This window comes from Schistocerca gregaria, chromosome 4, assembly GCF_023897955.1.
Source record: "Schistocerca gregaria isolate iqSchGreg1 chromosome 4, iqSchGreg1.2, whole genome shotgun sequence".
In the NCBI taxonomy this organism is placed as follows: domain Eukaryota; kingdom Metazoa; phylum Arthropoda; class Insecta; order Orthoptera; family Acrididae; genus Schistocerca; species Schistocerca gregaria.
The window spans coordinates 471,557,183-471,701,361 of record NC_064923.1 but is presented as its reverse complement, the minus strand read 5'-3'; the positions used below and the strand labels follow the sequence as shown (position 1 = coordinate 471,701,361).

The window sequence follows — 144,179 nt, the reverse complement described above, 5'->3', positions numbered from 1 at the left end:
GGTCAAGCGCCTTGTCCGCACTTTCAAATGCCAGATGAAAAAATTCCTTAGTGATTCTTGCACAGATGACGCCCTGCTGCAATTTCTGAGTTCTTATCGCTTCGCGCCTCTGGGTGATCGCAGCCCTGCTGAACTCTTGCATGGCCGCCAACCGCGCACTCTACTGCACCTGCTTCACCCTGTCAGGCCTTGTACTGTGTCCCCTAGTGCGGGAAAATACTCGGTGGGCGCCGACGTGTGGGCACGAGGGTATGGATCTCGCCCTAAATGGATTCCAGGGGTGGTCAAGGCTCTTCGCGGCCGTCGGCTTTGTGAAATCGGTACGGGCGACGGCACGGTTGTTCGCCATTACGACCAGATGCGCCCACGAGTGGTGGCCACGCCGGTGCCACCGCCCCATCCTTCGCCTCCACCAGCCCGAGACGCCAGTCCTGTCGCTGCTGCTGATCTACCGTCCGTGTTGATGCAACCGCCGTCGCTGCCGCTTCCGAGTACGCCGTAACCGTCCCCAGTCGCGACGCCGCCATCTCCGGGACTCATCTCGCTGGAGCACACTCCCAGGTCAATGACACCTATGGATGCTGCTCCGGAGTCTTCACACATCATCTCATCCAGGAGGCACATTCCACGCACGAGCTTCCGTCCTGGACATTTTCGACCATACTCTCGTGTCTCTGCGCGGGATCGCCTCGGGGCCTCACGATAGGCCATGGATGTCTCCGTGCTGTCCATGTCTCCAAGGAAGTGAGTGTTTTTTTTTCCCCAAGGGGGGAAAAGTGTTGTGACCATGCCACGACATTTAACAGTGCCGCCACGACAGTACGCACAAACGGTGATAGAGGTGCTCCGCAAATCAGCTGAGTGCGGTAGCGCCACCTAGCTACGAACGGCGCCGGCCGCATGTCACGGCACGGCAGTCGAATACGAGAGACTGAGTTGTAATCATGTGATCAGCTATTGTTTCTAAGAGAGAGTGTGAATATCCACACAATTATTGTGATTAAAGGTTATAACAGTTATCTTGGAAGAGTCATTATCAGATGTAGAAGTAATTTTGGTTGTACCCTGGGAAAGTGTTTTGGAACCCTTGCTGTTCATGTTGTATTTTAATGACTTTTTGGACAATATTAATAATTATCTCAGACCTGTTGCAAATGAAGTGCAGCTATCCACAATGATGGGCTCTCAGGAAGAAGCTGCATTAATATTCAGTCAGATGGTGATGAGATTTCAATGTTGTGCAAAGATTGGTAACTTGCTTCAAATGTTCAGAAATGTAAAATTGTGCACTTCACAAAATAAAAAATGCTGTATCCTTTGACTATAATATCAGTGAGTCACAGTTGGAATGAGCCAACCTAGATTCCTACTCACTACACAGATGATCCGTGATTAGTTGAGCTGGAGACAGGCACTATGAAAAGACTTATATATTATAGCTTTCGGGCCAAAGACTTCTTTGGGCCTTCTTTGGCAAAGGAAAAAAACACACACACACACACACACACACACACACACACACACACACACACACAAAAAAGCGTGCTGTCAACCTATGACTGAAACCTCTGGCAGCTCTGACGAAAATACAAGTGTCATGTGAATAGCAATCTGGAATGAGGTGGAGAACGGGGAGGGTCAACAGGTTGCAAATGGGGGGAGAGAAGAGTGCTGTCTGGTGGGGCATGCAGGGGCTCGATCACAGCCTGACAAGATGGCCAGGTGCAGCTTCAGGAGATGGGGTGTTTGAAAAAACAGGGAGTGTAAATGAAGAGGAGCAGAAAAGGGGACAGGACAGATGGGTGCATTGGCAGAGTGAGGTACCCAATGAGGGTGGGGGACATGAAAAGGGAGGTGATAGGACAGAGGGGTGGGTGCAAGGCTTACCGTAGGTTGAGGCTGATATAATTTCAGGAGTGCAGAATGTGTTGTAAGGATATCTGTCCACCAGGATGAACAGTCACTGCCAAACTGTGGCCAAGAGCACAGTAGATCACCCCGTGGCACAACATGCAGCTGAACATAACATGCTTTATTTCAGTGGTTGCTTCATAGCCTGGGCCATCTGGTTCCTCCCCCTCCACCACCAGCTTTTTTGAACTGAGCATGTAGGAGTTATCCTTACAACACATTTTCTGCCCCCATTATTAACCTGACCTCAACCTACAAAACCTACTGTCCTTACACCCTCCACCCAACAGTTTCTGCCCCCTCTGTCTTATCGCCGCCTCTCTTTTCATGTCCTCACCCCCATTGTGTTCCACAAACTGCCAGTGCTCTTGCCCATCCTTTCCCCTTTCCTGCTTCTCTCCTTTTCTGCTGCCCAGTTTTCCGCCAGAAGCAACCTCATGAAGCTGTGAGCTGTGCCTGGCAGTTTCATCTCTTCTTATGTGAAGAAGGCTTTGGACAAAAGCTATAATGTGCAACAGTCTTGCCAAAGTAGCTGTCTGCATCTCTACGGTTCATCTTCATGGTGAGTAGCGATGAGTTCTTTTCCTAATATAGTGTATGTCCTAACAATCATTATGTCAGTTTTCTGTGGTGTTACTGCAGATAGTTTGTTTGTAGTTTTTCAGTGTGTAACTGGCATTAGACCAAATAATTACTGCTCACCACATCTTTTATCTGATGCCCTGTGTCGATGGAAAGTGTCAGTTTTTCTCATTATGAGAAAAATTATTTTTAAAATGAAATTTTCATTGAAGTTAGCCAGTGGTGCTATTGTGTGTACAAATTCATGTGGCCTGTCAAAGATGATTTAGTTTCCTAAAACAGAACAAGAGAATGATACAATAATTGGACACAGGATGGTAGTAAGGATTGAAGCCAAAGGCTGAACAGTCTCATATGCTATTGTCTATGCTATGAAAACAACTGATGCTAATAGTACCTAGTGGGCCACTGGAATTTGCACATGCAACGGCCTGATTGGTAAACTTCAGTGGAAGTTATCAGTGCCAATGCCTGCCAATAGGCCACCCCTTTGGCAGCAACTGTGACATATTATACTGATGGATAGATTGAATCTCTCCAATGTACTAGGTGTTCAACTTTGTTTCTGCTGTTTGCCGATAGGTGTCGACAACGTTAAATAGTGGTCGAAAGAAACAAATCGGACATCAGACAGTTAGCTTAGACCTTGGTCAACATAACTTCACTCAAACATTAGTCAATTTGTGTCTGCATCATAAAGTTGTTCTTGATTTAAAATGTCAGTTTATGAGCCTAATTCTCATCATTTGCAGAAGGTGATACTGTTCTGTTTCAGTGTGAAGAAAACAGCTGCTGAGTCTCATTGAATGGTCTCAAGTACATATGGTAAGGATGCTATTAGTGAAAGAACATGTCGTGAGTGGTTTCAACACTTCAAGAACAGTGATTTTAATGTCATAGACCGGCATAGTGGTGGAAGAGAGAATGTGTTTGAAGATGCAGAATTGGAGACATTGCTGAGTGAAGACTCATGTCAAACTCAAGAAGAATTGGCATGATTAGTGGGAGTGAAACAGCAAGGCATTTTAAAACATCTCAAGGCTATGGTCAAGATTCAGAAAGAAGGGACTTGGGTCCCGTGTGAGCTGAAACCAAGAGATGTTGATTGGCATTTGTGTCTTTGTGAACAGTTGCTTCAGAGGCAAAAATGGAAGGGATTTCTGCATCACATTGTGACTGGGGACTAAATATGGGTTCATTACGATAACCCTAAATGCAAAAAATCATGGGGATATCCAATCACTGAACAACAAACAACATTTGAGATGTTACACATATGGTCTGACAGCGTACAAAGTCATTATATACGTAATATTATATTTACTGCTAAATGAATGGTACTTATATTGGTTTATAATAATCGTCATGTCCAGACTCAAATGAAGTGTTTTCAGTTGAATGGGCAGCAGTAGAGATTCAGGAGTTGAGCTTACAAGCACATGGAGACAGCAAGTTTGTAGACAATGCCATAGGACTTGCCATCGAGCTCAAAGTGAGTATACAGATGGCAGTTCTGATTGGTATCATTTGTGATCTGCAGTAGCTTGCAGCTCAAAGGTGGCAGCAGGTGTGCTGTAAAGGACTGTGGCATGGAGAGGCAACTGGTGCACAGGCTATTAATGCTACACAGGGGTACCAGACTGGCATTGTGTGTTCAGCTTTCAGCTGGCACAATACATACATTGGCCGTGTGTGTGTGTGTGTGTGTGTGTGTGTGTGTGTGTGTGTGTGTGTGTGTGTGTACTCCAACTTGTTAAAAGATTCATCTCAAAGATAGACAATTTTCATTCTTTTTATGTGCTTGTCAAAAAGTCAGTGCTTCTATTGTTCAATAATTATGTTGACCGTAAGTCATCATCAGTAAATTTAATGGTGATAGCAGTAAGATAGTGGAACCACCCATAAAGGGATTTTTGCATCAATTTCCATACTTGTACTGTGAGGTAACAATTCACATTATTTAGAACTGTAGTAAGACTGTACCTAGACATGTGCTGAAGATGGTTCCCACTATCGGCAGGTCTATGGTTTTTGTTGAGTAATACAGCCATTTGTTGATCAGACAGGGATCATATAAACAGCACAAACTGAAAACTCAAATCTTGAATTCTGTCTTCAAATGTTCTTCACAAAGGACAACTAGTCATTTGCCATACCTTTGTAAAAGTGACTGATGTTGCACTCAGCTCTAGTGATTTTGAAACTCAAATGAAATCACTAAAATTACGCAAGGCCCATGAGCTCAAATGAGGCACTGTGATTTGCCATGTAGAATGGCAGGTGAATTTTCTTGACTCTTAACCATAATATACAACCAATCTCTTGACAGAGGACTTTTCCCAGTAATTTGGAAAGAGCAATAGTCCCCACCACTCTAGAAGCCAAATGATCTTGTCCTTGGAAACTAACATGCATGTGAAACACAATTGGTGGTTCTCATTTGCAATGCTTTGTAATCAATACCAATCCAAAATATGTTAAGGAAAATACATTTCTATTGTATTTCTGCTCATATTTGTGAACCGTCTGGGAACACTTTGACATCTACATCTACATCTACATCTACATCCGTACTCCGCAAGCCACCTGACGGTGTGTGGCGGAGGGTACCCTGAGTACCTCTATCGGTTCTCCCTTCTATTCCAGTCTCGTATTGTACGTGGAAAGAAGGATTGTCGGTATGCTTCTGTGTGGGCTCTAATCTCTCTGATTTTATCCTCATGGTCTCTTCGCGAGATATACGTAGGAGGGAGCAATATACTGCTTGACTCTTCGGTGAAGGTATGTTCTCGAAACTTTAACAAAAGCCCGTACCGAGCTACTGAGCGTCTATCCTGCAGAGTCTTCCACTGGAGTTTATCTATCATCTCCGTAACGCTTTCGCAATTACTAAATGATCCTGTAACGAAGCGTGCTGCTCTCCGTTGGATCTTCTCTATCTCTTCTATCAACCCTACCTGGTGCGGATCCCACACTCCTGAGCAGTATTCAAGCATTGGGCGAACAAGCGTACTGTAACCTACTTCCTTTGTTGTCGGATTGCATTTCCTTAGGATTCTTCCAATGAATCTCAGTCTGGCATCTGCTTTACCGACGATCAACTTCATATGATCATTCCATTTTAAATCACTCCTAATGCGTACTCCCAGATAATTTATGGAATTAACTGCTTCCAGTTGCTGACCTGCTATTTTGTAGCTAAATGATAAGGGACCTATCTTTCTATGTATACGCATCACATTACACTTCGCTACATTGAGATTCAATTGCCATTCCGTGCACCATGCGTCAATTCGCTGCAGATCCTCCTGCATTTCAGTACAATTTTCCATTGTTGCAACCTCTCGATACACCACAGCATCATCTGCAAAAAGCCTCAGTGAACTTCCGATGTCATCCACCAGGTCATTTATGTATATATTATTTTAAATGACGAGCCATTCATAGGCAGAGGAGTACTCTCAGGTTGGCAATGTGTGTGACAGACATATCACCATTATTTTATGTACTGCTGGCTTAATGGATTATATGTTTAAATGCAATCTAAGACTTTACAGACAATGTTGTTAACTATGAGGAAATGTTGGTTTACTAAAATTTTGGTATTGTCTTGTTGGTCATGGATAAAATTTTAAGACTATCTAAAAACTGGAGTCCTAAATCTACATACACAAGGGGATTTCAAAAAGTTACATAAATATGATTGACAGACCAAATAACTTTCATTGAATGCTGCATTACCCTTGCAAAGTGACACAAAGACATGCCACTATATTTCAACATAGCCGTCAAATATCTGTAAACAATGTTAGGAATGTTCTACCAACCATTCATTTCCTCGATCATAGAAATCTGTTCCTTGGTCATAGAGCCATTTGAGAACCTCTGTGTGAACATCCTTGTCACTTGAAAATCTATGATTGTTGCAAATAAGTTCCTTCGCTGCCTGTACGTTGTGAATATTTCAATAGTGGTGACCCTCCTTCCCAATCAGCATCACACAGTTTTGTATCCTTGGCCAGATTGATTCCACCATGGCTAGATGTGATATTGCATTTGATCTGTATGCTGCCAGACTTTTGCTGTGAATCTGAATGCAGTTTAGGCATTTGACCCACAAGAATTGTGCAGTTCTGGCTACTTTAACTTTGGAACATATTTCCAGTTGCCTCACGCATTTCACTCACATCCTGTGATTAACCGGTTTGTATTGTAGCAGAACTATTTCTGCAGGAAACCCCTAAAATAATACTCGTTTCTGACAAGGTGCCACTCTTGTTGCATACAATGGTCTTAGCATGAGAAGAAATGTGTAACGTACTTTTTAAAGTCCCCTCATTTCCATATCTTCTGCAAATGACTGTGATGTGCAGGGCCCAGGATATTAACATCATACCACATGTTAGCATTTCCTTCCATTACAACCACGTACAGAGCATGGGAAAAATTACTGTTTAAATGCCTCTGTGTGTGCATCTTGTCTTCATGATCATTATCAGAGTGTACACAGGATGCTAAAGTATGTGTCTAGATTCTTCATTTAATACTGGTTCTTGAAACTTTGTAAGCCAATCGAAGTCTGCTACTAGCTTTACCTATGACTAAAGCTATGTGATAATTCCATTTCATATCCACACAATTTGTTTCATCCAGTCATTTGTATGAGCTTACTAATTCTAATTGTGACTGGTTGATATTGTAATTAAAGGATACTACTTATGGCCTTAGTACCCAGAAATGATAGTGGCCACATGCATGTGAGCTTCACATGTGTGAGTGCATGTGAGTTTTTTATGGTCTACATCTGACAAGTTCATCTGATAGCGGAATTATATCTATCATTCTTTTTCAGTGTGCCTGTCTACTACTCATTGGCTTGTATGTATGGTGAGTATCAGTCTTCCCTTATCGTATTGTTGACAATACTTGTGAGAAGTACACACTTCTGCATTTCTGTACATTTCAAGCAAGTTTTCAACCTTTGCACTGCTTTGAAGTCTTATCAAGATTTGACTTGTACCCTTACTGTGTAAATCCAGTAATTAGAAGAGTATCAGCAAGCCTAGTGCAAGTTAATAATTAGTGTTCAGGTAAACATTGCACCAGCCACAATGCAGCCCTACTGTAAATTGTGTTCTTGGGCACAGGATGAATTAGTTTCTGTTCATAAGCAGGTGGAAATAGCCATAACTGTTTTCAAGTGATTGTATATTGTTGCAAATGGATGTGTTGAGCAGGTTGTCAAGAGAAATGTACCAGACGTACCAAAGTACTACTATCTCCCATTGATTCTGTGTCACACACACACATAGATGTCACAAAGAAAAACAAACCACCGGAAAGAGTAACATGGGGCATTTCACAGACTTAACAATCCTCCATCAAAACATGCAATCAATAAAAAATAAAATACAAGCATTAGAAGTTGAGCTCCAATCTTTGAACTGCACAGTAGTTTGTATTACTGAGCACTGGTGTAGAGACACAGAAATCCAACATGTAGTATTATCATTGTATGAAAGGGCAAACTCTTACTGCAGAACTACTTCAAGGGGTGGAGGATCATGCATTTATATCAGAAAAGGAACACAGTTCAAATCTAGACATGACCTCAGTACAGTAAGTGAAGACAAACACATTGAAATATCAGCTATTGAATTATCAGGGCTCGATATCACCAAGAAATTAATCATTTTGTGTGTGTATAGATCTCCCAGTGGTAGTGTGGACACTTTTTTCAATAAATTAACAGAAGTTCTAGATAAAGTCTCAAGTACAAAGGTCAACATAATTCTGTGTGGGGACATAAACATCAACACTAATATCATAAATGAATCCAGCAGCACCTTCATAAATATCCTTCAAAGTTTTGGCATGTCCCTATTGGTCAATAGTGCAACAAGGGTTACTACAATGACTGCATCAGTAATTGACCATGTGGCCACAAATATAGACAGGGAAAAATGTGATGTAGCTGTAAAAGATCTCGGACTATCAGACCATCTCTGTCAAATAACAACAGTAAAATCAGGCATCGAATCATTCCCTAAACTACAAGCCTATAAACGACATCTATCAGAAATCAAAATAAAAGATTTTTCAAAAGAACTAGAAAAACAAAGCTGGGATGAAGTGTATAAGGAAACCAATGTGAATATGAAATTCTCCAAATTCTCCACATTGTTTAAATTGAACTTTGAAACAGCATTTCCAAAAGTATGCATGACTGTATCAACATCTCACAAAAACAGATGGATAACAGCAGGTATTAAGAAGTCCTCCCAAACACTTAAACACCTCAGTTCCATGAAAAAGATTCACAATGATCCAGAATTCTTAAATTTCTATCATAGATACAAAAAGATTTATAGGAAGGTGCTGATTGCTGCAAAAAGTCATTTAATGACAAAATAATATATAATGCAGAGAATAAAAGCAAAGCAGTCTGGGATGTTATAAAAAAGGAAATGGGGAGAGGCAAACAAATGCAGAATAACATACTGCTAAGGGAGGGGGATAAGGTAATAAATGATCCACAACACTTAGCAAACTATGTAAACGAGCATTTTTCAAGTATTGCAGAGAAGTTACAGCAAAAATTCCCCAAAACAAATATAACACCTGCAAAAATTGTTGCACTAGATACAATGATGTTACTTCCAACCACAGAGAATGAAGTCAATAAAACTGTTCAAAAGCTAAAAAATAAAAAGTCAGAAGGCTTAGATGATGTACCAATGTGTGTACTGAAACAATGCATAGGAATTATACAAGGCCCATTAACAAATATAATAAATGAATCCTTCACATCAGGGACATTTCCAGAGCAGCTAAAACAGGCAAGAGTTGTACCTTTGCTTAAGAAAGGTAATGCAGAAGACATAGAAAATTACCGGCCCATTTCCCTGCTGTCAGCATTCTCAAAAATAATAGAAGCAATTATGAAAGACAGATTAATGAATTATCTGAATAAATACAATCTTTTAAGCAAATCACAGTTTGGTTTTAGAAGTGGCAAAAATACAGAGTCAGCCATAGTAGAATTCACAAAAGTTGTACTTAATGCTCTTGATAAAGATGAGTGTGTGACAGGCATATTTTTGGATCTTTCTAAGGCTTTTGATACAGTCGACCACAAGATTCTATTAAATAAATTAGAAGCATTAGGAATAAGAGGGGTAGCTAATGACTGGTTTCGATCATACCTAACAGATAGGGTACAAAGAGTAGAGATAACACATACTTCAAATAGATCTAAACATTTAGTAAAATACTTATCAGAACCAAAACATATTAATATAGGGGTTCCACAAGGTAGCATATTAGGACCAATACTATTCCTGATATACATCAATGACTTTCCCAGTAGTGTTACTCATGGTGAGAAAATTCTCTTCGCTGATGACAGCAATATTATAGTCACTGAGAGAACAAGAGAACTCCTTACCGAGAAAGCAAATGAAACTCTCAAGGAAGTTTACGATTGGTCAATAAGTAACAAATTGACATTAAACATAAAGAAAACTAATGCCATGAACTTCAGTTTGAAGAGGAAAAATGACAATGTTAAATTAAATGTAGATGGCACCTCTATAGACTGTGTAACAAATGCAAAATTTCTAGGAATCAATATTGACTCTCAGCTGAAGTGGTGCGAACACACAAAGGTACTTGCAAACAGAATGTCATCAGCATGTTATGCCCTTAGAATTCTATCATCTGTGTGTAACATGCAGTGTCTTTTAGTTACATATTATTCATATGTACACTCAATTCTTAGCTATGGCATTCTTTTTTGGGGAACAAATCCACAAAATATGAACACAATTTTCAAACTCCAGAAAAGAGCCATAAGAATAATAACCAGAAATAGTAGTCGAGCTCATTGTAAAGATCTGTTCAAAACACTGGGAATTTTAACTGCTCCATGTGAACACATTTACCAGTCAGTTGTACACATCAAAAGTAACATTGGCAATTACTGCACAAACAGCTCTGTCCATGACCATGCAACAAGAGATAGACTCAACTTACATTTACCAAGAAAAAATAAACATAAAACTCAAAACAGCATTTTCTACCAAGGAATAAAACTGTACAATAAATTACCAAAAGAGATTAAAGAAATTTCAAAAATACACTTATTTAAGAAGGCAGCTAAAAAGTACCTGTTATGCAATACATTTTATACATTGAAGGATTACTTAGATAAAGCAGAGTAGGGGTTTGATAAAAAAATGTTATACAAACAAATAATAATGATGATTATAAAACATCCAATATTCCACATAACACCTTCACTTTATTATTTTTCTTCTTTTTTCCTTTCTAGAGACACTCTCCCCTCAAGCTATGCATAGCACAATACTAACACCTCTTCCTCTTTCTGAGCTCAACATCTCACTCATTATGAAGGGATGCTGACTCAGTTTTTCAGGATAGCAAATGGGAACTTGCAGTACAGAAAATGGCCCAAGGATCACGTGTGTGTGTGTGTGTGTGTGTGTGTGTGTGTGTGTGTGTGTGTGTGTGTGTGTGTGTGTAGTGAGTGAAGTGTTATGAAACAATGTGTGTATAGTGTGTGCAGTGACTGATAGTGAAATATGAGTGAATAGTGTGGCATTACATTATTTAATGAGTTATTTGTAAATAAATTATTGTATACCAGGAGTAAAATCTAATGATTGTCTCTAACTAGAAGTCTGTAAATATATGTGTATACGAATTAGCTTATTGTAAATTGATCTAAGCTTGTAAATATTTTGACATGTCCTATATCCTTGTAAAAAGAGATCTACGGATGAATAAAACTACTACTACTACTACTACTACTCACACACACACACACACACACACACACACACACACACACACACACACACACACACAAAAAAACCACTAATGGCCACCTACAATGCCCCCATATCCATTTCAGACAAGACTTTCATGGGGAAACTGTACGAGAGTAACCTCATTGAGGACGTCACCAGAGAAATGTTTGACGAAGAAGTGAAGCTTAAGTTTAAAATGGGATTGAGGTTAGCTCTTGGATATGGTATATCCTTATGCAGAGATTTCTGTTCGAAGCACTTAGAATAAAAAAACTTCAGAAATGCTACACTTGCCATGACTTAGGACACCCAGTTGAACCTGTAGGTGAGGTGCAGCAATCTGCAACAAATTCACCGAACTGGACACATCCAAATCGGTTGTACTGAAATAGCGGTTGGATGCATACCACACATGTACAGAAACCATACTTGCAACAAAGCAGGTGGTCTGGAATTGCCCCACATACAATCAGTTGCTTGAAAAACTGATCGCTAGCACAGACTACACTTATCAAAACTATGTCTACTAAGACAATAATACGTCAAGAGAACCTCCATTCCACATATCTCAACAGCACATATGAAAATATTGACCACTGGAAACACAAGTCTCCAGCTGCCAGGGCAAGGTCATGGAGCCACGCAGTTGCATGGCGGCAACAAATGAGACATTTGACAATACTGAAATCCTTCCATAATTGGTTGTCAGTGACATGGTTCAGTGTCATTACTTACAGACAACGGATCACATCAACCTACTGTGCATGCAAGGTGCCATGGACTATGAGGTAGCGAGGCACCTAAAATGTGAAATGTACTTATGGGCTACCATGCAGACATGCTTATTGTTAAGAGCAGAAGAATTAGAAACAGAATTAGTTAGTAATAATTGTGGAAAGCATGACATCACAAACAAGAACAACATGAAATTAATGATGACATGTGCACCAGCAGCTACACATCTCACAAAACTCACACAGACACCCAAGGATACATAGGAAAAAGCACCATGATAGAACACAAACATAGCACACTGAAACACAATGGGATACACAACACTGAAAAGTGCAAAACCTACTTCAAACCAGTGATGTCCATCTCAGGGGGTTCACAAACACTAATAACACAGCACACAATATCACAATGCATAATTATGAACAGTATTTAAGGAAAAGAAGTGAAAAATAAGGATTTCAAAAGAACACAAACAGCCAACCAATCACAACGTCAATCACATAAGTTCAAACATAAACAATTGCAATGAAGAGGGATCAAAATGTGTATATACCCAACATCCATGATACTGTTGTAACTGAATGCAAATGGCTAGGCACTAGTTAGTGTGGAGCTACCTAAACTAGTGGATCAAGTGAACACATATGTGGTCTGCTTACAGGAACCCTACACCAGGAATGGCAAATTAATAGGTTTTGACCACAAACAAATCATTGTAACAGATACATACAATACTGCAATCATTATCAGAAATCGAAACTTTACAATCACGCAGGTAGCCCATCTATATACTGAACTACTCGCAACAGTAGAAATAGTGCACAAAGGCAAGAAGTGAATTATTGTGTCGTTATACACGCAGTACTTGCATGACATTGAACCGTATCTCAGTTACATCAGAGGTGTTGTTGAATATGCCAGTAACAGAAACTTACTAAAAACTACAGACATATATGCTGGGTTGACTATATGGCACTCTTTGACACAATGGATGACTGGGGCCACCAAGTCCATGTGGTGCTAAATGAACACAATGTCTATATCAACAATTAGCCACCTACTCACACAGCGTCATTGGGAACCAGCAGCAGAATTGACAGAACAGTTGAAAATGCACAGCCATTTATAATGGTCTGGGAGGTGATGGATGGCAGTACTCACAGCAACCAGAATGCTATCATGAACATAAACACAAAGATACACACACTTACACAGGACAGACATTTTTCATAAGGCTGACTGGACAAAACTTAAGACAGATGACTGAAGCCTTCCCCCTAATGCAGTTGAGGGATCAGTGGATTATAAAGCAGATATTCTGACTGACTTACTACAAAAAAACACAAAGGGTTGCAATTCTGATCACTGACACAGGATGAAAGCTAAATATGTCATGGTCTAGGAGACTAACAACATTGTGCAAAGCAACAAGAAATAAACAGAAATATAATAGGAGAATGACAACGGCAAGGGACAGAGACATCAGACTCTTACAGTTCAGGGAAGCAAAATACTGGAACAAAGAAGAGTTACAAAAAACACAATAAGAACATTATGTCATTAACACCTTGCCAAGGTCCTGGAATTGCTTGCAATCGCTTGCAATTGAACAGGAAGCTCTTTGTCCTTAATCACACCAATTTGGTTTCAGGGTGTTCTAATCACTGTTAATAACACAGAAAGCAAATATGCATTTGCTATTATAGACGTTTTGGGCACCTTTAATAATCTCTGGTGGCCTGCATTGTTTGCAAGACTCAGAGAGATGCAGGTACACTACGTAATAAAAAGTATCCAGACACCTGGCTGAAAATGACTTACAAGTTTGTGGTGCCCTCCATCAGTAATTCTGGTATTCAATATGGTGTTGGCCCAGCCTTAGCCTTGATGATAGCTTCCACTCCTGCAGGCATACATTCAGTCAGGTGCTCGAAGGTTTCTTGGGGAATGGCAGCCCTTTCTTCAGAGTGCTGCATTGAGGAGAGGTATCGATGTCACTTGGTGAGGCCTGGCATGAAGTTGGCATTCCAAAACATCCCAAAGGTGTTCTATAGGGTTCAGGTCAGGATACTGTACAGGCCAATCCATTACAGGGATGTTCTTGTCATTTAACGGCTCCACCACAGACCGTGCATTTTGAAAAGGTGCTCGATCATGTTGAAAGATGCAATTGCCATCCCCAGATTGCTCTTCAACAGTGGGAAGCAAGAAGGTGCTTAAAATATTAATGTAGGGCTGTGCTGTGATAATGCCATGCAAAACAATAAGGGGTGCAAGCCCCCCTCCACAAAAAACATGACCACACCATAAGACCACTGCCTCCAAATTTTACTGTTGGCACTACACATGCTCGTAGATGACGTTCACAAGGCATTTGCCATACCAACACCCTGTCATCGGATCGCCACATTGAGTATTGTGATTCCTCACTCCACACAACGTTTTTCCCTTGTTCAGTTGTCCAATGTTTATGCTCCTTACATGAAGCAAGGCGTTGTTCTCTGTCAGTCAACTGACGAGGTCAGCCTGTACGCTTTTGTGCTGTGTGTGCCCTTTCACATTTCCACTTCATTATCACATCAGAAACAGTGGACCTAGGGATGTACAGAAGAGTGGAAATGTTGCATACAGACGTATGACATAAGTGACACCCAATCACCTGACCATGTTTGAAGTCCGTGAGTTCCACAGAAAGCCCCCTTCTTCTCTCTCATGATGTCTAATGACTACTGAGGTTGCTGAAATGGAGTACCTGTCAGTAGGTGGCAGCACAATGCAACTAATATGAAAAACATATTTTTTGGTGTTTCCATATACTTTTGATCATATAGTGTATCTAAGGCTCTCTACGATAGCCTCTCAGGCTGCTGTGGTGGTTGTGGGGCGTGTGGGAAGTAAGAAAGTGATTAAAAAAATCATCGAAGGTTGCCTGCAAGGGTCACTCTGTGGCCCTGTCTTTTGGAATATTGCCTTTGAACCGCTCCAACAGCAATTGGATGGCATTAACTGTGCAAACAGGGCAGTAGCGTATGCAGATGACGTCCTGATAGTGGTCTTCACGGACTCAAGAATGTAATTCAACATCAGTCAACACAGCTACTCACAAGAACCAGCCTGTGGTGCAAGTGTAATAAACTTCAGATGGCTCTGCACAAAAGTTTATATACTACTCGAAGGAACACTACAAAGTAATCAAACCATAAAACTGCATGACATTAGCATATCCAAACAATGGAAAACGCAATATCTTGGTGTGAATGACCATTCTCTGATGACCACATCAGAACAATGACAGACAGGGCCACCACGATCATGCACAGGCTCACTGGACTCAACAATACACACTTCAGGGTACTGTTTCACACATTAAAAACTTATAATTGTGCACTCATTGTGTCTGTGGTCTGTTTTGCAGCCAGCGCATGGGCCCATCGAGTACACCTGGTGATGAATAGGAACATTGTGCAGTTAGGGCAGAGAAGGACCCTGGTAAGGCTGTCAGGAGCTTTCAACACATCATGGAATCACTCTGCATGGAGCTTGGAAACTTCCCTGTCAACATAACCATTCAGTTTCAGACTGCAATGTACTTTCCTGAGGAGGGGGACACAGGATAAGGTTGTCGAGATTACCAGCGATGACATCACCAAGAAGCATGGCGGGTGGATACCTGATACCTGGCAAAGGAAAATGGGAGTTAAGTGATAAGGGCTGTAAGGTGTATCATTTCTTCTCAAACATCAGGGAACAGCTGGGACTGAGCCATATCAAACCCAGCTTGGGTGTGGTTTACTTTGTCAGCTCATGACCCTCACCCTTTGCAATTTCACCATATAGGATGCATCCAGAGAGCTACTTGTACATGTGGGGTACATAGATCCCCATAACACACTTTCTCATTGTCACCAATACAGAGCAGCACACCAGACACCAGCACAGTGCGACAATGACATGATATGGACTATAAGAGACAAAAGATGAGTAGGAGATAATAAAATCACTGATGATGGTGTCTCTAGGACATTACTTGATGAATACAGACAGACATAGCCTTATAACAGAACACTGCAATACACACGAAGCATGTAAGACAGCAGTTCAAATTTGTACATGCATATCCATCCTGTGGTTATTATACTGCTGTTGGGCTGTAACACTTATAACCGAACACTTAGTATATAAGCAACAAAATAGGTAAAATTCAAGACACATAATATAGGAATTGAAGGTTAATTAATAACCCCCAAGAAATAACATACTTTACACTCACACACCACTGCACTTTCTACAATGTACATAATTGTTAATGTGTCCTGTAAATATTGTTTAGAAATATTAATCCGTAAATTAAACTGTAGTGAACTGTATTCACATTCATCAAAATTTATTTCAAATTAATTTTGGATGGCTGTTGATTGTGATTAATGCCTGTTCATCCAGACATGCATTTAAATAGCCAACAAGTTTGAGGTGCTGCCACCCTCTGAAACTGAGTAAGTCAGCACTGTTTTTCTGTTGCAAAATCTACTGTGTCTCATGCCACAGCAGGAAGATGTGTGACACCGATGAAGTTGACACCAACATCGATATGCATTCATCTTTGTACTCTAAGCATTATCTTTAGCTATTCTGCCATGTGCAGTTCAGTTCTTTGTAATCCTTGTATGTGTTAAGGTTAATAAATCAACTATTGCTAAAGGGGTGTGATTATTGGTTCAATCAACCCAAACACACTCCTCACTGGTGACCCCGAGTCGTAACGTCTTCCGTTTTCTCTGTTTTACTGTGTCCGCGACATGCGCGTCTGTTATTTTCGCGTGTATTACATCGACACAGAATTCGGGTAATGACTTTGGCCCAGCACCTAATGCTGGAGTTTGTGATCAACATGCATTGTGTTGCGGGCGATGTACACCCTCCAGGACTTCAACACGATGCCTCTCACTCGATGATTTCGCCAATTTCCCCGGTCACGCTCCCTCTGTAACCGAACCTACTGTGGCCAACGAATGTTCCACAGGAAATGCAATCCCACTACCCATACTGTTACTTCCGCACACAGTTTGGTGAGGCGGCATGGAACTCCGGACCACTCTGCTACTTCCCAAATGCCAATTGCAGGTAGCTCCAGGTGCTGCCACCTGCACACTACATGACAGCCCCCCCCCCCCCCCCCCAGTGTTCCATTCTGTTCGGGAATGACCAGATCATTGCGGACAACTTTACCTTAAAGACATTTCGTCGGGATACCTTTTCCTGGACACAGGCACTGATGTTTCGCTGTTGCCTACATCCTTAGTGTCGTAGAACATCCACCCTCATCATACTTCACTGCAAGTCATGAATTTAACTAAACTACAATGCTCGGTTTCAACTTCCCACGTCGACTCACTCTCCGCAAACTGCAAACTTGAGTGGACTTTTTTTAGTGTGCGAAATTGACTATACTATACTAGGCATTGACTTCTTGTGACACCACAAACTTTCACTGGACCTAGTGTGAAACACCGTGTTTCTTCATCCGTCTAAGACTCACTTCCCCTGTGCTCCATCGAGCAAACCCCCCCCCCCCCCCCCTTCTGCCCCCATCCCCCCCTGTGACACATCGGTCCAGGCTCATCTCATCCATACATGCTCATCTCTGTCGATGATGTTACAAGAAACCACGCACAAGTGCCTTGTCGAGCTTGAAGACTTCACTCGCCTACACAAGGAAAACCATGAACTCTCCCTCCTGCTCCTTGAAACACAGCTCCAGCTCTCCGATGGAACAAAGAAATTACAGACACTACAGCAAAGACAAAGCAAGATCAGTAAGTGTGCCGAATCTGGTTGCAGTCCCAGCAATCAAGCCTCCGTGTGTTTACCTCTCGCTACCCCTCGCAACTGTGCTATCAAGACTGCCATAACATTTACTGACAGTTCCGCAGGGCCACAACCTCCTAACACGGCAGGGTTTGACAGTCGGCCAGACACAACTGCGCATGCGCGATGAGCGTCACTTGTTCCTGAACTGACGGCTCCTACACTGCCCCTCGTGGACAGCACCTCAAACTATGCAATGTTAGCTCCTGTGCGCCGCCGTGTGGCCACCACTGACAACACAAATAGTGCACTCATGCCAAGCGTTTTGCCCACAACCGTGTTGCCACAGGCCGTGCCCTTGGACAATTGTCTCACTAATGGCTCACGAGCACTACCGAGCTCACCCGACCACGCTGCCACTGCTTCGGGCCGGTGGCCATCTTGTTGCCTTGACTCCTGGGACACTTTGCCGCTTCGGCTCCCGTCGGATCCGCTGAGTGGCTCTGAACACCACGACCATGACTCGCCTGCCCCGCCCACCACACATTGAAAACAAACCGCCTCCCGTGCCGCCAGCAACATTTCCGTCGTCACCAATGTCACGGTTCACAAGCTTCGCCTCAAGCCAATACGTAGCTTTTCATCACCACAGACGTGAGTGATACTGCCATAGGCGCTGTCCTTAGCCAGACAATCGACAGCCAAACTTCATCTCTGCAGATCTTCTCGTGCAAGCAAACCAATGCACAGCGGTAATATTCCGCATTTGATAGAGAGTTGCTCGCGGTCTACGAAGCGATCAAGCATTTTAAGACTAACTTTGAAGGACGCCCTTTCTATGTTTTAACCTCTGGCTGCGCCCATTACCAACCCGCCAGCTGACCCGCCTCCTCGCCACTTCAGATACATGGATTTCATATCTCAGTTCACCACCAATGTCAGACACATAAAGAGTGCTGACAAAGTAGTTGCTGATTTCGTTTCACAAGTCAACGCCTTCCATTCGCTGTTAGACCTCTCTGAACTACCTAACCTCCAACCCGCCGACGAGGAAACACAAAACCTCATTTCAGACTCTTCATGCGCACCACCTTCCCTGGTATTTCTAGTGAGATCTGGTGTGACAACAGTATGGGCACGTTATGCCCCCTCATCCCAACCACGCTCCGTCGAGCTGTCTTCAATGCATTGCATAATTTAGCCCATCCCTGTGTTCGTGCGTCTGCCTGCCTCGTAGCGGAGCGCTTTGTGTGAAGAAATGTCAACAAGTACTGCATCGCATGCCATTGCTGCAAAGTACACAAGCACATTTCAGCCGCCCCCCCCCCCCCTCGCCCCCCTCCCCAGTCGATGCCTTTTCGATCCCTCCTGTGTGTTTCCAGCATATTCATATTGACACTGTCAGCCCTCTCTCCCCCTCTAAAGGCTTTCACTATGTTCTCACGTCTATCGACAAAACAACTCGCTGGGTTGAGGCTGTTCCCCTCCCCAGTATTATGGCAGAAACTGTTGTTCAAGTTATGGGTATCGCGTTTCGGATGTCCAGCTATCATCACGACTGACCAGGGCAAACAATTTGAGTGTGCCCTGTTCAACAGGATTTGTAACCTTTACGGCATCTGGCTCGTCCATACCACAGCATATCACTTGCAAAGTAACGGGCTAGTCGAGCGCTGGCACCGGACTTTCAAGGTGGATCTTCGATGGCACAACTCTCTATGGACAGAGGCCCTTCCCCTTGTGCTACTCGGCATTCGTGCGATCTATAAGGAAGACCTCAAAGGCACAATAGCCAAGTTCGTATACGGCCAGAACATTGTTCTTCCTGCTGAACTTGTGAACCCTTCCACTTCTCTCCCTCAGTCTGACTTACCTTCCTTCATGGACCACATCAGGTGCCACTTCATCAACCTCCATATCGCTCTGCCTGCCAGCCATTCCTGCCCTAAGGTTCACATCCCAAATTCTCTGGACAATTGCTAGTACATCATGCTCAGAGATGACACTGTCCGTTCTCCCCTCCAACCTCCATATACCGGCCCGTACTTAATTCTCTGGCGCTCATCCAACACCTATGATATCCAGATAAAAGATTCAGCTGTTACAGTCTCTCTCAACAGACTTAAGTCTGCTCATGTTGAGCCCTCTTCTACCCCCTTCAGGCCACGACCACACCACTCAGTGCCGTGGCTCACGACACTCCAACCACTCCTTTCACGTCAGACTTACACATTCGATCGAGTGACTTCCAGCTCCAATCGTTGAGTTCTCCTCTGACCTCACCCTCTACACCGATCTCACACACTCCGTTGAGCGACTTCTAGCTCCTGTCGTTGAGCTCTCCTCCGACCCCGCCCTCTACTCCGGTCTCACACACTCCATGGAGTGACCACATGCTCCCCATGTCAAGCTTATGGGGTAGGGTCACACCCTCGCTGCCCGCCCCTTCGTTGGTCCCTTCGACCTCTCCACCGATTCCTGCCTTGCCCTATCGAGCTTTCTCACGCCCCCCCCCCCCCCTCTTCTTGAACATGCCCTCGCTCGAGGTGTTTGTGCCTGTCCCCCCAAACTTAATACATGACAGCTCAAAAATACTGTGCGATTATACACTGTTCGTCGTGTGTTTCTCTTCATCCAGTGCTCATGACACAACCTCTGCCATTCCCTGCCACCTGGTGAAATGTGTTCCCCTCTCGCCTGACATCGACCTGGACATGCTTCATGTCTCTGGAGACATCGTCATAGTCACTCCGTTCCACCCACAAATCGCCGGCCTACCTGTCGCCGCATGAGCAGCACACCCAGTACAACTCCTGGCTCACTTCAGCGACTTCCAGGCTCGGTGCCCGAATCTCCCTTACGAAATCTACCCACACAGCTCCCCGACGACGCTGTCGAGCTGTCCGTGGTCTGGCTCCTGCGGACCACCCCTCCACCCCTGTCGATGCCATAGTCACTCCACCCCCCATTCCGCCGTCCTCTCAAGAGTACTCCGTACTGTGGGGGGGGAGGGGGGGGGGGCTATGTGGCGCCGATGAAATCGACACCAACATCGATATGCATTCATCTTTGGACTCTAAGCGTTATCTTTGGCTGTCCCGCATGTGCAGTTCAGTTATTTGTGATACTTATATGTGTTAAGGTAATAAATGAACTACTGCTAAAGGGGTGTGATTATTGGTGCAACCAACTCGAACACACTCCTCAGATGTAAGCACTCCTCAAAATCAGAGGAGTTCAGACAAAACTGGGAACAAAAAGCTGTCTATAACCCAAAATTTACAGCAGTGAGATGTTTTGGATAAATGTAAATGTGTATTGAAAGTATACGTTAATGGGAAATGGAAGTGGCGTGGTGCACACTTAGCATACTCAGTTCCACTGAGATAGAACATGGAGCTGCATTCAAGATTGTTTTGGTAAGACTCAGTATCAAGGCTGACCATAACTGTGAGATGGGATCCATCTACTGAACACTAGACTCTCTCCAAATGTAACTAAAACATCTGAGTAAGCCACAGCTCACTAGTACATGTGTCCTCCCAACCATACTGCTATTGTTGGAGGAGGCTTTACTTATCTAGCTATCTACTGGCATAATTAAAGTTTTGTATGTAGTAGATGTAACCAGACAACCTGCAAAAGTATACTTTCTCTGAAAACTACTTTGAACAGATGGAAGCCCACTCATTATGGAAAGGTAATATTACAATGGCAACAATAATAGGTCTCACATATTTGAGGATGATTATATAGAAACTGGTATGAGTGAGTTTCGGGAATTTTTAGCAACTGTGGTTAAGTTACTAAAATACAAAAGGCATCTAAAAGAAATGGGAAGATTTATATGTTCACTGAAGTAGATAAAGAGCCAGCAGTATTACTTCTCAAGGAGGAACTTGAACCACTTTGGTGTGAATGTTCAGTAACTGTGGCCCAAGTTTAGAAGAATAGTTGGTCTAGCACTCAATAGATATATATATATATATCAAGTAAAACAGTTTGTGATGTTGGGGCATTTCTTAATACACAGTCTCTCTACAGAAACTTCTAAAGAAACAGGGACTACTGCAATACATGAAGCCTTCAGTGACTACCATAGCAGATTATCAGAAAACCTCTCACACAAATGAAAGAAACTGAGGCCTTTGGTGAAAAAATCAACTAAGCTGATTTAGGGTAAAAGTGAGTCAAGGTATACATCATTTTTAGTAATTTATTCTGCATGTTTTGGTACAGGAATAAAACTTGTATGAATTTATTTATAGAAGATATGACTTTTTGTTAACATGTATATACAGGGTGTTTCAAAAATGACCGGTATATTCGAAACGGCAATACAAACTAAACGAGCAGCGATAGAAATACACCGTTTGTTGCAATATGCTTGGGACAACAGTACATTTCCAGGCAGACAAACTTTCGAAATTACAGTAGTTACAATTGTCAACAGATGGCGCTGCGGTCTGGGAAACTCTATAGTACCATATTTTCCACATATCCACCATGCGTATCAATAATATGGTGTAGTCTCTGAATGAAATTACCCGAAACCTTTGACAACGTGTCTGGCGGAATGGCTTCACATGCAGATGAGATGTACTGCTTCAGCTGTTCAATTGTTTCTGGATTCTGGCGGTACACCTAGTCTTTCAAGTGTCCCCACAGAAAGAAGTCACAGGGGTTCATGTCTGGCGAATAGGGAGGCCAATCCACGCTGCCTCCTGTATGTTTCGGATAGCCCAAAGCAATCACACGATCATCGAAATATTCATTCAGGAAATTAAAGACGTCGGCCGTACGATGTGTCCGGGCACCATCTTGCATAAACCACGAGGTGTTCGCAGTGTCGTCTAAGGCAGTTTGTACCGCCACAAATTCACGAAGAATGTCCAGATAGCGTGATGCAGTAATCGTTTCGGATCTGAAAAATGGGCCAATGATTCCTTTGGAAGAAATGGCGGCCCAGACCAGTACTTTCTGAGGATGCAGGGACGATGGGACTGCAACATGGGGCTTTTTGGTTCCCCATATGCGCCAGTTCTGTTTATTGACGAAGCCGTCCAGGTAAAAATAAGCTTCGTCAGTAAACCAAATGCTGCCCACATGCATATCGCCGTCATCAATCCTGTGCACTATATCGTTAGCAACGTCTCTCGTGCAGCAATGGTAGCAGCGCTGAGGGGTTGCCGCGTTTGAATTTTGTATCGGTAGAGGTGTAAACTCTGGCGCATGAGACGATACGTGGACGTTGGCATCATTTGGACCGCAGCTGCAACACAGCGAACGGAAACCCGAGGCCGCTGTTGGATCACCTGCTGCACTAGCTGCACGTTGCCCTCTGTGGTTGCCGTACGCGGTCGCCCTACCTTTCCAGCACGTTCATCCGTCACGTTCCCAGTCCATTGAAATTTTTCAAAAAGATCCTTCATTGTATCGCTTTTCGGTCCTTTGGCTACATTAAACCTCTGTTGAAAACTTTGTCTTGTTGCAACAACACTGTGTTCTAGGCGGTGGAATTCCAACACCAGAAAAATCCTCTGTTCTAAGGAATAAACCATGTTGTTCACAGCACACTTGCACGTTGTGAACAGCACACGCTTACAGCAGAAAGACGACGTACGGAATGGCGCACCCACAGACTGCGTTGTCTTCTATATCTTTCACATCACTTGCAGCGCCATCTGTTGTTGAAAATTGTAACTACTGTAATTTCTAAAGTTTGTCCACCTGAAAATGTACTGTTGTCCCAAGCATATTGCAACAAACGGTGTATTTCTATCGCTGCTCGTTTAATTTTTATTGCCGTTTCAAATATACCGGTCATTTTTGAAACACCCTGTACTTGTCAGTAGGGCAGAACACAGTCTGACAGATCTAGCGAACTGACTGGCACAGGTTGTCAAAAAAGGGTACTGTTGACATTGACCAACTTGACTCATAGCAGTGCCTCATTGTCACCTCTATTCTTCATTAACATTGAGATTCCATGGCTCCATTTAAAGTGAACGGTTCAGCAAACTGCATTTAGTTGTTATATAATGTCTGGTCCTTACTATCATTAATAACTGTCTGTAATTTTGCTTTTAATTTTGTTTCATTATGTTGTATGATAAATCAAGTATAAAGTATAAAGCAAAGAAGAAAAATTGTGATCCAGTTCATTGGAAAAGAAATGAAGAGAAACTGAAACGAATTTGGGGTGATTTGTATGCCACATGTCAGGTGATTTTTTACGTATACTGTATGTGTGCCCATGTTAACTTCAGTATTTCATTTGGAAGACCAAAATTTCACACCTGTAAAAAGTATGATTATTTGTCATTGTTTATTTTGGATTCTTATAGCAGGAAAATTATGTCAGAATTTAAATACCTTAGAGGTAAAGGGGACCACTTACTGAAAAGCAGAAGCATTGTCATCAACAGGCACACACACTGAAAAAAAAAAAAAAAAAACACCTTTAAGCTACTTCTGTACCATTCCACTCTCGAACAGCTCGTAGGCAGAAATAACACTTAAATCTTTCCATGTGAATTCTGGTTTCTCTTATTTTAGAATGATCATTGTTTTTGACTATGTAGGTGGTCACCAACAAAATATTTTCTCACACCGAGAAGAAAATTGGTGATTGAAATATCATGAGAAGGTTGTGTCACAAAGAAAAATTCCTTTCCTTTAACGACAGCCACCCCAGTTTGTGTATCATATTTGTAGCACTCTCACCCATATTTTGTAATAATACAAAATGAGCTGCCCTTCTTTGAACTTGTTCGATGTCCTCCATCAATCCTATAATATTATCTGATGAGGATGCCACAAGACAGAGCAGTACTCCAGAAGAGGGCAGACAAGCATAGTTTAAACATTCTCTTTAATAGGCTTGTTACATTTTCTAAGTGTTATGCCAATAAATGACAGTCTTTGGTTTGATTATCTATAAGACCTTTTCAATTGAAATTATTCGTAACTGTAATCCCTAGGTATTTAGGTGAGTTTACAGACTTGAACTTTGTGTGATATATCATATAACTGAAATTCAGTGGATTCTTTTTAGTGCTTATGTGGAAGACTTCACACTTTCAATGATTTAGGCAGTTGCCACTTTTAGCATCATATGGACATATTATCTAAATTATTTTGCAATTTGTTTTGATCATCTGATGAATTCATATGATTGTAAATGACTGCATCATCTGTAAACAATATAAGAAGACTGCTCAGATTGTCTCCTAAATCATCCATGTAGATAAGGAACAACAGAGGGCTAATAACACTTCCTTGAAAACAGATAATACTTCTGCTTTACTCAATGGTTTTCCATCAGTTAATATGAAGTGTGACCTTTCTTACAGAAAATCACGAATACAGTCACATGGCTGAGATGATACTCCATAGGTACGCTATTTAATTAAAAGTTGCTTAGGAAGAACAGTGTCAAAAGCCTTCTGGAAATCTAAAAATATGGAATGAATTTGAAATCCCTTGTTGATGGCATTTATTACTTCACGAGATTAAATAATTAGTAGTCTTTCACAAGAATGATATTCATATTGTCTTTCTGTCAATAAATCATTTTCTTCGAGGTGATTCATAATGTTAGAGCACAATACATGTTCCAAAATCCTACTGCAAATTGATGTTAGTGATATGTGTCTGTAATTCGACAGATTACTCCTATTTCCTTTCTTGGGTATTGGTGTGACCTGTGCAACTTTCCAATCTTTGCTTACAAATCTTTTATTGAGTGTGCAGTTGTATATGATTGAAAAGAATGGAGAAAAAATGGAACGATTGTATTGGCATGCTGTGGAAGGAACCTGGCTGATATGCAGTCTGGACTGGAAGCCATGCATGTGTTAAGTGTTTTAAGCTGCTTTGTTGCAAGGAGGGTATCTACTTCTAAGTTACTCATGTTGGCAGTTGTTATTGATTTGAATTCTGGAATATTTAATTTGTCTTCTTCTGTGAAGGAATTTTGGAAAACTGTGTTTAGTAACCCTCCTTCAGTGCCACTCTCATCAATAACATCACCATTGCTGTTTTGCGGTGAGGGTATTCATCGCATCTTGCCACTGGCATATTTTACATACAACCAGAATCTTTTTGGGCTTTCTGCCAGATTTTGAGACAGAGTTTTATTGTGGAATCCATTAGAAGCATCTTGCATTTAAGTTCCTGCTAAATTTTGAACTATTGTAAAAATTCACCGATCTTTGGAATTTTGCTTTCTTTTAAAATTGGCATTCTTTTTTTGTTGCCTCTTCAGTATTATCCTGACTTCCTTCATGTAACATGAGGGATCAGTATCATTTCTTATTAATTTATTTGGTATATATCTCTTGATAGCAGTTGATAAAATTTCTTTGAATTTAAACCATATCTGGTCTACACTTTACATAGTCAGTTTGGAAGGACTGGAGACTGTCTCTTAGGAAGATTATCAAGCAAATTTTTGTCCTTTTTTTTAAATAGATGTATTTTGTATTTATTTTTATTGGGTTTGGTGGATGTTAGGGTATTCAGTTTAGCTACAACAACCTTGTGGTCACTGATCTTTGTATCTGTCATGATGCTTCCTATTTGGTCAGGATTATTTGTTGCTAAGAGATCAACTATGTTTTTGCAACTATTTACACTTTGAGTGGACTCCTGAGCTAATTGTTCAAAATAGTTTTCTGAGAAGGCATTCAGTATGATTTTGGATGATGTTTTATGCCCAGCACTGACTTTAAACATGTATTTTCACCAATATGTTGAGGATCGATTGATCTAACCACCAACTATAATTGTATGAATGGGGTACCTATTTGAAATGACCATCAAGTTTTCTTTGAAATGTTCAGCAACTGTATCATCTGGGTTGAGGGGTCAGTAAAAGGAAAAAAATTATAATTTAGTCCTGGTTGTCAAGTATAACTTCTACCCATACTAACTCACAGGAACTATTTACTTCAGTTTCACTACAAAATAATCTACTTCAGACATCAGTAAACACTCCACCACCAACTGCATTTACTTTACCCTTTTTGAAGATGGTTAGGTCCTTTCAGTACTTTCAGTTAGCTGTTGGAGCTCTGGTGCTATGAGAGCTTACAACTATGATATTGACTGTTCCTCTGTCTACCATCTTCCTGTGGTCATCGTGCACTTTTTGAAATTGAAGCCCTTTCTACACTTTCCCAAGACCCTGTAACCTAAAAAAATTGTTCAGTTCCCTCCACACAGTCCCTGCTACCCATGCTGCTGCTTCCTGCGTGTAGCTGACTCCTGATATATTTAGCTGCACCCATACACCACCATGCCTATGAAGCAAGTCGAAGGATCTGCATCCTTCAGCCACAGAACCACCTGAGCATCTGATTTACACCCTCTGCTCACATCTGAACCAAAGGACCACAGTCAGTTCTTTCAATGATGTTACAGATAGTGAGCTTCACCTTCATCTCACAAGCAAGACTGGAAGTGTTTAGCACTTCAGCTAGCTGCCCAAAACCAGAGAGTATCTCTTCCAATCCAAAGTGACACACATCATTAGTCCCAACATGTGCCACCATCTGTAGTTGGCTGCATTTTGTGCTCTTAATGGCATCTGGAAGCAACCGTCCCACATCTGGAATGACTCCTCCCGGTATGCAAACTGGATTTCTTCCACTCCTCCGCAGCTATATCCCTAAGGGTCCCTATCACATGCCTAATGTTGGTACCAGAGGGAAGCACAATGCTAGGAGTGCAGGAGAACTGGGGTAGGGTAGGGGTTGTATGGAAGTGGGGTGGCTAGAGGGAGGGAGAGGTGGGAGGCAGGAAGAGGAGCTGTGAGTGGTAGGTAGTGGCTCAGAGGGAGGCAGCCAGTTTACTGGCCAGGAATTTGGGAGGGAGGGTTGACAGGTGCGCATGCTAGGCATGTGATGCACAGGTTCAAAGCCGGTGGGGAGCAGCACATGATGAAGGTGATTTGGAGACGTGAATTACGAGGGGATGATAGGGCAGGGGAAATGGTTGGAGGATCTGGGGGAGTGGGTGAACAGAGATTGAGACCAGGTGGGTTATGAAAGCGAAGGATGTGTTGCAAGGACGGCTCCAATCTGCATAATTCAGAGAAGCTGGTAGTGGAGGAAACGGTTCAGAGGACCTGGATTGTGAAGCAGCCATTGAAATTGAGCATGTGGTGCTTAGCTGCATTTTGTGCAACCGCGATGGTGAACTTTGTTATTGGCCACAGTTTGGCAGTGGTCATTCATTCTAATGGATAGGTGGTAGGTTGTCATACTGGCATATAAAGATCTGTAGTGATTGCAGCGGAGTTGGTATATAACATGGTTGCTTTCACAGACACATGGCTGCCTCTGATGGTTTTGAATAAGCATGTGGCCAGACTGAAGTAGGAACTGCTGGTTGGATGGATTGGGCACGTGTGCCACATGGGTCTTTCAGAAGACTATGATCCCGAAACACCAATTTAGGATGGTTGGAAAGGACCTCGGGTATGATATCCCTATGTTCAGGTCATGATAGATAATCAAAGCCCTGATGAAGGATATAGCTCTGTGGCTGATTCTTGAGAGTGGTGGGAAGATTAGGGGTGTGTGAGGATATGGTATGGTGGCTAGTGAGATCTTCAGCATACTGGGCAAGGAAGTTCACATCAGTGAAAATACACCATCCCAAGATGGCCAGGCTGTATGTAAGGTATAAAAGGGGTGACAGAGCTGTGGATGGAGCCTTTACAGAGGTGGAAGTCAACATCCAAGAAGGTGACATGTTGGGTTGAGGAGTACCGGGTGAAGCAGATGGGAGAGGAGTTGTTGAGGTTATGAATAAATGAGGATAGGGTATCTTGGCCTTGAGTCAAATTGTTGAAACCATTTCACTACAGCTGAACAAGACATCACATTTAGACCATATACTGCCAGAATATCATGGAGAATCTGTGTGTAATGTAAAACGTTTGGCACAGAGGAATCATATTGATCTGCATATTTCAATTTTGGAGTAAGTTCCAGTTTCTGAGCCATCTCAGTCACCCAGTGAGGTGCACATGTTATCTTTAGGGCAGCAGAACTGTCTCTCCAGAACAGAACGTTGTCTTCTGATTGCCCCACTCTTTTCTGCAATTGTTTCAGTCTGGGACGACATGAGTAACTTACTCTCTGATGTCCCTAAATGCAGATTGTGGATTTAACAAAGTTGTGGGTGTATTAAATAGAGTGGTTACACAGCCTCAAGTTTTAGATAGAGCAAGTGTTAGATTTATGGTCATTGGTAGCACACAGGGAAAAAGCAGTCGGTCTGTAGAGGAGATCTCTTACAAAATAATTTGACCTATCCTAGAATATTGTTCAAGTGTATGGGATCCAATCCATACCAAATGCAGCTAACACAGGATACTGAATGTGTACAAAGAAGGACTGCAGGAATGGTCATAATGTCGTTTGACCCTTGGGAAAGCTTATGGATTTGCTGAAAAAACCAGAACTGACAGTTTCCTTTGAGATGATGTTAACTACCCCTGAAATCTTATTTACAAAGTTTCAGGAACCAGAATTAAATGAATAATGCAGGAATGTAATACAGTCCTCTATGTATCACTCCAGTAAGTGCTTTGGATACAAGATTAGACTAAGTACAGTGCTTACAGAGGCATGTAAGCAGTCATTCTTCCCCTGTTTGTAAGATACTGTAATATGTGATACCATGGGAAGTATCTTCTGCCAAACACTTTACAACATTTAGCAGAATACAGATGTAGTCATAGATGCATATTGTAAGTCTATCTACTAGTAACTATTGATGAACTGTGGTGGAAACATCAATAGCAGAGTTGGCATTAACTATGATGTTACATATGATATCAGAAGGTAATTAGTCTCTTGTTTTTTGAAACAGAAATGATAGATTCAACATCAGAATCATTAAAAGGATAAATAATGTTATCTGAAAACTTCATTGTTATTTCTTGATTGGCAGCATGGAATTAATGGGAGGACAGAAAATTTAATAATGTAATTTCACTGGTATTAAAGTCACATCTTCTCAGGATATCATAAGAAAGGTGACAAATAACTGAACAGAAAATGTGATATACTACTGCATCAGCCAATGTAAAATACATTTCACTCATGCTAAATGACTGTCTCTAAGCAACAACAGATCTGAGTTTAAAGTACATGAATCATTAACCAACAGAAAATCTGGGAGACAGAAGTGCCAATATGTGATATACATCTGTGAGTGTATGTGATATACATCTGTGTGTGTGTGTGTGTGTGTGTGTGTGTGTGTGTGTGTGTGTGTGTGTTTCCAGCTATGATAAAAAACTTTGTCCAAAAGATTAAGAATATCCAACAGCCAACTTTTAAATGTGCTTTTCTGCCCCTCAGTGCTTGCTGCCACATGTGTGTTGAGTAGCAGTCTTCCCTAATTTGTGTGTATCATTAACATTATTTACAGGAAAAAAAAAGTATTGAGGGAAGAATATGTACCACCAGAAAGCATTTCATAAAACACACACACACACACACACAGAGAGAGAGAGAGAGAGAGAGAGAGAGAGAGAGAGAGAGAGAGAGAGAGAGAGAGAGAGCCCGTAATTGTCATAGGCAGGTAGGGACTTGGTTGAGAACCTAGGATAAAATTTATAGCGTCTGTAAATTCTAATAGTGCTGGTGGGTTTAATGAGTACATTATTAGAAAAGTAGAAGAAGCTGTAGACAGGATTGGAGATTTGGAAATTGAGCCTACAAGTATTTTAATGCACAACAACATTTTGTAATACGAAAAAATGGAAGAAGGCGTCTAATGAGTATGTAAAGATAATGACTGTTTCAAGCCTTCATTGCTTCTTGGTACTTACAGTATGCTGTGTGCTTACATTATGCTGTGTGGAGTCTGGTAGCAAACCATTTTTTAAATTTGGATGACCACTTACAGCACCAAGAAGCAAATCCTTCTCGTTTTCAGCATTTCCACAGTTTTTAAAACTAGCTTGCACAGTTTACGAAAACAAGTTTTGTGGATGAAGTGTCGGGTCACATGAGAAGTGTCAGGCCACATGCTAATGACAATAATTTAATGTTTTAAATAAAAAATGAGATTATGAATTACTTCAGAATGACATCATATTTCACAATGTGATGTGGATTTTAGGAAGAGAGATAGGCTTAAACAGCAGAGTTTAATCTGCTAAGGAAGATCATGCAAGCCTGTGAAGAGAAGTACAACCTTAGTAACATTTATGGAATGCTACAGTATTGGTGGTGGTACCCTGGGAATTTTACAATATAACTTATAAAAGGGAATTCTGTTCGTCTAAAGAGTAACATGTGATGAACAGAATGTGGAGTATGGCATGACTCAAGGATCCATACTTGGGCCTCTGCATTTCTAATAGCAGTATTTTAAAGTTATGTGGACTACATAGGTCAGGTATTACTGTTTGCATAGGATACAAATATCTTATTCCCTTATTCAGGCACCTCATGAAGCAGCTATACTGTTCTGTATCATCAAGAAATAATTGACAGTAGACAAAATGAAGATCTTCCTGTTTTCTTTTCGTTAACATTTCCTCATTGTAACTATGGCTGGACTCCCTTCCTGTTGCTGCAGGTATACAAAATGAAGATAAAATACTCAGATAATATGTTGTGTTGATGACACTGCATCTTTGACAAAGTGGGCACTGAAATGTTTCTTGATTTCATTACTGATAAAAAGATTGCCTGGAGAGGAACCATTGCACACATGTGTTTAGAAAACCTTCATGTGGGTTATATTTCTTAACAAAATTACAATACATAACACCCCAACATTTTGTAAAAATATACTGTACATATCAGTTATATATTGTAGTATTGAGCCATATCAGTTGTCTATTATAGTATTGAGGCTGCTCAACAGGTTGCAGAAATATCCTAATACACCACAAGAACACATTTTGAATTTTAGCATCAAAGTAAGGAACTGGACTGCTGCAGATCTCTGATCATCCAGTTATGAGGAATGCAGCTTTTGTCAGTGTACCTTCAACAGGATCTGTTATGGGCAAGAAAAAACATTTATTAAGAGATATGAAATCCACAGTTATAGGAAGGAAACATAAACATCATGAGCTGTTATTACTCCAAAACATGGAACACATTCCTGTATTGAGAATGAACATTTTTAATGTGTGCCAGCTGAAATGTTTGCCCATTATAAATATTGATGGCAAAAATGGTAACACTTCTGCATTCAGTTTATTAATTTTTTGGTATTGGTGTCCCAGAATGAATGTGTGAAACTACAAGTATGCATAATTAAAAAAGGATTTGTTGTTAAACTAGGGTCGTTGCAAGTATTTTTTAATTGAACAGGCTACCACTTTTAATGAGATATTAAACTCTTTATGTGTCAGATATTAAACTCCTATGTGTCTCATTATTAAACCATATACTAAGCCCACATTCTTTATTAATTTATTTTTCTTTTATTGCCTGTGTAGTCTTAATTGTATGTATTCCAGATACTGTAAAATTGACGTAGCGTAGCCAGTCTTGATTGGGGAACATTGAAGATTTGGTAATAAATGTTAATGGGAGGAATCTATAATATGTGGTAAAATAAACTGAAATTTATCTTCTGCCATGCACTTGTAGTAACATATATCGCGTAGATATATCACCCCTTTCTGGTGTGTGAAGCCAACACATGGAGGAGTTCAGTAGAAGACTCAATGAGAATGGGAACCATCTCAGCATTCTTTTAGGAGTTATATGGTGTAACTAGAGTACTCTATAAATAACAAGGTGATGAGAAATTTACTTATAGCTAATTTTTTGATTAATACAAGTTTTATTTGTACGTAAGATATGAGCTTCATACATTTTAAAGAGAAAGATGTTATTAAGGTCACATGCAGCAAGCTCTTTCAGTTGTTTTGACTTAATAAAATTTAATACTGATTTTGCTGATAACACTATTTGTACAATTTATTGCAGCACAGAAGAAACATTTTTTTACAAAACATATATTTCAACCATAATCTATTTCTAAAAACAGTTAGCTCCATTATACACACACATTATTTACATAAATTCAGCCAGCAACTGCGTTGCCTCAAGCTTATTCAATTTCCATGAGTGATTGCAGCGCCATTGTGACGTCTTAATACTAACTGTATAAGGCCTTGTGTTTGTTATTTAGTTTAAATTATCAAATTTTAGATCAACTTTTGTAACTAAAATACAGTTATTAAAGAAACAGTATTTTAAAAATAACATCAAGAAGTAGATTTTCAGTTGCAATCTTCATAAAAAAGACTTAGTTACTAATTTTACAGTATAAAGTGTTAATGATTATACTTTTCTTCAGACTTCAATGTAAATAAGATAATCGATGTTTGCACAAACAACATAACTTACAAAGAGTTTCAGAAATTTCCCTTCTTTGGTTACCAGACAGAACCATCTCAAATGCAAAGTACTTATCTTAATATTATTGTAACCATAAATGGAACAACTACGAAAGACTCACAGGTCATCAGTTATTTGAGCCATCATTTTTAGTTTCTTTAAATATCACAGCTAAAATGTATATATCAGTTTTGATTATTGATAAACTGTCTTCCTAACAGTAACAAACAATTTGTAGAGTCATTGAATCTATCAAATGACTTCACAAATCTCTTACACTGGCAGCAATGGCATAGTGCTAAAGGCATGACACTGAATAATGAGGTGTTAAAGGTATATCTGTTATTTTTGTGCTAAAAAGTGCATCATCATAATAAATAAAAATAATGCACAATGAATACCTGAAGTGTGAGTGTGGTTTGAGACATGTCACTAAGTGAACATTTCTGCAACAAGAAAAATTCCAGGTTGGAGAAAAGTCCCTTTGCTATCACATGTACTTACACATCACATGTTCATCTTCTGGAGGTGAGTGGATTTTTTCTTTTTAATTTCAGGTATAAATTTATATCTGGCTGCTAGTCCGTACTTTAAAGACTGCAGACAAATAAAGAGAAGTGATAAAAATCAATAAAGTATGTACTAAATTAACTTAATCAAATCAGACCTTTTTGATTCTGAAATACCCAATATGTTGTTGAATCTGAAACTCGATGTGAACTGGAGAAGTTGAAAACAGGTTGTTTTGTGTGTGGAGATAATAGGCTGACTGAAGTTACAAAAGAGGTTATGGAAATTGTATAGACTGTTACTAAACTGTGAACTCAGTGAAAAAACTAACACAGGAGACATGTGGCAGGGTAACACAAACAAGGTGTGTGGTTGGTGAAGAAAGAACTATAGTGATAAAAAATATTGTTTAAATACAAAAATGTTACAATAAAAACATGTGGTTATATAATAAGAGTGAAAAGAGGATACACGAAGAAGTTGGTTAACTGAGGAATGTGATGAAAAATTTATGAAAATTAAAGCCAATTACTAAGTTCATTGACATTTTCTTTGTGAATATTAACTTTTAAAGGAAGTTGTTCATGAGTACCCCTGTGTTTGTAATCCTATTTCAGCAGTATCCATAATATCTCTTCCCTTTTATACACTCTGGTCACGCACTTCACAGGCTGGAGTCTAGTCTAGTCTGGTGCGTTCTTTACACATTACAGATAACTTTACCAGTGTTCTCAAAAACTATTATTTCTCTTTCCATGGGAGGAAAAATTGATAAGGGTTAATGTTCCATTAACAATGATGTCACTAGAAGTGGTCTTATTGCTTCTCATGTGAACAAATGAGGAAGGGAAAGAAAATGTATGTTTCTCAATTACTCCTTTCACCTTTTGTCAGAAAATCTGGTTATTTGAAAGGCAATAAAACTATTAAGTACTATTCTTCCTTCTTTATCTATTTTGATTGTATCTGTAACATGAGTTTTGAATTTCATAAGTGGTTTTCTTAAGTTGTAAATTTTATACTATTATGTTTCAACTTCTTGAATTTAATATTGCATTCCAAGAAAAGTAGCTGTAACAGTTACAAAAACAAGACTAAAAGCAATATGATTATAGTTCATACTTTATGGACTTTACTGATGTATTTAGTAAAACAGACTGAGCATGATGAATTCTCTATTCCTCATAACAGCTGAATGTTGGGCACTTAAGACATACAAATTATATTCAGAGCTCCATCTATACAGATTGTCTTGCAAAATTCATAACGGTTTTAAACTCAATGTTTGTGTTCCGAAGTCTCAAATCTCATTACAATAATATGTTAGTGATGTAGTATTATAGCTCAGTGTGATACAGACATAATAAAGAAGCTCTTGACAAGTTTTCATGTCCAACTTTCACATTTACATGCCATGTTTTTGAAGTTCTTACAAGTATAACAATAAGTTATTATACACTCTACTCACAACTGCATGCTACGACTTCCTAAACTTCTTTTGTTACTCAGGCTGTACAGTAAATTAGGGGCAGCCGACAGTTTTAGGCAGATTTGCAAACTTGCAACTTTTCAGTATGGTGAATTTCTATCTCCAGTAAATTGTTGATAGACATGTATTAAATCCTTTGTCAACCTCTGAGTTGCAGCACCAAAACATAAATTTTTTTACAAATGATGGGTAACATGATTCCTTCATGCAGCTGCCATAAATTAATATCAAACCACAAATATGTATATCCTTGAGTAATAATTTACAGACATTACCAAAATTTCTGAGCTTATCTGCTATTACTAGAATGCATTTTTTTCTGGAGGTTACTAATAACTGACTTTCAGTTGCAGGTAAATCGATTGTCATTTTAGAATATACATATTACTACAGTCATACATATAAATTAAATTTGAGCTACTCATTCTGGCAGCCGAGAATCGGTTCCAGATATCCATTGCAGTCCTGCTGATATAATGTAGAAGTTATCTTATGCCACTGACATCTGATATTACCTCTTTTCAGTCACCTGCTTGGATTACTCATGTTAGTGATTTTAGGAAGGAAATAACTGTTTTTATACTTTTATAAAATATTTTTGCAGAACAATTGTATTAAATCATTTACAGAAAAACAGGGAAATGTATCAACAGTGCAGTTGTTACCAGAATTTTGCTGACATTTGTGTGTTTTGAAAATTATCGTAAACCAAAATAAGGTGTAGGTACAAAAATTTGAATCTGAGCCTCACAAATGGAAATACAGTGCCTTAAATATTGCACACCACTTGTTGGAGGTTCAGAGTAGAATACTTATGGTGAATTTTCTTTTGTATTCACTAAATGTTTTATGTATGAACGAGTTGTAAATAAATCCAATTTTCATGCAATGAACAGAAGTTTTGAGCGTTACCATAATCTTAAGGTCTTCAGGTACATACTGCCAGTAGAGGTCCAGGAAGGATTCAGTTATACAAGAAAGAAATGTACTATTTTGTGGAATGTCTACTGTGTTGACATAGTGACGTTTTTAAAAATGTGTGCTGGGCTTCAACTTAACCCTGGATACATGCTTTGGAGTGAAGCCTGTGACAGGTGTAAATTTTGTGTCTTCTCTAAGGCATTAGTGCAACAAAATGGCTCAAGATAGGCAAGCATCTGTGTTTGTGTTATAGTCTGGGATACAGTTTCCTCTTATCACCTCCAATAGTCTGCTATATTCTCTCTTATTCAAGATAAGAGGTGTTTAAGAAGAACTTCGAGGATGAAGACATATAAAAGCCTAAATATACAATTATTCAAATTTTATTGTTTTTATTAGCATATGAATTAACAGGGGTTGGGCTCAGATGTGGAAGTGTATCTTTTGAATATTTAAACAGACGAACAACATGTTCTCTTGTCTTTCTATGAAAAATCTATCAAACTATTTTCAAATGCATAAAATATATCTAAACTTCTCCCTTTATTTTGATGCTACCACATGCTGATTCTAGTGAAACTAATTTCCTTTCTCTGAAAACTGCCTGTCATAAAATGGTACTGGGTGTCTTTAGAAACATGGAAGCTGACAAACTATATATTTTTTTATTCTCATTAAACCTTATTTTCAGAGGTATAATTAAATCTCCCTTTTGTGAATCAGAGTAGTAGAAATTGTTGGTGCTAATTTTTTAACTAAATTGTCAGTTATGTAGGCACCTATATCATTCTCCAAGAATTCCAGGAATTTAAGAGCCTGAGCTATAGGAAAAGAGGCATTTTCTACAGTATTTTAACATCTTCAATGCAACTTTCTCACAAAAAATTGATAGTGATTTTATATATTTAATTACAGCTGAGCACTAAAACTTGTGTAAGAAACAAGGCATTTTCTGTCACACTAGTGTGAGCTAAATGTTATTTCTAGAGCCCGGCAAGTGAAACATTTTTCATATGCAATAGGTTTTCTGTAACAATATATGTGACTTCTTTTAACTATGAGATTTGGTTGTAGCAAGTAGCCAGACATATAAATTATGTAATTTTTTGCTTCAAGGGCATGTAAGCTGACTGAGAATTTCATGTTGTTACTTCCACAAAAATCTATGAAAATTCTTGGATTATGATCTTGATAATCAGAAATGCCTATTTTTATATAGACATAACAATATGTTTGACATCTTAAAAATTGTACACACTGTGTCAGTAGGAAATTGCTTTTCCAGCACAATTTACAGAATTATACCAGTTTGTCATCTCTAATGTCTTGAGATGGAAAGCCACATGTGTAAATGCCTTCTTGCTCATCTGCCTACCTATCTTACAGTAAATACAGTTGTATATTAAAAACAAAGATTCCAAGACTTACCAAGTGGGAAAGCGCTGGCAGACAGGAACAATGAACAAAACACACAAACACACACACAGAATTACTAGCTTTCGCAACTGATGGTTGCTTCTTCAGGAAGGAGAGGGAAAGGCGAAAGGATGTGTACACCTGTCCTTTTTTTTCCCCTAAGGGAAGTCTTTCTGCTCCCAGGATTGGAATGACTCCTTACCCTCTCCCTTAAAACCCACATCCTTTCGTCTTTCCTTCTCCTTCCTGAAGAAGCAACCATCGGTTGCGAAAGCTAGTAATTCTGTGTGTGTGTTTGTGTGTTTTGCTCATTGTGCCTGTCTGCCGGCGCTTTCCCGCTTGGTAAGTCTTGGAATCTTTGTTTTTAATATATTTTTCCCATGTGGAAGTTTCTTTCTATTTTATTTACATCATCATTAATTTGAACCCAACAGTAAATACAGTTGTGTTTATGAAGTTGCTGTAGGGACATCCAAATATTGTAATTTAGTAGTAGAATAACAAGTAATTGTTAATAATCTAAAAAGGTCACTAGGTAAACTTCAGTACGAACCTTACATACTCAGCTTGTAACCATAGGGAAAGATAAGTAGCCAGGCAGTGTATCACCAATGACTTAAGATGAATGCTAGATATATTTCTGTAAATTATAATAAAGCAGACATTATTGTACCAGTTCTACCAGTCATTGTGTTGTTGATAACTACATATTTAACAGATGATTAAAAATTGATTTAAAGGAATTTGAAAAATTTGGGGCTTTATATTTTAAAATAAGAATGATAACGGAAAATATTGCAATAGGCATACTCTGGTTGGTGTGCATTGTGTTCCCTCTAGGTTTTTAACTTCCTGTCACGACATACAAGAATTTTGTTTCCTTAATTTAACAAATTTTTGATTGAATTGTTATGTTATTGATAAATAGCATAGCTGCTTGAAAGGGATTCTAGACCTGTTCCTCCTGCACAATTATGTAGAGAACTGTAGAGAATATTACAGGGATTAATTTTCAGCAAGTCTAGAAAAGTGTGTAATCACACTGTTATAAGGGACAGACTGTTTAATAGGAAGAAGGATGGATGGCAATGGTAACAGGAGAAAGGGTCAAGTATTAACATTGTGAGCCCTGTTTTGTGAACTTCTGAAAAATTTAAACCAAGCAGAAAAAAAATTATTTAGCTCAAAGCAACAAACATTCAAAGATGACAAAGTCAACATAGTTTCTGTTAGTATCCCTATTTATGTGTACCCATTTAACTTATACCCTTGAGGAGTAATAATAATAATAATAATAATAATAACAACTTTATTCAACACCAAATGATGCAATGATTATATAGGTCTCTTAAGAGAACATGCAAAGTTCTGAACTGACTGAACTATGAAGTCAACCATGAAGGCTGTGTGTGCGATCAAAGCGTTATGAAAATGTATGTGATTGAAGAACTTAACTAAAATATTCTTATGATTTGTGAGTGTTATATTTCTGTTATCCTTATATTTACCAATTTATTGCAAATAAAACCAAAACTGATTTCTAACTTTTTCAAATGAACACTCATTTGGGACCCCCATTTTAAAAGCTGAATTCTGGTTGTTTGGCAGGCTAGTTTAAAAGTTGTGTGCATCATTATTGTAGTACATGTTTTCATAACAAAAAGTGACAAAGAAGCTTAGTTTATGAGACAGAAGAGGGTGTAGTTACCAACAGGTAAGAGTGGTGCAAATCTGAGAAATTCGAATTGTATCTAATACTTTACAAATGACATCTTTCCTGTACTGTTTTTTTGTCTCCCCCTCCTTTTCACCTAAAATTTCCTGCAAAGATATGATGTTCCTCAAGTTCTTAGAGTTCAATATACTACTATTTTTTTCTCTGTTTGTGAGTATGTGAGCCCTGCTATTACAGTTCCTAGCTCAATAGTTGGCACACAGACGTTTTTCTTCCAAATCATTTTAGTGTTAGATATTTTATGGGATAATAGAAGGGTAAATTTTCTCATTAAAACCATTCTAAAGCCAAGATTGCATAAATGTTTTGTTATTTAAGACAACCAATTTTTACAGACTTCATAGTGACCTTCAGATCTTAAAAAATCTTATTGTTATGAAATGTCTTCAATTTAAGTTGAACCACATGTCATGTTTTCATGTGGATAAAAACAACATTATAAAAGGTTTGTTCATAAATAAAATATTTAAAAATATAAAGTCCCTCATGTAAATGGCCAGGACTGAAGACCACAACAACAACAATCCATATATGTACCATTCACAGACAATTGTTACATAAAAAACCTCTGTACACAGTAGGCCAGCAGCTTACATAAGCTTATACTCTATTTAAGGCGAATTTTCAATGTTCAGAATATGTCCAGCTTATGTAAACAGATGTGCTATTGTGTACTGTGTTTTTGTGATTTAACAATGATCTGTGAGTGATTTATATATAGACATGGCCATTTGTGCAAGTGCTTCATGTTTTGAAATATTTTAGTTGTGACAAACCTTTTATAATGTCCTATTTTTTGTCCAACTTAAAATGAACACATTTCACAACAAAAATTTTTTAAATCTGAATATGACTGTAAAGTCTGCCAAAATCAGTTGTTTTAGTAAACAAATATTTATGCTATCTTGGCTTTAGAATGGTTATTGTAAGTAGAACAGATTGCTCCTTTTGTCTTCTCAAAATGAGAAAATTTAAGAAAATTTTACTCTTGTGAATTTGATGCCTGCCCTCACTAGTATATACCAAACGCTAGTGTCCTTTCTCTCCTTACTTCCCTAGTTGTCTTTCAATCTCACCAGAACTCTAAATGAAAGATTAGAAGTAAATTATTCATGGATTTTAAATCCATAGTAAGATTGCATTATTATGGTGTTCAGCATTTTAAGGGTTGGAGCGTAGGTGACGGCTATCGCTTCTTTATACTACATATGATACTATCATAGGTAAATACCATTTTACAACTGATGTCATCTAAAGTGTGTAACATTTCATGAAGTTCTGCTATTCTTGTAAATCTTAAGACAAAATACATTACATCTCTTTGTGTCACTTTTTAGGCTCCCCATCTGATGAGGAAATATGTATACCTGTAAAAGCCTGTTAATATTTTTTGTTTGCCAGGAACATTAGAAAGTAGTTTTAGTAGCCACTGTTTTTTAAGTACCAACAATGAATCTATGAAAGTTCTGTCTGGTACCACTCGTCAAAAGAACATACATTGATGTGTAGAGTTTAAGCATGCACACACAGATAGTAATGTTAATATCTATCAACAACACTAACATCTTTTATACCAATCTTAATGTGGCAGTCAGCAAAAAACATTTTCCTTAATCATTTACATATCAAAAAGCTGTTCTCATATTTGAACTACGATTCAAAGTGAATAAGTTTTGATTGTGGGAAGTAACAAAGTTCACCAAATATTCCCATAAATAATTATACAATTTTTTTAAAATATTTTGCAATTTAAATCTAAAGAAAAATGGTACACACAGTCTTTTTCTATAACACATAAATTATGAATCTTTATCCACATTGCCAAATTACCAACTGTTCATTTAGCACAGAAAAAATTTGTAGCTATTAAAAAAGTTGAGTCTTGCATAGAAACTAATGCACTTAATGACAAAACAACAGTTATAAAGTGTAAGTTGATTACACACAGTGACAGGCAGTTTCATTATTCAACTAAATGACTGCAGTTCTACATAGGTACCTATACAAGCACCGACTACACCCATTACACGATTTGTTGTCCATCATCCCTGTCATTCCATACACTTTCCTATTCATGAACCACATCATTCAAGAATACAGGGTGAAGCACAAAAGAAATTGAGTTTTTACAGGGAAATTACAGTCACAGTTGTGGTTTTTTTAAAAAAATTGTGGTGTTTTCAGATTTAACTGTGTAGGACACTTCTGTTTCCATTCTTATATTTTAGAAATTAGTTCTTGGAACTCAGATGGCACTTCCCACTAAATAAAATAACTTCCTAATAAGCCTACTTTTGCGTCTATTCAAATTAAGGCACATTATTTATGAAGGACATGTTGCAGACACCTACTTTTGTATTTATGTCAAAAAATCAGGTTCCAGTACATAGGTTGGAAATACATTTTAACAGGTTAACAATTTCAATATATCAACAACTTGTATGAAAATACAGCTACAAATTGAACTATTTCTAATGCATGTTTCCTATATTTCAGGTTTGTATCATCAGCAAAATAAAAGTGCAAGAATACACGTTATGCATATAAATTAAAGAGTTGGGCACATTTATATAAAATTTTCTAACAAGGGTTTTACATCATGTCAGGAATCAGCCTTCACGGAATTAAGAGATATTGACATCAAGTTTGCCCACTAGAAAACTTGTTTTTTACTACATTACTGTAAACTCAAACATATCTTACAACCATTTTTAGAACATATTTTTTGAACACTAGTACTGAATTTAATTTGATTTTAATTGTCATTTACAGAAGATATTTTACTTATCTGTGTGATGTGAGGAAAACATGTTATCATTTGTCATAATGAGAGACAAATGAAACCTGATTTGCATGTGTTAAAGGAAAACAGCAGACTATGGCTGGTGTTTTGATGGAATCTGCATTTACAGTAATATAACACAAATAATAGTTTCATGAAAATCCCCAAGAAATTGCATTTTGCTCAAAACATTATTGTCGACATTGAACTGAATACAGTGTTTCAGTTGCAATAAGGAAACCTTGTTTCAGCACAGTAGAAGTGATTAATGAACACAAACAGATAACTGATTTACTGGAAGAAGTTACTTATCTCATGCGGTAGTATTTTTTTATATACTAGGTATGTCCCAAAAATTGTTCTGCAGGAACTGCTATCGCAGGTGTGTGAAATGGTGAATTTTACTGGGGCTTCTGTTTCAGGCATTATTGATTGTATTAGGACACACATGGCAAGTCACAAGCAGAAAGTTACTTCTGTCACAAATATTTTGATGTAAATATTACTTTGATCAGAAACAGAACTGGTGGAAGGAAAAGTCAGCATTTGTGAATTAACTACCCACTTTAGTTTCTGGCGAAAACAGTTGAGCAAGAGCCTACACAAAACTGACATTTTCTTAATGATCTGAATATGTATCCCCTCATGTGAACAAACATTTTTCATGAAAGGAATAACTAATGAAACAACCTTTTCACTTACAGTTTCAGTATCAGGGAAGTAGGTGAATCTTGCATGAGCTTTTCTGCAAAGCAATTTAAATAATAAATGTTTCAATTTTTGTGGCAGCACAAGCTTGTGTGGTGTTTAAAGCCAACAATATAGGAAGTAACAGGAATGATTTTATAAGTTTACAGGTTGTAAGAGTCTGCTTTGAGTAACTATTTCAGTCTAAAAAGTATGTAAATACCATGAGCTCCTAATAGGACTCTTTTACAGGAAAGGTTTTTATAATAGATTTAATCATACTTCAGAGTGTGAAAACCTGACCTACTTTCTTGTTTATTTGTTGGTGTTTTACTGTGTAATGGAAAGTACTTACAAGACAAATGGAAAATTAAAAATGACATGGTTTTTGAATAGCAAGATTAATTATTAACTTCTTTTATTGTAGATATACATACGTATTGTGCCTGTATGTTTCTGCTTGTTGCTACCATATGGATTTTAGGATACTAGATATTGTAAACATCTGTTACAAAAATTTGAATTGAGCAGTTAGCATAGTATTTAAAATCCCCCATTAATTAAAACTGCAGTTGGAGTTTTTCTTTGATGGAACTAGTTGGAAGCATTTTACTATCTCGTGGTGGTGTACTTTGATAATCTCATAGATGCATCTATGTGGTTATTAGTAAGAGCATTCATCAAGTTTAAGTTTCCATGTGTATTCTTTAGAATACATTCACTTTAAAACAGTTGATTTTGTATCAGAAATATTATTTGTTGTTACCACATACAGGATCAGAGTAAGAAGTTTCTGTTGCATTCATGAAAGAGAAAATCATGATTTATAGCACATGGTAAGGCCAGAGAGACAGTTCCATTTGGCTAAGATGAGTTAGAAATAGATTTACCTTTCTGTAAATACACAGTCATCCTACAGAGGTAAACAGCATGTGTTAAATTTCGGAATGTCCGATTCCAGTTTAGTAATTGTATCATGGTGAGTGAAACAGGTTCATCAGAAAATGATCTGTTTGAATGTCTTGAAATAAACCTGAGAATACTTGCTTTTCTGGACATTATTTTTGTAATTCTAGTGTTCAAAAAACAATTTTTACATGAATTATACATTATTTACTTCTCTGAACAGAAAATCAAACAATTCATAAAACAATACATTTGTAGAAATACTACAACAAGGGGAATATATTAATCGCAAGACTTTTTCTGAAAAAGAGACATTTAGAATGTTGTTGCATCAAGATGTAAGAAATGAAAGTTAGCTTCCATCTCTCAAACAGCTGTGAGCCATTTCAGAATAGAACATAGCTACAGAGATGTATATATTATAATGCATTCCCTGAGACACCTGCACAACACCTGATTCCTGTCAGACACAACTGCAGAGCAAGAAGGTAGTCACTTCACCACCAAACAACAAATAGTCTTAATCATCATCATCCATGTCAATCAACTCACCCTGCAGCCTGCCTTTGTAACGACAACAGAGTCTGATACAGAAGACACGCACTGCTAATCGAAACTGTGGGCTCAGAGCGATGAGGATCACTATTTTCCAAAAAGAGTTCAGTATACCTATCCACACAATTACAAAGTGTAGATATGGCACCTGATACCTGCTGTTTGTGAAGTACTCATAGAACTTGACTGTTGCATACGGTGTCCATGAAATCCAAAATGTCAGCACAAGCACGAAAGACATTATGTGACTTGGGTTAGACAAGTTTTCAGTCAGAGCAGATGCATATTCTTTATCATGTATTGGGACACCACTTCGCACCATTCTCATCATGGAAAATATGTAGTAGTATGTGTAGACAATTGTGATGAGACTGGGGCCTAGCACCAGTATGGCAACTGTTATAGAGTAGGCAGCCATATTTCCCCAGTCCAACATGCAGACAAAAGCATCACGGTCGAAATGTGGCTTATTGACTCCCAGCAGTGGAGGGCAACACAACATTGCAGCAGAGACCCATGTGAACACCATCCAACATTGACAGTGGGTACGCTTTTGCACTGTATCGTACCGAAGCGGTCTTTGCACTGCCAGATACCGATCAACACTTATCCACATGAAGGTGAAGACATTAACACTCCAGAGTGTTACTTCAAGATACCCCATCAAGCGGCACACCAAATCTCCGTAGATCCAGTTTTGTAGCCAGGCTGAATACACTGAGAGTGGAACTACGAATAAGCCACAGAGAAGGTCTGCTACTGCTAGAGACAGGAGATAGATGTTGATCATCTCTGATGGACCTGAAACAAATAAAAGAAATCTGTAAAATGGTGTTGATACTTGATTTAATACAATTTTTAGTAATGGTAGTATGTAATGTTCAGTAGATACATTTTGTTTCATGTATTGGTATTAACAAAATTTAGTTTCTTTAGTTTCTCATGTACTTAAAATTTATGTTACTGCCAATTTCAGAAACATATCACAACATGCATGAATTTTTAACTTTTTGATGGAAGATATATTTCTTTCTTTTTTTATAGTCACAAGATGTCTAGAAGTATTGGTCACTACGATATATTATGAGTTACCACTGCAATATTTGTGATGGTGATTGAGATGAGGAAAGGAGGAATCACAGTGACACATTTCGAGCAAACTAAAGAACTGTCTCATCTTATTTGGAGAATTTGAAGAGGCAGGTTTCTGTTCAGTGAATGTATTCCACCCTATAACTAAGTTTTTTCATTAATGTATCAAAAGGAAAATTCGAAATTGTGAGACAGAATGGTTTGCTTGCTTTAGGGGTTGGAATTTTTAGCATTCATCTGCAAGTAACTATTCAAAAAGTCTGTTTTGTAAACACAGAAAGATTTCATATTAATGCAGCAGATAGGGTACACAAATTTCCTTGGCCACACTCTACAGTAAAACAGCCAAATTCAAAAATAACAAAAAATGGTTCAAATGTCTATGAGCACTATGGGACTAAACATCTGAGGTCATCAATCTCCTATAACTTAGAACTACTTAAACCTAACTAACCTAAGGACATCACACACATTCATGCCCGAGGCAGGATTTGAACCTGCGACCATAGTGCAAAAATAACATGCTGATACTGTGAAGAAATGGGATGAGGCCAGGAAGGAGGAGTGTGATGGAAGACATGAATGGAAATAATCTATACCAAGGAATAAAACAAGCCAGTGGGCATACAAATAGTGGGGCAGGTTATGCCATCTTTTGTGACTGGATAATTAAGTCTTATTGAAGTGGCTCTCAAAACTGAAAAGATAATGTGGACAGCGGAAGTATTACAGGGAAATCATAAGTTGCTGTGATTTAGGTAAGAAGCTATTTCCAGAGCTAAATATTTTTGCAAAGCAGTGTAAGATCTGAGGTTGTAGACTGAAAGCTTACTTTACAAACATCAATATTAATAGCTTTTCATGGCCAAGAATAATGTATTCTATGCAAATAAACGAAACAAAACAACAGCTACTATAACGAATATAATTGATAACAGTCATCAAAAGGCAATGGCAGATCACACACAGAGCACAAAAATTTTGATACTAGCAGATAATTCCCCTGCAACAGTCATGTGAAAACACATTGCTCTGTCTGTTACTTAGACAATGACAAGGGCAGAGTTGTACATGTGTATGATATTCATCCTTGAGCTGTTTAAAAAGGAGAAGCAGCACAGTATCTATTTGTAAAAACAGTGAATACGTTTATAGAAAGCTAACATTTCATTGCATATCATAACTGCAAGAACATGAGTTTGCTATAACATAATGATGGTCAGCAAGAATTTTGTCATTAGTCCTGAACAGTAATAATTAGACACGTGTGTCACTCCCCACGCCTTTGCTTTGAAATGTGGACTTCTCAGAGAATGGACAAAAATGTCCTAACAACCTGGATGAAACCAGTTGTGAATTGAGGAGGGGTGAGGGATCCTGGAGGGCACGTAGACGCCCCCCCCCCCCCCCCCCCAATAAAAACGTTTTATCAAAACTATTTTCATTTCTCCCTGATATTTCCAGATTTCTCAGCTAGTATTTATAGAATAAAGTAGTGTGAAACCTAAATTTCATGAAAATGGCAATGAATTATAGAGAAGTACTAGCTGTGTTTTATGAAGGATATTTTTCACTTCCTTGTCCAGAAGGATGCCCTTCCCGCCTGAGTGCTTGTAGAAAACATTCCAGCTACATAAAGGTGCATGACAGCAGCAAATCCAACACAGTTCGTGAGCTTACATGTAGAACTGCGAAATCACAGGAAATTGAGTAAAGCTAGACATAAAGGGGAGGTCCATCACAAAGAAAAATCTAACAAAAATACTGACTACTGGAAAAATAAGTGTAAGCAACTGAAATAAAAGTCAGTTCCCCATTTATGTTCATGGAGCCACAGTCTGCAGACATATGTTTACTACCTTGGTAATAACTGCAGTACTGACAGTGGTGAGTGAAAACTTCGATTTTGTATCGTGTACAGTATAATGTTGTCAAAACTCTGAAAGTTTGTTTCTATTGTAGTTATTAAATTATTTTCATGATACATATGCTTCTCAAATTAGAGGGATGGTTCTCAAATGATGTATTTCTCTTAACGGCACTTTCTTGTGAGTGATGTTAAAATGATGTACTAAGCACTGATTTAAGTAAATTACCATTTTGTTTTTATTGGTATAGCAGCTAACACAGCAATTCTTCACAATTGCTAAATTTGTATGGAGATTGGGTATACACCCTAAATTCCTCTTCCCCTCCCCACCCCACCCCACCCCCCACCCATTTTTCTGCCTATCTTCTCAACTTCCCTCTCTTTCTCCATCTTCTGCTCCTTCCTTTCCTCGCTCTCTGCATCATCTCTTCCCCTCTCCCTCATTCCATCTCTTCTCCCACCCTTTCTCTCTGTCCATGCTCTCCTTCCCCCTTCTGTGTCCATTTCCTCTCTCCCTCTCTGTCCATCATATCATCTCCCCTCTCTGAGTTTGAGCTTTGTTTATTTTTAGTGTGAACGAAATATTCATTAGGAACGGGATCACTTAAAATGCATGGGTACACGAAACTATACGGAATTCAAGAGATAGGCTTCCTTCAACTGCTACATCTGTGAGGATAGTAGCGTCAATGGCAGTATTTTGTTTAGTGTTAATTTCTGAATATGTAGGATTACTAAGTTTAGAACGAAGAGATTCCTTTTTAGTATTCTAATCATAAACTGATAAGCCACAAATACACATTCTCTGTTTTCTGTAAAATCGAAGGCAAGGAAGAAAACAAAACAAAACATTGTTGTGTGTACATTTTTTATTGAAATATTTAAGTGGAAAGAATACACTGTGGGAAACAATTTGTCTATGGTTTACATGCCTTCCTATCGTAGTTGGAACTGATGGGGTGAAAGGAAACAAAACCGAACATTTTCACAGAACACATCCATTTTCAACAGAAACTTGTGAATTACTGTCTGAATAAAAGTTATGTATTTGAATGTTTAATTTTGTTTTATGTCAAAATTTGAAATATTTTATAATAAAGTTTCCGCTTTATGCAGGGTGGGTCAAATAAAAATGACCCGGACGAATGGACGAGCATTTGCAGCAACATTAAAGGAGGAGGAAAAGACATACAGCAACTGTTTCCACACGACAAGTTGACGATTGGCGCGGTGGCTGTCGGGTACGGCCGTGCCACTGGATTATGGCATAGAGTAAACATCTCTGGAACGAGCATTGCGTTCTGCGCATGTTGTCAACATTAAACCAGGATTGTCACGTGTTTTGGGGACTTCGCTGTGCGTCTGTGCTTTCTGCAGCGTTTGAAGTTTATAATATCAAGAGTTTTTGTTGTGTTTCACCGTTTGTTGATATTGTAATAGCGATGGTGAATTACTGTTGTTGCTACGGATGCAAAGAAAAATATATGAAGGAGGGATAGCAACTTTTTATGCGTACATACCATGTAGCTCTAATTATAATTATCATATTAGTAAGAGACACTGTATATGTTTAAAAATTTCGAGATGCATTATAATTAAGGCTTGATTCTGTAGACCAATTTTTCTACGATTTTATGACTATATAATAGATATTACGGCTCGTACAAAAGCTTACAAACAATCGCTTCCTCTCGTAAATTTGTTAGTGGGTCAGGAAGGAAATGGTTAGTTGTTTCAGCAAATACTATCCTCCATGCATTTATCAGTGACTTATCGATTATGTATATAGATTACTCGGTTTAGTATTTATTTAATAAACTGGGAGCAAGTACGTAAAATGCGTTAAATAAATACTTCAAAGTGTCACCAGTAAGAACAATTGTGCTTTAGGTAGCAAAAACGAGAAAATAAATACCCAGAAATAACAGAAAAAAGTACGAGTTAGCAGGGATATAATCGCTAAAGTGTGGCAAATTCCGTGTTTTTCGGACACTTGCAAAAGCACTAGCGTACTGTCGTTTTGCAAGACTATCACTGCAAACATGTACGTCAGGCTCTGTAATACTATAAAGTGCCATATCATACTGAAAGCTACCAAAAATCGAGTGCATCTGAACTATCGCAAAGAAGCAGGATGTAATATCACTTGACCTTAAAATTTACGTAGCTGGTTTATTCCCGGTACCAAATGGATACTGTTAAAATGTCTGCGCAATATATATAAATAATCCACGACACTTACGAAAAGAATCTGTCTGTACCAGGGATGTAGTGACATTCTAAATATACAGGGCGCTATACGATATCCCGAGAACACGTGACCAGGCCGGCAATGTATGTAGACAACACAAAATCTGTTCTGCGCTTGTGAATGCTCACTCCAGGCAATGACGGCTGCTTGGAGCATTAATAGCATCACTACCTACGTTTTGCGCATAATACGAACTCGGAGGCAGCACTCAGGGAAATATTGCCAGCTTAAGTAACACTTTCGTCAGACAGGAAATCATCTAATTTGTTGACATATTCATGCTAGAGAGTTTTACCTAAAATTTATGTATTATTTACTTATTGAAAACAATGAAAATGAAAATAAGTGAATGTAGAACTTACGACGCTATGAACACGAAGTCAATAACTAAATTTTGGAACCTGTTTGCACAGTGCATTTTTTAAATGCAGTATAGCAGTAATGTGTAAAAAGTGTAAGCCTAAGTAATTGCACCTAAAAGAACTGTCATAATGATGTTCATTAAAGATCTATGTCAATTGTGTTTGATTCAAGATGACGGTGGTGATGGTCATCGTCATCGCATGAGGGCGTGGTATTGAGGATAACTTCATCGATGGTCATTTCTATTATCCAATCTCGTCTCCAGTGGCCTTGCTCCAGTTACTGAACATTCCCGCAATAAGCTTGCCAGTCCTGTGGAGTAACTAAAAGGAAAGCAGCATTAACAATATTCTGCAATCTTACCTTCGACAACATGTGCCAATTCTATAGGATTTAGATCGCAGTTTTAGGGCGGTAAACGCACAACTTTGTGGGCTTGTGCTCTCAGCGATTTCCTCCACGATGTACACTTTTACGACTGGTTTGTTTCCCTTTATTGTAGAGGACAGTTCAGCCTTCCTCATTGAGTTGTTGCATTTCACCTGCCCATCTTACAACCACTCTAACATCGTAATCCTGAAATCATATTTATTAGGCATTGCGTCGAACTCCCTGTTTTGGTATGGAGCATTATCCACACATCACGGAATTGTGTGGAGTTAACCCATTAACGACCAAGCATTAAAATAATGATTTTTTTAAAAAAAATGTTTATTTCATCTGATTGCGCACTAATATAGACACAAATATACAAAAAAGAAATATACAGATCCTAATTAAAGTACAGCAAAATGTTTCGTTTACGCAACTGTGGGACTATAAGGAGTCTTATTTCTCTCTCTTATGAAATGTTTGAAAACAGTTTGAATTAAGATGCACATTACAGCTTGTGCGTTTGTAAATTATTATACTTTTACGTAACCTACGTTTTCTTCTTGCTTTGTTTTCCTCTATTATTATGTTGCCTACATCATCACAGGGTATTTCTTTCGGAAGAGAGCATTTGGACGGACGTCCGTAATTGCATTTTTCTGTGTTCTGTAGGCTTGCAGTTTCTCTGTTTTCTTCATTCTCGACTGCAGTATCTTCTGATTTCATTAGGGTCATGCATAAAAATGATCGAAATTGAAGATGACATATTTTCTTCATTTGCAAGATTGTATATTTTCTACGAATTCACAGTTACACTGTCTATCAAGTTGGTAAAGAGAGGCCACCACCATTTCTTGCTTCTTTTTAGAATTCTGTAATTGGCAGTAGCATTGTCGTGTAAATTAACACCGCCCATACGGTGATTGTACTGAGATATTACCCTGGGTCGGAGCAGAGAAATACTTTTCTTTTCGACTGTACCTTTTTGCACTCGCTAAAGGCTGAATGGTGCCGCTGTTGGTAACTACTGTCACAGTGGAATTGTCATTCCACTTTACCATCATGACTTCAGCTTTGTTGTCAAACACACCCTCGCCTTTTTTCCTCATGCTTGAGGTGGATTCCGAAGGGCGCTTTGCAGGGCGGTTCTCCCGAACAGCGCCAGTGGCAAACAATCCCTTTTGTTTAGAAAAAAAAACAAGATAAATAATAAGAGGAGAAGAAACTATCAAAATATATACAATGACGGGACGGGTCTTCTACAACTGAAAGCAAATTCAAAACTACTTGTTCACCCATATTTTAAGAAAATTCAGATGTTTCACATCCTGTCATCTTCACACTGTAAGGAATGGATTTGTACAAGTAGCCATTTGAACTGCATAAACACCACAATTTGAAGCCAAATCTGACATATTTTCCTTTGATGAACACCTTTCAGGAACATCTCGCAAAATACGGGACCTTGTCCTTTGCCAATAGACAAATTATATGAAAAAATTCCAAACTGAAAATATTTTTCTTTTATTATATCAAATATTGGTCTCACTTAAGAAAACTTGACATTTTTGTCCAGTCTGTCATTATCACACAAGTGGATGTTTTGTTTGATTGATAAGAATTTATTACTACTCATGCAACTTCTTACAATTGGTAATCGTTTGTCTTCATATTTCGACCAATATAGTTTCATTGCAGGCAACGTGTGATATCCTGAAAGAATCATTATTCCTATAAATTGCTTCAGGAATGGAACAGTTATTTGAAATGAAAGGCGATTATTATCTTGTGCATATTTATTTGAGTATTCAGTAATTATTGGAAACACTTCTGCGTCAAAGTCAAAAAATTTCATAAGGCGATAGACTCTTTACTCTATTATTTGTGTCATCTGTCTTGGTGATCTCCTCTGTTATTGGTGAAGAAGTGTAAGTTGGTAGGATTTCTTCCAGTTCTTTTCCTTACATTCACACCAATTCGTTTTCTTTTCTTAACAGGTCCACAGGATTCTGACACTACAATTGAATTCACTTTGTCTTGCTCACTATGTGCATGTATTTCAAACGCACCAACGATATCAGTTGCGTCCTCTTCCTCACCAAGAAGATCTTCATCAATTTCTTGTTCATGTGTGATCTGATCAATATCTAGTGGAATGTACGTGCAATCGATGCTGTTGGTAACCTCTTCTTCTTCATCTTCATTCAGTATGGCCATAAGTTCCGCAGTAGATAGGGGTTTCGTGTCATAATCAGACATTCCTAAACAAGCAAAAATCCCTGTATGTACTGTCTGCATTCATTTACAGCAGCAGTAAAACTGACGTACTGGTAGCGAATATTAGATCAGAGTTATTGTTCCACCTGTAAACACACTGAAACAGCAACCAAACTGAAAGAATATTTTTTAAACAAGGGCTAACAATAATAAACTGATCGGTCAACAATGGAATACTGATTTATTATTATGGTAGAACGAAGCAGCCGTGTTTCACAAATATACTCGGCGGTCCCAGAGTGGCGTAAACGCAACATTATTGTAAACAGCAAAAACAAAAAGAAAATAACTCGAATTTTAAGTGACGTCTCTAAACAGTAATGTAGTATGATAATAGAAGTTTGAAAGTTCACTGTATAAAATTCGTTTAAAAATCATCATGTGCTAATTAGGGAAGAAAATGAAAACTTTCGCAATGAAATTCGCAAATTTATCTGGAAGTTTGAAAATTCACGGTGGTCAACATTACGGTCAGTGATCTAATAAAATGCCGAAACTAGTTTTTTTTTTCATATGTTCTCTTAAGGTTGTAATAAGGAAATTCGAAATTTATGCAACTCATTTTATATAAAAAATTACGAATGAAATGTTGCGTTAGCGCAACTTTGGGCTTTAATTTGTCAACGAACCATATCTGCAGTCCCCCTTCCCCCTCCTTTCAGTCAACGTCCCATGGTTTCGTCAAATTCAAGAACTTCGCAGGTTAGTGGAAACAGTTTCTTGCTTGAAACCGAGACAGATTAAAACTGTGTGCCAGATCTAGTTCCCAGGTTCGAGTCTCGGTCCGGCACACAGTTTTAATTTGTCTTAAAGTTTGAAAACAACGCTCACTCCGCTGCAGGGTGAAAGTTCGTTCTAGTTTTTTGCATCTTGCTGCGAGTATCTGCTCATTTTGCCTTTTCGGAAATTCTCCTTGTGTGTGTTTAGTACCAATGTGCAAATATCACTGTGAAAAGAAGAACGACACAAAGACAGATGGGCCGAAACAAAAGTACCGTTGGAACCCCGAAAAACACATAATTGCCACCACCTATCAGGGAACTGTGAAATGAGTTTACCAATCAATCTGTTTGACCAGAAGGGAAAATAGAATGGCAGTACAAGCGTCTTTAAATTTTAGCTGCTTTTGCAATGTTACCATTGAAAGCAGTAAATACTGCCTGCAAAAATCGATGAGTAATTAAAACGCAGTCTCTTGGTGAGATATCGCGACGCATTTTTGTTTCCTGTTACCGAATATTTGATAATACAATAAACAGAGAGAGATGTTCGAAATTTGCGTACACACCCTCAAAATTTTTAAATACGTGTAGTTCTTTGATTTTAGTTAATTGAATTATGTTTTCTTTGTAACATAAATATGTACTCCTTTAATATTTTTTTCTATTTATGTGTTTCGTCACTAATTTTACTCATTAATAATGTAACAACAGTGGCGATTGCTTTGGTTTTTGAGAATAACTGCACTTTTGCAACAAGTACTTGCAGCGATTTTCTGAAATAAATTTGCCCAGTAGCTTGAGGCAGTAAACATGAGTAAGTTTTTTTTCTAATGTAAACAACTCAGTAAGTGCTTACAAAAGTTGCTTGCTAGTTGGCGCAAGCCTTTTATAGTACTTCGCGTCTAGTGGCAGCTTGACGTCGGCAGCGCTCGGAGACAAATGAATATCTTTCAAGCAGCGCGGATTTTTTGCGCTTCTGGCTTCGGGTTATGGTGGCCAAACAGTACTTCCAACAGGATGGAGCACACTGCCTTACGAACCTTGGAGTAAATTTATACAATAATCTTCACAAAGTTGTTGGCAGAAGTCGCGGCCCTAGATGGTCACCCTGGTCACCTTATCCGTCAATGTACCATTACTTCATGTGGGGAGACCAAGTATAAAGTGTATCGCAACTATCCTCATAGTTTTCAAGAACTGCAGCAGAACATTGTGGATAAGACTGCAGCAGTCCAGTTTTGGTCCGCCTTCAGCAACTTGCTGCCCAAGGCCCAAAAGTGCCATCTGCTATAGTCAAGTTAGTATTGTATTTCCTTTCCTCTGCTGTGTTTCTTTGTACCCCGGAACTCTGTTCTCTGGGCCACTTTTATTTGCCCCGCCCTGTATATTATGTATGAATTTTTATATTATATATCATATACATTAAAATATATAGCCTACTTCCGTCTGAAAATTCATTACCGCATCGTCTAAAATTTGAAGTACATCAGTCAACTGCTTTTCGAAATTTTTGCTAATAACATTGATCCTTTCATATTATGCATATTTATATACCGTATGTATATAAAAAAATAGCCCAACTCTGTCCAAATGTTAGTAGAGCATCGTTTAAAAATTTGAAAAAATTGCTTAAGAACTTGTTGAGTTTTTTTCTAACAATGTGTCCCATGTACATATTATTTTCAAACTTCTATACCATGTTTATCAAAATGTATGCAGCCAAAGTCCATCCGAATGTTTATTAGAGTATTTGAAGTAAATCGGTGAAGAACTAGAGATTTTTTTCTTACGACGTTTCCTATATAAACATTTGAGCCGAACTGGTCTACATAATTTTTGATATTACAGGTGTGTCTCACCTAATTCTGCCACCTCAAATATCTGTGGAACAACAATAGATATTCAAGAACGGTTTTCACCAGCGTGAACGCACGGCAGGGGATTAGGAAATCAAATACTATGCGAAATTTTAAAATGTAAACAAATACTATTTTCAACACAAACTTGTATATTTTTAAATGGACACCCTCTATTATTTCGTATGCAATCAATAGCATGAAAAATTACAAAAAAATGCGTTGGTTGCATCTCAATACGTCAATTACATCACGAGAAATGGCGAAGCGAAGTTGTCGCCTGAAATAAATGAAGCGCACAGCTAGCGCACGTCCTGAGACTCAATTGTGCACCTCACGCTGCCGGTCATCGTGATGTGATTGACGTACTACGTCAGTGGAGTGTTAACGTATGGTGTGGTATTCTATGACAACACATCATTGGTCCATATTTCATCGATGGCACTCCTAAAGGGGGATAGTTTAGCCCCTTATTGTGCTGTACCTCTTATAATGCGTCAAATAACGCGGTATCATTATGATGGCTGCCCTGTGCATAATATTTATTGTTGCGAAATGACAACTAGAGGTACAATTAGTAGTAACACATTTGGTTTCACGTTTATAAACCTCACAAGTTCTGAAATATGTGGCTTGTAAAGGATAGCAACGGCGTCACAGTTTCTGCCGTAATGCATCGCGTGTAGTTCTGTGCTCAGAGTAGCTGTTGCCTGCACTGGCGCCTGTATCCTGCCGTAAACATACCAATATCACCACGGCACGCTGTACCTACATTGTACAACTGTCTCCTAATCTGGTCTGCTGAACTGCTCTCATACAGTAACGTAATTCACATATATCGCCACATTAAAACTTGTTTTCTTGTGGCTTGTTACATTTGCCGTCATATAGTCGAAATGCCGGCCTTCAGTAATGAAGAAAAACTAGATATTATTTTCATGTATGGCGAATGTCACAGAAATGCAAGAGCAGCTGTGACACTGTAATGCCGAACGCTTCCCAGATCAGCGGTGTCCGTCACGTTGAACCATTGGTAACATCTGCAAGTCACTCACGTAAACAGGAAGCTGGGCTCCCCCAAAACGTCGACGTACAACGCCAGCGACTGGCAATGAAAACGAAATTGCTGTTCTGGCTGCTGTAGCGCACAGTCCTCAGGCGGGTGTTAGAGGTGTAGGAAGTGTAGGAATTAGCCACAGTAGCGTGTGCAGAATCTTGGATCGGCATCGGTTTTTATCCGTTCCATATCTCACTGCGCCTAGAACTGTACGGGGATGACTTTGGATCCCGCATTGCATTCTGTCGTTTTGCGCTTCAGCAGTTGCAAGGTAATCCAGTATTCCTAAGCAATACGTTGTTTACGGACGAGGCTTCATTTGCAAATCATAGTAATATGAATCTGCGGAACCTGCACTACTGGTCCGTGCAAAATACCCACTGGAATCGCCAAGTTGCTCATCACCGACAGTGGAGTGTCAATGTTTGGTGTGGTATCATTGTTAACTGTATTGTAGGTCCCTATTTTTACCGTGGGTCATTGAATGGACAGCGATATGCATCATTTCTTCAATACATACTAGTGCTCCTCATGAAGGGTTTAGGATTGGAAATTCATCCATCATTGTGGTTCCAACATGATGGATGTCCCGCACACAATGAAAAAATTGCCAGAGACGTTCTAGATGCGGCATTTCCCAACAGGTAGATGTGGCCCGGGGGGGGGGGGGGGGATACTGTGCGATGACCATTACGGTCCCCCGACTTTACGCAATTAGACTTCTTTCTCTGGGGCATAGTGAGAGACACAGTGTATTTCCCCACCGACAGTAGAGGAAATGCAATATCGTATTACTGCGGCGTGTACACAATTTCAATGGTCAGGATGTGGGCGTATTTTTTATGCTGGGTGTAATGCACATCAATACAGTGTCTGTGGGTGACAGGGCACTAGTAAATGTATTTAGCAAAGTGAATTCAAGTGTGTTGTCTCTAATTGTAGCTTTGGAAAACGAAACTTCGGGTTGGACGTGTTACTTGTTTATTTTTGTGGATTGTGCATACCTTCCCATTGTGTGAGCTCCTGACACAGGCAGTGTGATGTGCACGTTTGACTCTCAGGACGTGCGCTAGCTGTGCACTTTATTTATTTCGAGCGTCAACTTCGCTTCGCAGTTTCTCGGGATGTAATTGACATATTGCGATACAACGAAGGCCATTATTTTTGTGATTTTTCATGCTATTGATGTCATTCGAAATAATGGGGGGGGGGGGGGGGGTTCATTAAAAAATATACAAGTTTGTGTTGAATATAGTATTTGCTTACATTATAAAATTTCGCATAGTATTTGGTTTCCTAAGCCCCTGCCGTACGTTCACGCTGGTGAAAACCGTTTTTGAACATCTGTTGTTGTTCCAGAGATATTTGAGGCGGCAGAGTTAGGTGGGACGCCCTGTGTACACACACACACACACACACACACACACACACACACACACACACACACATTATATAAAGGCTCATCGGTTCGAACGTTTATTAGAGTATTTTGTAAAAATAGGAAGTAAATCGGTCAAGAACTCTTCGAGATTTTTGGTAACAACGTTAAGTATCGACTTGTCTTTATAAAATAGTATACTTTTTAAATACATATTTACACACCATTTATGTTAAAAAATATGTGAAGTAACTCTGTCAAAACCTCATCAAGAGTTGTGCTTATAAAATTGTAGCTTTATACACTTAATGTACTTGCATACCACGTATATTAAATAAGACATGTAGTCTATGTCATTTGAACGTTTATTAGACTATCGTGTAAAAATCTGAAGGAAATTGGTGAATTACTTTGGGAGATTTTTGGTAACAATGTAAGACAACGACTTCTCTTTATATGGTAGTATAGAAGTATTCATTAAAATAATCAACAAGCAGTTGCACAAAATAAATTTTGTTTTCTTAACCGGTTTCATTCACTTAGTGCCCTTCTTTTTCTCCGTCAAAGAGCTGTAGCGATACTAGCGGTCCAGTGATATCAACTGTAGTCTAACACATATGGACATTGTAGAAATATAGATTAAAACATTATATAATTTTTAATCGTGATGTTATTAAAATCCTATGCATTTGTGGCACGTTGTATGTGCGTGGGAAGGGGAGGGGGGGGAGCGTAAATTATATTTTAGAGTACTGTGAGACAGTAATAAACTGTGGCACCCTCCAGATACGAAATTTTCAACCTGTCTTGTGATTTTGCCCTTACGAACCGTAACGGAAAATGTTGAGCTCCAGAAAACGTCTCATAAAAAATGTCAAGGGGAAGAGGAAGCAAAAGTTCAAAAAACGGTTCAAGTGGCTCTGAGCACTATGGGACTTAACTTCTAAGGTCATCAGTCCTCTAGAACTTAGAACTACTTAAACCTAACTAAACTAAGGACATCACACAGACCCATGCCCGAGGCAGGATTCGAACCTGCGACCGTAGCGGTCGCGCGGTTCCAGACTGTAGCGCCTAGAACCGCTAGGCCACCTCGGCCGGCGAAGCGAAACTTCACTGGTTCAGAGTCTACGATATGCGATGTTATGTCGTTGATTACAAAATCGGGTGAAATTAATAAAGAATTTGGCAGTATGAGCTGACTTATCAGTATGACATCGCACCCCTTCTCGCGTGGATACGTACACTGGTTCCATTGGCAAGGATATCATGGAGCAAGTTGGCCCAGAACTGTTATACCCGGCACTTGATATCCCAGATACTGGCACTGGGACAGTGTTGCCGTCCGAGCTGATCCCATACACTTTCTGTCGGGAACAGATCTAGGAATCTTGTTGACTACAGTATTACCTCAACCTCAAGCAGTTATAGAGGCAAGTGCTATGTGTGGACAATGTCTTGTTGAAAATTGGCTTTACGATATTGTCACACGAGAGAAAATACATCAGCAGTCGAGGTACACTGTAATAATTCCGTATAGGTAATGATACAGCGGTGTGACTTACATCGGAAAGTTAGATGTATGTTACGAAAAATCATTGCAGTTGTTTCTTGAGTCGATTGCGGAGCAGCGTATTTCACTAAAGGTGTGTAAAGTGTCTTGTATTTTCTTATCAAGCTTTTGGGCAGTGATTTTACTTGCACGACTGAGGAAAAGATTCCGACATTTTTTGTATATATATATATATATATATATATATATATATATATATATATATATATATATATATATATATAGCGGCGATGTTATATATGTTCTTTCTTGACCGTGTCGTCTAGAATTTGAAAGAATGAACTTTTCTTCTGAGTATTGCTTAATGAGAAGAATCAAAATTAAATTTCTTTCGTTTTAAGTGCAGCTGCAATATGTTACAGTCGTCTCTATCATTTCCGTGATACAGTAACTTATGTTTATCATTCAGAAATGACATTTTGGGGTAGCAACTGCACTAAATCACACGAAAATAGCTTAATTACTGTAATATAGAATTCATAAGACTTCATCTACGAACACATCTTTAATGTGCAAGTCCCTAAAATGTCATATAAAGTAATGGATTATTTCCATAACTACTCTTAGACATGGAACATTTATGTTCAAGGCACAGAAAATTTTATATTCTACACAAGTTGAAATATTCTTATTTGGTTTTGTTTCTCATTCGGGATTTTTTAGTATTAGACGATCTTCAGTAAACGTTGTATGTTTAAACGGTAAATTATACATGCTTCCGGTCACAGCACTACACCAAGTACAGACTTATATGTTAACGGCAGTCTGCGCATGGGACCGTTAATTCCCTAATCTGAATGCTGTTAGTCTCTGATGAACTGCCCGAGATGACACTAAATGTTGCAGGGAGTTACCTGCTCTCGAGTGTCAGACATACATGTAATTGGCAATGGGCACAAAACGGTGATTCTCTGTTAAGATGGCAGCCGTGTCCGAGCAGAGGCTTGACCATGGGCATTCCTGCCCTCATGTTACCACGCAGTCCAACACTGGGCCACTGCCACTACAAGACGGTCAAATAGAGACCCACAATGAGGCCGCTTTCAAGCTCGGTCAGGTGCTGAGCACGTGGCATTTCTGTGTCTGTCACAGTCCTCACTCAACATCAGTCACTGTCCAGGAACCAGTTGCAACGTAGGGGCAACAAAAATTCCATTTTCGATATTTCGCATAATTAATGACAGGATTTAAAACTTTAAAATGCTGTCACAATCTACTGATTAAGAGGTGTAATCTTATGCTAGAAGTTTAATATAAGCCGTGTGTTTGGCTTGAGGCAGTGTACTTGACGGCGCGCAAATGTACTATTTTAATTCATCCAGTAGTTGAGAACGAGGGCAATTAGCGACTTACAACAAAAATTACACATAATTTTAAACCTTCACGAAGCTTTTTCTCCCTGAAACACCCACAAAATAATGAAAGGAAAAAAAAAGATTGAATAGATTTTCACTGTTCATGCAGAGAAGTTGTAGCATTACCCTACTACTTCTTCACTATGTAAGGGATCCGTGATCCCACGAACATAGTATCCGACGCCCAGGTCGATAGCAGATAGGAGTCGATTGTCGAGCGCTGCAGGAGGCAGTGAGATTAGTGTTGGGTGAAAGCAGTACTGGGAAGACGGGCAAGAATGGTGGTCGAACTGGGTACGGTATCAATGGCGGATGTGCCGAGTGGGGAGTAAATTGTAAATTCACCGTAGTGTGACAAATGAGCGCATCCCCTTATCGTCGTGGGGTTGACCCTCATCAATACCGATTCGCGAGTAATATAAAACCAAAAGTGACAAGTGCCGAATTACGTGTTTCACCATGGATTGCAGTGAGGATTATTGTGAATGTTAACCATCATCATTGCGTGTGACGAAGTACTTAAAATCAGCAACCAATAAAAGATATAGCTGTAATTAAATGTGTAAGGCGAAGGTAGCAACTGCCTCAGAATTTGTGTGTTAATAAAAATCAGATATCAGTTTGCACATCGCAACCTTTGTGGTCTATAATAATAGAAAAACTTTCAATTATCAACTATTCCGTCTCAGAATAGCCGCACTCGGTTGAAATACCCCCGAAACCACACCAGAAAAACAGATAGCCTTTCATCCATTAAGCACACGGTCATATAATCATAATAATTAACTATTTGGTGGCTTCGGTAAATCAATCACACAAAACCCAATAAAGGACATAACGGGGGTGTTTCAACTACTAACTCTATTCGCAACACACGTTGCATTCAATGTCTACATGTAAACACTAAGGTGACAAAAGTCATAGGACATCTACCACTATCCTGTCGGTTCTTTTGACCGAAGTAGTACAGAAACTCGACGTGGACTCAACAACTCGTTGGAAATTCTCTGCAGAAATATTCAGCTATGCTGCCTATACAGCCCTCCCCCCCCCCCCCCCCCCCCGCCCCCCATAATTGCGTAAGTGTAGCCGGTGCAGGATTTTGTGCATGAACTGACATCTCGAGATGTCACAAAAATGTTCGATGGGATTCATGTCGGGTAATCTGGGTGGCCAAATTATTCACTCGAATTATTCAGAACGTTCTTCAAACCAGTCACGAACAATTTCGGTCCGATGACATGGCTCACCGTCATCTATAAAAATTCCATCGTTGTGAGGGACCGTGAAGTCCACGAGAGACTGCAAATAGTCTCCAAGTAGCCGAACATAATCATTTTCAGTCAATGATCGGTTCAGTCGGACCACAGGACGTAGTCCATCACATGTAAACACAGCCCGTACCATTATGGGTCCACCATCAGCTTGCACAGTGTCATGTTGACAACTTGGGTCCATGGCTTCGTGCGGTATCCACCGCACTCAAACCCTACCATCAGCTCTGCAATCAAAACACATCTGACCAGGCAACAGTTTTCCAGGTTGCTAGGGTTCAAGATTATATGGAGTGTAGCCATGTATGGAAGTGAAACATGGACGATAAATAGTTTGGACAAGAAGAGAATAGAAGCTTTCGAAATGTGGTGCTACAGAAGAATGCTGAAGATTAGATGGGTAGATCACAACTAATGAGGAAGTATTGAATAGGATTGGGGAGAAGAGAAGTTTGTGGCACAACTTGACCAGAAGAAGGGATCGGTTGGTAGGACATGTTCTGAGGCATCAAGGGATCACCAATTTAGTATTGGAGGGCAGCTTGGAGGGTAAAAATCGTAGAGGGAGACCAAGAGATGACTACACTAAGCAGATTCAGAAGGATGTAGGTTGCAGTAGGTACTGGGAGACGAAGGAGCTTGCACAAGATAGAGTAGCATGGAGAGCTGCATCAAACCAGTCTCAGGACTGAAGACCACAACAACAACAACAGGGTTCAACCCATATAGCATCACCCCAGGAGAAGCGCTGCAAGGCACTCGCGTCAGTTGTCTGCTGCCATAGCCAATTATCGCAAAATTTCGACGCACTGTACTAACAGATACATCCGTCGTACGTCCCACACTGATTCCTACGGTTATTTCACGCAGTATTGCTTGTCTGTTGGCACTGGCAGTTTTACGTGAACGCTTCTGATCTCAGCCGGCAAGTGAAGGCCGCCGGCTACTCCGTTGTCCATGGTGAGAGATATCGTCTCAGGAAATTTGAAAAAAAAAAACATTGGAAAAATCTAATTTACGTCTCAGTAGATGAAATGGCTTGTTTACAGAGATGTCATGCACCGTTGCTGGCAGGGCACTGCTGAGTGTGTGCGCTGCTTCCCTACTCCTTCATTCTTACCGTTTCTCCCCTTTCTACCACTCCCCTCGGCTTGCAGTCAGTGGTGCCACCACTTCTTGCCGCTAGCCTAGCAGCTGCCGAAGAGAGGCAGGCAGGTGTGAGGAGTGGTTTGTTTGGATCTGATTCTCAGAGTCTGTTGACGCAGCAGCTGGAGATGGCGGTCATGTGTGCACGAGTTGCCTGAGTGATTGTGTGAATGTGTATGTTCTCTAGTTTTCTAACAAACGCTATGCCCAAAAATTTAGTTGTGAGAGTGTGATTGTCTTTTCTGTGTGCATGTCCCCAGGCTCAGCGATCATCGTTACAGTGAGTTGCTACCTATCCTCACTAGTATTGATTCTGAGAGTATTCGCGCAAGTTATCTGTTGCATGGATTGATAACCGCGGTCTCATTTCATCAACTTCGTGTCTGTGACATGTGGATAGCTACGAGTGGACTTCAAGACGAGCTAAAACCGCAGACCATTTTTGTGGGTATCTCCAATGGATTAGGCCTGCCAATCTGAAGCCCATCGTTTCCCACTAATGTGCAGGCCCTGCCCATCCGATCTAGTCTTACCGATATGTCCGCAGACTGGGTCTGTTTGTGTTTGGCGTAATGCGACAGACTTTCGTGGTTTTTCCATGGACCCAAAATTGTGCTGTTCCTCGGCAGGCCAGAGGTCACGGGCGATGGATTTCAGGAATTGCGAGTAGACTCTACAGTGCGGTATTTTATAGACATTTTGTTATTCAAGTGCATTTTGACACTTCGAAAGTAGTTTATTTACTAGAAAATATGGACGATAAGAAGAAGAAAAAATGCAGCAGTCGTCGGCAGTCTGTACAGTATGTAATCATGTATTTCTTAATAGAAAAATCAAACAATACCTGTAAAATAATAGACTTAACACAGTGCGTAATAGCCGACAATAACAAACATAGTAAACCAACATTTTATTTGCAGTCACCTATAGTGTGGGTTTACACAAGTCTTCCCCGCCTTATACACTTCTTTCAACAGGCTTACTTGTTACTGAGGTTATTTCCGAAATCAGTGAACGTTTTTTAAATCTGTCTTGCGACTCCAAGGAAATGCGTATTTTTGTCCCCAAATGTGTTTTGCTTTATTGAAATAAATATCAGTGGTCTTAATGAAACATACAGTATATACCATTTGGCTTGCTTTCTCCATCTAAAGACAGTTCATTACAAAAGATGTTGATGTTTGTACTAAAGATTTTTGCTCACACGTTTAGAAATACGAAAGTCCTTACATTTTTTTGTCAACTTATGTCTTTAATTAATCTTGTGATCTCAAAATTTGTCAGGGAAAAATGCTAAAACTTGTCTGGAAACCAGTGAAAAAACACGGAATTTCACTTGGGGGAACTTGTGTCAACCCTGCATCTGTAATTTGGTATTCTCGGCACACTCTTGGCACTGTGGATCTCGAAATATTGAATTCCCTAACGATTTCCGAAATAGAATGTCCCGTGCGTGTAGCTCCCACTACCATTCCGCGTTCAAAGTATGTTAATTCCCATCGTGCGGTCATAATCACGTCGGAAATCTTTTCACTTGAGTCCAATTGACAGCTCCGCCAATGCACTGCCCTTTTGTTCTTTGTGTGCACAATAATACTTCCATCTGTATATGTGTATAACGCTATCCTATGACTTGTGTAACCTGAGTGTACATGAAAGTGTTTTTCAATTTAAACTGAGAAGTAGGTGTCCCTGCATATTTAATGAGTGAACGGTTTAAATGGCTCTGAGCACTATGGGACTTAACATTTGAGGCCTTCAGTCCCCTAGAACTTAGAACTACTTAAACCTAACTAACCTAAGGACATCACACACATCCATACCCGAGGCAGGATTCGAACCTGCGACCGTAATAGTCACGCATTTCCGGACTGAAGCGCCTAGAACCGATCGGCCACCACGGCCGGCTTTAATGAGTAGCTACGTGTTTAGTTCGTTTGTAATCTTTATCATCAATGCGGAAATTTCTGAGCAGGCAGTGTTTACGTTGCTCAATTACACGTACTTAATGATGTGGTTTATATAGTTCCTAATTTATCGGTTTTGTTCTGCATCGCTTGGCGTTATTTTTCACAACAAACCATAAGAGAAATAAAACAGATTTAATTTTCTGATCGCCATGTCAATGTATGGGTCTCACTAAGGTTTTGAAATGATTAACAGAACCATCAACAGTCTGCATCAGTTTTGAAACAGAGCCCTCTGTAGTTCTTCAGAAATCTGGAACATTCGATGTAATAGGCTCACGTGGTTCAAGGGCGCCCATAGACCGGGGCAAGGGGGATGGGCCGCCCTCCCCCCCCCCCCCCCCCCCTTCTCACCTCTCCCCAGTAGCTCAGAGGGAAAGGAAAAATATATGGTGTAGTCAGGTGTTTTTCTTTCAACAAAATGATTTAAAAGTCGATACTTCAGAGCTTTCAAACATGGTCGGAACTGGAACTTTTTTATGGCTATTTATAAGTCGGCATTCGTCTTCCAGAACATTAAAAATACTCCACATCCCTAGATCTAGCCCTCCGCTCCATCCCACCCCTTTCCTACTAATCATCGTATGGGCGCCCTTGAGGTGGATGCAAGATAAGGCATTATTTTCTTTTGCGTGGTAGTGACTCAATGTGGGAACTCCGTTGTAATTAGAGAAGAAACAAAGTAAGTGAATCTTTCACCGCCACTTTCAGGCAGCTGGAGTTCGACTTCTAGTTGGGTTGAAAAACGAAAGTCATATCGTAAATCAGTTCGTCAGAAGAAAACTGAATTAAGCAAAAACATGCGTAAGCCCAGCCATGTGAGATACATTCAGGGAATTCGAAAGCAACACTTTACCTGAAGAATTGTCGAGAAATCCTAAAAAATTAGTCTAACTTCAGCCTGTCATGACGATGGCACTGAGACATAAGATGGTGAAATAATGACTGAAAAACTAAGTCCTCTGTCTGATAACTGCTGCACAGAAGAAAATCGCAACACAGTTCTCACTTAATATCGCCACATCGATGAGAAAATGGCTGATACACAAGTAACTCCATGTGCAGCTGCAAATCAGTTCAAAGCGATCGACAGAGAAAAGACCTGACTAGCTCCACTTGACATTCTACACTGATCACCTAGAACTTTAGGCCCACCGACCTACTATCCATATAAAATCGTTCAGGCGATAGCAGCGCCGCTTGGCGAGGAATAACTGCTAGTCAGACAAACGCAAGGCGCGTGTATTATCAGTGAGCGTGCTGTCCGTGTGTAGAATGGGAAGCAACAACGCGTTGCTGCAAACACTGTAGACGTATATTGAGCAACGTAAATCCTGCCTGCTCACAAATGTCCCCACTGATGATAAAACTTGCACATACTAAGCAGCGCCCTGCAGCGACGGTGCATGACATCTCAGTGAGTCTATCTGAGTTTAACTGATGGCACATTGTGATGGCCCCGATGCTCGGCACGAGTATTTCGAAAACCGGACGCTTTCCCGTGTGTTCGAGGAGCGCTGTTGTGGCGAAACCACGAACGGACATCGTGGGGTTGGGCGGCCACCTCTCATTACAGAAGCCGGACGTCGTAGGCTGCGCAGTCTGGTAAAACAGGACAGGTGGCGAACTGTGGCCGAACTAACAGACTGTAGGGGCGGAGTGCAAGTGTGCTAGAGCGCAAAGTGCAGCGACTACTCGCAACGCTGGTCCCGCACAGCCGACGACCCATGCATGTGCCAATGTTAACACAACGATATCGGCACATGATCATCGGCACTCGACGTTGGCGCAGTGGCAGAGTGATGCATGGTCTGACGACTACCGATACCTTCTTCATCATGCTGATGGTAGGGTGCGAATCCGTCGCCTTCCAGCGGAACAGCACCTTGTCACCTGTACTGAGGGACAGAAACAAGCTGGCGGCAGCTCCAATATGCTGGGAACATTCAAGTGGGCATCAATGGGTCCAGTGGAGCTCGTGCAAGGCACCATGATGGCAAAGGAGTATCGTATTCTGGTTTCAGATCCGTATACCCTTTCATGACTATCATGTTTCCCAACAGCAATGGCATTTTCAACAAGATAATGCGCCATGTCACAAGGCCAGGACTGTAATCGTTCGAGGGCACAGTGGCGAGCTCCAATTGATGTTGATGTGCTGTTCCGCTCTATCACCCCCCCTCCTCCTCATCCCCCCGGGGTGTCAGAGCTTATCGCCCCCAGTCCCTGGAAGCTACGGGGCTTGTATGTGCAGATGTGCCGACTCCCTCCAGCGACCTACCACGGGTTCATTGCTTCCATGCCAGGACTCTCTGTTGCTAATATACGTGTCAAAGATGTACGTACCGACTATTAGGCAGGTGGTCAAATGTCCTGGCTGATCAGTGTGTATCGAATACGCGGATGGACTGTATCCACGTCTAGCAACAGTATATCTTAGCTGGCTACAACCATGAAGCGTTCCACGGTCAGAGCCGTACGGAGGTGATCCTTCGCCTCTGCCTGAGCTGCGAAAGTTGCCGCCCCCTATCCCATCGCACCGGAGAGAAATTCTATCTGATATTTTTTCTGTTTATACTTAGGAAATTTAGTAATTTGCAAGGAAAGTTTATTACGGAAAGTTTGTAATTTCTAAGGCAAGTTATTATAGATGACGCGATAGTGAAAAATGTTTCTTAAATTATCTGTAAAGATGATAAAGTTGCACACAACAGATTAGATTATAACCGTAGCACGGTACATAAATTGATTATGTCACTGAAATCAAATTTAGCATGCGTATCTATTCTGTTGACAAGGTACCGAATTTGACAGTCCGCTTAAACAGTACTCGAACTTATGGGGACCTGGATGTCATGAGGGCCCAAAGAATGACATTTTTTAATGTAATAAAATTCTGTGATTCTTCCTGATTTTAAAAATATATGTTTTATTTATAGTACCTCATCATTTTCGTGTTTAAATGTCTTTCTAAAGCAAATGCGGCTCATGAATGCCTTGTTGTCACGCTATTGTCAAACACAAAACCTTGATTACAATATCTATTTAGTTCTGACGCCGCTGTTTCCATAGCAACTCGTTTGTATAATATTCTTGAAGAACTTATCGACTGCACTATGATCAGGGATTCATTGCAATCGACCTTTCTGTCTATACAATTAGACTACTTGAGTTTACGTATGTTTTTCGCGTGCTTTCGTGTTGTAAATTGTTTTTGTTGGCTTGTCAGCTATTCAGATTATTTTGATGGACGCCATAGTACGTTTAGTAACAAGCAGATTAAAAATCATGGGCAGACTAGTCATTAAAACTGGGGCCGATATGAAAAGTGGGCTGCTTCGAGTGGACAGGCAACGTGTCGGTGAATCTGACGAATCTGCTGAAAGCAAGGAAAAGACACCAGAATAACAAGAAAAGAAAAGAGTTCAGAATCAGCTAGATTATGGAGCTGAAAGCAAGGAAAAGACACCAGAATAACAAGAAAAGAAAAGAGTTCAGAATCAGCTAGATTATGGAGCTGAAACGTTTTGACTTGTCATAACTGAGATGAAAACAATATGCAGATGTTTAGTTTCTGTTTCCCGGAATCAACGTTTTTGCAGACTTAGGTATCATTATGTCATCCAATATTAAAACTATAAAAACAAAATATTGCATGATTAATAATGTAGTGCATGCCTTCACAATGAATCACTTCATGCAACTATGTATTAAATGTTTTAATCTGGAGCATGTCATATGTTTTTAAATTATTAGCAGAAAAAATTGACTTCTAAGCTACTTTTTTAAAAAAGCACAAAACAATAAATTGGTAAATATTCCTGGTTTAATATTTCAATAAGATAATAATCAAAAGAATTACATTCGTTATGGCTCTTTATTTTCAGCAGTACGGAAGTAGAGTGTACCCAAAATAAAAATTACATGTAATCAGTACGCAAGGAAAAAAATCAACATTCACCCCACTATGTATCCCACTGCTTTCAAATGTTTTCGCATAGAGGTTACGATTTACTAATTATTTGGTTGAAGCACCATTCTAATATCTGTTAAAGTTTTTGAGTTATTAAATTTCGAAATACTAGTGAAAACTATAGGCCATTAAGTCCAGGTCATTTAAGAAGTTTTTTATCATGTTCGGTATGCTGAAACAGCGTTGAGAGGACGCTGCTGTCCTGGAACTGTCATAAACATCCACAAAGCTGTTTCGATGTTTGGACAAGCATCTAGTAACTCATGCTTTCTGGAAAATGAACTTCAGAAAATCCAAATGGAAAACTGCTCTTCTACAGCTCTTTCTACTGGAATATGAAGGTTCCTATTTTGCTAACTATCTCAGCTGATTGATATTTCTGTTATAATTGGCACGAAAATCTGCCGTCTGTTTTTCAAAATATGATAAAGAGCTCTCATTTAAGGCATTCCCGACAGGAACTTGATGTGAGTCGAAAAGGTGTGTTATGTGGGAGTCCATTTTCCCATTTCACTATCTATCGTAAGAAATACACACATTACTCTAAGGAACAAACTATTTTTCTCTTAATGAAAAGACATAGGTTTTTTTTCGTATACACCAAATAGACCTTAAGGTGTGTGAGAAACGCAATGACACTGATTTCTTGTGTAGCAAAGTTTTTATTTTTTTCAAACAACGCTGTTGCTCCTTTCAAAGTAGATCCCTTCGGCACCTGCACACTGTCGGGGTCGTTATTCCCTGCCTTGGTAGCAGCACTAAAAGACTTCTTCAACTGTTATGGCCTTTAACATGTCGGTCACCTTCTTTTGAATGTTGTCCAGAGGCCCAAAATGACGTCCTTTTAAGGTATTTTTTAATTTCAGGAAAAGAAAAAATTCACAAGGAGTCACATCAGGAGAATGGAGGGGGAGGGACGGTGGAACAGCAGGAAAGCCTTTGGCGGTCAAAACTTCCGCGATGGAAGCGGCCGTGTGACAGTATGTCCTGGAGGAACAATCTCACAAGAGTGTGCACACGTTTGATGTTTTCGTCGGTTTTTGCAACTGAAGGCCACCCTGAACGAGGTTCATCTTCAACGTGTCCTCGGCTTCCAAAAATGATTTGCGCCAGTGAATATCTTGTACACTTGATAAGAAATGTTCCTTTTAGGCAGTGGCGACTCATGAGTATACATTCTGGGTGTTCACAAATTTTAGCTTCAGATAAATCTGAGAGTGTGAAATTAATAGCATCTTCTGTACAACAGTTATGCTTATCAACAAATTTATACAACTACAGCCGCTGCCAATAATAATAACAATAATAAAATGCATAACGTATCTGACAAAACAAAGAATTGTTTTGTGGAATTTTGTTATTTTGTACATAATTATGGCAATAACGAAGTAATGTGTAAACTATGGCAACTCTCCGTTTCACATTTTTATGTAAGTAGGAGTTATCTTGCTTTTCCATTTTTTTAGGACACTGTACAAGATCCCTAAGAGATGTGTAAGTTCACGAATTTATTATTTCTGAGCTGAAAATCAGATATTATTATGCTGCACCCACACAGCAACTTGTGCTAACTGCACACTTTCCTTGTTCGCCTGTTGCCATGCTTATTTGATTTCGTCATACTCTCAATCAAAGAATCTTTTCTCGAGGGTCCTAGTTCCTTTGAGGCTAACTTCTTCTGGTAATTCACTTTTCTGTTTCCAGAATGAGATTTGCAATCTGCAGCGAGGTGCGCGCTGATATGGAACTTCCTGCGAGAATAAAGCTATGTGCTGGACCGAGACGCGAACTCGGGACTTTCGTCTTTCGCAGCCAAGTTCTCTACGGACTGAGCCACACAAGTGCGACGCACGACCCGTCTTCACAGCTTTACTTTTCTGATAACACTTAAAATAGATTCATCATAATTCATGTTTACACTGCACACGAAACCCGATTCTCGCACAGTACACAACCAACTCCAAACTCAAAGTGCCGTTTGTGGAAATGATTAAACTCAGGTAGTAATGTCTACCAACATGGTCACTTGACTAGAATACAAATGAGGCACTGAGATCGATAAGGGCCTAAAGCACACGGCCATCGATTCCACATTTAAGTGAATATCGGAGAAATCAGTGATGCAGCTTTTCGTTAATCTTCATATATGCAATGTGGGCCTACAGCACAGTTAAACCTGACTCACCATAAGATCAACAGATTTCAAAAGCATGGAAAGATGCTACAATCTCACAATCGACGCGGATGTGCTTTAGGCCTTCATGATTCACACAAGGGAAACTTCCCATCGCATCCCCCCCCCCCTCCCCACACCTACGATTTACTGATAAGATGGCTCAGTTGATAGTGCGTCAAAAACTGAACCCAAATCAAGCATGAAAAAAAAAAGCAAAACAGTAAGTGTGAATGGTCCAAGTGCTAAATTGAGCGAAACTAAACAGCAGGGCGTCGTGGTTAGCTCGCACGGTAGCTCAGCGCGTTTGGTCAGAGGGCTGGTTGTCCTCTGCAATAAAAAACTGAGTGAAGGAATCAACAATCAACTTGAACGGATGACATATGACTTTCGCCCAGATAAAACGCAACAAACAATACCGAAAAAAATGAAGAATGAAGAAAAGAAATGTCTTCGAGGCACTAGGCTGTCAGGCGGGCCAGTCGTGTTCAGTACGCACTCGTAACAAATTTTTTTTTTTTTCACGACATTGTGAACTGTCCGTCCGGTCACTGAAGCGTTTGTTCTCTTTCTGTAGTCTTGGCAGTTATCATACTATACATTGGTTATGGAATATGAGTCATATGGTAAGAATACGTTACCGTCGGAAGTAAACGTGATGAACTGTGAGAGTAGGCGAGATATCACATAGACGTCTCACTGAAATGAAAACAGCAAATAAGTGAATGTGAACTACGTTACAACAAAGGAATTCAAGAGTCAAGATTTCCAAAACGGAACGCAACTTCAAAAACGTTAAAAACATGTGCTTCAACAGAGCACAGAGAAACTGTGTGACTGTGAAATTCGCGTTCGTTTGTTGCAGCTTATGTGACAAACTATTGTGTTTTCATCATTTTCTTGGGACTGATCACATTCAGATTCATACGAACACGTACATTGGGCAAGGAGGCATATCTTACTCACTTACCAAGCGTAGAAATAAGGTGCGTCGGTAAGAGATTCGTATCATTTGACACACGTACTGTCACTAATGCTGTGTATGACATACCAGACAGTCGGCTGACTGGTCACCTATCATCAAACGTTTGCCGTTCCCTTTTGAAAGACGCATACTTTTGGCTGCTAATAGAGTAGTTGTGCAGAACCATCTGCCAGTGTGGGTCCCTCCGTTACACCTCGCTGTTGCGAACGGGCGTTACACCACGACACAGACACAAATTTGAATACCGCCCATAAGGCAATTACGTCACGCGAGTTGTGTATGCGCAAAAACACCTTAAAACGTGTACAACTGAGGGTTTGCTCGCGATTCTGTTGCCAAGTTTCACAGAGTCTAGCGGAGCAGTAAGGCAGTAGATTTAAATGTCGTAGTTTTCAGATTGCAGCATCTATGTTACGTTTAACAGCATTCAAAGAAAAATAACTAATAAGTCCGCAAAGTGTCGAAAGTTAGGGCGTTCATGTGCTCTTGTGCTCTCACACAGCGGCACAACTGCCCATAGGCCTGTTTCAACTTTTCGAAGGTCACTCTCGCGGATTCTCCAAGTTCAGCACAAAACTTGATAGCATAACGTTGCTCTAAATTGCACTGTTCAGTTTTCGTAACACATAACAAAAACACAACTTCAGTGATGGGTGCTTTCAGAAATCACATGATAGCTACATGGAGCTGAAATTGGGACTGAGCGTCTGCAACGGATGAACACACCGGTCTACACAAATATAACAACACAGCGATGCCAGATCGCTCACAGTGTTGTCAGTCTCTTTACTTCCCCGCACAGCTGGTCTATACCATATACATGTAAGCAATCAAATGTACTTATCATTACAGTACTTCATAACTATATTTAACCGCTTCATTAAATAACTTTGTAACAATATTCAACCATTTTTCAGAATAAATAACGCAGCAAGAAAATTATTAAGAAACAGTCATAAGTTTTGAAGTTCTTAGAAGCTTATCAGTCTCACTCTCAACTGTCAGTACTTTTTTTGTACTTCAGTAAGTGGTTGCTCAGACTTAGCAACAGTTGTGGAACTGGTTTCTCCTATGTAGGGAAGTTTTATAGCTGTTGACGGTTAATTATCATGTCTGTGGTGTTTTTATTTATGCTACAGTTGTGATGGTGTATTTGATACGTTAAATAATGTAGGTATTACATTCCATACTGGTTTCCTACGTTCCGCTTTCCCTGCTTTGGCTGAGAATGTAGCGAACAAAATTCTACTTTGTTGGCTGCAAATATGACGTCTTCCTGTAAAAGGTCAGGTCTTTTGGTGGTTATTAGCAATCTTTTGTTATTAAAGGAAAACGATGCTACTCAGTAGATGTCTACATGTTACAAGAGAATCGTAAATAATATGTCCAGTAACGCACTGTTTCGTATTTCCCAGGGTCGTTAGGAAACTAAATAATCACAAATGTAATGTAAGTTTTTAGTTATTGTAGATTTTTGTGGCACTATATACACTCCCTATTATGAAAATTATTGTACAGGTCAGCATGAACGTTAGTATTATAATTCACGATATCGTATTCATAAATGTTGCTGGCCCCTTGGGGCGCTGCTGTCGTAGCCAAGACGCAGTCTCGCGATTTTTATGTTAGATTGTGATTTGAGCATTGTAACACCGATACGGGAGAGAAACCGAGATTTAAAATTATATAGAAAAATCGATAGTTGAAACGGTAAAAAAGATGTCTGGGACACGTAAGAGACTGATTTTTGTGGCGTCCCAAGCACAGGAATAATGTATAACGCACGAGGTTTTGATATATGTTGAAGGCGATGAAGCTAGAAACTAAACATAATAGAGTTTCACTTCTTGGACTAACATCTAGGAAAATTAACTTGGAAGCGGAGGCTAGTGGCCGCGCTGTGGGAGATTTTCGGTGTGCGTAACACGAACTGTTTCGATGCATATCGTGGACTGCAAATTTAAAATAAATGCAAATATATTATAGTACTCTAAAATCGAGGACTGTCGTCTCACAAAGTGAACTTGAAAAGTACAATCTGTGAACAGTGCCGAGTGGACAGTTATCGCTGAGCAGAGTGAACAGAGAGATTTCATGATAATTTCTGTGTCATAAAGTATAAGGCGAAAACTCGATAGGGACAGTGAAGAACGAATTATACCAAGTTGAATGCTTATTGTGTACATTATAGCCTGTGACAATGTGTTGCAAATTCTTGCCACGGACTACATTTCACGAAGTAATAATGGAGACACTAAAATGTTCGAATTGTCAAATCAACGTGTTTGAATAGTAGACGGTTTGAGAGGTATATATGGCGGTCTGTAATATACGAAGTGCTTCTCGCTATAATCTGACATGAAACTACAAAACATGAACAGTGACGAGAAATGATTAACAACTACTGCTACGTCGGTAAACATTACGTGTTTGCTTACAGGAGCACGTTCATCATACATCGCCGACTGCAGATACTTCGTCAAGGAAAACACTGTCAATGTCATATTTTCCAGCAGCAACTAAAAACAGGAGAATATTGTCAAGAGCAGTTAGAGCCACAAGTCTCGCGCAGGCTACACATATGGTTCACAAACCGCCTGTGTGGCACGACGACGCGTCTATTTCCATAGCTAAGCCATTGATCGGATTTTATAAAAAGATGGAATATTTTCCCTCGTTGACAAATGTCAGAAATAATTCCGTAATAAACATATCATTTGTACTGAAGGTATTTCACGACTTCTCTGGAGTTAATAATTTCTCATGTAACTGAAATCCCAAACATTTTTAAATGACGCTTACATGAAAACTCAAATTAAAATGAAATTCTTTCATTACATTTTTTTCCAGAAATGAAATTACATTTTTCCTAATACTTCATCTATGGACACTGTTACCATTTCCTGAAGTGATACAGATATTTTTGTTTTTATTTTCTTTAGCTTTTGTTATGTACAAATGCGTATTTGCTTTGTTTGTAAACTTCTTACTCCCGTCTCGTGTTTATTAAGATTGAATGTTGAATTTTGCGTTGCGTAATGCAGTGTGATAGTGAAATAAGCTCGTTGTATAGTGCCCGCCAATAACGCAGTTGGTTGAATCCAATCAGAAAGGAGCATATGTGTTTCCATGAAGTATTTAAGCGACTCCTATATGGTCAATAATATTGCACAATATTGTACGACACTATTGACGTTTTCCCTAGACTGCTCAGTGATACTGTCGATAATATTTGCAATAATATTGTGGCTTGGAATGGTAACGATGAAGATACCGTTGAGATGATTGCTGTACTTTGTTGCAAGCTGAAAAGAAAGTAGACGAAACTGTGGATCAAGAAGCGTCAAAGATCACACACAAAAACCTGTCGAGGGCATTAAAGTTGAACGAAAAAAAGAAAGATTATCATAACTTCTTATGTGTTGATGGCTCAGTATCTGATACATTACCGAAAACCCATACAAGGCACTAGCATCCCCCCTTCCTCCCCCCCCCCCCCCCCCCCCTCGCCCGTACTGTGCAATTTTGAGTACTGTGGTTTTATTCATTATAAAATTCTTATACACTTCTACAGTAGTATGGAGTTGGCGCTACAGGTGCAATTTTGATATCAAATTGATATGAAAATTAATTACTTGATCTTTAATCATCCCTGCCCACCCTTGACCGTTCCCACCCCCATCCCTGGATGACATCACTTGTATTTCTGAGCCTGAACGTGGGCTCCAGCCCTGTCCTCCTCTCACCCCTCCCCACTTTCTCCCAACGTACCCTACTGGCAGGAATTTCGGATTTTTGGCGGGAATTTCGAATTTTGGTGGGAATTTATTTGTCCCAGAGCTGTGCTGACATCCCACCTCACCCCCACCCGGAACTGGCTGGAAATTCAGATTGTCAGTGACATTTCTGGGGCTCAAACCCCGATTCTACTAGCTGGAAAGCCCAAGTGCACACCACCGACACATGGAAACTGTCCAGATGCGGGAGAGGAAGATTAGGTTAGTGTACTTTATTTATTTTGGTCGGGAACTGAAGCAAAGATCGGTCCTAATTACATAATCAATCGTAAATATAGGGCCTAATTGCACAGCTATATGCATACAACTCAAAAACTGCTGATGCCATACGACTGGTGTAATCCTGCTGGGAAAAAAACTTTGCAATTCCACTCAAAACTCTAACTTACACCTACAAACTGGTGGGAAAAAGGTAGGGGTGAAAGATCCTATCTTTATTTTTTTTTTTGGGGGGGGGGGGGGGGGGGCGGGGGGGGGGAAATACGTTCATCTGTTGAAATGCTGGTGTTGGAGATAGAGGAGTTTAAAAAGTGCAATACCTATATGCATACTGTATCTATCACAGTTTGACATCAGAGTTCGCTGCAGACAGCTACTCAAAAACCATCCTGCAGCGCAGATAATCGAAGCCAATACATGCTGTCACAACTAATGGAGCAGAATGCGTCACAATTTTAATTGCACTTAGAAACTGTCGTGAAAAAACCAACACTCATAAAGAACAGGTAAAAATGCAGCACATGTACTGCAGAAAACCGTCGTCCTTGAAGACGGCAAAGGGGGCAGTAGTTGAATGTGTGTTCTCCTCGATGTACAATCACAAACTGCCGAAAGCCGAGGCCCTCTCCCTTCCCTTCCCTTCCCTTCCCTTCCTCCCTCCCTCCCTTCCGTCTGCCACACTCTATCCACCTAAGGGAAGGACAAATGCTTCTTCAAACGGCCAGGTGCTCCACTGAGCGTGTCACGCCCCCACTACCACCCCTCTAAGGTCGCTGGTCTCACCAGGCATTCCACTACCAACGCCTCTAATAGGCCTCTCGTTCTGGTTTTGGGAATCACTTTTATGTAACATCAACAACTCTTTACTGCGATCTGTTTAAAAAATGGAAAACACAATTGCGACCATAATAAATGTCCTCTTTCCATGAAAATAGGGAAAGTCCATTTTCGCTTAGTTTTATCAGCAAAACCTGTATAGTTTTTACGTTCAACTGCAGGATACAATTCGCATCTCATTATTTTGTGACGTCCAGCAAAATGCACCGCAACCGATCACAAATGGTCAGCAAAGACATGTCCACCATGTGTAAAATCAGGACAAAAAACTTCAACTATTTTGCTGTGAAAATTACCGATCACTGCAGAATACCTTCGTTATCATCAAGTGAAAATACCCTTAAATGCGGGGAAATTGAGGGAGTACTTGCATGTCTTCTGATTGGTGCAGAACAATTCTTGTACGTGAGGAAGAGAATACGACAGCAAGAGAAATATGGAAAACGTTGAGATGGAAGCACTGTGAACCGGGGAAACAATCTTTATTTATCGGCGAGGCCACATTGTACAGTATGTCTATTGAGACAATAGTGACATTGCTGTAAACTTACTTGCATATGCTTTAAAGGATGACAGAGAGTGGACGGAGTGATCGGTCGAGATGGAGTTGCAACGAAGTACGATTTAATGGTAGACTCATGACGCATTCCAGAGAGAGAGGGACATATTGCTGTAGGTTATTTGACCATTTTTTTTTTCGTTGTTCTGTCGGAAATTATCAGTTGTGTGATATAACCTGCGTTCGACTTGCATACACATGCATGTTCTGCGTGTGACTCAGAGCACTGTCTACTTGCGATCGTTAACAGCAAACCTCTCGGTCATCAGAGGACTTACATCCTGTTTCTACACATTCCTCTAGACGCACGAAGATTTATGTGACGTACATCATAGCCCTGCCGCATCTTGGTCATAAAATCAAGTCTGCAGTTTCATAACTGCCGTGATTCTAAATTAGCTTCACAGATGTCCTGTTTACGTAGTTAGTGGTGGCATGACGTGTAACTCATGTCAAACACCTCTGCTATGTGTTTGTCTCTTTCTCTGTAACAGGCATTCTCCGTTACTAACGATCACTTTATATAGAACTGATACGAGCATAGCATAATTTGTGAACTGTGATCGGATGTGAATAGTGGGGGGCTATGCACCTCTGGAAAGCTAAATTGTACTTGTATCACAAGGAATCGATGTTTTAAGGAAGCAGTTTTTCTTTTTACTGTTATCACCATATTTTATGGTAGAGGTAACTGCATGGTGAAAGTATGTCATGCACTGGAAATATATTTTTTACATTGGGATAGTAACAGCGTTGCATTCCATACGATTAATAGGCCAGAAACCACAAAGATCTAACATTATACCGTGTTTCAAGTAGAGAACCTTGTTTCGTCAGGAGTGCATGTGTTTATGTTCTCTCTTACCAATACCTTCTTGGTAATGAAAAAATGGTTCAAATGGCTCTGAGCACTATGGGACTTAACATCTGCGGTCATCAATCCCCTAGAACTTAGAACTACTTAAACCTAACTAACCTAAGGACATCACACACATCCATGCCCGAGGCACGACTCGAAATTGCGACCGTAACGGTCCCGCGGTTCCAGACTGAAGCGCCTAGAACCGCTCGGCAACACCGGCCGGCTTTGGTAATGACTCCAGACACTAGAACAATACTTTAGAATTTATAGTGTAGTTAATTTACGTAAAATGCGGCAAACTCCGTCCTTCTGGAGCTCCATCATGCATAAAAACCATCCGTTTCTTGATATTAACCGTCAGTTATATCATCACAACACATTCATATCTGCTATACACTGATAAGGGGTGCTAACCGCCTCGACATTCGCATATCTAGAGAAATACTATGCCGTTGGGTGGGTGTGGGACAGCAGTTACAGCCTCAGTTTGCACTGTTTCTACACGAAACGTGGAATGTAGCGGTCTACTTCTGGTCAGCTGCATATTAAATCGGTGTCAGTGCTGCCGAGAACATTGGTCAAAGACAATGCGAGGAGATCTTTCGGTTTCTAACTTTATCATAAGAATGTGAGAATCCCCTGTGACTCCCATCCACATAGAGAAAGATCGTAAATTATGCACTATGATCGGAGTGTTAGAGATATGTAGGTCGTTGTCTGGTATACTTTGGTGTGTATGTCAGACAAATTTCTGTATTTTTATATCAGTTCAAGTAATTTTCAGCAGTTTTACGTAACGCCATGTCTGAAACTTGTTGATTGTTTTTTATCGGTATTCCTTCCCTCCATGTTCCACTTCTCTAAGGGGCGATCAAAAAGTTTCCGTTTGAGGGCGCTGCTGCAGCGTATAAGCAATTAGCGCAACTCCAATACAGGTTATGTCAGCACTGACAAGTAGGAAAGGGATAGTGTGGCATTCGTATCTTTTCAGTGCGTGTGCGGTAAATGCGACAACGTGAAATATGGCAACGTTGTTACCAAATGCGTCGAAACAGGACCGACATGCTGTCATTCTCCGAAGGATTAGCAACGGTAGACATGTATCGGAGAAAGAAGATTGTGTATGGGGCGGTATGTCTGTTGAGAACAACCGCTGTGGAGAAGTGCTTCAGGTTAACGCAAGTGCTCACATCGCAAATATTGTAACGCAGAAGTTACAGTTACTTAAGTGGGAGACACTTGAAGACTCGTCCTATAGGTCTGATCTTCCACCATGCGCCTGCCTTCGGTCAGCTCTTGAAAGATCGACGATTCCTGTCGGACAAGGATGTGTAACAAACAGTTAAGGACTTCTTGATGCAGCAAGACACGGTGTTTTGTCTAACAGGTATCTTCTACCTGATACGTCGGTGGAATGGTTTCCTCAATTCGCACGGCGTTTTTACGTGATTGGCTACCAATTCTGAACTATACAGCCTTTGAACAGAACCTCTTTAATCCCCCCTCATTTATAATGCTAACGTCGCACTATTTTCAAAAGCGAAAGTCATAAATTTGGCAGTATTTTACGAGGAATGGAGATATTTTTTGTAGAATTTGTATCAAAATGTTTTGGAATGTATCAAGAAGAGCAACAGGTACAATTCGCTGCATGAAATAACATAGTGTATGGAGTCATGAGATGCAGACATCTATAGACACAGAGTCATAGTCCTGCAGCAGCTCAGGACAGGATGCAGCTCAGATGAGCAGTTACGGCATCTATGTATACATAATTTAAATGTGTAGGATATGTATGTATGTACCTTCCACATCCCATCCTACACCAATGGATTAATTTCAGTCGATCTTTAAATACACATGTCACTTACTGTCTGTGGGAATAAGAACAACATCCCTCTCAAAGGGATGGGGAAGGAGGTAAAAAAGCATCGTAGCTCACGACGCACAAATAGCTAGTATTTGAGAATGAGAGGACTTGATGACTTGCAGGAAACTATGCACGTAATTTCAAACCTCTACAAGAATTTTTCTCACTGACACCATCCTTAAATTGATGAAACGAAAAAAGTGTGTGGTTTACTACACTGTTACTGATCAAGCAGTAAAACTGCCACATGAGGCATAATGTTTTAATTTTTTACTTCTTTATACTACCTTCATTCGCAACACCTTTCGCAGAGAGTATCCACATATACCATTGGATGTACCTACAAAACAACTTGAAATCGGCAATTGGCATTTACTGTGAATAAGGGGTTACGTGATTGAAAACTGTCTCTGATACCTTTCTGCTTGAGGTAACCATTGTTATGATCCTCGTGTAGTTGGTGCTTGCAAAAATTAAAATTCCCTACTGTTTTCCTTACATAGTGTTAATAGATTTAGCGTACTGACTGATTGCTTACCTCGGTATATAAAGGGCGGTTGGGGCGTTATTGGGACTACTAAGCACTGTTGCCTGTCTGTTGCATTGATTGCTTGAAGTGGCTTGCCTTGCGTTTAAAGATCAGTCCTCTTTAGGTTTACAAGACGTAAGTGAAAAGATTTGTCTTAACGATGGTTATTTGTTCTGGAAGTTCTTTGTTCTTGTTCCGAAAAGAGCCGCTGGCCGTCACAATGGCCAACCGTTACTTGCGACACTAGTCTACAGCTTGAGTACCTCTTAACTGGATTTCTAAAAAAAATATTATTGTATTACTGTGATACCTTTGATGCTGACCGTGGGGCCATGGCAGTAGCAGTGTAGCTGTGGTATGCCGATTTGTTTCTTGTACTAGCTTTTATCTGAATCATTACAGTGGGAAACTACTGTAGCTAAACCTCTGAAAAGGACACGCCCAGAATCGCGGTTCTGGGAGGCGGGAGTGGGTGGGGAGGAGAGGATCTTAGTGCTCTGTTCCTATCTGAACTAGAAACATAGGGTAGCCCGGACCAGCAGCCATTTGTATAGGCATTCGAACATTTGTCTTGCTGTAGCTATGTCACAGTACACACTGATAAGCCAAAACGTTACGACCATTGCCCACCTCGACGTTGGATGCCACCTGATTAGTTGGTTGGTTGTTTTGGGGAAGGAGACCAGACAGCGAGGTCATCGGTCTCATCGGATTAGGGAAGGACGGGGAAGGAAGTCGGCCGTGCCCTTTGAAAGGAACCATCCCGGAATTTGCCTGGAGTGATTTAGGGAAATCACATCTGATTGCGTTGCGGGCAAGTAACTCAGTAACAGGTATGTAAGCGGAGCAGACACGGATGGGGGAACACCCTAGCGAAGATATGGGCTGCAAATGGGGAAATCCATTGACGTAAGGGACTCTGACAAAGGGCATATTATTATTACGCAGAGCCTGTAAACGAGTGTCTCGCAAACGCGAAGTTGGTCGAATGCTCACGTGCTACTGTCGTGAGCATCTTCGAAAAGAGGCAGAAGGGCAGTAAAACTACCACTAGGCGCTAAACGGTTGGACATCCACGACTCTTCACAGAACGTGGAGTTCGGAGGCTTGTTTGCTCTGTAAAGTAGGATAGATGGTGATCCGTGGCATCTGTGCCAAAAAAGAACAATGCTGGTGCACGCACAAGTGTTCCGGAGCACACCGTTCATCTCGCATTGTTGAAAATGGAGGTCCGCAGCACATTACCCCTACGTGTTCACACGTTGACCTAACGACATCGCCAATTAAGATTGCACTGGGCACGGGACCATCGGAATTCGATCGTCGATCAACAGAAATTTGTCAGCCCTTCGGGTGAATCACATTGTTGCTACCCTAGGTCACTGGTCTTCTCCACAAATGCCGTCATCCAGGTGAACGGCGCTTCGAAACGTGCAGCGCGCCACGGACACAGGCTGCTGGGAGCGGTATCGTGCCATGGAAGACAGTCTTCTGCGCTAGCGAAGGACCTATGGTAGTAATCGAAAATACGCTGACAACAGAGAGCCACTTGCATCTCTTCGTGCTAGATGTCTTCCCCAACGGCGAGGTCATCTTGCAGCAGTATAATTGCCCGTGTCTCGAAGCCAAACCGTGCTACAGTGGTTTGAGGAGCATTGTAGTGAACTCACGTTGATGTCTCGGTGACCAAATTCGCCTGATGAAAATTCTGTGGAATCCATCTGGGTCGCTACTGGGCGCCATCACCGCGTACGCTACTCAACGGCTCGTTATTTACGCGACTTACATGACCTGTGCGTAGACATCTAACGCCACATACCTCTACAGACCTACCAATAAACTGTCGGATTCCTGATTCGCAGAATCAGTGATGTATTTCGTTCCAAAGACGGACAAACAATCTATTAAACAGGTGGTCATAATGCTTTAGCTCATCAGTGTATTAAGCAAGGCTGGAGCAATGAACGGGAACTGGCGCCCACGTAAATTGTGCAAATCGATTACTGCTTTTGCTAAAGATTTTAATTGGACTGAAATTAATGCTCAGCTAATGGCACCATTTGTATATGCATCGTTCGGATTTCACGTGCAAAAACACGCAAAAAACACGTTTTTCTGGGAAGTTTCTGAAGCGCGCCACTTCTATACTTTAAACAGAATACTTCAATACTTTTTTACTGAATCAGTTGAAACTTTGCACGAAGCTAGATAAAGGAATAAAGTCAAATGATTTTTTTGTCTAATAGTCTTTATTCCGTGTCGAGATGCGATGGTTTCAATTAGAGCTAAGTGTTACACCTAAAACTCGTTCTTATGTGAACTGAATGTGCATAAAATTGAATAAAATAAAAAAAACTGCAATCTTATGATGAAATTGACAACAAGCTTTCAAAAATCTAGCTTCATTCGGATTTTAAGTAAAATAAATACGTTTCATAGCGTGTAGGCTTTCACGGCCGGCATCGTCAGTAGTTAAAACTTCCGGGCTGAGAGGCCGTGGTCGAACAGTAGAACTTCTTCTCCCTGACGTTTCGTTGCCAGCTGCGGACAACATCTTCCGAGGCGAGTCTACGACTGGCTACCAAGCCGCGGAGGTCCTGTATATATAGAGCGGGTAGAGGGCACCACCACTCGTCACGTGATGTCAACAGTAAAACTATCTCTGACTGGCGTCATTACTCTAGATCGAAGGTAATCGATTGTCACATCTTTGATGCAAGGTCGATCGCCATATTTTATCTAACTTCAAACCTTCTTCTTTCTTGTTAAAATTATTGTGGTGTTATGTCGTTTATGGTACGACGATTGGAGAGTCTACGTAAGAAGAAGGCTCAGCAGCTGTGTTCGCTCACTTTCTTGCTACGTTGCCGTGACACCGGTACAGTTCCGAAGTTCCTGAAGGTGAGAAGATTGTTCCACTCAGCGCAAGCTACCCGTATTTATGCACGCATGGAACTGGCATTTCTACGAGAACGGATCCATCAAACACGTCGGGGACTAGCGGTAACCAGCAGTCAATTATTAAATCTACATCTATTTATTAGTAATACGATGCAAGTTTGTGACTGGAATAAGGTGGATGGGCTAACATTTAGATCTATGGAACGTACTGCAAAAGTTTCCTCTAATAGGCAGAAGAAAAAGTTTGATAATCTACAGAGGAATAGACAGGAAACGCCGGTAATAGACAACTCCCGAACGGTTGTAAATTTGTCCGGAAAAGAATTATCGAGGGATGAAATTTCGGTTCTCTCGAAAGGAGGAAACTTTGAAATTACTCCAATGAAGGTTCCAACGGAAGATATTGTAGCTAATATAGAGGCGGGGATTCGGTTATTACCATCACACACTGCGGATGAAGTTAGGATGGAGACAGCAAGGATATTACGTAAAGCTAAGCCACCTAGCAGTAATTTGTCCCAAGGAGAAAAGAAGGCATTACGGGAGATTAATGAGGACAGGAGTATTATTGTACTTTCCGCTGACAAGGGAAACGCTACAGTGTTGATGAAGAGTGAGGATTACCACAGGAAGATCGACGATCTTTTGGATCCTACCATTTACAGGAAGCTGAACAAAGATCCTACAACAAAAGCGTTGACAGCTACTAACCAACTAATAAAAAAGTCTTCTATTCCTGCAGCAGATAAAAAAGATCTTTGTAAAACGGAAGCATTCCCTCCTAGATTATATGGGTTACCTAAGGTACATAAACCAAATGTCCCTCTTAGGCCGATTTTGAGTGCTATAGGATCCCCTACTCAAGAGTTGGCTAGATATCTTGCCTCATTCCTACAACCGTTTATCGGAAAGACTGATCATCATATTAAGAACTCCATGCACTTCATCGAAAAACTGAAGGGGATTACTATAAGCCCCAGTGATATCCTTGTTAGCTTTGATGTTGTATCTTTGTTTACTATGGTTCCGGTGAACGAAACTCTGGCTTACATATCTAACATATTTCCTACTGATATAGTAGCCTTGTTCCGGCACTGCCTATCTACGACTTATTTCCAGTATAATAATGAGTTCTATGAACAAATTGATGGAGTGGCTATGGGTAGCCCCCTAAGTCCAGTCGCTGCTAATATTTTTATGGAATTTTTTTAAGCAACAGGCACTTCAGTCAGCCAGAAAAAGTTCTTTGAAGTGGTATCGGTATGTGGACGATACTTTTGTGATATGGAATCACGGAGAAGAGCAACTGAACGAATTTCTGAAGCATTTGAACAGCATTAATTCAAAAATTCAATTTACCATGGAGACAGAGAGTAATGGACAGATTAATTTTCTGGACGTTTCAGTAATTAAACGAGCAGATGGTACTCTTGGTCACAAAGTATACAGAAAAGATACGCATACCGACCGTTATCTTCATAAGAGTTCAGATCATCATCCCAGGCAGAAGAGAGGTGTCATCAAAACACTGGTGGACAGGGCCAATAGAATTTGTGAGCCAGCGTATTTACAAGAGGAACTAAATCATTTGCGGACAGTTTTTCGGAAAAATGGATATACTGATAAGGAGATAGATCGTGCACTCCACCCTAGAAAGAAAATGTCCGAAAACATGCAAAAACAACAACCTTCAGCAGGGAAAGTTTTTCTTCCTTACATCCATAATATTACGGACCGTATCGGAAAAGTGCTAGCCAAGTTTAGAATTGAAACAATCTACAGACCAACTAAGAAGATTAGTGAATGTTTAAGATCGGCGAAGGATGCACGACACCCTTTAGCTACTCCGGGTGTTTACAAAATTCCGTGTAGTTGTGGGAAAGTTTACATTGGAACAACTAAAAGAAGTATCAATACTCGCCTGACTGAACACAAGAGGAACTGCCGATTGGGACACACGGATAAGTCAGCTGTAGCAGAACATGTTTTCGAAGACGGAGACCATGAGATAAAATTTAGCGAGACAAGCGTGCTAGCTAAGACATCGCATTATCATGCACGTATGTATAGAGAGGCGATAGAGACAATAATTTTAACAAGAAAGAAGAAGGTTTGAAGTTAGATAAAATATGGCGATCAACCTTGCATCAAAGATGTGACAATCGATTACCTTCGATCGAGAGTAATGACGCCAGTCAGAGATAGTTTTACTGTTGACATCACGTGACGAGTGGTGGTGCCCTCTACCCGCTCTATATATACAGGACCTCCGCGGCTTGGTAGCCAGTCGTAGACTCGCCTCGGAAGATGTTGTCCGCAGCTGGCAACGAAACGTCAGGGAGAAGAAGTTCTACTGTTCGACCACGGCCTCTCAGCCCGGAAGTTTTAACTACTGATAAATACGTTTGTTTGAAATTTTTTTTCGCGAACATCTTGTATGTTTCAGACTTGTTGAATCGGTTTAAATTGCGTAAGAAGGTAGAGAAATAGATGAAATTAATGGTTGTCCTGTAGCTTTGGGGAAGCTTTATCAGTTGCCACAATATATGCATGGTTATAAAGACAATAAAACGTCTACACCGGATCAGGCATCACCCAAGCCAACAAAAATCTACTATCGGTTGCCCAGTTATGGCAGTCTAATGTCAAAATTATGGCAGAGTTATAGTTGGGTACCAGAATGAAAAATGCTCCTATCATGGCACCAGAAAGGTCGAATATCTCCTGGGAAAAGGCAGGGTTGTAAAAGAAGAGAACTAGAGTTTCGACGTACCTGTCAGCTTCAGAGGCTTTTAAATCGAAACATCTTTCCATATTCGCGCTTTTTTTACTAGTTAACATTACTTCCCCAGCGCAGCTAGCTCTCATAGCGACTAGGTGTTGCCACACCTGCATCTTGAAATTTAGATGATAAACTCCCTGATTCTATACCCAAAATCTGGGAGATTCAGCAGCCATGTTGGATGACATGATGGCACGCCATATGATCAGGTATCATGTTACTTGACCTGACAAGATTCATTATGTTAGGTGACATGGGTACTGATAGTAACAAGTGAAAAACCGTGAATATGTCAAGGTGTTTTGGTTTAAATGTTTTTGAAACTGCCAGACAAGTCGAAAAGATAGTCCCCTTCTTTTTAATGAATGTAGAGACAGAGTCGTATGGCCGTGAGAGTTGGAGATAAATTGTTTCTGTAATCTGTGCCTAAACTTTCTAATTAACATTTTGGCTAATTAGTTATATAATAATTGTTACCAGGATATGAATATTGATAGAGCTACATAGTAATTCTTTAAAATTTTCCATCTGGATTAATCCTGTACTGTTCCAGCTCAAGTGCACTTTAACTAATGTTTTAATAAAGGGTGTTAGTTACGATTTTTGGATTTAATGTGCCCAGCACGGTACCAATCACCTCACCCTCTGTCTAACAAACTGAAATCACAGTACAGTTCAAAACTATGAGAAGATTCAGCATCATGTGGTATAGATGATGGCAGAATTAAAACATATTACTAATTGTACTGTAAAATTCTAAGCAAAATCATTAAACCATCAATATGCATGTATTTTATCCTCCTCCATTAACAAGAGAACTGTTTAGAACATAGTAAAAATAAGACAGTATAACAAAGCAAGACAAACGAAAAATTTTCTGTAAAGTAATAATGAACTTGATAGATATCTTCAAAATGGTAAACACTTCTATAACTTTTTCTATCAGTCACATATGCATAATTCAGGTTTGCACACTTCCTTAGTGTATAACCTACAGCTATGAAGGGCACTATTCTAAAAAGAAATCTATAGTCTACATCTCCAAAATAAGTTTTCTTTGATAAATATTTATATGAATATGATGGAATCAGTAATAAAGGAATAAAATTTTGAAAGCTGTACTTTGTGTTATATTGAGATGCTTACGTAATTAATCTTTACATAGTGGAGTTTTACCAGACATACATAAAATGCCATTGTCATACAATTTTACAAAAAGATATAAAAAATTAGTAAAGAATTAGCGCTCAGTCTCATTACTGCCGACATTTTAAAATATCCTCAAGAACATCTTCAGAAGTAATATTTATAACCACATAAATAAAAAAAGAGACACTCAGGCAAATAGTTCAGATTTCAAATGGATTTGACTGGATAGTTTACATTTACCTTGACAGGAGAAATACACTCCTGGAAATTGAAATAAGAACACCGTGAATTCATTGTCCCAGGAAGAGGAAACTTTATTGACACATTCCTGGGGTCAGATACATCACATGATCACACTGACAGAACCACAGGCACATAGACACAGGCAACAGAGCATGCACAATGTCGGCACTAGTACAGTGTATATCCACCTTTCGCAGCAATGCAGGCTGCTATTCTCCCATGGAGATGATCGTAGAGATGCTGGATGTAGTCCTGTGGAATGGCTTGCCATGCCATTTCCACCTGGCGCCTCAGTTGGACCAGCGTTCGTGCTGGACGTGCAGACCGCGTGAGACGACGCTTCATCCAGTCCCAAACATGCTCAATGGGGGACAGATCCGGAGATCTTGCTGGTCAGGGTAGTTGACTTACACCTTCTAGAGCACGTTGGGTGGCACGGGATACATGCGGACGTGCATTGTCCTGTTGGAACAGCAAGTTCCCTTGCCGGTCTAGGAATGGTAGAACGATGGGTTCGATGACGGTTTGGATGTACCGTGCACTATTCAGTGTCCCCTCGACGATCGCCAGAGGTGTACGGCCAGTGTAGGAGATCGCTCCCCACACCATGATGCCGGGTGTTGGCCCTGTGTGCCTCGGTCGTATGCAGTCCTGATTGTGGCGCTCACCTGCACGACGCCAAACACGCATACGACCATCATTGGCACCAAGGCAGAAGCGACTCTCATCGCTGAAGACGACACGTCTCCATTCGTCCCTCCATTCACGCCTGTCGCGACACCACTGGAGGCGGGCTGCACGATGTTGGGGCGTGAGCGGAAGATGGCCTAACGGTGTGCGGGACCGTAGCCCAGCCTCATGGGGACGGTTGCGAATGGTCCTCGCCGATACCCCAGGAGCAACAGTGTCCCTAATTTGGTGGGAAGTTGCGGTGCGGTCCCCTACGGCACTGAGTAGGATCCTACGGTCTTGGCGTGCATCCGTGCGTCGCTGCGGTCCGGTCCCAGGTCGACGGGCACGTGCACCTTCCGCCGACCACTGGCGACAACATCGATGTACTGTGGAGACCTCACGCCCCACGTGTTGAGCAATTCGGCGGTACGTTCACCCGGCCTCCCGCATGCCCACTATACGCCCTCGCTCAAAGTCCGTCAACTGCACATACGGTTCACGTCCACGCTGTCGCGGCATGCTACCAGTGTTAAAGACTGCGATGGAGATCCGTATGCCACGGCAAACTGGCTGACACTGACGGCGGCGGTGCACAAATGCTACGCAGCTAGCGCCATTCGACGGCCAACACCGCGGTACCTGGTGTGTCCGCCGTGCCGTGCGTGTGATCATTGCTTGTACAGCCCTCTCGCAGTGTCCGGAGCAAGTATGGTGGATCTGACACACCGGTGTTAATGTGTTCTTTTTTCCATTTCCAGGAGTGTACTAGTATCAGTATTTCAGAAATTATTATCATTGCTAATATTTTGTGTCAGGACTAAGGCCTTTTACTGTTTGACTCATGATATCTTCGTGCAAAAGACAATGTATAATGGAATAACAGACAGAACAGGTTCATGGATTAATGTTAATGACAGAAAGCAGAATATTCGACTTACAGCTCTGTTACATAACAATAGACACTCGTGTTCGAAGTAATAGACATGGATATAAAATACTTTTTTGGCTCCTGGTATACATAAATTATTTACCCTCATAGTTTCGAAGACACGGATTTTGATATTTTTGCAGATGATAAAAGTTTAGGAAAGAACTACACAGTACCAGTCACGTTACCGAAAATGTAGCTTACAAAAGTCTGAAAACAGCAACAAACTGCATTAAATTTGGAGAAGACTCAGCACATATAATTCAAGTACCTCTCACGCATGTACACAAGTTACAAAAATAGTCTCCTCATATAGGGAAATACAAGAAGTAAAAACTAAAACTACAAAATTAAACTCTGTCCGAATAGGCCATGAAAGCCCAACGGTACCAACCGGCCACCGTGTCATCCTCAGACCATAGGCATCACTGGATGCTGAGGGGTATGTGGTCAGCACCCCACTCTCTTGACCATATGTCAGTTTACGAGACCGGAGCCGCTACTTCTCAGTCAAGTAGCTCCTCAGTTTGCCTCACAAGGGCTCACCAATAGTGTTGTGAAACTGGATGGTCACCAGCCCGACAGCGCTTAACTTCGGTGACTTGGCGGGAACCGGTGTTATCACTGCGGCACGGCCGTTGACAATACAAGAAGTTGAATGTGTTTAATTTCTGGAAATACAGGCAGATCGCAATCGGACTGACTTGAATTAATGAAGCTCCTTAGTTCAGCTACATTTGCAGTAAAAAACAAACACTGTCCTAAAAGGCCATGAAGGCTCTACTGGTCGACTGGCTGCCGTGTCATCCTTAGCTCTTAGGCGCCACCAGATTTGGATAGGTAGGGACATGTGGTCAGTACACCGCTCTCCCAGCCATTGTCAGTTTTCGTGACGGGTGCAGCTACTTCTCAATCAAGTAGCTCCTCAATTGGCCACACCGGCTGAGCGGACCCTACTTGCCAACAGCTCTCTACAGATCCAGACAGTGATCCATTCTAGTGTTAGAAAGACCGACAGCGCTTAACCTGTGTTACCACTGCAGCTAGGCCGTTGGCCTAATTACTTTTTAGGTGATATAAAAATGAAGAAAATACTTAATTCTGCATATTTCCATTCACTAATGAGGAATTATCATTTTTGTTAAAACTTAACTTTTAGGATCAATATTTTGAGAATTCAAAAGTGTAGTGAATAATTTTATCTAGAGTTAGGGTCTCTTTTCTCAAAAATTATTGAAAAGCTTGTCTACAACGATGGGTTCAAATACACTGACAGAAAAAAAATCACAACACCAGAAGGAGTTATGCGATGCAAACGAAAGTTGGCAGAAGTCTTTTTACATCTGGAAAATGATGTCTATGAGGATGCAAACGAGGTTTGCTTTAAATACATGCTGTAACGGCCTTGAGCATTAGTTATCTTTGAGATCGGGCGTGGTGAGTTGATGTTAGCCAAGAAGGTCATAATCAACACTTCACTGAGTTCGAACGAAGTCATGTAATAGGGCTTCTAGAAGAATGGATGTTCCTTCTGCGATATTACAGAAAGACTTGACAGGAATGTAGCCACTCTACATGACTGCTGGCAGCGGTGGTCACGAGAATGTACGGCTGCAAGAAGTCTGGGCTCCGGATGAACATGTGGCACTAATGAGAGGGAAGCCCATCGTGTTCGGTGTATGGCTCTGTCACCTTGTAATGCATCTGCAGCAGCAATCTGAGCAACAGCTGTCATCACAGTGACACAAAGAACTGTCACAAATGGTTACTTCCAGGACAGCTAAGAAACAGACGCCCTGTAACGTGCATTCCACTGACCAAACCACCGCCACTTGCGATTTCGGTGGCGACAAGCGAGAGCGCATTGGGCAGTAGGGTGGAGTTCTGTTGTTTTCTGATAAAAACTAGTTCTGCCTGGGTGCCGGTGATGGTCGTGTGTGGGTTAGAAGGAGGAAAGTTGAGGCTCTGCATCCAGCCTGTCTGTGTACTAGACACACTGGACCAACAACTGACGTTACAGTCTAGGAAGCGATTTCGTATGACATCAGGAGCACTCTTGTAGCTATCCTACGCACCAGGACTGCAAAATTGTACGTCAGACTGGTGATTCGATCTGTTGTACTGCCATTCATGAACAGCCTTCCAGTGGATGTTTTCCAATAGGATAACGCTAGCTCACATACTGCTGTTGTAATCAAACATGCTCTACACAGTGCGACATGTTGGCTTGGCCTGCTCGATCACCAGATCTGTCTTCAGTCGAGCATACATTCTGATGTGATGGTCGATTGCAGCATGTCTGACCTGACACAAATATAGGATGCTTTTCGATCGGTACCCCTGCGATTTGCAGTGGGAAGATAGAGACTAGCACGAGTGGGGTGATTGTAGGAATCTAGATCATTCTATAATAATTAGTTCTGGAATACTTTAGTAAATAACTTTTACTTGACTTTGTCCTGCTACTGCACTCCAGGAACATAACTAATAACAACTATACTTCTTGAATACAAATGACTCAGTAACAAATATTAACTGGATTATACAACAAGCAAGATAACACAATTTTGGTATTACGTGCGTAATACATGCGCGAATAGAGGCTGCGAACCTAGCGAGCTGAAGGCTATTCTAATCTGACTTCGCTCACGACCTGTAGCTGACTCGGTCTGTGCAATCTGCAAGTCTCTGTCCGTGCCATACGGCGGCGCTGCAAGAGAGGTTGCAAGTGCTGGACCGCTATCGATTATCGCAACCTCTATCGTGGTGTCTAACGTTGACACCACGTATTCGACATCATCGGATGACAAGTTCAGCGTCATCCACAAACAGCATAAACCGCCCCTGTATTCACAGACTAAATGCAACAGGCTTGGATCTCCATTCCACAAACTGACTTCCAGCAACTGTATAACTCCATGTATGCACGTTTTCATGCTTGCATTCAACTTTTCGGCGTTTACGCCGATTATTAATGTACCAGTATGTAACATTTGAAAATGATTATGTCGCGCTTACATCAATCTGTGATCTTGCAATGTTAATCAGTAAAATGTGTTAACCTAGACAAATGTATTCCGGAAATTTCATTATTGTACATTAATTTGTTTGGTGTTACAATTTTTTCCGTTAGTGTACAACCTCTACAAAGACTTCAAGGGGTCAACATTATTACAGAAAGGAGTCGGATGCATGGGAAGACACGTATTCAACAACCTGCTAGAAGAGCATATTGTTGTGTAGTTAATGTGGTGGAGTTTAAGACTTAATTAAATAGCATTTTGCTGGGAAATCCTTCTATTCTGTTAAAATTATCTTCACAGAAATTCCTAATATCAGTTAACCCTCTCTCTCTCTCTCTCTCTCTCTCTCTCTCTCTTTCCTAGCATTAACCCTGACTTGCAGGGTCTGCTGCTTTGCTACATCTCCTCCATTTCTCCCTGTCCTTGACACCATCTGGTCTTAAGCCAACAACATTCAAGTCTCCCCTCACGTTGTCAGTCCACCTCTTTGCCGCTCTTCCTCGTGCTCTTGTTCCTCCTGCATTGATGTGGAGTGCTGTTTTAGCGACTGAGTTGTCTTGCTTTCTCATGACGTGGCCGTACCAGCGGAGATGGGATTCCCTCACTTTGTCGGTGATCGGCGCGACACCAAACCTTTCTCGGGACGTCTGTATTTTTTACGTGGTCTCATCGTGTCAGCCCCATGGACCATCGAAGCATCTTCATCTTCATGGTGTTTTAACATTTGCTCCTGTTTTTTGTCATAGAGCGACACTCAGTCGCCGCGGCGCGCGAGATTAGCCGAGCGGTCAGGGACGCTGCAGTCATGGACTGTGCGGGTGGTCCCGGCGGAGCTTCGAGTTCGCCCTGGGACATGGGTATGTGTGTTTGTCCTTAGGATAATTTAGGTTAAGTAGTGTGTAAGCTTAGGGACTGATGACCTTAGCAGTTAAGTCCCATAATTTTCACACAAATTTGAACATATTTTTGACACTCAGCCCCATACATTGCAGCCGGGCGTAACATGGTCTTATATACTTTTGCCTTTAGATGCTGAGGCATCTTTTTATCGCAGAGGACTCCAATGACCTGTCTCCACTACAGCCAAGCTGCAATCACCCTCATTCGAGTATCAAGAGTTTTGTCGCAGGTCTGTTTGTAATGTAGTTTCTTCCAGGTACTACAGTACCGAAAATGTTAATTTATTTTCTACTTGCTATTAATTTTATTTGTTTAACACCTCGTCAGCGGCTGCTTTTTCGTCTGACGTTAACTGACAGCTAGTAGTGTTACCCCCAGGCATATTAAATTTTTTGCTTATTTTAGCTTCTTTTTCCTGGCCTGATACCGTATCATTACCGGGTCGGCGTAACCCTTCGCCCCCACCCCTTCCACGCCTAGCACCAAAGGACGGAATTTGTGTATCTCATCTGCCTGCTTCTAGTGTTACCCATGTGGAAGTCTGAGAACTTATTTTAAGTGTTTGCGGATTGTGTAACTGAGGCGGGGGTTGTGAGTACCATTCGGGTGTGAGAAAGCTGCTAAAAACCACTTCCAAGATGGCCGGTGCACCGGCGCTTATCTGTAACGATTCGATTCCTGGCCCACGTGCGTCCCCAGATCCCGCAAGTGGCATGCTGCTATCCAAGCGGATCAGTGTTGTTTAATATATAATTAGCATTGTCATATAGTAGTCTTTGGCAGTACTAAATCATTACGATAAGTTCATTTAAGGAAAATAAAGTGTAAATTGTCGACTTCTTTTCACGTTCGATATTCCTCTGCGAGAGATCAATGGAATTATTACTGTAAGAAATATCACATTTTTACGTATTTTTATTTTTGCCAATACGCGTCACATATACTTAAATCTTCGGTTATAACATCGATAAAAACATCAATTACAATTTGCATGCTGCAGCTGCCCTGTGCAGTATAACAATTTCTCCACTTACTTTCTATTCAGACTGTTGTTGCTCCAATTTTCCGCATTTATAAGCGTGCCACAAACATTTTTTGTTTGTATGTTGCACAAGAACAGCACAGAATCCGCCATTTTGTCGTCGTGTTGCCGAGTATATCTGTATTTACATCGGAAAATTACGTCTGTGGCCAAAGGTACATTTTGATTAGAGGATCTGTAAGTACTACTGAATTTAGCCGAGTAAAATATTTTTAATTTTAATTCTTAATGTCTACATCACTGAAACTACTTAGCATGAATGTACTGAGTGCTTCACACTGTTACTTGCAAAGTAACTGGTTAACTAAACTTCTTTGACTATTGCAAAACTAACACTGTAAATATTATACTGGAATAACAATAAATTAAATATAAAGTAAGTATATCTAAAAAGTAATATATTGCAAAAATACAACTTGTGAAGCGCAGAAGTTAAACAACATTGTTATTTTGCACAGGACAACTGCAGCCATCAAATTGCAGTCGATGTTTTTAAGAATATTCTAATTGAAGACTTAAGTAGGTATTGCCCCGATTCAAGATGAGCGAAAGCCCCAAACCTGATTCGTGTGAATAAAAATACATACACAGTTGACTGCTGCATTTCTTAAAGTAAAGTAATCCACAGCCATCGAGCTCAACAGCCAATAAAATAGACAATTTAATGGGTTCATGGGTTGCTACTAGTGTAATGTACAGAGCAAAGTTTACGGCCAGTAGACAAGTAGGCCCAACCAGGGAAATTTTGTGATAATTAAAGCGCAAAAACCAGTATTGAAGAAACATTTTCGACTTACAAGTCTGTAACGCAGCGTATAAAGTGTACTGGTTGATGATATAAACTTTTCCTATACAATTGACGAGGTTTAGAAAACTAAAACATGGATATGCAAGTACATGTCTTATCATAATCATGAAAAGCTATATTGAAAGATAGAACAAAATTTTGAGATTAATTTCCATGGAAACACCAATATTGCGATTTTAACAATAGTATATTGTTCAAGAATCAAATTTGTCTGTTAGGCAGAGGGAATATAACAAACGAAGTGTAACAACCAAGCAAATTTCCGCCGTTTCATTTACGAGTATGTTTTCGCCGTCCCTTACTTGTTTCTACGACGGTGAGTCAAATGAAAACCTTAAATTTGTTATAACAAATCGAAATTTCGCGCCGTTATCCTGTAAGTTGGTAAGCATGCTACAAATTGTGTGCAGAATGGCCTGTAGGTGGCAGCATAATGCAGATGCACAGATACCGTCGCAGTATCAGTATAAAGATTGCTGCCCCACTTGCGACTTGCATCAGGGAAGAACAGCATTCTGTTATTCTGTTTTTGCGTAGTGAAGGTGTGAAATGTATTGAAATTCATCGACGAATGAAGGTTCAGTACGGTGATGCATGTTTGTCACAGCAGAAAGTCTACGAATGGAGTAGGAAGTTCGGAAACGGTGTGACTACAGTGGAAGATGGTCCTCGTCAAGGTCAGGCACAACGAGTTCTGACTCCACAGAACATTGCAGCAGTTGAAGCCATATTGAAGGAAAACCGCCGAGTGACATTGAATGACATTGCAGCATGTTTACAGATTAGTCATGGGTCAGCACACCACATTGTGCATGATGTGCTCCAGTTTCACAAAGTGTCTGCAAGATGGGTGACACGGCAGCTGACTCCTGAAATGAGAGAACGACGTGTTGATGCTTGTGGAAAACTTCTTCGGTGCTTTGAACGAGAAGGTGATGGCTTCCTTGCAAGAATCGTTGCCAGGGACGAAACCTGGGTTCACTTTCACCAACCGGAAACGAAGAGAGCGAGCAAGGAATGGCGCCATTCCTCATCACCAAAACCAAAGAAGTTTCGAACAGAACCATCAGCAGGGAAGGTTATGCTGACTATCTTTTGGGAAGAAAAAGGCGTCATTTTGGAGCATTACATTCCTAGAGCGACCACTGTCACCAGTGCATCATACACAGATCTCCTAAAAATCATCTGAGGCCTGCAATCAAATCAGAGCGCCGTGGATTTCTGTCAGCAGGTGTCCTTTTGCAACATGACAATGCATGGCCTCACACTGCCCGTACCACAGTTTCAACAATCACAGACCTGCATTTTGAGTGTCTTCCTCATCCACCATACTCACCAGGACTTTCCCCAAGTGATTTCCATATGTTTGGACCACTCAAAGGCGCAATGGGAGGAAAGAAGTTCCTATCTGATGAAGAGGTACGCCACGCGTTGCATGAGTGGTTGAGCGGACTACCAAAAGAATTTTTTCTCTAAAGGAATTTATGCACTTTGTAAGCTCCTGGAGGACTTGCATTGAGCGTGGAGGAGGTTATGTTGAAAGGTGATACAGCTTTGTACCACTTCTGCACAATAAATAATACTTTAAAAAATATTTAATGTTTTCATTTGAATCACGTGGTCCGTCTATCGAACAAAATGAAAGGCTATTTGTTTTGCACCATGCATGCTTCGTTTCTTTTTATTTGTGATGCATCTTCAACGACGACTTTTGACATTATTCCATATGTGTCGTCCTAGGGTTGTACTTAGTTGGCCTGCGTATACTAGGATGTCCGATTTTCGGAATTTCCGAAAACATTTAAATGTAACACTTCGCTTTCATTATGTATCTACGCCCGGACGACGTGTCTAGCATAACAGTTGTAAATTATAAACAAAAACCTTCCTCGTGAATCAGTCTATCTTTTAGTGAAAGGCGTGTCAGAGCTTAGCCTTTACATACAGATAGAAAATGTTGGCAAGGGACTTTAGTTTAGTAAGAGTGCCGTTCAATAAGTAATGCAAAACATCTTTTTTCTGAAAGCAAATTGGTTTTTATTGAAAGTTCAAATACATCACATTATTACCCACTCTTTAGTCTACTAAACCCTGATTTTCAACATAATCTTCGTTCAATGCAACGGCCTTACGTCATCTTAGTTTAAGGAACTGTACGCCCACATGATACCACTCTAGTCAAAAATGGTTCAAATGGCTCTAAGCACTAAGAGTATGCCCACATGATACCACTCTACTAAAAAATGGTTCAAATGTCTTTAAGCACTATGGGACTTAAGACTGGAGGTCATCGGTCCCCTAGACTCAGAACTACTTAAACCTAACCTAACCTAACCTAAGGACATCACACACATCCATGCCCGAGGCAGGATTCGAACCTGCTACTGTAGCAGCAGCGCGGTTCTGGACTGAAATGCCTAAAACCGCTCGGTCACAGCGGCTGGCTACCACTCTAGTGGTCGACGCCGGAGCCAACGTCTTGCTTCATCAATAGTCTCCCCATCACCCTAGTAACGCGCAAGCAATTCCACACAGATGGTTCTTCGTTACCCTTTATGGTATTCTGTTGGGCGGCAAGGAAGCCAGCGGGCACACATTTTTTGAGTACCTCAACCGATGGACGAGTGTGTCAGCACTACCAACAGAGACGTCCAGCTGTGCAGCGAGGTCTTTGATTGTGAATCGTCAATCATCCCGAATGAGTGTGTCCGGAAGTTCCGACATTGCAGGAGTCACAACTGTGTGCGGTCGGCTGGCATGCGAGATATCGGACAGATTTGCGCTACGTTGTTGCGATGGTGACGGGCGCCTCGTCCAACGGCTCACCGTGCTTTTGTTTACTGCCTGGTCTCCATAGACATTTTGCAAGCGCCTATGAAAATCTGAGATGCTCTGGTTTTCCGCCAAAAGAAACTCACTGACGAGTCTCCGCACGGAACACACCTCCTTAAGAGACGTCACTTCGAATGTGACGTATAGCGCCGCCCCCTATCGGAACTTCTTGGAAGTTTAGGGGTTGAAGCGGGAATATTTTACAATGACCCCCAACAAATTCCACGTTTTTTCAACCAAAATTTGTCAAGAAAATATGTTACTTTACTTACTGAACGCCCCTCGCAGTATGTAAAGATAAGGAAAATGTGACTTTTTTTTAGATAATTCATGTTCCTATGTAGGTCCTTGGACCATTATAAAGAAACCCAAACGTCGACCTCAAAAATGTCATGAATTTGTTGTAATAGTCATCTTTTCAATGAATCTGCAACATTGTGTTAAACATATATGCACATATGCGATATGCGGATTGTATAGACTAATATGGCGCGATGCCGCATTCAGATATTCATTTCATTTATACGAACTTTATTAACGATGCTAAGGACAGTCCAATTTTCAATGTGTCTCGTTGCTTGAGCGTCGTTTTTCTGTGGTGCTCATATGCATAACACAGTGACCGATGTACTATGTTCTTACAGGTCTGAAATGAGTATGTCTGTCGTATACACTGTTTGGGCTAATATATCGCCCTAAAATATTAGACCCTTAGTGACTGACAGTTGCGAGGAATCTAGAGCTGCTACTGTGGTTAGCACACTGGATTCACATTCGGGAGCACGACGGTTGAAACCGTTAAAAGAAAAAATTATCCATGTTTCTTCAGTGGCTCAAATTCAACGCATAAGTTCCATTGCCTATGTATTACGTAACAAGCGACCGCCAATCACGACTCTTATAGCGGAATCAAACGAGGCTGCAATTTCATGGCGACTGTCTACAGTAATATGAGTATTTAAAACAAAGCAAACACATTAACTTATGCTGATGCGGTGTATTGATATAAGGTTACACGTTTTGGAAGGGAGATAGTATGGCGCTTCTTAAGAATACTGTTTCCTGAGTTCAACGCACCGATTTCAAAAGCGTATAGTTTAGGTTTGAACAAACGTTATGAGATGGGTGCATTTCGCAGTAGGTACATTTATTTTGAAAATGCGACTGAAGAAAAGTGGATAGAACAGTGAAGCAGCTTAGGGTAGCTCTGCGACAAGCATAGAAATAACTGTAACGTGTATCACGTACAAGAATTTAAACGGACATTACGTCAGCAAGACTTCTCTTCCGTGTTAGCAACAACGTCCCGCTGACAACGAACCTCAACGATTGAATTGTAGTAGTTGAGTAATTGAATTGCTAATCGTGGACTTCTTTGTTCAGTTGTGAAACTATGTTCACGCCTGATGACGTAGGTGACGTCGGTAGTTTGAAGGGAAGGCAGCTGCATCTGTGGAATTACATTTTCAATATCACCTTGTATGAGTAAGGTACCTTGCAATACTAGATGCCTTGCGTGGAGGATCAGCTTGTTAAATGTTTGAGACTTTTTGGAAAGTTCTTGGACATGCTGCAAGTCGTCCTTTTTTTTCTTTTTTTTCTTTTTTGCTTTTGTTGTAGAGCATTGACGAGCGCTTCCACCAATGGCAGTGAAGGATTCACTATCGTGGTGTACTGTCATTTATTATGCCTGCGGTCATTAATAGACACATCGGACTCCAGTTTTATGAAATACTGAACTGAGTGATGTTTTCAAACTTAGATCATTGCCTACAGGCGAAGATACAGAGGTGCGATTGGAAAGATTTAAGAATGGATCCGCTACTGCTTACTGGTTTGGCGGGCAGGTACACGGAGGATGGGGAGCGAGTCATTGTCTTGTCCTTGAATGCCCTCTGATAAGACACTGCGTTTCCTTTATTCAGTTCGTTGTGGCAGCTGACTGAGTCTGTTAGGGCTTGTTGCCGGATTCTGTCTACGTGACAATGGATGTAAAAACAGAGCAACGAGTCTCTGTGAAATTTTGTTTTAAAACAGGGAAATCAGTTCCTGAGACTTACGAACTATTAAAAACAGCTTTTGGAGGTAATTGTATGAGCCAGTAAAATGTTTTTGTCTGGTTCAACAGATTTAAAAATGGCCGCGAATCATTTGAAGATGAACCACAGTCCGGCCGACCTTCCACCTCAAAAACTAATGAAAATGTTGTGAAAGTTCGCGACTTAGTGCGCTATGATCGTAGGTTTACGATTAGGGAGATGGCTGATGAACTAAATTTAAGTTTCTAAGCAGTTTAGTAAATTATAACTGAAGATCTGAACATGCGTCGAGTGTCCGCAAAATTCATTCCAAAAGTGTTGTCAAGTTAACAGAGACAATAGCAACTTGGAGTGGGCCAAGAACTCATCAATCGAACTAAAAATGTCTCAGATTTGTTAAATAGGGTAATTACAGGTGACGAATCGTGGGTATGTGGATATGATCCTGAAACCAAAGTGCAGTCTTCGCAGTGAAAGAATCCAGTTTCACCACAACCGCAAAAAGCACGACAAAGTCGGTCGAAGGTGACGACAGTGTTGGTGATTTGTTTTCGATTCTACCGGTATTGTGCATCATGAATTTACCCCTGGAGGACAGACAATTAACCAAGAATACTACAAATGTGTCCTCGAGCATTTGCGGGAAAACGTGCGGAAGCAATGGCCGGCATTGTGGAAAGTCAGGAGTTGGGTGCCACATGACAATACTCCAGCTCATCGTGCCTTCTCCATCTTTGAATTTTTGACCAAATTCAAAATTCCTGTGTTTCCACAACCGCCATATTCCGCTTATTTGGCCCCTACGGACTTCTACCTGTTTCCTAAACTAAATTTTCATTGAAATGGAAGCAATTTGACTCGATTGAAGACATCCAGGCAAATACGGGGAACGTCCGTAACACACTTCAGGAAAAAAATTTCCAGGAGTGTTTCCAAAAGTGGAAACACTGTTGGGGTCGGTGTGTTCAGTCAGAAGATGACTATTTTGAAGGAGATGCATTCACAGTAACATGTAAGTACCAGCATTGTACAATTACAAGCCCATTCTTAAAACTTTTCAATCACACCTCGTATGAATGATATAAAGTGTGCGTGATGGAACAAAAGTAATAAATTTATAAACACACGTTGACAAACAGATGTAGTGCATTTATTTACAGAATTGTAGCCAAGGGAGTAAACCGCTGAATATTTCGCAGGAGAGCTGTGTAGTTTGGAAGTACGAACAAGGTACTGGCGGAAGTAAAGCTAAGAGGAGGGATCGGGAGTCATGCTTGGGGAGCTCACTTGGTAGAGAGCACTTGGCCCCGAAAGGCAAAGGTCCCGAATTCGAAACTTGGTCTGGTATATAGCTTTAATCTTCCAGGAAGTGACATATAAGAACACACTCCACTGCAGACTGAAAATTCATTCTGAATGTTGAACTTTCTTAGTGTCACGACAGCGTAACGGAACAGCTTTACTTTTACGTTCACGTAGTGTGTTGTCGACATTTGAAATGATTTAGTTGTTGTTGTTGTGGTCTTCAGTCCTGAGACTGGTTTGATGCAGCTCTCCATGCTACTCTATCCTGTGCAAGCCTCTTCATCTCCCAGTACCCACTGCAACCTACATCCTTCTGAATCTGCGTAGAGTAGTCATCTCTTGGTCTCCCTCTACGATTTTTACCCTCCACGCTGCCCTCCAATACTATATTGGTGATCCCTTGATGCCTCAGAACATGTCCTACCAACCGATCCCTACGTCTGGTCAAGTTGTGCCACAAATTTCTCTTCTCCCCAATCCTATTCGATACTTCCTCATTAGTTATGTGATCTACCCGCCTAATCTTCAGCATTCTTCTGTAGCACCACATTTCAAAAGCTTCTGTTCTCTTCTTGTCCAAACTATTTATCGTCCATGTTTCACTTCCATACATGGCTACACTCCATACAAATACTTTCAGAAATGTCTTCCTGACACTTAAATCTATACTCGAAGATAACAAATTTCTCTTCTTCAGAAACGCTTTCATTGCCATTGCCAGTCTACATTTTATATCCTCTCTACTTCGACCATCATCAGTTATTTTGCTCCCCAAATAGCAAAACTCATTTACTACTTTAAGTGTCTCATTTCCTAATCTAATACCTTCAACATCACCCGACTTAATTCGACTACATTCCATTATCGTCGTTTTGCTTTTGTTGATGTTCATCTTATATCCTACTTTAGTAACGATTGTTTAATGATAATTGTGCGGAACTGATGTTATCAAATAGTCGTAAAAGTAAATCGTGATTAGTAATTGCATTTTTTTTGCAATATTAAATACTCAAAGATTTAAGAAAATCGTAATTGTAAAATCTGAAGTCTTCCTAAGGATTAATTTTATTATTACGAGAAGAGTTAGTATTTTGTGGAAGAAACGTGGAAGCTATTAGGCCTGAGGACTGTGAAGCTTCTATAGTTGTCTTTCCGTTTCGGAAACGCATTTTCCACGTGGGAAAATGCGTAGTAGGCTGACCCAGTGGACGGCTTCCAGATAAGCTAGCCAGATATGCCTTCAGGTTTCAGTGTTTCGGAAAGCCTTTTATGTCGAACGATGTATACTGCATGAAGCTAGCAATAGTTGAATGAAGTCATTCATTGGTGTGATCGTCAAGATTTTAAATATTTTGTACTAACGTTGGTATAATTTATGGCAGAGGTTGATAATTAGCATTTCTGCAATAATAGTCTCTGGTAATCCACCGAATTACGATAATCAAAACCAACAGCTGTGCTGTAATCCAACGTCGTTTATTCAACTCTGTATATGGAAACACACACAGCACGATACAAGAGTCTGAGAGCACAAACAACAGAAATCATAGTTTGTGGTTAAAAAGGGGAAAAACAACATCGTAAAATTGCGTAATAAAAATATACTATTGTTATCCATAAAAAGTAAATTCAGTATCTAATTTATATCCCTTATTTGTTTTTATATCTCCTTTAATCCAGTAATAACATACAGCAATGGCATTATGCACCCCAAGGAAATCACATATATAATGAATTACATCAGCTAATTAATCGAAGTCACACTCATCCCTAACTGGAACACCTACGAATATGCGATATATGAATAACAAAATATGATACAAACTAATAACGTAATTGTAAATGGCTATGGTGAACAAATGCAAAAAAACCTAATGAATAAACGTTCAATGAGTAATGCAGAACCATGGAAATAATAACATATTCTCTAATGACCTCTAATACAGAAACAATGTAAAACACGGTCTAAAACCTAGTATACAAATAAACTCATGCTCCATTTATATTACTCTACAGCAACCCAGTGATATCTCCAACGTCCACAACACTAGGATACAAAAATGTAACTTATGTAAGTAAAATACCCTAGATGCAATATCTCCTAAGTAACAACGGAACAAATCATCAACTTTTCTAATAATTGCTGGAAATCTACTTGACGTAAAGCATTGTTTCCAACATCAGTATGTACCCACAGAGTTAAAAGTAACGTAAATGAATTACTGCCGAAGAACATCTCAATAGCCCTGGTAATTTCCAAGTGGCTGCTGAGGTAATTTGTAGTTTATGTTTTCTGAGTGTGTTACTTGCAAATTTTCCAGTTTGTGGTATTGGAATGTTTGTGTGGACCATTCGGTCTGGTTATTTGACGACCACTTCCTGTTTTTGAGGTGTGTTAACGTGTCATTTGTTTACCCTTTTACTACTTTGTGGCCGCGCGGGATTAGCCGAGCGGTCTTATGGCGCTGCAGTGATGGACTGTGCGGCTGATCCCGGCGGAGGTTCGAGTCCTCCCTCGGGCAGGTGTGTGTGTGTTTGTCCTTTGGATAATTTAGATTAAGTAGTGTGTAAGCTTAGGGACTGACGACCTTAGCAGTTAAGTCCCAGAAGATTTCATACACATTTGAACATACTACTTTGTGTGCGTGTTTGTGCAGTACTCGATATGACTTCGTTGCAGTATTGATTTTCTCAGCACATAGTGCTTTTTGGGCGCACAGTTTAGTTTTATACTGGTATTCAGGTGTCACAGTGTAGTTTAGGTGTGCTGAGTTTTAAGATACGAATTATGCGTCTCGTCTATATTACTTCACGTAGACTGCGACTGGGTATGGGACGGATGGCACCACATTTTTCTAGGTTAGCGAGGACATATAAGGATGTACTCGGCGTTTGTCAGATTTGTGTAATTTATTGTCTGACTTCCCCTTCTTGTGGAATCATAGAGTTCATTGTATTGATCTAGTATGTTAATACATATGTGTTCTTGATTTTATTCTGCTGGATTTCCATACGGACGTTTCAAACTTCATGGTTCTGCGTGTGTATGTCCACTTATGTGGCTACTGGTTTTACTGGTTGACTTCTACTATATTACTTTGTAGGCTATTGTTGCATATGAATAGTGGATTTTCCACACGAGATGTTCTTTGGCAATTTTTTGTCGACATGTATAATGTATGTTACTTTTAACCCTGTGGATGCATATTGACTGTGGATGTTACTAATGTGGGCAACACTGAGGTCAAGTAAATTTCCTGGAGTTAGTAGAAACATTGATGACATTGTTACTCTGGAGATATTGCATCTAGGGTCATTTACTTAAACAAGTGGCACATTTGTCTGCTAGTGTCATGGACCTCAGGGATTTGGGTTTGCTGTAGAATAATATCAGTGGAGCATGTGCCTATTTATACTAGGTTTCAGACCGTGTTTTACATCGTTTATGTATTACAGGTCATTAGAGTATAAGTAATTATTTCGGTGGGTTTGCATTATACATTGAACGTTTATTCATTATGTTTTTTGCATTTGTTCACCCCGCCGTTTGGATTAATGTGTATATAAAAGAAGAATTAAGGAATATGAGTTAGATACTGAATTTACTTTTGTATAGACGACAAGAGTATATTTTTATTATGCGATTTTTCCCTTTTTAACCACAAACTATGATTTCTGAATACTCTTCTGTCATGCTATGTGTGTTTCCATATACCGAGACCTGATACATCTTTTTGCGTCGAAACTGGTAGCATGATGAGTAAATGACGTTGGATTACAATACATCTATTGGTTTCAATTATCGTTTTAGTTCTGCAATAATAAGTCATCTCATGTAAATTGTAAACCCGTATGCGAGACATTTCCAGGCAAAAATTGGCCTTGCAAGAAGTGCACATCTTAGACCAAGAATACGTAGCAAAAGTAGACATTGCGGCATATATTGGTCTACCTAACTAATGAGAGACGAGAAGAATCTTCAGAAGTATTTTTGCACTGCATTCTTAATTACGCTGTTTCTGACAAGGCACTCTGCAGATAATTTACTTCCGTATTTATGTACAGGAAGTCTGGCTTGTGTTAATATAAACTATATTAAAAAGTGTTTTTCGTTCATGATAATGACAGTTATTTCTAACAAATGTTAATTTCTTATTTCAAGTACTTATCATTTAGTTTGGTTGAATTTTGTTTTAAAATTACCATTTATTGTGTGGAAAATTAACAGAAGTGAATGTTATGGTTGTCTGGTCTGTTAATGTAAGAAAGTGGACACACAAATTTGATGGGTTGTGTTGTTACAATACTTGATGAAATTTCAGTTTTTTAAATTTATTTATTAACAGTCTCAAGATTAAAGAAACTTCAGTCTAATAACAGTTACTAACTTCATTAAGTCTCTGCAAATTTCGTAAAGTGATGTTTGAAAGGAAAGCCATTTAAGATCTTGTTACTTTCATTCTGCTACAGAAAGAATAATTAGATTTATGGAATTATAAATTCATTACCCGTTCTAAGTTGAATGAATAGACTTTTAAAATTCGTCGCTTCATAACGTGCCGACCGGTATTAACACGTAGAATTATTCATTTTCAGGAGGAAAATTCTCAAGGAGAGTTGGTAGTGGTTCAGTGGTAAATACTGTCGTTGTGCTGTAGTGGGAAACAGTTATCAGAACGATAATTACAGGCGATTATGAAATTTGTACTTGTACTTTATTTCTGGATACAACGACCCCCTAGTTTGCCCACTATACGCTCTGGAAAAAGTACAATATCCTAATTAATATTCAGACAGGTACAAATGCGGTTAACATCAGTAAGACAGTTCAGTTTACTCTAAAATAGTATTCAAAGTGTTTATTTTATGGTTTTTAGTAGCGAGTCCGAAGTTAGATAGCCAGTGTTCTAGTGAGGTCACACCGCTTAATAGGCGCTACCAGACGTAATGAAAGACAATAAGAGAACGCTATAATTACGAAATTATTCTGCGCTAGTCTGCATAACTACCGCCACCTACATTCATGGCCGGCCGCGGTGGTCTCGCGGTTCTAGGCGCTCAGTCCGGAACCGCGCGACTGCTACGGTCGCAGGTTCGAATCCTGCCTCGGGCATGGATGTGTGTGGTTTAAGTAGTTCTAAGTTCTAGGGGACTTATGACTTCAGATGTTAGGTCCCATAGTGCTCAGAGCCATTTGAACCATTTGAACCTACATTCATGTTTTACGTGTTTTTGTCTCCCTCAACAATTCCCTAATGCCCCATCCTCCTCCCAGCCCCACACACGCCCCCCTGTTTGCAAACTGACTATTCCTTGATGCTTCAGAATATGTCTTACCAGTCGATGCCTTCTTTCAGTCAAACTGTGTCATATGTATGAAGGTTGTATCTGTTCCCGAAAGAACAGATACCATTGATAACCATGCAACTCCTCTAGAATGACATGATAATTAAATCGACACCCTAGCTGCAAACAGGCGTTGTTACACATCATTGGGGACGTGTTGAAGATGTGTGCACTACGAATGTAGTGGTGTGTACATGCTGGGAATGTGGGTCCCATGGGGATCGTGCAAGTGGTAAGTACCCGCAGGCGCACTATCCTCTGTGCCCTCGGTAGCGGCTCAGATGGATACAGCGACTGCTATGTAAGCAGAGATCCCGGTTTCGAGTCCCGGTCAGGGCACACATTTTCAACATGTCCCCAGTGATGTATAACAACGCCTGTTTGCAGCTAGGGTGTCGATTTAATTATCATTTCATGTGCCAAATGTATCGTTTCTCTCCAATTCATTTCAGTACCTCTTCATTTATTATCTGCTGTACCGTCTATAGCCCGTTTAAAATTACTTGGTAGTTGACGTCTGTCACTTGCCGCTACGATGTTGCCACATCGGTCGCCAGCTGCCTCTTTGTTACAGGTAACACACAGACACGGAAATCACTTCACAGCTGTTATTAATGTGTAATGTTGGAAGTGGCCGCCACAAAGTAAGTCAGTAATGCGAGATGCTCTATTGACAGCTGATTTTTGGAGTCCAGTGACTGAACTGCGGCAGGAGAAGACTTTTGTAGCCCTGAATTAAAAGTCGTGTCTTAACTTAAAGACAACCTCGCGATGTGTAATGTATCCAAGAAAGCAGTGGTTAACAATCACTGCAGCCTTAAAACCAAGATCGCTTTGTTGTTGGCTATTAAAGCTAAAGCTTATGAGCAAACTCAAGAGAGAAAAAGTTCACTTTATTACGATACAGCCTTCTCCAAAATTCGTATGAAATGTGTGACACCACCTTTTTTATATGCATCCGGATATTTATTAGACAATTCAGTGGTTCCTAAGGCCTCGTATGAGTGTCTTTATGTATATTATTCTGTCCTATTTGATAGAAAACTTGATTTTCATTGCAAAGGCCTATGGAATGTTCTGGAAGGACTTACGTTGTCATAATTATCGGTGGATTGTTGTCATTAATAAAATTATGTGCATATATTAAATTAAGTAACTAATCAAGAAATTGAAATAATAAGTCCTTTGAAATAAATAACTAGAGACTGCAGAGGTGTTAGCATGATAAATCAATGCTTCTAGTTAACAAAACGGTAATCTAAAAATCCAGTAACAGGAGACCTCACTATCTTGAGAAACAGCTTAAAAGTTATTACCAAGCGATGTATTTTCATTTGTTATTTATTTTTATGTCTTCCTCTGTAATTAATATTCTTTTTAATGACATTTCTAATTAACTCTCCGATTGTTTACATCTCACAGTTTTCCAAAATACAGAATTTGAGGCTTATTTGTGAATTTATGTATGTAATCGGATAAAGCACGAGCTCTGTACTACCATGGAATATTAGTAACCAAATCCAAACTGTAATTAATTTTGTAACTAAAATAATACGAGAGACATTATTGTAATTAAAGTTCAGAATGATTTTCTTATCGAAAACTAAAGATATTACTATAAAATACTGTTATTCAATAGTGTATTTTATACCTTATTCGGCTGTAACCTCAGTTTCTTTACGTTTTGTAAATTTTAGTTGTAACATCAAAATTGTACAAAATTAATAATGCTTTAGTTTGGAAACTATTGTTAAAATTCTATATAAAGCGATGCTGCGACAAGTCAGTTTTAAAGTTACTTTTCGAAGTCAAAGAGATGAGTGAAGTCTGTCCGTGTTTTGTTTACATGACGAGTGTGCAGTTCGGATGTCACTTAATGTGAATAAATTTTGTGAAGCATGAAAATTTCGCATTCATTCATCAATGGACCAGGCAGAAGAAACTTAAGTAACATTCAACATGAATCGTTACCACTTCCAGCGCTAAAAGCAAACTAATTTCTTGCTACCATTGTTTACCTGAAAGTCCTCTCATTGGCTACACGAGCTGCTGTGTTACCAACCGATGAGCAGTCTTTTGTGGCACTCGGATGCAGATTATAGACGAAACAGGCAGGTTCCAGAGGAAAAACGAATGATAAGTAGAAAAATAAGAGCGAATAAGGAAGTCTATCGGACGTGAAAATGATTTGGCAAAGAATTAAAAATAAAAAAGTTACATTTCAACCAAGCAACTGAAGAAAAAGATAATCAAATTTTATTTTGATTATATTAAAAAAAATACCGCAGCACTATGGAAGGTCTGAACATTTCGCATGGCCAGTTAATATGCTAACCGTTGCACTAAAGTATAACACCGAGTCTAATTGTTTCATGTTTGATTGTGATTGTCCAGTCGCAGTGATGAATTACAACCTCCAAAAGCTCTGTGTAATTTTGTGCGTATCTGACGCAAGCCGACCTCTGTTGATAGCCACATTTGTGGCGCTGAATCGCTTCTTATGCTGAAATATCTAGTAATGTTAAGTAAGTGCTGTGTATGAAACGTGTGTATTTCATTAGCATCGTTATGTGTACGTGTGCGTTGTTTGTGGTGTGGTTATCGTGTATGACGAAATACGAAATAAAAGTACCAGACCCATGATTCGGAATACAAACACATCAGGAAAGAATGCTGGACAAGAAACTGGAAGTGAACTGACAAATTGTTGTGGTGGTTTCGCAAAGGCGAATGTTTCGGGCGTGAATTTGAGCGCTGTCATTGGAGGAAACCAGCTCTAACGCGCAGTGTCAATCATCAAGTAATTTTAATCTGACTAAAGTGTTCAACATGCTGTCACAGCGTTTTTGAAAAGCTCTATTCTCTTTTCAACTGTTTATAGTTCACATTTCACTTCGATATAAGGCTACACTCCAGACAAATATCATCAAAAAAGGTTTCGTGATACTTAAATTTGTATTCGGTATTAATAAATTTTCTTTTTCAGAAATGGCGTATCTTGCTATTCCCTGTCTACATTTTATATCCTTCCTCCTTCGATCAAAATGTGTTATTTTGCTGTCCAAATGACGAAACTGGTCTGCTACTTTTAGTGTCTCATTTCCTAATTTAAATCCCTTTGAATCCCCTGATTTAATTTGATTAGATTCCATTATCTTGATTTACTTGTACTTTTACTGATATCTTATAACCTCTTTTTAAGACACTTCCACTTGTCTTCCAGGTCCTTTACAGTCTGTGGCAGACTTATGGTGTGATATGAGGGCTATCAAAAAACTTCCGTTCGATGGCTGTATATTCCAGAATCGGTATGCCAATCAGGCAAAATTTCCGTGAGCATTGACGAAATCATCCCACCGGCGCACCGGGTTGAAGACATTGTGTGGTAAAACACCGTATCTATTGCGTGAAGAAGACTGTAACTGCCTACATCACTTCCTCGTCCGACAGGAATCGTTGACCCGTCAGTGCCTTCTTCAATGGACTGAAGGCGTGATACTCGTACGGGGAGAGATCAGGACTGTAGGGCAGATGCTCGATTATCTCCCAATTGGCGAAACTTAAGCGTTATGACATTTGCAATGTGGGGACGTGTGTTATCGTGAAACAATATGGATCTTGGTGCACCTGTTCGCAACGGTAATTTTCTTAATTTCCCAATGGGTCTCTACCGGTGTTTGTCCGTCAGCAGCCAAGAAAAGAATAACACCAATTTGGTACTGTTTCGACTCATTTGGTAATAACGTCGCCATAGTTCAGGTTTCCGCATTTACTGCACATACTCCGTAAAGACACGAATGCCATGCTGATCCCATGCCAACATGTCGGTGCCACGCTGATCCCTTGCCAACATGTCGGTGCTTATACAGCCGCCTCGGAGTCGCACTACATTGCAGATAAGCTGCAGCAAAAGCCTCAAACGGATGTAATCGAACATGATGTAGGGAATGTAGTTCATCAATAGTAACAGCTACTACTTCGTATCATTTTCTGTCTACAGTATTCCATAAATTCTGTAGGGCAAGTCACGCCATTACTGATGATCTGTTGCAAAATCCGCTCAACTTAATCAAATGTCTCATATCGCCTTGTTCTTTAGGCAGATCAAAACATGTTGTATGAAGCAACAGAGCTCACAGGTGACAAGATAAACACATCTCACACGTATATTTACGTCAACTCAGAAAAATATACCGCAATTGGAGAGTGCATCAACAATTCATTGAATGCCCGCACATGTGCAGAAATTAACACGTCTCGACCTTGCTAACTATACAGGAAGATAGATATTAAAGACAAGGCAGGAAATGGTAGCAAATCACGGAAACTGTTGCTTCCACAGTTACCTCTCATTTGTGTGTGTGTGTGTGTGTGTGTGTGTGTGTGTGTGTGTGTGAGATCGAGAGATTCTGCATACGCACATACATAACTCTTTCTAGCTTCAAAACGTAAGTGTAAGGACGTTAGCACAAACAGTCTCAATTCTTGTATTTTGTGCACTAGAGTGTACAGGCAATCTTCTTCATGCATGTAGCAACTACGAAACAGAACCACGAAATTCCGGAATATTATATCTCCATTTGCAGGTTGTTGGTGACGAAGTGGTGTTGCTACAGTTAGTCCAGTAGTAGAGTCTATATAAATATAAATAATTGAATGATCCGTCTGCAGAGCAGGTTAAAATACTCTTTAATGGTTTTGTTTCGTTTCTGCTTTTAAAAGTCGAATATAAACTGATGTAATAACCAATAACTTCCAAACGCTTGTCTTCTGGTGCGGGCCACTGTGGCCGAGCGGTTCTAGACGCTTCAGTCCGGAACCACGCGGCTGCTACGGTCGCAGGTTCGAATCCTGCCTCGGGCATGGATGTGTGTGATGTCCTTACGTTAGTCAGGTTTACGTAGTTCTAAGTCTAGTGGACTGATGACCTCATGTTAAGTCCCATAGTGCTTAGAACCATTTTTTTGTCTTCCGGTTTTTATCAAGAGTACATGACTTCAATCAACGTCTTAGGATGTGTGCAAAAAATTCCTGTTTCCCAAGACACGTGATATTCGGGAAAGGTACAGAGTGTCCGGGTTAAATATATACTGATACAAAATTTAATAATTCGAGAAGTAATTGAGGTAATTATTGACGATAAGTTAAAATAGGAGATAGGAACAACATGTAGCTTTTCAGTAGTTTGTTATTTGTTGCGTGAATCGTTCAGTTTGTGATAGAGTAAACTTTTAAGAAAGTTCATCTATGTCATATGGTCGGGTCGTAAGTTTATCTACGTAATATAAGTTATTTACATACCTTATCATTATAAACTTATCGCAATATTTAATGTTTCGTTTGGTATCGTATTTATGTTTTCTGTTATTTTGTACAGTGTATTAAGTATTTATGGTAATTTTTCGGATCATATAGTCTCATGCGTATGTGAATAAAATGCGTGTAACTGCGAAATAAACATAAAAGAAATCGATAAAAAACAAGCAAAATTTAAAAAATTAAAAATATAAAAAATAAGATAATAATAGAAAATACAAAATATGAAAAAATAGAAGTAAAAGAAAAGCCTTCTGTAGGTATAACCTTGAGTACTGAGGCTTGTGTGCTTTGAGGACACAGACCATGTCGACACGTGCAAACGTACCAAGCAGGTAACAACTAGAGGATGCATGCTAGCGATGCCTAACTCAAGCAAAATGTTGTGAAAGTCAATACAAAAAAGCCTAAACCGGATCTGTCGTAGCCCGAGTCAACAATAATTTACATCGGTTGCTAGTCTATGACGTTCTATTGTCAAAATTATGATAGAGTGATGGCTGGGAACTAGAGTGAAAAATGTTCCTGTCATAGCACAAAAAGGCGAACGTGCCCTGCCGGAGGTTGGGTTGTAAAAGAAGGGAACTAGCTTTTCGGCTTATGTGGCAGGTTCAAAGACATTTAAATCAAAACATCTTGACATATTCGCGCTTTTTTACGAGGTACCCTACTTCCCCAGAGCAGTGAGCTCTCGTAGCTGCAAAATACTGACACGTCTGCATATTGCAGTTTATAGGCTAAAGCCCCTGATTCTGTACCTAAAATTCAGAAAATGCCAGCCACAGTAAAGAATATATAAAATATTATGTGGCTAAAGAGCATACATGTAATAGTTTAAAAAAAACTTTCTGGGGGGGGGGGGGGTATTTCTGTGGATGGATTTGTTCCTGAGGGCGGGGGACACTAAAACAATGTTTTGATTTGTGGTTGGAGGGTTGTTTGTATTGCCGAAGGGACCATTCCTGCCCAAAACCTATCCCCTGTTACATGTATGTGATTCTAGTGAGTGTGATGCATTTACTATTGGAATTATCCGAGATCGGGGCTGCATCTGTAATAGGAAATATCCCAGAGTAGGGATGCGTACATCCTAAACTTAAAAGACACGTTTTATCACACTGCACGACATGACAAATGCCATGTTGGATGACATGATGGCGTGTGTCATGTTATATGACACGTCATGTATCATGTTACTTTACTTGACAGGATTCGTTACGTTAGATGACATGGATACTATTACTAACAAGTAAAAAAGCGCGAAAATGTCGAGATGTTTTGATTTAAATGTCTCTGAGAGTGCCAGATAAGTTGAAAAGTTAATTCGTTTCCTTTACATTCCTAGCTCTGCCCAGGACATGTTAGCCTTGATTGAGCCATGATAAGAGCATTCTCCAATCTGGTATTATTATATGTTTAACCCGGACATCAAGTTTATGGGCAGAAGGAGTGTGTCTCTGTCAGGAAATGTTAATCAACCAATGTTACAGACCAGCTTTTTTTTTAAAAAAACTGGCAATTTCGAAGTTTTTGGTTCCGTTTTGGCGCTAAAAGAAACTCTGAAATTTCACGTTAACGTGAATATAAGTAAAGGCTATGATGCAGGAACGCATAGAACATTACCAAAAATCATTGCAAACAAACATGACATGATAAAATTTGCCTCAAACAATGGAGAGCTTCTGTGAAATTTGGAAGATAAGAGACGAGGTACTGGCGGAATTAAAGCTGTGGGGACGGGGCGTGAGTCGTGGTTGAGTAGCTCAGTTGGTAGAGCACTTGCCCGCGAAAGGCAAAGGTCCCGAGTTCGAGAGTCGGTCCGGCACACAGTATTAATCTGCCAGGAAGTTTCATATTAGCGCACATTCCACTGTAGAGTGAAAATTTCATTCTAATGGTAATTATTAGTTCAAATGCTCAGTTATAGCTTGTTTGTAAGCAGCAAATGGCTGCATGAACCGTATGTCAAATTATGACACGTTAAATTTTGCGTTCGTTTAATTTCCTAGCAATTTAAGAGTGTAGAAATATTTGAGAAAAACAACAAAACGTGTCTGTTAATGTGTATGGTATTCATTATTATGAACACGAGTGGATGATTATGGAAGCGAAAAACGAATACGAAGAAAAAGATTTTTAAGTGGTTCTATTGTATGTCTTGAACCATAATAAATGTGCAAAACAAGTGAACGTGTTAATGCTGCCTGTTGAAAACTCAGAAATTTATAATTTCTGTTACAGAAAAGACCTTCTGAGATTAACACACAGTAGCATTACTGGCCATCACCAGTCAACTGAAATAACTGAGCGCTGTTAGTCCTATTCTCATTCTAAAGGGAAGTTGGATGCACACTTAGTTGGTTGTTTGTCATTCAAACCAGTCAACAATGTCATGCCAAAAGCAGAGAAAGTGTACAAAAATTCGACAAGTGTAAACAGCAATTAAAGTTAATGTTTGTCGTATATGCATGCATCAAATGCGTGCTACAACCAGGTGTTGGTGAAGAAATTCGTGGGCACAAACCAGACAGTATTGTTTTGTACAAGCACTGTAGCTACAGTGAGGATTGTGTACTGTTTCAGTTGTGCCCAGGTGATGACTGTATGGAATGGTTTATAGACAGCTGGATATCATTGCCGAATACGTGAAGCATTACTTTTTCTGAAACAAGCAGGTGAATATTAACCTTGAAGAGGAAGCAGAGTTTCCAGCAACAGAAATTTGCCACATCGGCAAGGAATGCTTCAAGTAGAATGATGTGAAACACAAAGATCATTTGTCATTTTACAGGCAGATTTCGAGGAACTGCACACGCTAACTGTAATTTAAATTATAAACAAATGTTAGGGGGCCTACTGATTTTAAGACTCTGATAAATTACAAGACTCATTTTATAATTATGAACCTAAGTCAACAAATGAAGGAAAGTGAGCGTAATAAAACGGTGTAAATAAATGCGTAAATGTTTCTGTGATTGTAACATTCTATTGCGGTGGAGCATCATTGGATCATAAAATTTCAGTTTACAGATTCTTTCAACCTTCTGGCTCGTTCTTTAGAAAAACGTGTATTAAATTTAAAAACTGGAAAGCTGAAAATAACAAGAAAGTATTTCCACAACAGTGAACAATTTAATTTGATTAATAAGAAACTTGTATTTCGTTGGATGAACAGTTCCTGTCAACTGAAGCATTCAAAAACTTGCTGACCGATGAAACCACTATCAAAGAATATGAATACAAAAGAGTGTAAAAGGTATGGTCTCCATTTAAATGCAGGACATCAAGAGATTACTCCAACTTATAGTTAAAAACCGAGGTCTTGCTGTTGGTCGATGTGGCTGAAAATTTCCGCGCACTGTGCCCCAAGACGTTACGTGGATACTCCTGGTTCAATGTGGGATGCATTGCTGAAAACTGCTGCATACTTTACGCTTTAGATGTACACCTTGAGTATCCAGAAAATATCCATGAAATTCACTTCGATCTGGCGGCACGCACAGAGAAAATGGCACCACCACTAAGCATCATCAAGTCAAGCTCCAAATGAACTGATTTCTGAATTATAAAATAAAACATATTATGTCATTCATTACACAGATTTAAAGCAGTGCCTGAACAATAGCCGTATTCTAGGCAAAATTCACTGGCCGTTACCATTCCACCTAGCTCCTTGCGTGAAACTGTCTATTGATATTAAAACTGAGAAACGTATGTATGAGTGACGGGAAAAAAGGGGGACGTTGAAAAGCATTTTTTTCAAACTGATCAATAACAGTGTTTGGGCAAAACATTGGAGAGTGTCCGAAAAATGACTGGTATGAAGCAAATAACAAGCTGGGAGCGTAGATATGGAACTACTGATCTGATTGCAAGACCGAATTTCGAGCTCAGTGTCATATTAAGGAAAATTTAGTTGGTATTGAATTTAGCAGTCAAAACATTGATTTTAACAGAAACATAGTTGTAGGAATGGGTATTTAAGATATTTATACATTTTTTGTAGATTTCCATTGCAGCTAAATGTTAAAGAACTTTTGGGCGAACTATGTTAAAATGTATTACACAGACACAGATATCTTAGCATATTATGTAACTAGGAAGTGGGTTCAACTATAGATGAATTACTGGGCCACATTACTAAAGTGGATTTAATTAAAGATGAATTATTGGGAAAGTTATTACAGAATGAACTGGACTGAGGGCAAAATTATGATCTCGAAACTGAAACACATGTGTTGGATGAAGTGAAGGGTGTGAAAGACTCTTCATAAAAGGAATTAAGCATTGATGATTACTGAGAACATGTATTAAATGATTAATGAATCGGCTGTTCAGTTTGTAATTCGATCCAAGCTATATACAGTTTCCATTATTATATTTTGCACTGCCATTCTGGTCGGATCATGTACTACCGAGCGCCATGTCAATCTCAGCCAATGATATCATTATGATGAGGTATGGAGGTGTGTGGGGTTAGCATATCATTCATCTGGCTGTTACAGGGTTAGCAGATCTGGGGCTGCTCTACTACTTGGTGAAGTACCTCCTCAGTTGGCATCACGAGACTGAGTACTACCTGTTCTAACCCTCCCACTGAGGAAAAATTCCTGTCAGTACTGGGAATCGAACCCATGGCCCTGCCTGGCACTCAGCCACTATGACCACTCAGCTATGAAGGTGGACAGTTTCAACTATAAAGCGATGTAAATTAGCATTGTCGACAAAAGGCCATAAACCCTTCATACTCGATGATAAAATGAGCACTGCAAGCAGGGCTGATCAGAAGTTGTGTGCACAACAGGGGTTGGTGAGAGGGGGGAGGGGGATCAATTTAAAATTGATTAAGCAGGAAATTCTCGTCTTGACGTAATATACTGAAAATGTAACCTATGTACTGTATCTGCGTGAAAGATGTAAACTGAAATTCCTACGTACATGAGATGATACCATGTACTGAAGTATTAGCTCAACATATGCCTAACACAATTGGCTCGTAAGACCTCTGATAGGACTGTTTCCAAGAAATGTGAATAACTTAGGAACTAAGGTGTGAGAGAAAGAGGGGGTGGGGAGAGGGGAGAGAGGGATGGGGATGAGGTTAGAGAGGGAAGGGGAGGGGGAGGGTATGAGGAGGGGACAGGGTTAGCGGAAGGGAAGGCCAGGGTCAAAAGTAAAGGCCCAATTTGGTCCAGAATTCTCATTCAGTTCCTACTCTTATAAAATAAATTATGTTGCTAGATAAGATTGTTAACGAATGGCGGTTAATGGTGGTTAATGTCTCCGATTGTTGGAGAATTTATTTAAAAAGTGGTGAAGAACTGTCAACATGCGGAAAAGCAACACTCGCGTTTATGTTCGGAAAGAGGAAATTAATTAATTATTATTACAAAGAGAATTCCAATCACCATTGTTTTGGAGACGTTGGTATCAGCGTATTATATATCAGAGTGAAGTAAAAATCTATTAATTTGCTACCATGAGCTAGCCACGAGTGTTGGCAGTGCTGATCGGCTGCCGGTAGAAGACTAGCTGCAGGTAGAGATTGGGCATCACTGTGTGAGGTCGCCCACATGCACGGCAGCTATTGTGGCATTCTGAGCGGAGCAGACTTGATGCACTGGAACCTCTGCCTTTTGGATATTGGTTGTAGTGTTTCGGTGTTCCTTGTATCTCAGAAACACTAAGTTATGCTACGTACATGATGTGCATATAGCTAGCTGTGCCAAGCATCATACACTGTACTCAGCAGGAAGTGTAATCAGTGTTTTCTGAAACCACCATCATGTGACAACCATCAACAGACAGTGCGTCGCTAGACTGTTAATAACTGATGATGTGTGGCGGATGCTCAGGCTATGTTATATTGCTATATAAGACACAGATTTAGTATAGATTCTACATCATCAGTTTGGCAGACGGTTGCTACATGTTTTTGTGTGTTATGATTAACGATGCTGTTATGATAATGATGCGCACCATGAGTAGCACGATAGAATAAGAGATGATTGTCTTCTGTTTCTAATACTGAACTGTTTCTGGTTATTTTCTGTGGTATTATCTTCTGCCATGTACATGCAGAGGTGGCCTCAGGTTCGTGTGTCAAAGTGTATGTTTATGGCAGTTTTCAAATGGCAAACACTCACGCTCCTTCAAAAGGGAAGCTAACATTCCTAACTTCGTAATATTGATTGTAAACATTCAACAGATTTCTAAAGTTGCCTTCCAACAGCTCGTTTTCTCATGTTATTGTTGATGATTCAAACTCATTTAAATTTTAATATGAGTCTTTGTTAATAATTTATTGCTGTGTCAGTATTTGGTATTGGAAACATACTGCACATAGAACATGATTTACGATATACGTTCGTTGACACAAATCGAATATGGTAAAGGTTATGAGAAATAAACAGTACTCATCGTCTCATTTGCTCATTTTCATGGTTCAGTAAATCATCCTCAATAACACGTGTGTTTTATTTGTTCGATTTTTAAGTAAGTAGTAATCTTTAGTTTTAAAAGGAACTGATTTTTTAAAAGATTGATAGGTGATAAAATACACTCCTGGAAATTGAAATAAGAACACCGTGAATTCATTGTCTCAGGAAGGGGAAACTTTATTGACACATTCCTGGGGGCAGATACATCACATGATCACACTGACAGAACCACAGGCACATAGACACAGGCAACAGAGCATGCACAATGTCGGCACTAGTACAGTGTATATCCATCATTCGCAGCAATGCAGGCTGCTATTCTCCCATGGAGACGATCGTAGAGATGCTGGATGTAGTCCTGTGGAACGGCTTGCCATGCCATTTCCACCTGGCGCCTCAGTTGGACCAGCGTTCGTGCTGGACGTGCAGACTGCGTGAGACGACGCTTCATCCAGTCCCAAACATGCTCAATGGGGGACAGATCCGGAGATCTTGCTGGCCAGGGTAGTTGACTTACACCTTCTAGAGCACGTTGGGTGGCACGGGATACATGCGGACGTGCATTGTCCTGTTGGAACAGCAAGTTCACTAGCCGGTCTAGGAATGGTAGAACGATGGGTTCGATGACGGTTTGGATGTACCGTGCACTATTCAGTGTCCCCTCGACGATCACCAGAGGTGTACGACCAGTGTAGGAGATCGCTCCCCACACCATGATGCCGGGTGTTGGCCCTGTGTGCCTCGGTCGTATGCAGTCCTGATTGTGGCGCTCACCTGCACGGCGCCAAACACGCATACGACCATCATTGGCACCAAGGCAGAAGCGACTCTCATCGCTGAAGACGACACGTCTCCATTCGTCCCTCCATTCACGCCTGTCGCGACACCACTGGATGCGGGCTGCACGATGTTGGGGCGTGAGCGGAAGACGGCCTAACGGTGTGCGGGACCATAGCCCAGCTTCATGGAGACGGTTGCGAATGGTCCTCGCCGATACCCCAGGAGCAACAGTGTCCCTAATTTGCTGGGAAGTGGCGGTGCGGTCCCCTACGGCACTGCGTAGGATCCTACGGTCTTGGCGTGCATCCGTGCGTCGCTGCGGTCCGGTCCCAGGTCGACGGGCACGTACACTTTCCGCCGACCACTGGCGACAACATCGATGTACTGTGGAGACCTCACGCCCCACGTGTTGAGCAATTCGGAGGTACGTCCACCCGGCCTCCCGCATGCCCACTATACGCCCTCGCTCAAAGTCCGTCAACTGCACATACGGTTCACGTCCACGCTGTCGCGGCATGGTAGCAGTGTTAAAGACTGCGATGGAGCTCCGTATGCCACGGCAAACTGGCTGACACTGACGGCGGCGGTGCACAAATGCTACGCAGCTAGCGCCATTCGACGGCCAACATCGCGGTTCCTGGTATGTCCGCTGTGCCGTGCGTGTGATCATTGCTTGTACAGCCCTCTCGCAGTGTCCGGAGCAAGTATGGTGGGTCTGACACACCGGTGTCAATGTGTTCTTTTTTCCATTTCCAGGAGTGTATTTGAATCCTAAGATATATTCTACTGGTTGTATTGCATAGCTTCAATAAACTTCAGAAATGGCTTCATGTAACACTATAAGCTGCTGCTGAAAGTATTATTTAATAAAGCGACCAGTTTCCGATTTGAGACCGTTTTGCAGTACTGCTTGGGTTAGCAGCGAGAGTTACATTGGAATTAACTGACGTAAAAAAAGGAGCATAATATAAAAAAATATCGACTGGAAACTGTATTTACTATTTACTCTTTGTATAGTTTCCAGTCGATATCTGACTCTGTGCTCCTTTTCTGATGTCGTTTCATTCCAATGTAACTCTTGCTGTTAACCGAAGCTCTGCCGGAAAAAATCTTTAACCATAACCGGTTGCGTATTAAAGAATACTTTTAACAGCAGCTAACATAATAGTCGCAATATACCGTCTCGCTTTTGTTTACCGAGCGAGGTTGCGCAATGGGTAGCACACTGGAATCCCATTGGGGAGAACGACGGTTCAAACCCGCGTACGGCCATCACGATTCATGTTTTCCGTGATTTCCCTAAATCGCTTCAGGAAAATGCCGGGATGGTTCCTTTGAAATGGCACGGCCGACTTCCTTCCGTAATCCGATGGGTTCGATGATCTCGCTGTTTGGTCCCTGCCCCCAAACAAAACAGTCTCGTTTTTGTTGCACCCAGAGACAGGAGCGCTCCAAGCGACCAGCAAGCAACACTTCTGAATACGATATGGTATATGTGTGCATACTAACGTTTATACTGATTTTTAACTTAGTTTTTAGAATAGAGAGTGTATGTAACAATCGACGATAACAAAAGAAATTAGACCACATTGTGATTATTTAGTTTCCAAAGGACCCTGTAAGGTCCGAAACGGTGCATTACAGGACAGTTTAATAACGATTTTCTTGTAGTGTACTGACATTACCTAAACAATGTCGTTTCCCTTTAATAACAAAAAATTGGTAGTAAACACCAGAAGACTTGACCATGTACAAAAATACATCGTACATCTATCCGGTAAAGCAGAGTCTCGTTTGCTACAGTTTCATCCAAATCAGTGAATGTGGAACCTAGGAAACGCAAATTGAATGTAATAGCTACATTATTTTACGTATCAAATAAGCCACCTTAACTGTAGCTTACGGGAAAACCACATAAAGGTGATAATAACTCGTCAAAAGCAATAACTCTCTTTCCCAACATTGGGCAAAGCAATTCCGCCATTGTTGCTAGATATGAACCACAAACGGCAAGAATCTCTAACACATTCGCTTTTGGAGAAAAAAGTAAGTACATTAAAAAAAATATTCGTGTATTAGAAAGCCGACTGAAGTGTAAGAAAGGGCGAACCATTGGACTCTATAATATTTTTTTGAGTCCCAAGGAAAGTGCCTATGATGCTAATAACAGACAATAACAGAAATGTGTGCTTCTCATGCATGAAAAACGTTTATATTCTCTTGCTTTCAGCGGAATAAGCTGCATATGTAGACATATGCGAAATCATTTCTTCCTGAATAAGTTGTAGCTTATGTCATTGAATCAGTGTGATTCGGCTTTTTTTTAATGTTTTTCACGATACTTCGTGTCTCTTGGTAACTTAATAAAGCATGGAGCGCAAAATATAGCATTTATTCTGTTAATTAAGTAGAAAATAATTAAAAACAACCATCCTCACGGCGCGTGTGATCGTATTGTTTCTCACCGTTTGGAGCGCTAGGGTCGCGCCAGCTGTCAAACGACAACAACTTTCGCACTAGAGTGTTGTGATCGTTAGTTAGATTAGTACTTGTTCAATAGATCATGAATATGACACTTCGTAATGATGTGGAACGTGTCAGGTTAATAAAAGGTGTCTATACAATAGATTACATTACACAAAATATTACATGACACTTAATATTTTTAATATACTTTTTGTGGGGGTTGGGGAAATTACCCACTTACTATATCCAAAAATTCATGTAATGAGTAGAAGGAGTTGCCGTTAAGAAATGCTTTTAGTTTCATTTTAAATGGTACATGGCTATCTGTCAGACTTTTGATGCTATTGGATAAGTGAGCAAAGACTTTCGTGGCAGCTGATTTTATCCCTTCTGAGCCAAAGTTAGATTTAAGCTTGAGTAGTGAAGATCATCCTTTCTCCTAGTGTTTTGGCCATGTACACTGCTATTACTTTTGAATTCGTTCGGATTGTTAATAACAAATTTCATAAGTGAATATATATATTGTAAGGCTGCAGTGAAGATCTCTAGCTCTTTAAATAAGTGTCTGCAGTATGATCTTGGATGAGCTCCAGCAATTATTCTGATTACACGCTTTTGTGCAATGAACACTCTTTTACTGAATGATGAGTTACCCCAGAATATGATGGCATACGAAAGCAGAGAATGAAAACAGGCGTAGGAAGCTAATTTAGTGAGATGTATATCGCCAACATTTGCAGTGACCCTAATAGCATAAGTAGCTGAACTCAAACGTTTCACCAGATCCTCAGTGTGTTTTTTCCAGCTCAACCCCTCATCAATGCATACACCTAGAAATTTGGAATGTTCTACCTCAGCTACCAATTTCTGATCGAAGTCTATATTTATTAATGGTGTCATTCCATTTCCTGTGTGGAACTGTATACAGTGTGTTTTGTCAAAGTTTAATTAGAGCCCATTTGCAGAGAACCACGTAAAGATTTTCTGAAACACATCGTTTACAATTTCACAAGTTAATTCTTGTCTGTTGGGTGTGATAGCTATACTTGTATAATTGCCAAAAAGTACCAGCTTTGCATCTTCGTGAATATAGAATGGCAAGTCATTAATATACACGGTGTTACAAAAAGGTAAGGTCAAACTTTCAGGAAACATTCCTCACACACAAATAAAGAAAAGATGTTATGTGGACATGTGTCCGGAAACGCTTAATTTCCATGTTAGAGCTCATTTTAGTTTCGTCCACCTACGCTCAATGGAGCACGTTATCGTGATTTCATACGGGATACTCTACCTGTGGTGCTAGAACATGTGCCTTTACAAGTACGACACATGTGGTTCATGCACGATGGAGCTCCTGCACATTTCAGTCGAAGTGTTTGTATGCTTCTCAACAACAGTATCGGTGACCGATGGATTGGTAAAGGCGGACCAATTCCATGGCTTCCACGCTCTCCTGACCTCAACCCTCTTGACTTTCATTTATGGGGGCATTTGAAAGCTCTTGTCTACGCAAGCCCGGTACCAAATGTAGAGACTCTTCGTGCTCGTATTGTGTGAACGGCCGTGATACAATACGCCATTCTCCAGCGCATCAGGGATTCCATGCGACGGAGGGTGGATGCATGTATCCTCGCTAACGGAGAACATTTTGAATATTTCCTGTAACAAAGTGTTTTAAGTCACGCTGGTACGTTCTGTTGCTGTGTGTTTCCATTCCATGATTAATGTGATTTGAAGAAAAGTAGTAAAATGAGCTCTAACATGGAAAGTAAGCGTTTCCGGACACATGTCCACATAACATATTTTCTTTCTTTGTGTGTGAGGAATGTTTCCTGAAAGTCTGGCCGTACGTTTTTGTAACACCCTGTATATTAAGAACAGCTGAGGACCTAAGACCGAACCTTGCGGCAGCCCATTATTGATTGTTCCCCAGTTTGAGACTTGTGTTTGTTAGACTTTGAGCATGCGGTGTTTTGTGGCGTCGTTTCTAAATTTAGTTGGGAATACTGAATGATCGCTATCTTGTTTCACTCGTAATGATCTCATAAAGGTTGGTGATGACTGTGTCAGAGTAACTAACGGGCAGCTTACGTGTGTACCACCACAACACGTACACGGTGCTATACCTGTTCTAGCAAAATAGAGTGAGACAGCATAAGCATGGCTGTGTGTGTTGTAATGGTACTTGAATTACGTAACCATTACGGCACCTCAACTCAACATCTCGATATCAGCAATATTCTACTGTGTTTCTGTAAAGTAGTTGACATATTTCTGAGACAACATTCAGATTTGATTTCATTCATGTAGAGGTAGTTTGATACATCGATATGTTTGTATTGCAATGATATTATTCTTATGTATATTCTTTCTTTTATCACTGTGATCTTTGACGTACTTGATTTTTAGGCCCGTAAGCGATAAGCAGTTAGTTAGAGAGTCGGACTTTGAAAAACTCAAGTCTTGGACGTCACGTTAGAAAGACGCATAACGTAGTCAGCTTATAAAATGTGAACTTTAACAGTGAGGAAGATGTTTTCAAGTATGTTTTGTATTGTCAAGTGATGTTTTGTGTGTTACGCGATATTGCAACAAAGGCAATAAAAAAGAAATGTATCTTTAATTCGGAGTGCTGATTATTTTTTACAGGGCCATTGTGCTAACTTTCAAAGGTTTGATCTTCAAGAATGGTTTGTGAAACACATCTATAAAACTTTTGAATATAGCAGAATAAAACCTAGGCCTCTTTGCATCCGATCTTGGAATAATCACCACCTAGATTTTCGTCGATTGAGCCATAATTTCACAACAAGACCAGAGTGGGAAACATGAAAGATGAGTGCCTAGTTTATTCATCATTACATGAAATGACTTTATTAACTGTGCTCTCATGACACCTGCCACATAATATGACTGTTGTTGCCCGAAAATGCGGTATTTAGCAGCGTGAGCACCGCCACAATCATTATTAAACCTTGGCCTCTGTTGTGGAGGGGTTGTTAGAGTGTGTACTCACCGCGGAAGGAGAGGTAGGTAGCGATGATGAGGATGTTGGCGAGGACGATGGCTACCCCCACGATGAGCATGATGCCGGCCTGCGTTATGGGCTCCAGCGTGGAGCGCGCGGCCGCTGCGTGCACAGGCACTCGCACTCGCCGACGCCTGCGCCTAGAGGGGCGGCTCCCCGCGCATGGCGCCTCCGCCTCCGCGTCCGCGTCACCGCCCCACGCGCGCCCTTCTCCTCCAGCGCCGCCGCCGCATCCAGCTGCAACACGGCACAGCCACCACGCGCAGTCACTCGCCGAGCTCCACACCGCAGGCGCGTTTCTTTATTAAGCACAGCTTTCATGTTAAAAAGAGTATTCATTCAGGATTTTAAACAGGGCTGAAACAGCAACTGCTGAAATTCTTCACGGTAAATGATGACAGCCAAAACAGTTGCAGGATAAGGATTTACTAAAATTCTTGACCAAGGTTTCGGTATATATAAATATACCTTCATCAGAAGTAAAATACACTCCTGGAAATTGAAATAAGAACACCGTGAATTCATTGTCCCAGGAAGGGGAAACTTTATTGACACATTCCTGGGGTCAGATACATCACATGATCACACTGACAGAACCACAGGCACATAGTCACAGGCAACAGAGCATTCACAATGTCGGCACTAGTACAGTGTATATCCACCTTTCGCAGCAATGCAGGCTGCTATTCTCCCATGGAGACGATCGTAGAGATGCTGGATGTAGTCCTGTGGAACGGCTTGCCATGCCATTTCCACCTGGCGCCTCACTTGGACCAGCCTTCGTGCTGGACGTGCAGACCGGGTGAGACGACGCTTCATCCAGTCCCAAACATGCTCAATGGGGGACAGATCCGGAGATCTTGCTGGCCAGGGTAGTTGACTTACACCTTCTAGAGCACGTTGGGAGGCACGGGATACATGCGGACGTGCATTGTCCTGTTGGAACAGCAAGTTCCCTAGCCGGTCTAGGAATGGTAGAACGATGGGTTCGATGATGGTTTGGATGTACCGTGCACTATTCAGTGTCCCCTCGACGATCACCAGAGGTGTACGGCCAGTGTAGGAGATCGCTCCCCACACCATGATGCCGGGTGTTGGCCCTGTGTGCCTCTGTCGTATGCAGTCCTGATTGTGGCGCTCACCTGCACGGCGCCAAACACGCATACGACCATCATTGGCACCAAGGCAGAAGCGACTCTCATCGCTGAAGACGACACGTCTCCATTCGTCCCTCCATTCACGCCTGTCGCGACACCACTGGAGGCGGGCTGCAAGATGTTGGGGCGTGAGCGGAAGACGGCCTAACGGTGTGCGGGACCGTAGCCCAGCTTCATGGAGACGGTTGCGAATGGTCCACGCCGATACCCCAGGAGCAACAGTGTCCCTAATTTGCTGGGAAGTGGCGGTGCGGTCCCCTACGGCACTGCGTAGGATCCTACGGTCTTGGCGTGCATCCGTGCGTCGCTGCGGTCCGGTCCCAGGTCGACGGGCACGTGCACCTTCCGCCGACCACTGGCGACAACATCGATGTACTGTGGAGACCTCACGCCCCACGTGTTGAGCAATTCGGCGGTACGTCCACCCGGCCTCCCGCATGCCCACTATACGCCCTCCCTCAAAGTCCGTCAACTGTACATACGGTTCACGTCCACGCTGTCGCGGCATGGTACCAGTGTTAAAGACTGCGATGGAGCTCCGTATGCCACGGCAAACCGGCTGACACTGACGGCGGCGGTGCACAAATGCTGCGCAGCTAGCGCCATTCGACGGCCAACACCGCGGTTCCTGGTGCGTCCGCTGTGCCGTGCGTGTGATCATTGCTTGTACAGCCCTCTCGCAGTGTCCGGAGCAAGTATGGTGGGTCTGACACACCGGTGTCAATGTGTTCTTTTTTCCATTTCCAGGAGTGTATCTAAAATTACATCAATGGAGATTAATAAAACAATTGTGCCTAAGGCGTCGTCAGTAGTTAAGACAACATCTCCATTTATACAACATGATCATGGACACAGGGTCAATGCGAACAAGTTTAGCATTAGTAATTCGCCTATTATAACCCATATACAGGCGAAGTAAAGATGCTAAACTGTGTTAGCATTGACACTGTGTCCATAATCATGTTGTATACATGGAGATGTTGTCTTAACTACTGATGACTCCTTTGGCACGATTTTTTTTATTAATCTCCATTTCATGATATAATTTTAGATAGGCCGGCCGGCGGTCCTAGAATCTTCAGTCTGGAACCGCGCGACCGCTACGGTCGCAGGTTCGAATCCTGCCTTGGGCATGGATGTGTGTGATCTCCTTAGGTTAGTTAGGTTTAAGTAGTTATAAGTTCTAGGGGACTGATGACCTCAGATGTTAAGTCCCAGAGCCATTTGATCCAATTTTAGATATTTTACTTCTGATGAAGGTATATTTATATATACCGAAACCTTGTTCAAGAATTTTAAAAATCTTTATCCTGCAACTATATTGGCTGTCATCAGTTACCGTGAAAAAATAGCATTACAATATTACACCACAAAAACATAAAATTTAACATTCTGAGATCTTATCTTCGTTGAGTCATGCATTGCTATGAGTGGAAAAAAATTACTGAGCCTGACACGCATTTCGCTTTGGATTGGTTGACCCAGTTAGTTATTTGTTCTGTGTGTTGTGACTAGATGAAACTACAAACGTCCAGTGACAACCTTGGATTCTGTGAATTTTCCGGCAGATAGTTCATTTTCAACAACAACTTTATTACATTAATGAGATTAATTAACTTACTTAATATGTACTGGAGAAAGGGGCTATTACAAAAGCGTATTCAGAAGCAAAGTTAATATCAGGATACTGCAATAGCTGCGAGAACTATTGATGAATCAGCTTATTTGACACCGCAGAGAAAGTATATGAAACAAAAGTGAACAAGAGGTTATAGCTGAACATTTATTAGGCGGAGAACAGATAGGCTTTATAACGGGCATATCGACGACAGATGCAGTATATATACACTACAGCCCATTAAAATTGCCACACCACGAAGATGACGTGCTACAGACGTGAAATTTAACCGACAGGAAGAAGATGCTGTGATATGCAAATGATTAGCTTTTCAGAGCCTTCACACAAGGTTGGCGCCGGTGGCGACACCTACAACGTGCTGACATGAGGAATGTTTCCAACCGATTTCTCATACACAAACAGCAGTTGACCGGCGTTGCCTGGTGAAACGTTGTTGCGATGCCTCGTATAACGAGGAGAATTGCGTACCACCACGTTTCCGACTTTGATAAAGGTCGGATTATAGCCTACTGCGAGTGCGGCTTATCGTATCGCGACATTGCTGCTCGGATTGGTCGAGATCCAATGGCTGTTAGCAGAATATGGAATCGGTGGCTTCAGGAGGGTAAAACGGAACGCCGTGCTGGATCCCATCGGCCTCGTATCACTAGCAATCGAAATCTACATCTACATCTACATACATACTCCGCAAGCCACCTGACGGTGTGGGGCGGAGGGTACCCTGAGTACCTCTATCGGTTCTCCAAGTACCTCTATGACAGGCATCTTATCCGCATGGCTGTAACGGATCGTGCAGCCACGTCTCGAGACCTGAGTCAACAGATGGGGACGTATGCAAGACAACAAACATCTGCACGAACAGTTCGACGACGTTTGCAGCAGCACGGACTATCAGCTCGGAGAGCATGGCTGCGGTTACCCTTGACGCTGCATCACAGACAGGAGAGCCAGCGATGGTGTACTCGACGAGGAACGTGGGTGCACGAATGGCCGAATGTCATTTTTTCGGATGAATCCAGGTTCTGCTTACAGCATCATAATGGTCGCATCCGTGTTTGGCGACATCGCGGTGAACGCACATTGGAAGCGTGTATTCGTCATCGCCATACTGGCATATCACCCGGCGTGATGGTATGGGGTGCCATTGGTTACACCTCTCGGTCACCTCTTGTTCACACTTTGAACAGTGGACGTTACATTTCAGATGTGTTACGACCCGTGGCTCTACCCTTCATTCTATCCCTGCGAAACCCCACATTTCAGCAGAGTAATGCAAGACCGCATGTTGCACGTCCTGTACGGGCCCTTCTGGATACAGAAAATGTTCGACTGCTGCCCTGGCCAGCACATTCTCCAGATCTCTCACCAATTGAAAACGTCTGATCAATGGTCGCCGAGCAACTGGCTCGTCACACTACGCCAGTCACCACTCATGATGAATTGTGGTATCGTGTTGAAGCTGCATGGGCAGCTGTACCTGTACACGCCTTCCGAGCTCTGTTTGACTCAATTCCCAGGTGTATCAAGGCCGTTATTACGGCCAGAGGTGGTTGTTGTGGGTACTTATTTCTCAGGATCTATGCACCAAAATTTCTTGAAAATGTAATCACATGTCAGTTCTAGTATAATATACTTGTGCAATGAATACCAGTTTATCATCTGCATTTCTTCTTGGTGTGGCAGTTTTAATGGCCAGTAGTGTAATAAAACAAATAACCGAAAAACAGAGAGAGGGTAATAGGAAAACCTATCTGGCGTTCATTGATTTTATTAAGGCATTTGATAATGTGGATAGACAGAAACTGTTGAGCATTGAGGGAAAGAGAATATACCCAACACACCTTATAAATGTTTTAAAAAAGCCTGTGCAAAGATACGAATGCAGTTTTAGATACAAATGGTACACTAACTCAGCCTATACCTACAAACAAACAAGTAAGACAAGGGTGAAGCCGTTCATCCACCCTTTGGAAGATTTATTGAAATGACCCAAATCGGAAATGGAAGCAGATTTGTAACAGAGGAATTAAGAGTAACAGGATTTCTCCCTTGGCTTGTCTTCTATATGCATACGACGCCACACTGTTGGTGGATAATGAAGATGATCTACAAAGGGGAATACATTTACTAGGTAGGGCTTGTGAAGAGTACCATTTGACAATTTCAGGAAAGAAGACAAAACAGTGGTTCTCGAAGGGAAATAGCCTGTGAGGCCAAAAATTATGAGTAATAATAGAACAACAGAAGAGGTCATAAATTTTAATTGGTTAGATTGGAGCGTCACATATGAATACGACGAAGCCATATAAAAGTAATCAGCAAAGTTTGGATATATGTGTAGAATAATAAAGATATGTCTAAAATTATATAGTGCAGCAATCAGTCATCCTTTTTTCGATTTTATTAGGCAAATCCTCATTTCGGTTAGTGGCTAGCCATTCTCAATTCACTATTTTGAATACTACTGAGCAGTATTCAAAGAAATATGTCTTCTGGAAGCTTGTTTGGCTAAGCAGTTAAACTGGATTTTGCTGAATGGCACGTTCAGCAGCTTATGCCAGAAAAAATGTCAACTCTTGACAGAAAGAAATCAGTAAGTTAAAATATGTCTCATACTTGCGTTGAGTAAGGATCTATAGCAACTGTTGTTTGTTCCACAGGCATACCATGCACCGAAAAGGTAGCGAAATCAGTGGGACAACTTTCTCAGTCTGTCCATTGTCGGTGTATGACATAAAATGCTCAGAGGCCAGGCTCATAACAGGAATAACTAACCAGAATGAGATTTTCGCTTTGCAGCGGAGTGTGCGCTGATATGAAACTTCCTGGCAGATTAAAACTGTGTGCCCGACCGAGACTCGAAATCGGGATCTTTGCCTTTCGCGGGCAAGTGCTCTACCATCTGAGCTACCGAAGCACGACTCACGCCCGGTACTCACAGCTTTACTTCTGCCAGTATCCGTCTCCTACCTTCCAAACTTTACAGAAGCTCCCCTGCAAACCTTGCAGAACTAGCACTCCTGAAAGAAAGGATACTGCGGCAAAGGTCCCGAGTTCGAGTCTCGGTCGGGCACACAGTTTTAATCTGCCAGGAAGTTTCAAGAATAACTAAGTTGGTTTAAGCCAGACAAGTGGTATATTTGATAAATGTTGTAACTAATGCAGGTAACTAATAACTGAGTGCGACGGAAGAGCGTATTTGCGTCGGCTTTCATCCTTGAAGACAGAAGAGCTTTCAGTAAGTAACGCATTGAGTATTTTCGGAATAATTACTTTGGAGGAAGGAACGAAGGAAGGACGATTGAGTTTAACGTCCTGTCGACATCGAAGTCATTATAGACAGAGCACAAGCTCTGATTGTGTCAAGGATGGGGAAGGAAATCGACCGTGCCATTTGAAAGGAACCACCCCGGCATTCGCCTGGAGCGATTTATGGAAATCATGGAAAACCTAAATCAGGATGGTCGGACGCGGGTTTGTACCGTTGTGGTCCTGAATGAGAGTCCAGTGTGCTAAATACCGCAGCCTCGCTCGGTAATAGTTACTTGACTCCATATATTATTCTGAAATATTGTGCAATTGCCTTCACTGTTAACGTGTTTGAGGCACCAGCACTTTGCAGATGACAGCAGAAAATGCACGTCTGAGGATTTGTGGGATGAGTTACGGTGTTGGTTGCCAGCCACACCAAACCGCCACAAACCGGCTACTGATGTATAGGTTATGTTGCCAAGAGCTACGTAAGAAAATACCTGCAGACGCACACTGAAGCTTAGTGCAAAGTCTTTGTACTGGAAATGGAAGGACATATGTAAATGTTTCTGAAGATCATCAGCATTTCGTCAAGACTCATGGCTTCCTCCAGTATTTCAAATCATGTGGCAATTTCTTTATCGGCTCTAAGTAATCTGGTTTCAAATTTTGCTCTCATAGATTTACGCTGTAATGCTCATTCTGATGTTAATGTATATCTAAATAACCTGCGCTTCGTTCTGGCAATACTTTTTCGTAGATTTTTCCTCGTCAATAATTTCTAACTCTTCGTTTCGTAATTACTCTTCAGAGCCCGCAGTCTTAAATGCCGTGAGACATAACGAGGACACGATGTACGGTGCAGAAATGTTACAAAACGCTGAAAAAATAGCTACATATTGCATAGGACCAAACGTTCCACTTTTCCGTGTAAGAGAATAAGAGAAACATATACAGAAAAGAGGTTTACAGTGAAATGGTTCGCAAAATATGTCCCTTTGAAATAGTAGTCGTCGGAAAAATCCCTTTCTTACCGCGTTGTGTTTTTATGAGACTGGATGTGAAGCTGTGCTCTGCGTTCTCTGAAGGTTTACCTTTCGTACTGCCATTTATTTTTTATCATCAGGCCACACTCTTATTTCGCTCTTATCCTTGAACAACTGTACTGAAGTAATGGGGCAGTGCCAGTCCTGGCCCAGTCTGCATTATTGCCGGATCTCTTCCCCTCCACCTCTACTCTGCACCTGCCCCCTCCTCCACTTCTCTAGGTCAAATTAGTTAGTTAAAGTAGCGGGAAATTAAAAAATTGGTGCTCCTATTGGTCAGGACAGACCCTACCCTCCACGAGCAGCCATAAAGTAGAAATACCTTCATAAGTTGACATTTAATACACGTAATCAATTATGCTAAAAGAGGCTTATGGTTGTTTCCGACTCCCTTGGTTCAAATGGTTCAAATGGCTCTGAGAACTATGGGACTTAACATCTGTGGTCATCAGTCCCCTAGAACTTAGAACTACTTAAACCTAACTAACCTAAGGACATCACACACATCCATGACCGAGGCAGGATTCGAACCTGGAACCTTAGTGGTCACGCGGTTCCAGACTGAAGCTCCTAGAACCGCATGGCCACACCGGTCGGCCCAACTCCCTTCATTTTCACTTAAACAATAAGTCATGGCTTCAGAATGAGTTTCAAGTCATGGCAGCAGATCTGATACTTTCCTCTCGAGAATGTGCTGTTCAACGAAACGTTCAAGGTAATTTCGGAAAATCCTTTTAGTGTAATGTCACAAGAATGTTGGCTTTGTATCCCGCTCTTAAAGAGGCAGTCTCGTGCTATGTACCTATACTCCTGTTACCTCTAAATGACTGGCGAATTTAAGTGCAGTGTTTTCCAGGCTTTCTCTGAAGCGAATTATCACTTCGACATGTAGCATGCACGAAAAAAGAAAATTGACATCAGCGTGGGCGAGAAGTCTCCGATCCACCTAGTATAGAGTGATGGGGAATTCCGCCTTGCTGCAACCACAAGCGTTCTACAAGGCCTCCTTCCTCAAGCTTAGGTATTATTCATGTCTCTACATTTGCAAAAAAAAGAAAGGGCGTTTTACAGCCCCTTCAAAAAGAGTACAGTACAAACAGATGTTATGCTGTAATCGCTACCTATATCATTACACGAGCTCTTTGACCCGAATGACAATATTTCTAGGATGTGAGCTGCAATAAATCGCTCATTCATTTGAAAACATAATCTTGGCACCGTTTACTGTATTTGTAAATTGAGTTAACAAAGCATTGCACGCTAAAACGCGCTTATTCCGGTCTGTATCCGATAACTCATTGACGAAAGTCGTTCGAGGAAGTCTAACTTTAAGGTCTTTTTTTCATGTGATTTCGCATTGGTGTCTTCGGTATGGCGATTTTGCAGCAGGTTTACATGTAGACTAAACAGGCGACTGTTTAGTTGAAGCAAGGACTCCGACACATGTTTCTTCTCGCGTTTTCTTTTTTCCACTCCTTGGCCTGTCTTTAACGTTGCCAAAACACGCCTTTGCCAGGTCAGAAGTATTGCTTTCGCGGAGGAGCATTATTAAATCTGTCCTGGAATTCTCCTATAGTCTGTTTCGCCCCCCAGTAGTGTAACTACGTCTGCTGACATCTGCCATTTCTACAAATTAAAACTAAACCGCGATTGCGAAAACATGTAAATATGAATTCCAACAACTCTTTGCAATAATTGGTAAAAAGTAACATAGCTATGAGGGTTGAATGAAAAGTAATGCCTACATCTTCGTTAATTATATTTGGATGGGAATATTTTAATAAATAAAACGCAGAAATAATTGTTAGAATCTGATCTTTAATTACCAATGTTCACTTTTTCACACAATCACCAGCCAGTTGGATACATTTCTGCCAACGACTAACAAGTTTTTTGAATTCGTCACGGAAGAAGTCGACACTCTGTTTCCGCAACCACAGTCGCACAGGTCTCTCAACGTCTTCATCAGAAGCATAATGATGTCCCCATAGATCGTCTTCCATTATCGGGAACAGATGGAAGTCAGACAGTGCTAAATCTGCACTGTATGGAGGATGCCGCACGATGGTGAGATTCAGTCCCTGAAGTTCTGCTGTGTTGGCACGTGAATTGTGTGGTTTGGCATTTTAATGCTGCAGGAAAACTTTTCCTTTTTCCTTTCGGACCCTTGTTAGCCGTCGTTTCAGAGTTCGCAGCCTTGTGATTTAACACTATGAATTTATTGTTGTTCCACGATCAAGGAAATCAACATGGATAACACCATCTGCGTCCCAGGACACTGTGGCCATTGATTTTTCCAGCTGAGGGCTGTGTCTTGAATTTCGATATTCCATAGACTGACGTTTCGTCTCCGGATCGTAATGGTGTACCGACATTTCGTATCCTGTCACAATTGAATGGAGAAAGGCGTCATCTTCATTCTAGTAACGCGAGAGGAGTTCATGGCAAATTTCAAGTGTGTGCGCTTTCATTTCAGGAGTCAGCATCCGGAGTACCCATCGTGCACAGATCTTCCGATAGGCAAGCAAAGCAATAATGTGACGCACAAGTTCTTGTAACATGCCAATTGTGCTTGCAGTGTCTCTCTGAGTGAGATGACGATCGTCCTGAACCAGTCTGTCAACATTTTGCTTTTGAAACTCGGTGGTTGCTGCCACAGGACGTCCAACTCTTTGTTTGTTAAGCAGGTCAGATGTTCCCGCCTCAACATCTTTAAACTTACTCGCCCAACGACGCACAGTACTCACATCAACACAATCACCGTAAACTGCTTTCATTCTCTGATGAATCTCCTTTGGGTTAACGCATTCTGCTGTCAAGAATTCAATGACTGCACGTTGCTTAAATCGCATTGACCGACCGTCTGCGCAGGGTTCCATACTTTACACTGTAACAACAGAACCTTTCAATGCTAAGGCATCCCGCCAACTGGAGCTGTAGAGAAGAGGCTACAGAACAAGCCAGTACCTGCCGCATTCCGATGCTGCCAACTGTTGAAAAGTTACGAAGATGGAGGCATAACGTTTCAGTCAACTCTCGTACCATCCTACATGAAAACATTTGGTACTAATCTGGGGTTACATGGGAACAGGGACTTCTTACCCACCTGGTACATTTGAATATTTTAATTTATTTTTTCTGCTAATGCACTAAAATATATCTGTGTTTTTCTGTATGTTAAAGATTAAATATTTATGTCCCTTTTTCATAGCTGTACTTCTCACTCAGACGAATTTTTATCTATGAATTACTAGTGTACAAGGTGATCAGAAACAGTCTGAAATTTTGTAAGGATGTTGCAGGCTAGTGCTGAGAAACAATGTTCAGAGAAAAAATCGATATACTGCGCCGCTTCCGAATTATTTAGGATTGAAGTCAGCTACTCAGGTTGTTGCGAACTCAGATTCAAGCGGTCCGTTAGATACAATTAGTGTCAGTTGTTTCCATAGCGTAAACGAGACCGCTCGGCCTTTGGCTCGGATTAAATCCTTACTACCGCCCCATGTCCAATTTTTCTAACACTGTCTTGTGAGGGCACTGGAATTTGCACGTGCAACAAGTTGATTGGCTAACTTCAATGGCAGTTAACTTGTAAACAGTTCAACGTATCGAATTTTTTTTTGTTAACTATTATTCCTCAGGACAACTTATCCTGTGACACCCTTACAAGCTTTTCACAGTATTTGTGACCATTCTTCATAAAAAGAAAATAGAACCTAGTATTTAAATAATGTACTAGCAGAACTGAAAAATAACGCGTCCATCAATGTTTAAATCATGTTCACATATCCTACGAACTGACTCAATCTACACCATTTCGATAAAAAAAATCATTCAAATAATCTATGGAACATGTAACTAACTATCGTTATTTCAAATACACCCCTTATGTAACCAAGAGGGGCTGCAATAACCTTTCTGCGTTGCTGTAACACAGAAATGTAATCTAATCAAAAAGCCAGATCCCTTTACTAGGAAACTGAACTCCCAGGATAAAATGTTTTATAGGAATTGCTTGAAAAACATTCTTCATTAAAAATGAAAGCGAGGTGTGTGCAACAGAGCCACAGCATTCCCGGAAATTGCGAGCAAGATGCTGCAGGAGCCACACTCGTTTTGGTACTGTTCCTGGGGTTCGCAAGGGGTGGTGAATATGCGAGTTACATTTCCGGGAAAGGCTGCCGCCCCCGCATTGGAAGGGGTGGTAGAGGGGGCGGGGTGGGGAAGGTGTGGGGGAGAGGTGGGGGGGGGGGTAACAGCTGCCTCGGTGGTCAATTAGCCGTTTCCAGGAACCGGCAGCTGGCCTGGTTCTGGCCCAAACAGTTGCAGACGGCGGCAGCGCTGCGTTACGCGGAACTCGCCCGCCGGGATCGAAGAACGTTACCGCCAATTGTCGTCGCTTACGTGTGACGCCACAAACGTGTTCCATAACTATGTCGTTATGGCCTGGTGCCGGAGTAATCAATATCCCGGCACCGAGGTCGCGTGATTAACCTTGAGAATTATTGATTAAGACTTGTTGCTGTCCGGAAGATAGTTTTCACAGGCTGCGCAGTACTGTCAGTGGCAGTCGATAACTGGCGTGTTTCTTAACCTCTGCGTGTCTGATGTTCTGTAAGCCGTCCTTGAGACACACACACTCCTACTACAACAGAATTTTGACAGAATTTCACAAATATTTGTATGCTTTACTTACAAGAAGGGCATACGGTAATGGGATATGTATAATTTTTTTAATTTATGGTACGTGAAGTAAAGGCGATATTTTTTTATCTTTCGACAAGTAGCGGTGCTATGTGATAGAATGCTCACCTGCCGTGTAGGCGTCATAGTTTCAATTCATGGCCAATCCGAAGTTTTAAACAGAGCTTCATATTCTGCTAGCATTTCCGTGAAGGGAAAAGTACGTAAAGATGAAACAGTCCAGTAGACTGGAGACTGATAACCATCGGTTCGGGTCCCGTTTCGATTTTTCGTTCATCTCTAATATCTACGACATTTAGATATAAATATAAAAAACTCTACTGGCCATTAAAATTGCTACGCCAAGAAGAATTGCAGATGATAAACGGGTATGCATTGGACAAATATATTATACTAGAACTGACATGTGATTACATTTTAATGCAGTTTGGGTGCATAGATCCTGGGAAATCAGTACCCAGAACAACCACCTCTGGCCGTAATAACGGCCTTGATACGCCTGGGCATTGAGTCAAGCAGAGCTTTCATGGCGTGTACAGGTACAGCTGCCCATGCAGCTTCAACACGATACCACAGTTCATCAACAGTAGAGACTGGCGTATTGTGACGAGCCAGTTTGTCGGCCACCATTGATCAGACGTTTTAAATTGGTGAGAGATCTGGAGAATGTGCTGGCCAGGGCAGCAGTCGAAATTTTCTGCATCCAGAAAGGCCCAAACAGGACTTGCAACATGCGGTCGTACATTATCCTGAAATGTAGGGTTTCGCAGGGATCGAATGAAGGGTAGAGTCATGGGTCGTAACACATCTGAAATGTAACGTCGACTGTTCGAAGTGCCGTCAATGCGAACAAGAGGTGATCGAGACGTGTAACCAATGGCACCCTACACCATCACGCCAGGTGATCCGCCAGTATGACGATGACGAATACACGCTTCCAATGTGCGTTCACCGCGATGTCACCAAACACGGATGCGACCATCATGATGCTGTAAACAGAACCTGGATTCACCCGAAAAAACGACATTTTGCCATTTGTGCACCCAGGTTCGTCGTTGAGTACATGATCGCAGGCGCTCCTGTCTGTGATGCAGCGTCAAGTGTAACCGCAGCCATGGTCTCCGAGCTGATAGTCCATGCTCCTGCAAACGTCGTCGAACTCTTCGTGCAGATGGTTGTTGGTTTGCGAACGTCCTCATCTGTTGACTCAGGGATCGAGACGTGGTTGCACGATCCGTTACAGCCGTGCGGATAAGATGCCTGTCATCTCGACTGATAGTGATACGAGACCGTTGGGATCCAGCATGGCGTTCCGTATTACCCTCCTGAACCCACCGATTCCATATTCTGCTAACAGTCATTGGATCCCGACCAACGCGAGCAGCAATGTCGCGATACGATAAGCCGCAATCGCGATAGGCTACAATCCGACCTTTATCAAAGTCGGATACGTGATGGTACGCGTTTCTCCTCCTTACACGAGGCATCACAACAACGTTTCACCAGGCAACGCCGGTCAACTGCTGTTTGTGTATGAGAAATTGGTTGGAAACTTATATCATGTCAGCACGTTGTAGGTGTCGCCACCGGCGCCAACCATGTGTGAATGCTCTGACAAGCTAATCATTTGCATATCACAGCTTCTTCTTCCTGTCGGTTAAATTCCGCGTCTGTAGCACGTCATCTTCGTGGTGTAGCAATTTTAATGGCCAGTAGTGTATCTATTTGTGATTTTTATGAAGAATGCACATCTTCTTATTTATAACTATACTGTGTGTCTCTTCTAAGAGTCGCCAGGCGCATTCCTTCTTGTATTTCAGTAGATACCTGCAGTTTCGTTTTTTCTACGTGAAGCTGGAGTCAGGCCAAAGAAATCATGCTTGTCATGTTTTCTATGCGACGGAAAGTCGATTTGTTTGCAGTAACAATCAAAATGATTTTTTAAGTGGAACTTTACGTGCCCATTCAACAGAGCAGTCCCAAATTAGTCTAGAACGATATTCGTTTTCGGGGCAGTAAAACAGGAGAAATAACCATTTCTGCATCAATGTCAAACCCGCCCTGGTCGGCGATGACTGAAGTGCTGCTCAGTCGCAGCTGGAGTACTGGCTACTCTTCCAGTTTTACTGCCCCTGTTAAAACGTATCGAAGGAACGTTTATCGCGCAAGACTAAGTTGGGACCGCTCTATCGAAAGGGTACGTAAATTTTCGTTTTAATAATAATTTTGTGTGTAACCGTTAACAAACCGACGCTTTTCGTCGACGTTGGACATCATATGAAAGATGTGGTCTGCAGGATTTGTTGATTTAACTCCAGCTACACGTCGCTAAAACGAAATTGCTAACATCTGCAGAAACACCAGAGAGAGTGAGTCTGACGACACATTGGAGAGACATACAGTACATTGCACACGAAAATCCAGATTTCACTGCAAATATTAATTCTTATTTACTGATATTTTATAAATGTTTGTTTAAGTTAAAATAAATTACAAATTATTATTTTCTCATCCTTATGTAGTTTACCCCACCACGGAGGGGGGGGGGGGGGGCAGATAAATGTTTAACGTCCCGTCGATAACGGGGTCATTAGAGAGGCAGAGCACAAGCTTGGGGTAGGGAAGGAAGGGGAAGGAAATCGGAAGCCCTTTCAAAGGAACTACCCCGGAATTTGCCTGAAGCTATTTATGGAAACCATGGAAAATCTAAATCAGGATGGCCGGACGTGGGGATTTGAACCGTCGTCCTTCCGAATACGAGTCCAGTGTGCTGACCACTGCGCCTACCTTCACAAAAACGTTCAGGAACATGCGCCCTGGTTTAAAATTTTACCATGGCCTGGAATTAAACCCGTGCCACCCACGTGGTGGCGAGTATTTTACCACACAGCCAAACGGCCCATCAGCAACACACTCTTGCTAATGGGTATTAAACTAAACTAAACTCTGCCCTAACAGGCTATGAAGGCCCAACGGTACCGACCGGCGTCACTGGATGTGGATATGGAAGGACACGTGGTCAGCAAACCGCTCTTCCGGCCGTATGTCAGTGTACGAGGCCGGAGACGCTACTTCTCAGCCAAGTAGCTCCTCAGTTTGCCTCACGAGGGCTGAGTGCACCCCGGCTTCCCATAAACGCTCGGCAGACCGGATGGTCACCCATCCAAGTGCTAGACCAGCTCGACAGCTTTTAACTTCGGTGATCTGATGGGAACCGGTGTTGCCACTGTGACTGGACTGCTGGAAAAAGTTGTATTAAAGACATTTGGAAAATTTGGAAGATGATTTTTCTCGAGAAGTTTTGAGAGCTGCTTTTTGCTGATTAATATTTGAGTTTTAACTTCATGTACCATAAATATAAAAAACTGAAAAATCCGATTCATGTTTGGTCTTCTTGTAAACTTTAAATAAAAACTTGACACTCTTTTACATTTTCGTGGTGACTGAGGGTATTTCGTAACAACGAAACGAGAAAGAGTAGGAAGAACAAATTTCCGTACATGAAATACAGTCTCAAGCGATCTCGAAATAGAAGGATCGAATTTAAAGCTCCGTATGGGCACTCGTATGAACACTCTAATCGTCTTCATTAAGTATACGGTGTTTTCCTGATTTAATTCAGCTTCAAGGTTATGTAATTACTTCAGAGTAACGTAGTCCATCTTATCAAAACCATCTAGACACCTACTAATGGCCATTAATATGAGGCTTGTCCACCTTTCACCTTTGTGAAGACGTAAGCTCTCCTGAGGACACTTTTTGTGAGATATGTGAGTGTCTGTGGAGGAATGGCTGCCCATTCTTCCGCAGGACTCTAATCCAGAGTAGGTGCTGATGTTGGATGCTAGTGTCTGGAGCGAAGTCGGTTCTGGCTCATCCCAAAGCTGTTCCATTGGGTTCAGGTAGGGACTCCGGGTAGTCCAGTCCATTTCAGGAAGGTTATTTTTCACAAAGCTTTGCCTCATAGATTCTGCTTTATGAGACGTCTGCGTGGTCTCAGTTTAGTTCTGGTTGTTCCTTAGCGTTTCTACTTAACTCTTCAACAGCAGAACAGTAATTAAGCGAGGGATAAAATGATGCTGAAATCGACTGGGACGAAGCTAAGTGGAGCACGCCTGTCGAGTACGCAACGATGGTGTAACCAATGTCAACATTCGGAAGAACCGAAGTACAAACAAGCACGGAGCTCATTGCCCCACACGGCGCGAGAGAAAACGTCAGGAACACGTGGTACAGGACGTAAACAACAGTTTATAGCAGACACGAGACTTTCCTGCAACAGGGATGCGCGTAGCAACTACACCTTGAGAGCTGCAAACGTAGCATGTTAAGTCCCATAGTGCTCAGAGCCATTTGGACCATTTGACTACACATGATGGCAAGGAACTTTTCTAGATATTCATCAAACCCAAACTTAGCAGAAGTTCTGAAATTAAACGTTGCGCCAGGAAAGAAAGCCGACAGGCTTGGTAAACAGGAGGCGATTCGGTCTCCGCCACTCCTGGGGTGAGTGCTGCGACTGCCGCCTGGGCTGTCTTCCGTGTCGCTGTTGTGTCTTCCGCCCACACGCAATCTCGGCAACTGACAACAGAGGCATGCTCATTTCTGGGGCCTAAGCTCAGCTACACTCAACGAAAGCGCTGACACTCCCATCGACGTTTACAGCCACGCCAGGCTGCAGGGATGAGCCATTCCCTCCTACGACGGGGTCACTGCTCTGACCTCACGCAATGCCAGAGGCCGTACCAGCACATTCCTCGCTGGGCGCTGACGCTCTATCCTGCACCTCCGTAGAAGGCGGACTCAGTACGGCCGCTGCTACGTCGCACTACGAAGAAGACAGAGTGATTGTAAAACTCTCGGAAACGAGTGACTTAATTGAATGATGTCTCGTTAACATGTCGCCGCACATAGGACTACACCTCGGAACACACGCTCGACTTACCTATATCAACTTTGGATGCCGCATCTGACGGGCTACTGCTTAACAATCGCATCATCAAGAGTCGAAATGGGCAGCTTTAGAAGGATTGCCGGCCGTGGTGGCCGAGTGGTTCTAGGCGCTACAGTCTGGAACCGCGCGACTGCTAAGGTCGCAGGTTCGAATCCTGCCTCGGGCATGACTGTGTGCCATTTGAACCATTTTGAAAGATGCTTAGAGCCATTTGAACCATTTTGAAAGATTATTCGCTGAAGAAGTTTGTAACAAAAACTACGACGATGGACTTTCGAGGGAAACAATATTTCAGAGTTCAAATACGTAGTTATAAGTGTTAAAATGACGCAGTTTCTTTTACTTAGGATATAATGTACAAAGGCTTTTCGGAAAGTAAGGTCAGATCTGTTACGAAATGGAGACCACAGTGAAAATGAGAATGGTTTCATTTTTAATTATTAGCTACACCTTCCAGTTACGTCTCTACATAGTCGTCGCTCAGACTGAGATATTTGTCTTAGCATTGTACCAAATTTCAGAAACCCTCGTCACAGAAGGCAGCCGCTTGTGCTAGAAACAAATTTTCTTCCTCTGATTTATACCTTGCTGTCTGTGCCAAAATGTTGTCTACGTAGCCAGCGGTTCATGTGAGCAGAGATGAAAGTCAGTGGGAGCCAAGTCTTGGCTGTGTGGTGGGTGGTGAAACACTTCCCATCGAAACCGTTGCAGGAGCGTCCTCATTACCCCTGCAGTGTGCGGACGAGAATTGTCATAAAGAAGGTAATGAACTACAGTCACGTTGTGTGGGCTGCATGAAAGCAGACGACATCTCTCACCAGGGCGGGAGACGCTATTTTCTAGGCATCTTTACGTGCTCGCTGTGCGCTCAGAACTGAAAAGAGCGAAGTGACACGATCGATGGGTATACTAGAGACACTGTCCAACACATATATGCACAGCTGTATCGGATTTTCACTGTTACTTCCATTTCGCGATCGATCGGACCTTACTTTCTGAATAGCTCTCGCATCTTACTCCAAGAGAAAGGATGCTATCATCACAATAAGAAAATTATAAAGAAAGTATGGTACAATTGACAGAACATTAAGAAGGCAAACATTCACAACTACGTCTGTTTCCCTAGAACAGCTTGTGGTGTTTAGCGGAGGATACTGTTGAGACTGACAATTCGTAATTTTTCACAACCACAACTTTTATTGATGTAAGTTCACAAGTTTGATGACTGAACAACAATAACGATGCCAGTAAAAGTCTCCTAATTGAGGCAAACAAAAGTTCACTTCTAATTATCCACAAAGGTTCGTGGCAACAGACAGACAGACACACACAAACACACACACACACACAAACACACACACACACACACACACACACACACACACATTAGTAACAGTCCAATTCAGAGACGAGGACGTAATCTTCAATGGTCGCAGTACACGAGGTCGGCATCCAGCGTGAACTGAATTTTGGGGCTGGTTCTAGCCCCTAAATAGCTGTCTCCAGCCAATCAGGTTTTGGTGTAGTCATACTTCCTGCAGGCCGTGGCTCGAGCTCCCCCTGCTGGAAGTAGTGTTCCGAATGTCTGTTTCCATTATCTTGTATGTAAATAGCTGGCATTTACTATGGTGCTTTTGGGACGCCTTAGGCATAGACAACCTCGTCCTCTGTGGTGTAATATGGGTTGCTGTCCCTCAGAGGCTACTTTGGCTTCGGTATAACAGATACCTTGTGTAGCACTGTCGTTTTCCCCCTTCCTGTTTCAATTGCGATTGGTGGCAATGAAGAACGGTTGTTGGTTGGCTTCTGTGGAGGTCAAATCTCTCTAATTTTTTCTTCATGGTCTCCTGGAGAGAGGAGGAAGTACTCTGTTGGTGGGTTCTTCTAGAAACCTGCGGTGCCGGAAGTGTAACAGTGAGTGATACAGTAAGACACAAGACCTCTCTCGTAGCTTCATACACTGGAGTTAAGTGACCATTTCCGTGACGCTTTCGTGCTTACTAAGTGAACTTGTGACGAAACACCCTACTTTACTTTCTCGTACGGGTCAAACCAGGATTTTGTAAGGTTCCTCCTCCGTGGGAGGACCTACACTTCCTGAGGATTCTTGCAATGAATTTGTGTACCCCAACTGTCTGCGTCTAGCGTTAGCCGATGTCAAACCGCGAGAACGTTTTTCTAAATATTTGTGAATCGTGTAACTGATCCGCTACGTGGCTTCCTGTCCGGTATTCACCTCGTCGGATGATGGAAACCGCCCATAAACGACTGCCAAGCTCGGCGGTACGCTGCCTTCACCGTTAATCCGGTGCCCGGGTTCCATAGAGCTCCCTGAATCCCGGAAGCGGTGTGATAATGCGCCCGGCTACCCAGGCGAGTTCTTATCAGTCTACTTCATATTTAGAATTCTCCTGTAGCATCACATCTGAAACGCTTCGATTCTACCGCAGTCCCTCACTCATTTCCGTCCAATGCTGTGCTCCTGACGTGTAGATCTACGTTTAACACTAGTAGACTGATTTTTGCGAGGATTCTATGTTTACCTGCTCTAGTCTGCTATGTTCTCCTTGATCTGTCCATCGTTTGTTATTTTGCTTTCATGATAGTAGAATTCATCACTTCGTCTATTACATCATCCCGGATTTCGATTTTAAGATTATTTGTTTATTAATTGTTGATTAAGCCGGACTAGATTATGGCCTTAATGCCCTCTCTAACGTCAAACCACGAACATCACATACACATACTACAATTTGCACGAAAATACTATGAGACGAAGCGGCCACTGGATGCAATTTAAATTCCAGATG

At 40.9% G+C, this 144,179-nt stretch overlaps 1 protein-coding gene across 1 annotated transcript; it reads right to left on the bottom strand.

Moving 5' to 3' along the window:
- Positions 1-32,682: 32,682 nt before the first annotated feature.
- LOC126267774 (G-protein coupled receptor 52-like) lies at positions 32,683-141,412 on the bottom strand. Its single transcript, XM_049973079.1, has 3 exons — positions 141,361-141,412; positions 124,606-124,854; positions 32,683-45,058 (listed from the first exon to the last, which is right to left on the bottom strand). The coding sequence occupies exons 1-3, from the start codon at positions 141,410-141,412 to the stop codon at positions 44,223-44,225; spliced, it is 1,137 nt and encodes a 378-aa protein (XP_049829036.1). The 3' UTR covers positions 32,683-44,222.
- Positions 141,413-144,179: the final 2,767 nt, after the last annotated feature.

Excerpts from the sequence above, each read along its gene's own strand:
- LOC126267774 (XM_049973079.1), bottom strand. The coding sequence starts at position 141,412 with ATGCGATTGTTAAGCAGTAGCCCGTCAGATGCGGCATCCAAAGTTGAT. Across the intron at positions 124,855-141,360 it reads GGCATCCAAAGTTGATATAG|CTGGATGCGGCGGCGGCGCT; the intron begins GTAAGTCGAGCG and ends GCCGTGTTGCAG. Across the intron at positions 45,059-124,605 it reads TACCTACCTCTCCTTCCGCG|GTCCATCAGAGATGATCAAC; the intron begins GTGAGTACACAC and ends TATTTGTTTCAG.